The sequence below is a fragment of the Delphinus delphis genome, chromosome 15 (assembly GCF_949987515.2).
Source record: "Delphinus delphis chromosome 15, mDelDel1.2, whole genome shotgun sequence".
Classification (NCBI taxonomy): Eukaryota; Metazoa; Chordata; class Mammalia; order Artiodactyla; family Delphinidae; genus Delphinus; species Delphinus delphis.
The window spans coordinates 17,713-156,350 of record NC_082697.1 but is presented as its reverse complement, the minus strand read 5'-3'; the positions used below and the strand labels follow the sequence as shown (position 1 = coordinate 156,350).

At 56.5% G+C, this 138,638-nt stretch overlaps 2 protein-coding genes across 3 annotated transcripts; both read left to right on the top strand.

The window, feature by feature from the left end:
• Window positions 1-21,843: 21,843 nt before the first annotated feature.
• Window positions 21,844-87,198, top strand: MYT1 (myelin transcription factor 1). The gene is made up of 23 exons (XM_060032608.1): window positions 21,844-21,926; window positions 42,819-42,919; window positions 50,787-50,841; window positions 51,839-51,869; window positions 57,102-57,164; window positions 57,920-58,167; window positions 59,568-60,332; window positions 61,447-61,581; window positions 62,053-62,143; window positions 63,158-63,271; window positions 66,447-66,661; window positions 68,015-68,139; window positions 68,666-68,923; window positions 71,562-71,716; window positions 72,699-72,761; window positions 72,876-72,944; window positions 77,204-77,266; window positions 77,596-77,679; window positions 81,037-81,258; window positions 81,833-81,924; window positions 82,488-82,591; window positions 84,907-85,050; window positions 85,370-87,198. Exons 1-23 carry the CDS (start codon window positions 21,902-21,904, stop codon window positions 85,508-85,510), a joined length of 3,363 nt encoding a protein of 1,120 aa, XP_059888591.1. The 5' UTR covers window positions 21,844-21,901; the 3' UTR covers window positions 85,511-87,198.
• Window positions 87,199-105,851: 18,653 nt separating this feature from the next.
• PCMTD2 (protein-L-isoaspartate (D-aspartate) O-methyltransferase domain containing 2) lies at window positions 105,852-122,631 on the top strand. Of its 2 annotated transcripts, none has more exons than XM_060033228.1 (6): window positions 105,852-105,965; window positions 110,656-110,992; window positions 115,494-115,596; window positions 116,971-117,142; window positions 118,912-119,035; window positions 121,795-122,631. In XM_060033228.1, exons 2-6 carry the CDS (start codon window positions 110,686-110,688, stop codon window positions 122,172-122,174), a joined length of 1,086 nt encoding a protein of 361 aa, XP_059889211.1. In that variant the 5' UTR covers window positions 105,852-105,965; window positions 110,656-110,685; the 3' UTR covers window positions 122,175-122,631. The 2 variants fall into 2 exon arrangements, with proteins under 2 accessions (XP_059889211.1, XP_059889212.1); XM_060033229.1 differs by lacking the exon at window positions 105,852-105,965 and adding an exon at window positions 106,232-106,272.
• The last annotated feature ends 16,007 nt before the right edge of the window (window positions 122,632-138,638 follow it).

Here is a 138,638-nt window from a genome sequence, read left to right as displayed (position 1 = left end):
TGTGGTGTGGTGGAGTTCTCCCTGCTGCCTCCTTCTGGGCTCTTCCTTTAGTCCCTTCTCTAGCTGGCAACGAGAGTGATTTTTCCAAAAGCCAGTAGGATCACGTCCTGTCTCTCTCTGAAAGCCTTTACAGACTCTACTCATCGAAATACTCATGAATGAAGTGATGTGATCGTGTTTGGGACTTGCGTCAAGATGATCTTGCGGATGTGGGTGTAGAATAGACGAAACAAAGGTGGCCGGAGCTGGTCTTAGAGTTTGGCAGTGCCCACGTGGGCGGTACGGGTGTTCTTCTCTCTATTTTTGTGTGTCTTTGAAATTTTGTCAGGATAAATTGCAAAAGACTTTGAAATGTCAAAAAATGTATTGGGTGTCCTGTTGGCTCACTCTTCCAGATTTTCTGCCTTTCATTATCTTTGAGCTGTTTTATAGCTCTCCAGCGGCAGAAGATTGACAGTAATGTAAACAAGTCTTGTTCATAGAAATGCAAATTAATGTCGTCCAGTGGAAAGCGGTTGATGATTGCCCTTTGGGTACTGACCGGTGTTGCTTGTACTTACAAGTGCATTTCAGGATTCTGGGTTGCCCGTGGATGTGTCTGTGGTTTGGATTCTTCTTTGATCCGGGTTGTAAAATGTTACCGCTTTCTTCATTAATGATTGCTGTGGGGTGAATTGTGTCCCTAGAAAGCCGTGTTGAAGTCCTGACCCCCAGTCCCTGTGAAGGCGACCTCATTTGGAAGTCAGGTCTCTGCAGATGTGACTAGTTGCAGTCAAGTCCTTATTAAAAGAGGGAAATTTGGACACAGACACAGAAGACACAGGAAGAATGCCAGGTGATGACAGAGGCAGAGATTGGGGCGATGTGTCTACCAGTCAAGGAACATGTGGGGTCATCAGAAGCCGGAAGAGGCAGGAAGGAGCCTCAGCTGTAGCCTCTGGAGAGAGGGTGGCCCTGCCCGCACCTTGGAGAGAGGGTGGCCCTGTCCGCACCTTGATTTTGGAAACCTGCTTTCCAGACTGTGAGAGAATAAATCTCTGTTGTTTTAAGCCCCCCAGTCTGTGGGCTTTTGCTAGGGCTGGTAGGGGGGCCAGGAAACACAAAGAGTGCGCACGCGGGGTGGGGGGGCACTCCAAACAGGGAAGGAGGCAGTGCAGGGCCTACAGGAAAGGCGGAGCCTGGTGGGAGGGGCAGCCTGGCCCAGGACGGAGGGGGAGGTGGGGATGTGGTGGGGTGCGGGTGTGTCACTGGGAGGAGGTTGGACATTTTCCCTGAAGGCAGCATGAGGCTTTTGAAACAAAAACCAAAAACCAACTAATTCTAGAAAGTGTTAAAGGGTAAATTTTTGAAGGTAAAATCTTGGCCCTCGAGTCAAAAGCGATTATTTCACTCGCTGTGTGCTAACTCCCGGGCCGGGCCGAGAGCAGGGTGGGTGTCTGTGCGGAGGCTCCTGTAGGGAGGCGGGGGGAGGCCGTGCGGAAGAAGGCTGGGCCTTGAGGGTGGCTTAGATGTGCGCATGTGTGGACACACGTGTGTTTGTAGACAGATCGCGCGGTGGGTGCCCCCGGGGTAGACGCACTGGAGGATGAGCGCGCTGCAGTGTAGATGTGTCTCTGTGTGTGCGTTGCAAGGTGGATGCATTGGGTGAGATGCAGGGAGGACCCTCTGCAGTATAGACACACTGGCTGCAGTGCAGACCCTGCCGTGTAGAAGCATGTCTCCCGTGTTTACTCACGGCTGCTCTGAGGCCTCTGGCTGGGCCTGCGCCCCGGGCAGAGCCGGGTCTGTGGGCCAGGGGGGCACTGGCAGCCCTGGTTGGGGCCATGTCCTCCCCAGCCAGGCCTGCCCTGGCCCCGCTCTCACATCCTGTGGCGACCCTCCTCCTTGCCCGTCCTCATGATACCCCGGCCTGAGCTCTGTCTGCGCTGGTGGAGCCCCGGGGTCTGGTGGGGGGTGTCAGGCCACATTTCCTCCCCGGGATCCACGGCTGTTCCAGAAAGGGCCCTCACAGTGAGCCCGACCACACAGGACTGGGCCTAGGTGACCCGAACCCTAACCCCATTTCAACAGGGTCCCGGAGACCCCCCTGGGTCCCCTGACCGTGTGCCCCGAGAGCGGGGCAGCGTCTCGCCGCGTTCGCCCTCAGGACAGCCGCCAGCGTTCTTGGGGCCCCTCTGTGGGGTGGGCGGAACACGCCCATAGACTCTCAGAGAGGCTGCCCCCAGCCCGGGCCACCAACACTTCAGAATTACTTGGGGGTCCCCATCCCCGGGCCCCAGGGTCAGAACGTCTTATCCTGAGTGGATAAGCTACAGGATTGGGAATTAATGTGTATTTAAATATTTTAATAGATTTTATTTTTATTTTTTTGGGGGGGAAATAGGCCGTACATGCAGATGATTCAAGAGAAAATGGCCCAACAAGGAGGGACGTGGTGAAAAAGAAGCCCCTCCCCCGCTCCTCAGCCCCAGGGACCTGTGGTCCCTCCATCAGTGGCCTGTGGGCCTCCAGGCCGTTCTAAGCATCACAGACACCACACTCCCACGTGCCTGTCCACATGGGGCAGGGCAGTCCCGTCCACAGTGTTGGTTAGCCCTTGCTGATGGACATTTAGGTGGTCTTTTTCTCATGGACAGTGTCGCCAACGATGCCCCTGAACCTGTGCCTTTTCAAGTGGCGGGCAGGCTTTAGGATAGACTCCTGCACGTGCGGGGCAGTCTTCACTTTGAAAGATCTGCTGCCACATTGCCCTCCGCAGAGCTCGCCCCATACCTGCCCACGTCAGTGAGTCGAGTGGTTTGTCCACCATAGCCTCCCAGCATAGCTGTGTTAGGAAACCTTTGGATCTTTGCAATCTAAGAGCAACTCTGCTGTTCAGAATTGCATTTCTCGTACCATGAGTCAGGTTGAACAACTTTTAATTTATTTTAAAGTTATATTTTCCCTTGTTCTGTAAACAGCCTTGACCCGGTTTTTTGTATTGGATTGTCAGACCTTGTCTTATTGATTGGACAGGCTCTTTACATAGTAAGGCTTTATCCCTAGATACTTGCAAATATTTTTCCTTGTCTGTTACTTGACTTTCGCTTTGTTTTAAAGTAGTCGTGCCACGTAGAAAATTTTAAATCATGTAATTTTACAGTTTGGTTTTGTGAGCCCATAATATGCTCTGCATTCCTCCTTCCGGTACTTTTATGCTTATTTGTAAACATTTACATCTTTGACCCATTTAGAACTTACTTTGGTATAAGATCCGAGTTAGGGATCTGTGTCAGTTAGGGTCCAGTAGCAGACAGGCGTCATCCTGAAATTGGGAAATTTGAGGAGAGCTGAACAAAGGGATTAAGGTGTGGGCAGGGGGTAGAGAAACCACTAGTGAGAAGTGGGGTCCACCCTTAGGGCTGAGGGGACCCGAGAACGTGCCCAGCGGGAGGCCCATGCAGGGAGGACTGCTCCCTGCTCTCCTGGGGGCTCCCCGTCGGACAGTTCCCACCGGCAGCCCAGAGGCAGGCGGTCCACTGGCACACCTGCAGGTCACCTCCAGCTCTGGGCAGGGTGGGACTGGCTGGACGCCAGACACGTCAGCACAGGATGGTGAACGAGTTATTGTGCCAACACACTGACTTGGGAATGGGTGGTTTGAGGGCTCCCCAGGGGACTTGGATAGAGCCCCCAGGGTGCAGGGTGGAGTGAGGGGCTAGAGGGCTCGGAGGCCGAGGGGAAGGGCCCGTGTGAAATGAGCTGACCGCGAGCTGGACCCATCTGTGATGGCCTTTCCTGCCTGGGACTGCCCAGTAGGCTGGTCTTTGGGGCGGTGGGGCTTGAGGCTGGCGTGTGGAGCTGAACAGAGCAGGGTCTGTGGGGCTGGGGAGGGGTCCCCCCTCCTCCCAAAGGGGGGACCAGAATGAGGGCCCCTTGCTGCCCCCTCTGTCCTTCACTCATTTGCTCGTTCACTCGTTCAGCACACCCAAAGAGTTAGGGTGCTCCTTGACATAAAATTCAACATTAAAACAACGTTAAGCCGTAAGTTGGTGTAACAAAGTCCTGAGCATTGGTGATTTGCCCCAGGATGACAGTTTGGAAACTTCTGGGAGAAAAAGCCCAATTATTAAAACAATTGTTTTTGTACCCTGCTTTGATAATGCCCTGAACACCGGCCCTAACTGGTCCAGGTGGGCGAGGTCCTCGTGGGCGGGGCCCTGACGTGCAGATGCGGGGATGGGGGGAGGAGCCTGGGTCTGCTGCAGACCCAGAGAGAGAGGCTTGACCGTTGTCCTGTAGGAGCCGCTGATGACTGCGCCCTGGTGGGCGGGGAGCAGGGGACCCAGGGCCACTGAGGGTGGCATGCAGCAGAGTGGGGGCAGTGTGGGAGGTGCTGTGCAGAGGGGTGCCCCACAGTTCCTGGCCAGGTTAAAGGAGAAGGTTCCCTGGGGCGGCTGTGGGGAGGGGGGTCCAGGACCACAGGAGGCCCACCCCGCAGGCTACCAGTGCCCTGGCTGGGGAGGGGCATCCAAGGACAGAGATTGGTTCTCTGGTGACAGCAGAATTCGGGGACCCGGACGGCGGGCTGAGGGGCTGAGCCTGGTTTGCCTGGATGGGGTGTTTCCAGGCTCTCAGTTTTAACAGCAGGGCAGTCTGGACAAATCTTTATGAGCTGACCACCCCCCTTGTGTATCTTTGTTCTGACGTGGCTGAGCTAAGTGGCATCTGTCCCACAGCCGCCACCCCCCGTCTGAGGCCCCGGGGTCCTGCGGGAAAGGTCAGAATTCAAGCTGCTTCCCCTGCCCCAGACCAAGGGACCTGTGGACACAGAGGGGAGCCCTGCCCACCGTGCCGCCGGCTCCCAGGCGAGGTGTCTGGCTCCGTCCTGCTGGGCATGCTGCCACAGGGGAACCCCCTCGTGCTCTCGTTCCAGACAGAGTCCTCTGCACACCCTGGGCCTTGACCATCATCTGATTTCCATGGTGGCCGTGGCCCTGGTGTCTGGGGCAGTGAGGGCGGGTCACCCGTGCGCCGTTTACCTGGAGTGAGGCTCCTTCCTCCTTGTTGGTACGAGGCTGATTGCTCTGCATTTTCACGGTAAATTTGTTTTCTGAGTCGCTGTTGAAATTCTGGAAGCAGAGAAAATGCATTTGCTCCATCACCTTCCGGATGTGACAAGTCCTATAACATCTATTAAAGCCTTTAATGAAATCCCTGCTCAGAGCTGCCCAGTGAATGAGTGTGGAATCGAAATTTAAATTAAAGTGTTGTTTTTGTAGCCTGGAGGCTTTGCCTGGGAAGAAATTAAAGGGACAGCTCACCTTTCTGCCGTCGTCCTCAGGCTCGATGAGCGCTGTGCTTGGTGGCCCTCTGACCGGACGCTGGGGGGAAGGCGGGTGCACCTGTGGGCCGGTATAGCCACTTGTGGCTGGAGATAAACGCGTTTACTTACAAACAGGTGCGAGCCCTGCACTCGCAGAGCCCACAGTCTGGGGGGACAGACATGTCCACAATAGGTGTCAATGCCCAGAAAGTGGAGTGGAAGCAGTGCAGGGCTGCTGGGGGCTCGGAAGGTCCATCTGGGGTGGGGAGGACAGGGGCAGGGACAGGAGTGGGGGTGGCTTGGCTGCGAGCGGATTCCTTCTCTCGTCCTGCCCTGGGGACCTCAGACACGCTCAACTCCCAGGTCTCTGGCCAGCCCTCCCCACACTCCACCCTCCTCCAGGCACCCCTGTCTGCAGGGAGAGACACAAACGTGCACAGCCTGCCTCAGGACACCAAAAAGTGCTTGTCTCTCTCTCCTGCTTTCTGGGGTGGCAACATCGCCCCTTTCCTTCTATGATGAAAAGTTCCAAAAAACACCCAGAACGTGTGCCGCACAGAGTGCCGGGGGGTAGCTCTTCCCGGAGGAGGCCCAGGGACCCCGTGCTGCAGGCAGGGGGACGACGTGGGGAGCAGGTTCAGGGGTTAGGGTGTAAAGTATGACCGAAGGAAAGAGGGGAGCCCCAACTGGATGTGGAATTTGTTTACCCAGCAAGGGTTACCCCCCAGTATGGGGAAATACTTACAGATCAACAAGAAAATCACCGGTGAATAGAAAAAAGGCAACACAGGCTGTGCAGAGACGAGCTTCCCAGAGAGACTGGCAGTGGAAAGCTGCTTTCGGGGGGACCTGCTCGCTGCCTCCGTCTCTCCCCAGATGAAGAAGCGGCCCTACGGGTGCTGAGTGATCCTTGCAACCCTCCTGGGGGGCGGGGGCAGCGACGTCAGCGGGTGTGAAAGGGCAGAACGTTCCAGGCACAGGACGAGCCTCTCCTGCCCTCCTTACTGGCCTGAAGTCCTGGGCCTTTGGCCGCCCGATCGGAAACATGAGTGTGTGGTCCCTCCCGCCGGTCCCTGAGGCTGTCTCTACAGCTCCTGCCTCCCTGGTCACCTGGGAAACACATGAGGTTGGCACAGGGGACAACTCAGCTACTCCAAGCGTGAGTGCGTGGACGTGAGCGACTGCTGCGGCGTGGGGAACGCATCTAGCTCGAGCCCTGGAGGGCCTTGTCTGTGCACCAGGGCTACCTGAGGCACCCAGGGTCATTGGCTGCACCCAGCAGCAAGGAGACGGGGTCATTAAAAATGGATTTCTCATGACGGAAAAGTGGACCTGGGTGTCCCTCAGCAGGAAGACACAGAGGTGTGTGTTACTCATGCCGTACAATGCCACACAGGGGTTAAAATCAGCCAGGTCAGCTCTGATACACCTCAACAGCAGTGCTGACCGGTAAAGGCAGGTTGCAAAGGGCCTTGTTCTGTGTGGTCACATTAACTAATCTGCAAAGAGTGTTACGCGCTGGTCTCGGATGTGTATGTAGATGGTGAACAATGAAGACATGCAGAGATGATACAAGCCCATTTCAGAGATGCTCCCTCTGGGGAGGATGGTAGAGTCCCGAGCGTGTATCGTCGTCTATGTGTTTGAACATTTCCATGCTTAAAATGCAAAAAACGGGTATGGGGCTGGGATGAGGCGCCAGTGTGCAAAGGAAGCTGACCCCAGCCGGTGGAGGGAGTGGGCCGGCAGTGGGAGGGCTGTGAGGGTTCCAGGCGGACCTCAGTAGGAGGAAAAGCTAAGGAGAAGGGAAGAGTACCGGGCAAAGGCATCTGGGGAAGGTCGCGAGGGCCAGGTGGACATCCAGTTGGAAGGACACTTTGGGAACCTGGAGCCCAGGGGCACGTCACCTGCGTCACAGCCCAGCGTCTAGGAGCAGAGGCCGTGGGGGGTCCTGGGAGGGGTCATTTCCTCTCTGTCCAGGCTTCAGGGGCCTGGTACCGCTCAGAATAGGGCTGGGTACAGAGAGATGGGGTAGAGAGGGCTGGAGAGCTGAAGAAAGATCCCCTTCCAGGGCTGAGAGCGCACTTAATTATGCGTCGCACACGAGACGTTTCACCGAGTAAACAGAGTTTTCAAGACCGGCTCCGCCGCGGAGAGCCGCTTCCTGCGGCTCAACAGGTTTGTAATAAGCGCAGCTAAACTTTTATTTACGGCGCAGCTGCTAATTGCACCGTGAACATTTTTTCATCAAGCGCCGCTGTTTACTCACTTGCCAATCAGCTCGTCATGCGGCTCCCTGCCTCCGAGCTCCCAAAGCCCGCTGCAGCTGTCCTCCAGGCCCACCGGCCCAAGGCCATGCCCGCCCACCCCTGGGGGCGCCCCTCTCAGCCCCCGAGCACACTCTGACCTGCCATCCCTGCTCTGAGCGTCTCTCGTGACCAGGCACAGCAGTGGAGGCCCTGCAGGATGGCCCCGCCGGGCCGTCCCTACCTTCCCCCTCCTCCGGCTCCCCAGACTCAGAGCCCAGCAGGCCTCGCCCCCCTCTCTCCCCGTCTTTATCGCAGCCCCTCCGCTTGTCGGGGTCTCCCCACCCATCTCTCCACAAGACCCGGAATTACATCCACCTGACACCTGGGTCCCCAGCGTTCACCTTTCCCTTAGGCAGGGACCCTAGTGCTCAGCCCCTACCTTCACCCCCAGGAGGCGCTCCTGTAGGGAGCAGAGGTAGGCGTCACATCTCTTCATACCTTTGTCCCATCCTAACCACTGCCTGTGTCCTGGGCGTGGTGAGGACCCTTCCCTAGGCTGGGCCCCTCAGGGGCTCTGGTCCCCTCCTGCCCACGGCTTCTCTGCAGGCTGGCCCCGGGGCGAGCCGTGTGGCGCTGAAGCAGAGTGAAGCCAGAGCTGGTAGACCCTCTGGGTGGAATGGGCCTCCCTGCCATCACGCAGACACGCTGACGCCTGCCCCCACCAGACAGCCGCTGGGCCTTGGTGTCTGACGCTCTGAGTGACCTTCTGAGTGGGTTTTCTAGAGTCCTCTCCAGGCACCTCAGGACAGAGACATTGGCTGGGTACGTCCTGTGTGCAGATCCTGAAAAACCTTCCCCTGAGGGCCTCCCCTCCGTGCTGGGGGTCCAGACATATTTCAAGGCCAGGCTCGGGGGGACATATTTGCTCCGGAGCCTCTTGGGAGGAAAGGGAGTGAGACCATTCCCATCCCACCAACCCCTCCATTTCTTAGGTCCAACACGATTAGAGCCACGTGGATGAGTTGGGAGTGTCCAGACCGAAGCTGGCTGCTGGGAAAGGACTCCAGGGCCCCTAACCCCAGGGGCTCACTCCAGGGAAAGGGAAAGACCAGGTTCAAAACAGGGCCCGGAGACCAGTGGGTGGCACACGGTGGGGTCACGTGGGGAGCCCCCAGGCTTTGGCTCCGTGCCAGGCTTACTCCGATCAGAGTCAGGACCCCTGGCCCTGCGGCAGCCTGGGGGCCGGGACTGCTGGCTCACTCGTGGGACCGGGAGCCAGTCCACAGGGCTGTGCAGGTCCTGAGTTCCACAGTGACACCTGGTGGCCGTGGCTGGAGCAGCGCCGCCTGGGCTGGGCAAGCCCACCGCCGTTCTGGGCAGTTGGGTGCGCGTGTCCGAGGAGAGGCTTAGGAAGGGAGTGGTAGACTGTGTGCTAACCGAGGGTCTGGAGGCATGCACGCTCACTGGGGAAACAAAGCCCCATGCCCGCCTTTGTGCTTTGAGCTGGTGAAGGGTCGTTTCCTACCCACTCCCCTTCCCGCGTGTCCTGGTCCCTCCCCTTGGGGTCCAGGGACCATCTGGCGCAAGCTGCTTTTTGAGCCCTTGGGTGGGTGAGGGGCAGAGCTGTCACGACCACACCCAAGTGCTGTGGTGAACAGAGGGCTGTGGCGTCTGGGCCAGTGACTGATGGGTGAGGACGGATGCTCGTCAAGGGTGCTGGTGGGCCAGGGGTTGGGCCGTGTGCGGCCCCGGGGCCTGGTGTGGCGCCTCGAACCCCCTCGCGGATCCTGCACATGTAAGGCGACTGGGTCCTGTCGTGTCCAGGCAGCCCCGGCCTGTGTCCAGTTCGGGGGTGGGGCGCTCCCTGGGTTGAGTCTGACCCCTTCAAATCTGGCAGGGGCTCGGGCTAGGCCGGGGGTCAGGAAACAAAGAGCCACCCTGGCTGAGGCCCTGGGCAGCTGAGAGGCCTCAGCCTGGCCTGGGGGATGGGCCACTGAATCCTCAACACCACCCTCCCCTTCCTTCACCCTCCCCGGCTCTGTTTTCAGTCAGTTCGATTAGTACAACTGTAAAGCAATTAGGGAGAATGGCAGTCAGGCCGCGCTGCGGGCGATGCTGAGTGCACTCCTGCCCCCCCCTTGTCCCCCAGCTTGGCAGCCTGGAGGGTCTGCAGAGGGGAGGGTGGGCAACCCAGGGGAGAGACCCCGACCGGCTGAGACTGGAAGTAGGTGAGTGGGGAGGGACAAGGGACAGAAATCCGTCTCCCCTGGGACCCCGGGCCTGGCCCTGCTTGCAGAGGAGACAAAGTGAGGGTGCCGGATAGAAGCTCGCCCCTGAGCCAGGGTGCTGGGTGCAAATTCAGGGCCCCCTCCCCTCAACTTCCCCTCCCTCCCTCTCCCCTTCCCCTCCTCTCTGCTTCTCCCTCCCCTGGCCCTCCGCAGTCCCTTTGGGAGGAGGGAGGTTAAACCTCTGCTCTCTGGTGTTGAGGCCGGAAGTCTGTGACACTCCTGGCTGTCACAGCTGCTCCCGCCTCTGTGGTCTCTGGCCGCAGGGAAGGAGCCTGCAGCAGTCTTCTGAGTAGGGGGAAGTGTGCCAGCCCCTGACCTCACTCCGCGGCCTCCCGGGGCCCCTTGGCGGGTGGCCTCTGTTTAGGGCTCTGCACTCTGAGCACCGGGGCAAGTGGGTGCCTGGCCCTGTGCCCCCGCACGCAGCAAAGGCCTTCTGGGCCGGCTCCATGGCCGCCTGGAGGACGCGGCCCCTCGAGCTGCGGACACCCTGCTCGGAGGCCTGGGCCTCCCCTCCAGGCGCGGGGCTTGGTGGGGCGGGGCAGGTGCAGGGTCTGACTTTGCAGACTGAACCCTTTGTGTCGGGACCGCCCCCCCCACACCCCGCAAGCCTTCCAGCCCTGCCCATACACACTCCCCCAGCCTCTCAAAGAAAGCCTGTGCTGGGAGCCTCCTCTGGGAGACTCCCGGCCAGCGCAGCCTCCCTCAGATGTGTGTGGGGTCAGCAGTCTACCGTGTCCTTTCCTCCTTCACCTGTCTACACTGGCCCAAGACTGGGCAGGCCCTGAGCTGAGCTCGGGGTGAGACAGGCCCCCGCTGCCCCCTCCTCCCCCAGGCGTTGGATTCTGAACAAATGATGACACAATACTTGGTCCATCTGTGACAAAGGCCACCAGGAGGAGGGGCCCCGGCCTGGGGGAACTCTGAGGATGCCCTGACCTAGTCTGGAAGCTGCCAGGAAGGAGCTGGGTGGGGCAAACCCTGGGAAGGGGGAGGGAGCCACCCTCCTGAGTGTGGCCCAGCGCCAGGGAGGGGGCCTGGGCTGAGGCCTGAGGGCAGGTGGAGGCTTGTGTTTTATTCCGAAGCCAAAGGGCCTGATGGGTAGTGGCTGCTGTCAGGTGGTTGGAGGGAGGTGCTGGGCGTGGGCATGGGGAGGGGTGGGCCCTCCCTGTTCCCCCAAGGAAGGGGCTGAGAGGGTTCCCTAGGGACAGCTGAGACGGTCTGGAAACGAAGGGAACTGGCCCACCCCCAACTCTTAGCCTGACCCCTGTGTCCAGCCACTCCGTCCTGCTCTGGCTGTCCACGCCCACACCTACCAGCAGCCTTCACTGGGTCCCATCACACTGGGCTGGAGCACATGCCCTGTGTCTCCACAGCTGCCACTGAGCAGATGAGTGACCCCAAGGGGAGGGCTCCCCAAGGAAAGTACGCTGAGAGGTACAGGGGAGCGGATCTCACAGCCCAGTAGAATTCTACGAGAAAGGGTGGGACCCCCCGTGGAGCTATGATCAGTTCAAGATAGCAGCAGCTCCTTTCTGACCTGCTGTGCCTGCTCTGGGGCTGAGGGCCTCCTGGCGGTGGGGCCTGCTTCCTTCTCCCTCCCCACTCTGCCAAGGCTCCTGCACAAACACGGGAGGGCGGAGGGGTCTTGGGGGATGCTAACGGCCAGCACGTTCTCCCTGTGCTCGCTGTTCCCGTGACAAGTTTTTCACTTCCTGATGAAGCAGTTTCCAACAAAATGGCCCCACGTTTCAGGGTAGACGTGAGGAGCCACTAAGGAGAGGCCAGCAGATGAGGTGCTTTGACGCATCGTCTGTGGAAGGCAGTCTGGCCGCAGGCAGCTTGTGGCGGGGCCCTCGCACGGCCTCTGCGCAGGTCTGCGGGAGAGACCCCGCAGGCACCCACCCTGAGCAGAGCAGACCAGACGCCTGCCTTGCGTGGCCTCTAGCTCAGTGGGAGAGGCACGGAGAGGCAGTGCAGGGGCCACGCCCCGGGTGGGTGCAGGCCAGGTGCGGGGCAGGGGGCTCTGACCGGCTGGCTGCAGGGCTGCAGGCCCCTGGAGGAGGGATGCTTGAGCGGAGACCTTGAGATGCAGCCTGTTCCCTCGCGTGGGCAACCGGACGGTGTCCCTGCTGTGGCCAGCAGGTGCAAAGGCCGATGGGAGCTGAGACCCAGGAGACCTTGGTCTGGGGGAAGCACATGGCCCATGTAGAGGAAGGCCTCATAATCTGGGGAGGGGGATGTAGGCAGCACAGTGGGCGCTGAACTGAGAGGGAGGTGGGCACCAGTGGACCTTGGCCTGAGTCTCGGTGCACACCCACCAAACGGCAGCTGACGGGGCTGGGTCCACAGGGGCCCTCCTGTGGGTGACGGGCTAGACCTGTAGCTTCTGGGCTTTCTTCCAGCACCACTGCCCTTCGTGGGGGCAGGAATGGTGTGTGCACGCACGAGCACACACACACACACACACACAGATATGCAAACGCCAGTATGCACACGCACACATGCACAGATGTGCACACAGTGACCACACACAGATAGGCACACACGTAAGTGTGCACACACATAAATGTGCACGTACTCTTGTGCAAGACGTGCACACTGACACACGACTGCAGATGTGCCCATGCAGACGTGCACCCACGCGGGCGCGCACAGCACACTCACAGACGTCCCCTCTGTGCAGCCCCGCCTCTGCTGCCGGCTGTCACTTCTCCCTGTCCTGGGTTCTTGCCCCAGGACAGCGGAGCTGAGGGCTGAGAGCGAGTTCGTGAGGCAGAAGGCCTGGACCCTTCTCTGGGCCTTGGCGCCCTGGCCTGTGGCCGGGGACGCTGGAGCTTGGCTCACAGGTTGCAGGAGGGATTTGGTGCAACGGTGCAGGCGAGGGGCTGGCCTGGGCGCTGGGTCCGGGTCAGGGTTAGGAGGGTCCCTGGGAGCTGAGAACTTTCACCTCTGAACACTGGCTCAAGAACCAGATCTACGGACCCTCGGAGGTCTGGCCGGGGCTGGGGGCTCCAGCACTCTTGGCTGGGCTCCGGAGCCCGCCCACCAAGCCCCTGAGACGGCTAGTTCACTATACCCTTGCGGGGTGGTCTGCATGAGGCCACCATGGGGTCAGGCCAGCAGTCAGTCCTGGAGGGTCGAACTGCTCAGGGGTTCAGCCCCGCCCCTCCCACGGCGGACACGGCAGCTGGAGCTCCCACCCCAGCCCACTGGGTGCAGTGGCCTCTTGCAGGCCCTGTGCCCCCGGGGCTTGGGGGTGGTGGCAGGACTCACTGCTGTGGGGCTCCTGCTTCCAGCTACAGGAACGTGGACTTGGCGTTGTGGCCACCCTGGGTAGGGGTTGCAAACTGAGACACGGGTGACCCCGAACATGGGGGTCCGCAGACCTCGCAGTGGTTGGGGGCAGTGTGAGGGGCGCCTCGTGGTTTGGGGCCACAGAGGTTCCCGTGTCTGGTCGTGGCTTCCTCACCCCTGCTCTAGGCTCCATGGGGCGCACAGAGGCCCAGACGCTCACAGGGGTTTCCAGGCCGACCTGCCCAGGGGAGCTCTGGGCCTTCAGGGGCACACAGGCCCCTGGTGTGGAGACTGAGTGAGCAGCCGTCCAGGCACCAGGGGTACCGAGGCTGGGCAGGCGCTGGAGGACGGCGGGGGCGCGCCAGGGAGCTTGGTCACGGCTGAGGTCACGGGGCTGGGGTGACTGGACCAGTTGGCAGGGAGGCCTCTGGGGGGACCCCTAGGGAGCTGGCTGTGGTTGAGGGGAGAGCACCTGCACAGGACTGGCCGGGGCTCGCAGGGGACAGCCTCAGAGCCACGGCAGGACGTCAGGGCCTCGGCCACGGGGGCAGGGAGGAGTGGGGCCCCTGTGGGCGGCTGCCGCAGGGCCTGAGAAGGACGGAGTGAGCTGCCTTGAGGCAGCTCGCGGGACCAGTTGGGCCCATCGGCGTCTGTTTGTTCATTTGACAGACGTTGAATACATGCCCCAGGTGGCAGGAGTGGCTTGGGGAACCTGGGTCCGTGCCCTGACACCCTCCCAAGGGGCCTGTGTCTCTTGGGGAGAGTCAGCCACGCACAAACCCTCCAGGCTTCCGCTACGTTCGAGGGTGGGAAGCGTGGCACGGCCAGGGCGTCCAAGGTGCTCGCTCGGGTTGGTGAGAATCAGCCCTGCTGGGAGCCCGGGAACACCCCAGTGTGGCTGCAGGGACGGGCGGGCTCAGCGGGCTGTGAGGTCCTCAGGGCAATGGGCCTGGGCTCGAGCCCACAATGGGCTCTGGAGTCGGGCTGTGGCGGCCCCTCCCCTGCGTGGGGGGTGGGTCTGGGCTCATTCCTGTGTTGCCCAACCCCGGCTCCTCTGTTCACAGGACGCTGCTTGGCTGCCAGGAGCTGCCCACCCATCCTTCCAGGGTGAAGGCGGAGGTGGAGGCGGTGATTCCCAGGTAAGCCTCCCGCTCTGGCTTTCCGTGTGTGTCTGCCTTCTCCCTGGCGTGGGGAGAGCTCAGCTTTTTACAGATGCGATCAGGGGTGCTCGGCCTTGCAAAGGGCGACGGCATTGCCGGGACACTGCAGGCTGCCTTGTTAGTTTGGAGCCTAATGTGGTGTCCGGAGTCGTCTTTGATTTAGATACAAGTGGCAGCGTATTTCCCGTGTTTCTCGGTCCCCCTCAGGGTCAGGCTGGGGGGCGAGACAAGCAGCGAGGGCGCGGGACAAGCTGTGTGGAGCCCTTCTGTGCGCCGTGCGCTTCCAGCGGAGTCTCAGCTGCCTTGAGCCTGGCCCCAGGGCTTTGCCTGGTCTCGGGGCTCTGTGCATCTGGCCCCCACCACCCAAGCCCCGCGTGTACACAGTGCACACGAGTGTCTGTCCTGCGCTCCCGTGCCGCGTGGGCGGCCCTAGGGGACGCTGGCCTGGTTTTTGACCTTCCAACAAGTCCCGCTCGGCTGAAGCAGGATGGCGCACCGGGCCGTGGCTCTGCTGTGGCTTGATTCCGTGGCCCTCAGAGAAGCCCTCTAACTTCTCAGAGCCCATAAAACAGATCAGATCGGTCTTACCTCAAACACGGTGGCGTTTCACTGAGGTAAGTGCGTGGGCACCTGCTGGGGGGCAGTTGCCGCTGCTGGACGTGAGCTCTGACTGGTCCGCTGCAGTGTTTCCGCGCAGCCCGTAGCTTCAAGCCCACGCGGTGACTGCCGTGCCAAACTCACTGCAAGCCCCCAGTCCGAGTGTCTGTTCCTCAGCTCTGAGGCCCCCGGGCTCCGGGTGGGGGCCACAGCCCTTCCTCTTGCGGTCCCCCCTTACTGCTTCTGGGGTTGGCGCCTTTGGCCGCTCCAAGCACGTGGATGTCACCGCAGGGTCACCAGGGCTCCCCTGAGGCCGCCCTCCTCCCCGGCCTCCCCTCTGACACCCTGTGCACGTTGGGTTTATCAACCTTCCCTCCCCCTGTGTCTGTGGGATTTGCATACAGGTGCCCCTGCCTGCGCAGCTGAGGGGATGGGGGTGGAGTGAGCAGCCCGGCCGGGAGGCCAGCAGCACGGGAACACAGGTGGCGGGACAGCGGCCCCTTGGAAAGCGGGTTTAAACCCTTGCCACCTCCTCAGAGCTGCAGCCGGGCCCCCGTGTCCGGGGCCTCTGGGAGCCCCTGTAGTGCCGCCGGGTCCCTCTGGAGCCTTGTTGTGCCGGCCACTGTCCGAGCCTGGGGACAGGGGAACGGGGGCACGGCCTGCACGGGCTCGTGTGAGCTGAGGACCTGCATCTGCTGTAGATGGACGGGTCGGGGGGGTCCCTGCCATTGCAGGAGGACCCTCAGCCCGGGCTGCACTTTCACAAAGCCTTCCCATGAAGACTTTCACCCAAATGGGGCGGTGCTCGGCCGGGCAGGCTGGTGAGCTGGGCTGGTCCGTGCGCAGCTGAGACGGTGCTGTTGTCTGAAATGTGTGTTAACCCAACACCCGCCTTGTGAGAAAGCTGACCGTGAAAGGGCTGAATTGTGAAGGCAGACGTTGGGCACGCACCCCGAGTTCCGTCACACAGCTTGTAACAGCCTGGAGGCCCCCTGCATCCGAGGTGTCCCGCTGCCTGGTTACCACCGTGGTGAAGAGCTGGAGGGGGTGTTCCGGGCTCACGTACCCCTCCCGGCCAGCTCTGGGCCCTTTCCCAGCAGCCTCTCCTGCGTCTCGTATCCCGGCCTGTGCTCCTGGGGCTGCGGTGGCCGTGTCTGCCGGCCTGTGCCTCTTGTCTTCCAGACTCGGGGATGCCTGGTGTGTGGGGTTGGGGTCGATGTTGTCACACGGGCCTCAGGCTGGGCACTGGGCAGCCTCGGCTGGATGTGTCCAGGGCTCTGGAGGTGTGTCTGTGGTGGGGGTCAGGTAGGTAGGGGCACACAGGGTTCTGGGCTCCAGGGCCTTGTGGACTGTCACCTGTGGCCCCCGTGAGCCATGTCCCCTGTGCCCCAGCCTGGATGTGGCTGATGACCTCCAGCAAACCTTGTGCTTATCCATCCGTTCATCTGTCCATCTGCTGCCCACCCACCTGTCCGCCCACCTGAGCTCCATCTGCCCACTCACCCATGCATCCATTCATGTACTCGTGGCAGAGTTGGGGCCTGGAAAGGTCAGGGCTCCTGATGGGCCGATCGCGGTCTCACCCAGCAGTTCGGGGCTCTGCCTTCGTGTGCACAGGGCTTGGAGGGTTCTAGGCTGCTCTAACCGGCGAAGCCTGGGATATCCAGAGCGTGGGTTTGGTTGGGGAGCAGCCGCTGTGGTTGTCCTGGTGGGCTTCAGGCGCCTGCCCGGGGGCCCCTCGGCCACCTCTGCTCTCTCCCACCTTCTGGTTCTTCTCACGTTCCCATCAGATGCCTCCTGCTCGCTCCAGGCAGGGACTAGAGTGAGGCCTCAAGACCACCCCCTTTGCCCACCCTCCCCCTGCCCCGTTCTCCCATTGAAGAGTGGGGTAAGACCGTCCCCACCCAGAGACTTTCCCCAGCGCGCACCCCCCCCTTGGGGAAGCGGGCCCCCGAGGTCTCCCCTCGTGGGGCCGAAGGCCCAGACTCTGCCCTGGGGACTCCGGGCCCTCGCGTTCCGCAGCCACGTCTGCAAGGGGGCTCCCACACTGTCTACCCTGCTGGGGGGCCCTCTGTGTGGAGGTGTGTGGCGCCTTGCTCCCCCATCTCGGGGGCATCCTGCCTGGCTCCCTCGGTGGGATTCCTGTGCTTGTTGGGGTGACAGGGGCCGGGGGGAGCTGACGCCGGGGTCTGTCCCCCGAGAGCAGCTCTGTCCAGGGCTCCAGCTGCCCCTTCTCGCTCTGGGCTCCAGGACCCCAGCCCTTACCCCAGGGCGCGCCTCGACTCACCAGGGAAGCTGCCCCATTATCCCCAGAGTGCGGCGCTGGCCCCAGGCTGGCTTTCAGTCTCCAGTGCTGGGTGCGGCTGGAGCCACCCAGCATCAGCTCGTCCGGGCTCCAGCCCGGCTGTCTCGGGGTGGCGTCTTGGGAGGGAGTGCTTCTCCTGAAGCGGCTGGGCTGTCGTCCTCATGTCTCAGCCTGTGCCCACCAGCCCCACCAAGCTCCCTTCTTGTTGCCATGGGGGCTGGACGGCCAGGTGAGGGTCTCCCCGCCGGGGCTCTGCTGCAGGCCCCCCTCCTCAGAGCCCGTGTTGACATGTGTGGGCTGTGCTCTCGTGGCTGCTAAGAAGCAGAGGGCACCGGCCCAGCCTGCCATGGCAACCGCTGCGGCCTCGCTCTCGCCTGGGCTCCTGGGCGGCTTTATCTCTGAGGCCATCTGTTCCGGGAGAGAATTCCAAAGCCATTTAAACAGAGCCTGGAGCCCTCTGTCCCCCTGCTCTTGTGCGCGCGCGCGCGCACACACACACACACACACACACACACGCGCACACGCACATGCAGATGAGGTGTGACCCCTGCAGGGTGCAAGGCCTCGAAAGGGACAAAATCAGGGGAGGGTCCCAGCCAGCGCTCGCAGCGAGGGCAGCTGCCGTCCCCGACCCCGGGGCCCGTGGCCTTCTTACTCCCTCGCCTCTGTCTGTCTGTCTGTCTGTCTGAGCCCGTCTGGTTTCCGCCTCTCCTCTCTGCTGCTTCTCCCTGTGTCCCGTGCGTCCACCACCGTGCTCATCCCTAGCCCTGGCCTCCAGCCCACTGCCGCCGGCCCCTCTTACCACCCAGTCGGTTGCCCGCTCTTCCTCTCGGCCCCTCGGTCCGGGCAGCACCGTGCCCACGGGAGGCTCTGGTCCCCGCGGGCTGGACGTCCTGCAGAGTCACAGGGCCAGCTGCTCACTCCTTCCTGGGTCTGGGTCCTTCTGTCTCCTCTTTCCTTCCTCCCCTCCTCCCAATGGCCAGGGCGGGATGAGGGACCACCAGACCTGCTGTCAGCTTCCTGGGGCCTCACGCTTGGGGGGTGGCCTCTCAGCTGGAACTACAGCCCCTCACTCTCTGAGCCCCTCACTCTCTGAGCCCCTTACTCTGGGCCAGCAGCCCTCTGATACCAGCCTGCAGGGAGGAGACACGAGGTCTCTCTTGGTCCATCTGGACCTGGGTGCTGAGCTGGGCTGTGCTCGCCCTGCCCCGGCTGTCTCCCGGCCCTTAGCTGAATCTGCTGAGAGCTGCCTGCAGACCCCAGGACCACTGGGCTCCAGCCTCCACCTCGAGCCCTGAGGGTCCTGCAACCTGGAATCTGGCCGTGGCCGCCACCCTTGGGGTGAATACGCGCAGAACCCAGCCGCAGTGCCCGTGTTCCCAGGCGACGGCTCCTGCCCTGGCGCTGCCCCTTCCTCTTCTGGGCAGCAGGCAGGCCTGTTCATGGCTCGAGCCATCCCTCCTGCCTGAGGAAGGTGGGGTGCCTGGACCTCTGCAGTGCCGGCTAGCGGCAGAGCCGGCCGTAGGGGAGCCACCAGGCAGACCCCATGGGGCGTCTGGGGCACACGTGGGGCTCTGCTAAAGCACCACCGGAAACTGCCCTCCCAGCCCGCGTGCCTCATGTCCCCAGGAACCCCTGCAGCAGATCCGCCCCTGGGTCACTTCGGTCCTGCAGGGCAGGGGCCTGTGTGAGCCTCCGCTGGGAATACGGCTGAGGGTCCCGAGGGCTTTCCTGGGGCGGGCTGGCTGTGCTCAGCTGACCTGGCTTCTGGTCAAGGGGAGGGAGGGGCCACAGGTGCCCAGAGCCCAAGAGAGGCTGGTGTGACCACCACCCTCGACAGCCCCGCAGGTGGGGAGCCCTCCCGGGGCTGCTGGCCAGAGGTGAACGCTCTTCAAACTCTAAGGGGCCCGCAGGCCACCTGGGGTCTTGTTGGAATGAGGATTCTGACCCAGCTGTCCAAGCTCTTGTGCTGGACCCCCAATCCCTGAGCGCACTGAGCGGGGGGAGGGGATGGAGGAGCTGAGGCCCCCCGAGGCCCCAGGCCTTCAGGGAAGAGGCCCCTCGAGGCCCCAGGCCTTCAGGGAAGACACCGACTTTGTCTCACTGGACTTTGAACTTGTCCGAGGGCTTTTGTCACGTGCTGGGTTATAAGGCCGTTTGGTTTCATTAAGGGGAACAGCACAAGTGTTCCGAGGTTGCCCCCGTTGTTCCTCTCGGTAATTAACTCCTTAATTAACTGCATCCAAGGACACATGTCCCCAGGGTTTGGGAACCTGGGGGACTCAGAATCACTCACTGCAGGAAGCTGGTGTCTCCAAGTTTGGGAGGCCGGGCTGGGAGGCGGGAAACGGTCAGCAATGACTCAGCGCAGGCCGACCGGTGCGGCCCCATCTGGGCACCCGCAGGGCAATGTCCCCGATGCCCTCGCTTTGCAGACGAGTCAAGGAGGGTTGGCTCATGCGATGGAGGTAGGCATATCTGTCCCTTCAGATGAGGGACCGTGACAGACATGGAAGGGACCTCCTGCCCAGCTTCAGCGTCCCTTCCCCGTTTACCCCTGTTCCCCATCAGCCACTGTTCCCCTATCTGCCCCCAATTCCCCCCATCTGTCCCTGTACCCCCCCATCTGCCCCGATCCACCCCACAACTGCCCCCGATCTGTCCCGATCTGCCCCCGGTCTGCCCCCCATCTGCCCCTGATCCACCCCACAGCTGCCCCCGATCTGCCCCCGGTCTGCCCCCCATCTGCCCCTGCCCTCCCCTCTCTCCCCGTTCCCTCACCAGCCTCTCAGCACATTTGCCCCCCACCTTGCTGCCCTGTAACCAGGTGGCTCACCTTTATTTCTAGCCTCATCTTGCCCCTGAGCCTCCGACTGGAACCCATGTCCTGGGGTCAACAGGGCTGTCAATCTCCACAGACCTGCTCTCCCCCGTCAGCCCCTTTCGTTGCCCCTCCGATGGCTCAGGCCAAACCCTGGAGTCCCATGTGTCCCTTGATTGGCCCCCACAGACCCTCAGCAGCCGGCCCTTCCCCCTGTCTGTATCCTAACCTGGGCAGCTTCCCCCTGGGACCACCCGCTTGCCCGTTTCCCGCCCAGCTGCCCTCACTGGAGGCCTCAGAACAGGCGTGGATACAGCCAACTGCTGGCAGTGAGGGGCTGTGAGGGGACGGGATGGCCCGGGTTCTGTCCACACTTCCCTCCTGCCGGCTCCAGGACGGTGAAGCCCGCCCCCCCAGCACCCGTCCCTCTAGCTTGCAAAGCAGCCTGGGCTGCCGCGACTCAGACTCACGCTGGCCCGAGTGCTGTCCTCACCACCCTCACGCTTTATTTAAGGGGCGAGTCTGTGAGGATGGGACCATCCCACCCCCCCAGGGGCCAGATCTGAGGACTTCTGCTCTAGAGGAACGTCGGAGGGGGCCCTCGGGTCTCATCTGACCCTTCCCACCTCCCAGGGGTCGTCCTCAGGCCCTTTCAAGGTCTAAGAGCTCACCCAGCCCCACCTCGCAGGTCTCCCGTAGAAACAGTGAGTGTGGGGCTCTCGCCACGGGCTGTAGCTGCCGCAGGCTGCATGGGCCTCACCTGTCAGGGGCAGACACCTGCACAGAGGCAGGGGAGTACCCGAGCTGAGGGTGCGATGGGGACCTGCACAGAGGCAGGGGAGTACCCGAGCTGAGGGTGCGATGGACACCTGCACAGAGGCAGGGGAGTACCCGAGCTGAGGGTGCGATGGAGACCTCGAGGAAGGTGACACCTGAGTTGCCTCGGGGTGAGTGGGAGCTTCCTCCCGGCATCAGGGAGGAGCTGGGAGGGTTCAGCCGGGTCTGGGGATGGCCGACCTTATTGCTCCAGAGGCCCTGGTGTGCGGCAAAGGTTCACTGACAGGGGGTAGGGCAGGAGGGGTCACCCCAGAAAGGCCTAATACATCCCACACCGACACGTGCCCCTCCCCTGCCCCTGTGGGTCCCCCTCCGAACCCCGCATCCCTGAGGGAGTTGGTCCTCTCTTCACCTCCCCCCCTCACCCCAAGCTTCACACCTGGGTGGTGGGGAGTCCATCGTTCCGGGGGCCACAAGGGCCTGCCCCCTTGGTAGTCAGTGTTTGTGTTGCAGGCAGGTCCAGGCTATCCAGACCTGATCCCATCCCACTTATCGTGACTGGTCTTTGACTAGGTTTCTGGCCTAACTTGGTCTGGGGTTAAGTGGGGAGACAGGGAAGTGGGAGGAAAGGGAGGGGGCGGGGAGGAGAGGGGGCGGGGAGGGGAGGGGAGGGAGGGAGGGGGAGGGGAGGGAGGGAGGGGGAGGGGAGGGGAGGAGAGGGGGAGGGGAGGAGGAGGGGAGGGGAGGGGGAGGGAAGGGGAAAAGTAGGAGGAAGAAGGGGAGGGGCAAGCGGGAGGAGGGGCATCTTCGGGAAGGGCCCCTCCCACCCCTCACTTGCTGGTCCCTCAGTGTGAGGGGCTGTGTCTTTGCTCCCTCCACCTGCAGGCGGGGCTCATTGTCTGGGGCCCGGGGCCCTTTTGTGTGGGGCAGGGAACCTCATTGGCAGGGCATCGATTTGTGATTATCTGCTCCCTGGCCCTGATTGGCTGCATGAGAAGGGAGCTCTCCAGGGCCCTGGGACACAGAAGTTTGTGTCACAACTTTTTGCAGCATGAAGTGACCGTGTGTACCAGCTTCGGAGTGGAGGTGTGTCTGCCCAGCCAGGATGATGCTCTGCGGGACCTTCCTGGGTGCGTACCTCCCCCCTCCCCACACTGAGCACCCCCCGGCACCCCCCCCCGGCACCCCCCCCGCCCCCGCCTTGTTCACAGGTTTCTGCCAAGACGCCAAAGGGACTAATTAGATGTGTGTCCCCATCAGCTCTCAGTGCTCTTTTCTGGGCAGCCGAGGAGGCGACAGACACATGCTCCCTCCTGAGCAAGGCCAGGGCCCGTGGACACTGATGGCGGGGCCTGCAGGGCCCCGTGCCGCCTACCCTGTCTCTGGCAGGTGGGGGCCGCGGGTGGGGTGTGTGTGACTGGCGTGTCCACCCAGGACTCGCTGTAGTAAAACGCTTTGCTGGGACAGCTGCTGCTTGTGTTTCCCTCACAGGCGGTTACTCTGCGTGTGAGAGACTTTAACACAGTGCAGTACTCTCCCAGTCAGATGTGTGATTGCGTGTGTGAGTGTGTACACAGCGTCAAAGGGTTGGCGTGTTTGATGTCTCAGCGCGAAACAGTCTCACAATACAGCCAGAGTGTGCGTGTGAGTGTGTGTGAGCGTGTGTGAGTCAGCCCAGGGTGCTGGAGAGAGTGGCCCTCGGTTTTGTTTGCTCCATCTGCCAGAGCCTGCCTGGGGCAGGGCCCCCCCTCGCCCTCAGCTGTTCGTATACAATATTAATGCTGACCATTGCGGCTCCACACACAACGGCCCTAATTGTCGTCTGCAGCTTTAAGGCGGGCGCCCATCTGCAGGGAAGCTTTCAGAGGGAAAGAAGAAAACCCTCACCCCCAGCTGGTCACCGGAGAAGGCGGTGCCAATTACAGATGCAGAAAGTTTAGACCAAAATTACTTGAAAGAGTTTTTATGAAACAAACGAACTGACACTTGGAATGTCTGTGTGCAGATTTGCACAAGTAATTACACTTTATTTGAAACGACCTTACCAGCTAAGCGATCCTGAGCCTGCCTGCCCAGCTCCCACAAAACACTTCCTAAGCGAGTGCTGCAAGTTTGGTGTTGCACATCTCCCCATTTTCTCCCGCGTGGCGTTTGAGGACCCTCCCATCAGGCAGAGGGTGTTTCCCTGTGGATCTTCCAAACTTAAGAGTCACAAGCGTCCTCCCCACAGATCTTTTATGAAATAAAGCTTAGAGGAGCAACGTGCTCCTTGCTTAGTTATGGAAAAGAAAATATTTTATGATTTAAAATAATCCTGACAGTTTCCCCCGTGTGAGAAAGAAGGTTTTTAGTGACACCTTGCTGCTGTCACTTACAAGCAAGGCTGGGAGCCTTGGTTTGGAATCGCCTCTTCTGCCGGGGCTCAGCGATCACGGAGTGCAGGTCCCGGCTGTGCCAGGGAACAAAGGGGCCTCGGGCGAGGGAGCGCTGTCCAACGTGCTGATCAGAGCCAGGCTCGTCTGGGTCCCACACTTAAGCTGAAGGAAGCCACCAAACCTCAAAACTTGCCGGCTAAGGCCCTCCCCTGCTCCCTTCCTGTAACTTCTCCTTGTTCTCTCGATGGAGTGGGACGAGATTTTGAACCTTTACACGTCTGAACCGGCTCTTGCAGCTATGGCCTCCTTGGCGTGGGGCTCCCAGGGCTGCTTCTCCCCAGGTTCTGGGAACAGGCACCAGTTTGAAGTTGCTGAGCCCGTTCGAATGCTCCCTGAGCAGCCTCACGTGGAGTCCAGAGGCCCCACTCCGGACCGCCGGGCTGCACGCCTCGGGAAGCCTGTTTATCCAGCGGGGGGGTGCGAGAGCTGCAGGCACCTGAGGGTGTGAGCAAATGTAATTTGTTGCCTGCAAAAACAGCTATGTCATGCCAGGTCCTTTTGTTGCACATCCTGATCTCTTCTTGCTGTTGCCTCTGCTTGCTCTTGCTTCCTGAGTTTGACTGTTCTGTATGTGAATTAAATGCTTTCATGAAACACTGGGTATTGTTGGGGAATTGGCTGATTCAGCGCCAGCCCTCCCTTGATTCCATCTCCATCCTGGAACAACGGCGTGCAGGGCTGTCTGAGCCTGCAGCCTGCCGATAAGAGTTTAATAGAATTTCTGAATGCCAAAGGTTTGGGATGTAAAACATCCCAGCACTCCCAGCGTGTCCAGAGGAGACAGAATATGGCTTTTCAGAAGAGCTCTTAACTGAACGTGTCCTTCTATGCTAATGGATGTGAGCTTAGAAAAGAATAAAAACAATGTTCAGCTGTCATGGCAGGGGCCTCAAGCTGTTCTCGTTTGGCTGATTAATATTTCATCCTCAGTTTGACCAGTGAGGGCTTTTGCCTTTATTTCCTTTTGCTCACACTAAAAGATCCCTCTGAGTACATTTTATTTGTTGAGAAGGATGTGTGTGTTTAAGAACTGAACATACTTGCTTTTCGGATGAAGCTTGTTGGGTTACATGTGATGTGGAAGCAGCTCTGCAAGTCGAGAATAATTGCTTGTGGAAGGGTTTTAGCTGACCTTCAATAATGTTCTCTTAGAGAAAGCTAAATGTTTCAGTTCTGTCTCATTCATGCTTTTGGGGGCCTGAGCGCTTCAGTGCTAATTAGCGTAGGGGCGGTGTGTTCCTGCGTAACTTACCACGATCTGATATTTACTGTGTCACAATCTCTGCACCGAACTTCTGGGCCACGGGTCTCGCTGGCCCTCGTGCTGGCCTGTGACAGTCCCTTCTGTGCGGGTGTCTGCAATTCAGCTTGTGTCGTGTTTCACAGTACAGTTTCTGACAACCTGATTATGATAAAGGACAATAGTTTGCCAGCTTTATCTGTAGGGAAAGGGAATCTGGGTAGCAAGCAGGAATACCCTGGCTCCTGGGTACTCTTAACTGAGGAAAGTCCTACATTTATCCTCGAATGTGGAAAAAAAAAATCACAAACCCAGTACCTAAAAAAGCAGACGGTTGGGTTGCTTGAAGAGCGGGTGGGCACTTCCATTGTGTGTGTTATGAATTTTTTCTCTCCCGATTTTCATTGGCCAGCTCCTCGCAGGCAGTTTGAAAAAGACTGAAAAAGATAGAACTTGAGTGGTTGTGCTTCCCTCTGGCTGGGATAAACTTAGTGGTTTCAGGGCGTAGGATACTTGTGGCTTCGGGAGTGCTCAAGCTCTCTGTGAGAGGGTTTTATTATTTTTAGACTTGAAACAAAAAGGGAATGTGTGATAAAAGCAAAGTACCTTTTCCTGATCTACTCTTTGTGTATGTGACTATGTTTTGGTCTGTGGCCGTAGGAACCTTTTATGCACTGGAACAATATATCCGTATCCATTTAAGTCACTGGTACTTGAATATGCAGATGAGCCAATGTGTAACCCTCCTGGCTCATCTGAGTAATAAATTCTGCAGCTCGTGCTTTATGATGGTAGGTCATATTCCTAACCACCGATAAATATTGTAAAGTACTTTCGCTGCAGCCGTGCTAACCCAGGGCATCTGTCATTCCGGTCGCTGCTATTAGGAATTATTGGACTGAACCACTGGTGGAGAAAGCAGAGGGGGGTGAGCCTGGTGATTGTGACGCTCCCTGCCCTTTTGTGTGTTTTGCATAAAAAAAACCCAAATCGTGCTGCATATTAATTATGAATCAGTGTGGGCAAGCGCGAGCACCTTCTGTGGGCTGAGGCTTGGGGCGGGAGACAGGGGCTCTGCCGGCCTGGACACCTCTCGCTCCCCGTCAGCAGATCCATCTTTCTGATGCTATACTGTAAATTTATTTCACCTCAGAGAGTAAACAGATATATTGGAGCCCCAAGGGTTCATGGGTAGCGTATTTACAAAGGAGCCTCTCCGCCAGCCCGTGCCACCGCTGCTAATGAGAGCGGTCATTAAGTAAATGAGACGTCGCCTTTAGCTGGCTTAGGAGTTCGCACACTAAAGGGAGAGGATATTTAATTGAAACCCGCACACAGGCTTCCCCACATGCGACCACCGGAAGGGAGGCAGCTGCCTTGCCTCTCCTCCCCGAACACCCGCACCCCCATGTAAATTTCATGATTGCTTTCCGTGATGTCATTTTGAAAGAGGACAGACAATAGCTGTGGGGAAAAAGGTAAGTCAATGTTACGTTCTTTCGCTGACAAAGGCAGATGCCCAGCGCTTGGCTTCTCCCCTCGGGTGGAGACGGGGAGAGGGTACGCAGGGTTAGTTTCTGACGTGAAGGCTTTCTTTGCTGGAAAAGCAGGTCTGGGGATGGCTTTTTAAAGCTGCTCTGTTGGACCGAGGCTTTCTTTTCCTCCTGGGTCTGCCCGCGGCCGTTTTCCTCCGAGTTCTCTGTCCCTCCTTGGCTTTGCTCATGCGCTTGGCCACTCTGAGAATCTAGGGGACACATTGTGCGTCTGGCAGAAAGACACTGGGGGACCTTGTGTCGAGACGAGAAACTTTGTGTGCTTTTCTGAAAGAGAAACACAGATGTATCTGCAGCCGTGGGACCCAGGAGCTAAGTTCCCCGGGAGAACGCTGGCTCCTTAAGCAGAAGACCTCTCTCTCGAGGGGGACGCCGTCGGGACCTCATGCGTGCTCCCACCCAAGACAGAGCAGAGATGGTCATGTGAGCGTCCTGTCCTTGCGTGTCACGTATTTCTAAACTTAAGGAACAACAACTAGGGTGCGTGTGTCTGCAGGATAGATGCCCTGCAGTAAATATCGCTGTCCCTTCGCCTCCTTTTCTCATTATGTGATCGGGGTCACAAGTGTGGTTGCTTATAGCGTTAGCGTAACTGGATTTTTGTATTTAAAACTAGAAATCAGGTTTAGGCAGGAAGTCCGTGTGAGCCTTGAATGATGTGATGCCGTTGCCTGGAGGGTGATGTGTTCTGGGCCGTGGACTTTGTCTGCTGGGTTCACTTTCCTCTTTGTGAATCAGGAAGGTAAACAAGCTGCCCGTGGCCCCTGGGCTGTGGTGTGGCGGGTCCTTGTTGTGAAGCTGCTATGAGTCACCGAGGGCTTCTCTGCTCTCAGCATCACCTTTGCATCCGTGGACATCATTGGCCGGTAAAGTTGGGCTTTAATTTCTGAAACAAAACCTCTGAGAGGTGGGTCTGGTAGCAGGATGTGGGCTCTGTCTTGGGCCATCAGACTGTGTCACTGTAATGGCGAGAAAGACGGCGATAATTATCATTATCCTTTTGGGAGAGGGAGACGAGGACTTTTGCCCCAGTGGTTAAAAAAAATCAGAGAGACTTGAGGACACCTCTGAGGCTAGTGGCTGAGTGAACAAAAGGCAGGAGAGTGTTGGGGCAAACCAGAGGAAGCGGGCCCTCAGCCTCGGTGTGAGAGGATGTGCTTGGACTTTGCCTCTTCCGGCCCAGGGAGGCTGGGTGGCCACTGGGGAGAGGTCCAGGTTCCTCACCACCAGGGCTCCCCTCCCACTGGCCCACGGCTGTGATTCTCACCTCCTTCCATATGGCCCTGTTAATTAATGGTAAACAGAAGAATGGGAGAGCAGGGGTTGGAGTTTTGTGGCGCCAGTGGGGAGAGAAGGCTGGCTTAGGACTCACGGGGCAATTTGCTTGCGAAGAGGAGGAAGTAGCTTCACGAACCCTCTGCCCCGCAGGGCTGGAGACTGAGGCCCCTGCAAGGTGCCCCTGCCTCGCGGGCACTCCCAGGGTGTCCGCTGATCTAGGGCGCTGACCAGGGCCCTCAGAGAGCTGGACTTCGAGACCTTTCCTTCTGGAACCCCCGGGCTCTGACCCTTTTGGACCATGGCCCCAGATACGGGCCCGGGAACTCACTGAGGGCAGGGGGCTGCTTCTGTCTAAAATGTGACCCGGGGTGGGGAGTCTCTGCGACCCTCAGGCAGTCCCCGCAGGTCTGGAGGCAGCCCCAAGTATTTGGAGCCAATGCTCCAGACCCTCTCGGAAGATTCTGCCAAAGGCAGTGATTGCCCGTTGCCCCGAACGCTCCTGGTGCCTGAGGGAGTAGGACCCGCCCTGAGATGTCCCCACACAGCGGGCAGAGCCTTTGGGTCTGCAAAGTGGCCCTGTTCCTGGGGTCAGAGGAGGTTGTCCTGGAAAGCCCTGTCAGTGCCCAGAGGCGTTCGGGAGAGGCCTGCAGAGAGTGTGCTGGCACAGGAGAGAGCTCCGGGCCCTCAGCCCCACGGGTCGCTGACCCACAGCTGCCCGCTCTGGCCGGAGCTTGGCCTGTCCCCTGGTCTTGGCTGGGGTGGGCGCTCTCCCCGGTGCTGCCCAGAGCCAAGGCCCTTCCTCTCTGGGCCCTACTGTCCTCCTCCGGCCTGGGGTCACCGAATGTGCCCGGGAGGACCTGGGTCACTCTGTGTGATGGGGGTGGGGCATTCGGGGCAGGGGCAGAGGGGATCTGAGCCAACGCTGGGAGCTGGTCAGGGAGCCTGGGGTGTGTGTGCAGCCCGGCCCCTGCTGGTGGTGCCCAGCGCGGGCGATGGTTGCACGGGTGGGGTGCTGCTTTGCATGGCCCAGCACTGGCAGAGACGGCAGGACAAGGGGCCTGCAGACTGAGGATGTGGGGGAGTGCCCCTGGGCCTCGGGCCACTGCTCTGATGGCTGGTTGGGGCCGAGCTCCCCCGGGTGCACGAGGCACTTCCACTCTGGTGAAGAGAGGGCGGGGGAGGGGCTGCTCAACGCCTCCCATCCCCCACTGCCTGGGCTGGGGAGGGGGGCCAGGGGCGACCAGAGCACGTTGCTTAGCCCCGGAGGGGACAGGGTGGCAGGGGCGAGGGTGTCTGCCGGGTGGGCAGGGGCTGCCTTGTCACCTGGCCCCCCAGGCAGGCAGGGCACTGGGCAACCAGTGAGCCTTGCGCGTTGGAGGGATAAACGCCAGTCCCAGGCCTGGAAGACCCGTCCAGATCCCCTTCTTGCTGACGTTTATCTTGTGGAAAGCCTGGCTGGGGGGCCCTCCCTCCACCCCTGGCAGCTCCTTCCTTGTAAACTCACTCCGAAGTCAGCTGTCTACAGAGGCGATTTTAACGGGAATTTTGCGGTGTGAGTTTATGGGAAGACGGTCTTTGGGACCCGGCACCGCAGGGAGATTACTCAGCCAGGAAAATGCTGTTTCCCAGAAGGCATGAGAGCAGCTGCCACCGGAGCTGCCCCCGCGTGGGCTTTCTGCTCCCTGAAGACCCCAGGGCCACCCTCTCGGGACCCCTCCCGGCTGCTTGCAGGGCTTCGGGGTGGAATGCCTCGAGGTCCTCGGCATACGTCCTGTCCTTCACAGATGGCTGAATTCCCCCAAATGTTGCTTAAAAAACCCTCAAAACGAAACGAGAGACGTCTTCCACCTGGCTTAAAATGCTTTGCTCTCAGACGTGTTTGGGCTGATGGCTCCAGAGAGGACGGAGTGGCGAATGCTCGCCAGCAGGGGGCGCTGCTCGTGCTTGGCCTCCCTCTGCTTGGAGCCTGGTGTCCATGCTCCCTCCTGTTTTCATTTTTGAATTTACACTTTAAAAAATGCAGTGTTATTTTAATCAGATGCAATGAAAGTAACTCCAAGGATGGTTTAATCTGCCTCTGTCCAGGATTAGTCCTGGCCGGAGGGGGCAGAGCCCTTGCCCAGTGCTGGCCGCTCTGCGTCCCCGGGCCCCCCTTCTGCCGCTCAGGCACCCGGCGGGGCCGTGTGGGGTTGTGCGGACACGTGTGGTGTGTGAGGGGTCATTCCGGACTGCAGCCTGGGAGCAGGGTCCGCATGGAGGGTGCGCCGGGGACAGGCCCGAGGCACCGCGTGGTGCAGGGTGGCGGGCAGGGCGCAGGGCTGTGTCCATCCGGACGCGCCATCTGGCCGAGCTGCCGCCAGACAAGCCCTCACGCCTGGCTTCACACCTTGATCGTGCTCGATGTTGGTCTGAGGGCTCCTGGGGAAGCCATCTGGGGCCTCTCCTTTTCCCCCATTTTGTTGCCTAAAAACTCCACATTAAAGCAGCAGCGCGAGAGAGAGCTCCCCGGGGCTCCAGGCTGGACGGCTGCCCTCCCCTCGGCCTGCAGCCCCCGACCTCTCTCGTCTCAGACTCCGGACCCAGGGCCCACCTGCCGTTGCCTGGGAGTGAGGAGGGTCTGGCTTCTCCGTTATTCTTTATCCCCGTGCCTGCTTTACTCGGTCCTAGAGGGTTAGACACCTCGGGTCGCAGGTCTGGGGCGCGTCCCTAACTTCCTGCGTGCCAGGCGGTGTCCCTTCACTCTTCGCACCTACAGGGTGTAAAACGGCTTGGCCCCCGTTGTCCCCTATGGGCAGCCCGGTGGTTCCTGAGTGAAGGGGGGCACAAGGCGTTTCACAGACTCAGAGCTGCACCTGTGACATAACTAAGGTGCTCTGAGACTGTAGCTGTACTGGGCTCCCAGACTCAGTGGTTCACGACGGCCTGCTTGGTTACCAGACTGCTAACTGAGCAGTGGATTGGTTGGTTAACCATCAGTTTGCATGTGTACTTATGGAACTTCTCACTCAAGTCCCACACCTGCACAGCCTGACTGCCCAGCCCCCCAGACCGCCCAGGAGGTCATCCTCAGACCACACTGACCCTCGCTGCCCTCCTTGGGTGCTTTCCCACTGCGTGGGAGACGTCCTGGGTCTGTCTCCAGCCTGTCTTCCAACCTGATTCTCCAGCCCCCATCTGGGCCACCCCAAGATCCCTGATCCACCTCCTGTCTCCTTTCACCTCCAGCTTCTCTTCCATGGCCTCTAACAGACGCCGCCCGGGCCCCTTGGCGGACCCTCCCAGGCGTCACAATCACGCCCTTAGGTGTCCAGTAGTTGAAACATCTCTGCTATCGTATTGGATCCGCCTTGTGGGTGTCCCCACTTGCCTTGGAGGAGGGCCTGCAGGCCCCCAGGTCGGGGCCTCCTGGCGGGCAGTGCCTCAGCGTTCGCGGTTCTGGTACGTACGCAGGTGCTGGCCTGGCTGCCCTTGTAAACGCGGGCACTGAGCTGTCAGTGCTGGGCTGGAGACAGCCAGGGAAGGTTCTGAATCAAGGTGGCAAGAGAGTGCTTAAGTGTTCGGTTCTGAGTTTTCGCTCCACCATCTGTGAGCGAAGACCCTGTTGGCCTGGGTGTAAGGTTAGGCTCTGTTGTCCAGGCTGAGGGGTGTTTCTGTCATTACCTTTTGTGGTCTGATTAGGTTCTGGCTAAATTACTTAGATGTTCGTGGCTCTCCCTTTAGTTCATGAAGCCCACGGCCCAGCCCTGGCTTCCTGGGGCCTCAGTGTTTTTTTTCTTTGGCTGCACCGCGCGCGGCGGGTGGGATCTTAGTTCCCTGACCAGGGATCGAACCCACGTCCTCTGCACTGGAAGCGCGCGGTCTTAACCACTGGACCGCCAGGGAAGTCCCACGGGGTCTCATTCTGCAGCAAAGCATGATAGCTGTGAGGTTCCCCTCCCCCAGCACACATAAGGCGGCACTTGTCACGGCGTGTGAGAGCTGTGAGGAGCTGTGAGCTCGCCGCCTTCCTGCGTCCCGCCATTCGGATGCTTCTAGAAACACCACTGAAGCCATCAGAGAAACCCGTGGAGACAGTCAGTGCATCAGTGCATCAGCCCAAAGGGAGTGCGTCAGTGCATCAGCCCAAAGGGAGAGGAAAGGCGGCTTGTATTTGATACTGAATCGCATTAGCAAACTTTGTAGCCCCCTTGAAGGCTGCGAACGGGTCATGGGACCGGCTGTGGGCTTCTGGGCCAGGATTTGCTGGCTCAGCTGCAAATCACATGTGCAGCTTCTGGGTTCAGAACCTGCTGCCTGGTGTGGTTCAGACCCTGCAAGCCCCAGGGCCTGAGCTCTCGTGCTCCGCCGCGGCCTGCACCTCTGGCACGCGGGGGACCCCAAATGGGCCCTGATGTGAGCGTCAGAGTCCCACTGTTGCTGTGGTGCCGTCCCAGAGAGCATCCTGACAGCTCCCGAGCACGCGTGTCAGCGAGGGGGAGGAGGTGGGGGGCGCAGCGCCTGGAGGGGCTCTCCCCACCCCGCCATGCCCCCTCCTGGCGATGGACGCCTTACTGCCCAGAGCCATTTGGAGGCAAACGTATGGTTTGCGTTCTCTCCAAATTCTGTTCCGTGTTAGCGCTCTGCGTGTCCCGCATGCCCATCCAGACTGGGAAATTCACATGCACAGCCCCCCAGTATTTCTAACTTAAAAGGCCGCAGAGTGGGCAGTGTAGGAGGCTGACAGGTGGGTGTCTCTGCTGGCCACCCCTCCCCCGAAAATCAGCCACCACATGGGGACCATTCTGAGCCCTGGGGCTGGGGCTGCAGTGGCAGCCCCCTGGGTTCACTCTCCTCCCCCAGACAGGAGTGCTTCCACGTCCTGGAGGTAGAGGGACTGGGGTGGGAGAAGGAGAGTGGGACTGTTGTCGAACCCCGTTCCCCAGGCTTCGAGGCCCCAGAGCTGCCCGGACCTCCTACCCCCGTGTCGGTCCCCTGTCCTGAACGGGACACGAGCCAGGGCATGGACAGACCTTCAGGGAGCCGCGAGCAGCTTGGATTTATCCTGTTTGTACGAGAGAGAGCCCGTTCTAGTCGGGTTAACTGCAAGAGCCTAAGTAAAGTGTGGTCTCAAGGAAGAAGGAAGCGGCCATCTCTCCTCTCCTCGGGCAGGACAGTTCTGTCTCCTGCAGGGGAAATCCCGGGGACCCTGGGGGTGTGGGGGGCGCAGCGAGGACGCGGGCGCCTTCCCTGGCCTGCGTCCTGACTCGGTCAGTCGGGTGGGTCAGGGCCGTGGAAGCCCCCGCCCAGCGCCGCCTGTGCACCCAGTGGCCGTGTCCATTTCCCAGGCCCCGTCTCCAGCCTCCTGTCCAGGCCTTTCCTGTGGGCCTGGGGGGTTGAGGGAGGGCCTCACCCCCACCCCGACTCCTCGTCTGGGGGTGAAGCACGTGTGCCTGGGTGGGGGTCAAGGTCGGGGTCACTCGTGTTGACCGCTAGCGCTCAACTCCTTTTGGGGTGCGAAGGCCCTCTGTGAAATCCTGTGCCTCCGCCTGGAGCAGACACAGCCTGCGGCCTGCGGTCCCCGCACCTGCCCGGATGTCGGAGGCCTGGCTCCACACCATTGTGCCTCTGCCGGGACGCTCAGCCCGCCCTGGGGCTGCGAGGCCCCCCACCCCTCGGCATCCGGGGGCCCCCCCCTGCTGGCAGGCTCCCTGACAGGCCGCCTGGGGAGCCAGTCCTGTGATTGGGTTTGGAAAGTCTTCATTACTGCCCGGCAGTGTGGCGGCTGTTTTTACAGCGTGGGTAAGGTTCAAAGAAATAATAATAATCATACAAGAAGGACTCAGCCTCGGTAACTGCTTGCAACGTGCTATTTGCATTTTTAAGGAGTCACTTCTTTGAGACAGCCTGGGTGAAAGGTCACCATTTGCATATAAATGGAAAATAAAGTGTACGATGCTGGAAGTTACATCTGTATTATTTTCTCAGCAGTGAGCTGCTGTTCGAGAGATTAGGGGACATGGCTTGCGTTTGGCTTTTATTGAATAGAGAAAGCACCAGCGCGGCTGATTTAGAAGGAAAATAATGAGAATCGTGCAGAGCGATGGAACTGCCGGCTCCCCTGCCCCCAGCGCTCTTCTCTCATTTTCACCTAAACTCAGCAAAAGCAGGTCTGTCTTTGCTCCACTCAGCAAGTCTTCATTTTACTTCTCTCTGAATTCCAGCAAGAAAGAAAAAAAAAAAAGGAAAGAAAAAGAGCAAACCTTGCCCTCATTTTCCCATCGGCCCTGTTTGCATTTCCTGCCGAAAGCTGGTCCAGTGGGTGCGACGCCAATGCTGCCTCCAGACCCTGGAAACCAGGTCGCAGACAGGCCTGGAGCAGAGAAGGGACCGGGGGAGGGGGAGAGGGGGAAGGGGGAGAGGGAGAGGCCACCCAGTTCAGCGCTCCCGGGGGCTCAAGGTGCTCCACCTGTCCTGTGCCCGGCCCGGGACCCGCAGCGTCCAGGGCACGGGTGCTGCTCCCTTTTGGATTTTCCAGGCTGTCAGACTCTCCCCGGGGCACGCCCTGCCGCCGCTGTCCCCGCCTCTCCAGGAGGTCCCTGGGAAGCCAGCCTTGACCCAGGACATTTTAGCCTCTTCGAGGAGCTAGGAAGCTGGAGACGGGCTGCTGGAAGGGCCTGAGGAGCCCCCGGGCCCCGGCTTCAAGCTCTCTTCGCAGAGGCCTCCCCTGACCACTGTTACTGCAGTCACACCCCACACCATGTCAGTTTTAAAAATAGTTTTTGAAGCAATCTCAAACTCACAGCAACTTTTCAAAGGGTGTCCCTCCTGACCACGTGAGGGTGCGTTTGCCACTCTCTGCCCCTCTGTGCCCGTCACCCGGGGTCGTCTGCTCCTCAGTAGCGTCTCGGGGGGGGGCTCGGAACCACGCGGTGTGTCGGTCTTGGTCAGGCGTGACCGCCCCCTCGGAGGGCGCTGGGCGCCGGGGGAGCTGTCCTGGGGCCTGGACGTGGGCTGCTTGGTGACACCCAGGGGTAGCTCTGTCCCTGGGTTGGGGGCCGTCATCCCAGCATCTCTTGCTGCAGGGACACTTTCCCCTTTGCCATGAATCAGTTATTTGGGGGAAATACCACATTCCTCTTCACATACCAAGGTATTCATTCTGATTGACCTCTGAGCAGACACACGGCTTACTTTATCTGGTGGATTAGAATCATTACTTTGATGCTCAGATTATCCTGAGTGCTGGCCTCTGTGTCCTTCTGATGCATCTGTGACTCTCTGAGCACTCTGTGCCCGGGACCTGGAGCCACCCCTGGACCTGGCGTGGACGTGCTGCCAGCCTTCCAGTGGACACACGTGTGGACACACACACATCTGACTTTGTTTCTTGCTGAGAACCACACGTCCACACTGATGCCTCTGACTGCATCCCCCGGGATACGTTCTAGATCTCTCCCTTTCCGCACGAGTGGCTTTCTTCCTTCAGCAGCGAGGGACCCAGTTTCCCTCGTGTGCTCACTTACTCCATCAGCCACGTCTCTGCGCCAGATTATTTCTCACACAAGTTTTGCTTTTCTTGCAGATAATCTTCCCTGTCCCCTCTGCTAACTTTCTTAGCGTCCAGTGGGGAGCGTGCTTTTGAGACTGTCTCTGGAGGCGTTTTCCTTGACTGATATTTTGTCTGGGCCCAGAGGGCAGAGGGAGTTGATTTTCAACCTTACAGTTTGCAGGTCTGGCTTCGCCGTTGGAATGCCGTCCCGAGGATATCTTCCATGTGTGACCTTCCCGCTGGGGGGGTCTCAGGCCCTCTCGTTTCTCCTGGTGCGTTAGGATCTCACGGTGCCTGGCTGGGTTGCAGCAGGTCTTTTTCATTCACTGTGTTGGGCACTTGATGGGCCTTTCAATCTAAAAACAGAATTTCCTTTGGTTTTGGGCAATTATTTGTTCTTATTTAGTTGATGTTTCCCTCTCATTTTCTTGGTTCTCTCTGGAGCTCGGGGGTTGGCCATTAGGTCCTACGCAGCCTTTCCTCCTTTTCTCCCATCTCTCTGTCTTTTTCTTTCTTTCTTTCTTTTGGCTGCGCCGCACAGTATGCGGGTCTTAGTTCCCCAGCCAGGGACCACACCCTCGCCCCCTGCAGTGGAAGCGCGGAGTCTTAGCCACCGGGCCGCCAGGGAAGCTCCTCTCTGTCTTTGTCTTTCATTTGCTTTGCTAGCGTGTTTCTTTGACTCTCTCCCAACTCTTCCACTGCATGTTTCATTTTGGTTTTACATTTCATTTCCAAACTGGGGAAGACAGACGTGATGGTGTGAAGCCTTCTAAAAAAACTCCCATACCAATCTCCATGTGCTCCTGCTGGGGCCAGGCCACTTCCACTCTGTCCAGCCGTCCCTGGTTCTGTCCTGGCTCCCGCTCTTAGCCGCCATCCACGCTGCAGAGGAGGGCCGCTTCCTACGATGCTTACTCACTCATCCACTGAAGGTTCCCAGGTGCATTCCCAAGGTTCTGGCCCACAGGTCTAAGGAAGGTCCTGGGAACTCCCTTCGATGTTGGAGGGATGCTAAACCTCCTTCTGCAGCCCTGGGAGCCGTGCAACGTGGCCTGGGCCCTCCCAGGGCCTCCAAGGGCCTCCCGTGTCTGGGAGCACCGTCTGCACCTCAGGGCTTTGGGGTCAGAGGTTCTCTGACTTCAGAGGGTAGAATTCTGGGCTGTGGCTGCAAACCCCCAGCTCCCCCGCCCAGTGTCTACTGTGACCTGTGGTCAGTTTTGTGTGGACCTTCAATTGTTGCTACAATTTGATTCTAACCCCTTTCTTCCTGCCTTTCTGGGCTTTGCCTTAAACCCGAAGAGCTGGAAGGGGAGGGCGAATGAGGATTGAGATGAAAGTACGAGAGAATTTTTCTTTTTAAATGTGTTTATACAGTCGCCCTTGGGTCTCTGCTGGGGATTGGTTTTAGGACCACCTCTCCAGGATACCAAAATCCACAGATGCTCGAGTCCTTCGTATAAAACACTGGAGTATTTGCATGTAAGCTGCGCACATCCTCCATAGACTTCGAATCATCTCCAGAGTACTTACAACACCCGATACAGCGTGAATGCTGTGCAGCTCGTTGCTGGCAATTTCAAGTTTTGCTTTTTGGAACTTTCTGGAATTTTGGGGAGTATATTTTCCATCCATGGTTGGTTGAATCCGTGGATGCGGACCCTGCAGACATGGGGGCCGACTGTACCCGATTCCAGGGTCCAGGCTTTCAGTGGATGTGTTCGGTTCATGGCTTTGAGGTGGAGAATGTTCTTCCAAAGTTGCCTGAGGGCTGGTGAAGGCTGAGGAGGCCTGCCCTCTCCAGGACAGTGGGGGCCCCGGCGTGGCAGCCCCACCGATGCACAGGCCGGACACAGGGCCATGTGGTCAGTCTTGGGGGTGAGGGGAGGTGAGGTCGGCTGCAGCCCTGGCTCAGCCACGAGCTGCCGACATTCCTGACGTGGCAGAGTAGGGCCGCGTGCGCTGCTTGGGGTCACGGTGCCCCTGCTACACAGAAGCACTTGTCTCCTCCTGGCCTGTGTCCCCAGGGCTGCTGCGGGGTGGGGTCTGAGATGCCTCACCCTGCCCCCCAAGGCCCGTCCCACACTGCTGCCATTAGCTGTCCTCTTCCTGCACCCCTGGACCCAGCCCTGCCTCATCTCCAGGTGGGCCCGGAACACAGGCCCACAGAAGCCAGGCTGGGGGAGCCAAAGGCGGCCTGCTCGCACCTGCTGCCCCGTACGAGGGTCCTGGGTTGGGGGGCCTCACGGACCAGCCCCAGGCCTCCGGGCCAGCGGCTCACACATCACGGAGGACGCAGTTCACCTCTTGTCCTGCAGCTCCTGTCATCAGAAATGTATTTTTGATGTGAGCCTCCACTGCATGGGTCTCCCACAGCACCCAGAGCACAGCGAGCCTGCCGGCTGGACGGCCCTGGCGATCGGCGCATCCCTCGCCCGCCCTGCGCTCCCGGCGTGGACGGGAGCCCCGGCCCTGCCCCAGAGCACAGCAAGCCTGCCGGCCGGCTGGACGGCCCTGGCAATCGGCGCATCCCTCGCCCGCCCTGCGCTCCCGGCGTGGACGGGAGCCCCGGCCCTGCTCGTCTCCTCAGGTTTGCTCACTTGGGCCGACCCGCGGGCCTCTGCCCTCTTTAAAGTTGGTCATCGCACCCGTGTCCGGGTGGGAGTTCCGTGCGTCAAGAGCTGGCCTGTGGGACTCTCACCATTATGCTCCCTCGTGTGTGCCACTGACTTTTAAAAAACAGCTTTACTGAAATATAATTTACTCGTCACAAAATTCACCCATTAGAAGTACACAGTTCAGTGGTCTTAGCATATATATAGGGTTAGGCATTGATCACCACAGTCTAACTTCAGAACATTCTCGTCCCCACAGAGAGACCCTGTGCCCGCGAACAGTCGTGCCCACTGCCCCTCCCTGAGCCCCGGCACCACTGATCTACTTTCTGTCTCTGTGGGTTTGCCGTTTTCGGACACTCTGTAACTAAGGGACTGTGCAGTCTGGGATCTTCTTCCACTGAGCTGCTTCCCCTGAGGTTTCTGAGGTTCACCCACATTGAACCCTGGACGGACACTGTAACCCTTTTTATTGCCAAATACTATTCCGTCATGTCTTGTGTCGTCCGTTCAGCAGTTGATGGGCATTTGGGTTTTTTCCACTTTTTGGCTAGTATAAATAAACCTGTGATAAACAGTTGGGTACAGGGCTTTGTGTGGACATATGTTTTCACTTCTCTTAGATCTATACCCGGGAGTAGAATTGCTGGGGCCTATGGTATGTCTATGTTTAATATATATTTTTTTGCGGTACGCGGGCCTCTCACTGTTGTGGTTTCTCCCCTTGCGGAGCAACAGGCTCTGGACACGCAGGCTCAGCGGCCATGGCTCACGGGCCCAGCCGCTCCGCGGCATGTGGGATCCTCCCGGACCGGGGCACGAACCCGTGTCCTCTGCATCGGCAGGCGGACTCTCAACCGCTGCGCCACCAGGGAAGCCCGATGAGGAGCATCTTTTATATGTTAACTTTGGAGGAATGCCTGTTCAAATCCTTTGCCCACTTTTTTTTTTTTTTGGCGATGCCGTGAGGCTTGCAGGCTCTTAGTTCCCCCACCAGGGATCGAACCCGGGCCCTGGCAGTGAAAGCACCGAGTGCTAACCACTGGACCACCAGGGAATTCCCCTTTGCCCACTTTAAAATTGGGTTATTTGTTTTATTCTGGAGTTGTAGGAGGTCTTCCTATACTCTGAATACAAGTCCCTTATCAGACGTGTGACCTTGCACATGTTTTCTCCCAGTCTGTGGGTTGTCTCTTCACTTGACTCGTGGTGTTATTTGACTTCCCAAAGTGTTCAACTTTGATAGTGTCCAGTTCATCCATTTCTTCTTTTGTCGCTTGTGTTTTAGGAGTCAGAGAAACCACTGCCTTACTCAAAAAGTCAGGATGATTTACTCCTGCGCTTTCTAGGAGTTTAACTCAGATGTTGAGATCTCCGATCCACTGTGTGAGTTTTTACGTATGGTGTGAGGCGGGTGCGCCTTTATTGTCTTGGTTATTCTGTGTTCCTTGATCTGCCGTATCAGTCTTAGAATCAGTTTATCAATTTTTGCAAAAACAAAACAAAACAGCTGGAGAGTCAAAAGTGCTCAGGTACTGGTGAGAGCCAGAAAATGACAGGCAGGATTCAGGGCGCAGGACAGGCAGCAGGGAGGGGAGAAGTCAGAGGAGGAGGTGGTAGGATGGTCAGTGGGGCAGAGGAGCAGAGGCTGGGGGTGAGCCGGAGTGCCCCAGGCGAGGAGGGAGGGGGCGAGTATCGGTGCAGGACGGACGTGCAGGCGGCCAGGATGGTACCGGTGACCCTTCAAGGGCTGCTGCTTTGGTGGAGGGCTGGGAGCTGGCCTGGGGAGCAGGGATGGAGTCAGCTTCTCGGGGCCCCTTAAGAAATCGGGTTGTGAAGCGGGTGCAGATGTGGAGCCCCGGGGCTGGGGTGCGGAGTCCAGACACATTGTGTTTTGTGAGTGTGGACGCCTCAGGCTCGTTGCAGAGTCGAGAAGCCCCAGGAAGGGTCCAGTTAGGGCAGGTCAGCAAACATCTGAGAGGAAGATGGTCTACGGTTGCTTCTTCGAGGACACTTCGATTGGCTTTGGGAAGAAGGGCCTGACAAGCCCCGGGGGCAGAGGTGGGCTCAGCCAGGACGGGACAGAGCGGGGACAGAGGAAGGCGGGGGATCGGGGGCTGACAGGTCCTCCCGGGTGGGGGCCTGGAAGGGCCGAGAAGTGGGCTCCCTCTAAGCAGAGAGCCTCCTCCCTTGCTTGCCGGGTGGAAGGCCGATAGTGACAGCTCTTGGTTCCACAGGCGGGTCACAAGAGACGCACACTCTAGTGAAGACCCTGAAAGCATTTTGACAGGACTTTCTCTGGAGTCCACAGGGTCTCTACTGCCTTCGGAGCTAAACAGTCCACATGCCAAAGTGGCACGTGTTGGGGAGGCCTGATCTGACCCTGAACACTGGCGTCATCAGAAGAGGGACAGACCTGACTCTGGCCCCAGGAGGGCGATGCCAGTTGAGCTCCCAGGAGCCTCCCTGCCCTGTGGGCCCGAGTGTGGCTGTTAACAGGCCCTGGTTGCTTTTCTGAGCTTGTCTGTCAGCCGGAGTCCTGCCAAAGTGAGTTTGGGGCCTCTGTGGGGTCAGGCGCTGGGGCGACACGGAGCAGGCCATCCTGAAGAGAGGCCACGGCCAGGGCCAGCGGTTCCCAAGCGGCCTCTTTGTTCTGTGTGTCCCGGAGCGGGGCTTCAGATGAGCTCACTAGAGACCTGAGAGCCCAGGAAAAGGGCCGGTCTTGAGGAGAGCGCTCCCCACTTGTGACCCCGGGCAACGGAAGCAGGCCACCCTCACGCGGCCACTGTGCGCCGGGCGCTCGGGCTCCGATGGCTCTTCCTCCCGCCCTGTGGCTGGCGGCCGCGGTTTGGGCGTGTGTGGGTGTCAAGTGCTGCCTCTGTGGCAGCTGGGCTGCTGCAGCTCAGCGCGTCCACGCAGCGGAGGGCTTGTCTGCGGTGGGACGTAGGCGGGTCCCAGTGGGGGACCAAGGGGCCCTGGGTTATCTCCAAGCAAAGGAGAAGCACCATCACGCTTTACTGTGGTGGCTGTGGTTTGCTACCAGAACATTCCCGGGAAAAGGAAGGAATCGTGTCAATTACGGACCCACGTCGTGCGGTACTGGTCTCGGGGTGTGTGACCCCTGCAAGTTCCCTCCGCCTCCCGGGGCTGGTGCTGAAGGCATCGCTGGGGTGCTGTTGTGAGGAGATGCTGGGCACCTGTTCTTTTTACTCTTTCCTCTTAAGCTTTACAGACCATAGTCTTTATTTTATTTTTATTTATATTTATTTATTGATTTATTTTTGGCTGCGTTGGGTCTTCGTTGCTGCGTGCGGGCTTTTCTCTAGCTTCAGTGAGATGGGGCTACTCTTCGTTGTGGTGCGCGGGCTTCTCATTGCGGTGGCTTCTCTTCTTGCGGAGCACGGGCTCTAGGCGCACGGGCTTCAGTAGTTGTGGCACATGGGCTCAGTAGTTGTGGCATACGGGCTTAGTTGCTCCGCGGCACATGGGATCTTCCCGGACCAGGGCTCGAACCTGTGTCCCCTGTGTTGGCAGGTGGATTCTTAACCACTGCGCCACCAGGGAAGTCTGGGGTAGATGTTCTTAAGGTCCTCTCGGTGTGGCCTGAGCAGGCGTGGGGCACAGGGAATGCAGGTGAGGGGAGGGTTCCCCTCAACAGGGCTTCGCTCCAGGAGAGGGTGGCGAGGCCCAGTGAGCTGGTTCCCTCCCGTCACAGAGCACAGAGTCCCCCTGGCACAGACTCGCGCCCTTCACCTGCTGGGCTTCTCCAGGAAGCATGTGGGACCGAGAGCAGGAAGGCCTGGGAGGGAGGCTTCCAGGACACCTGCTGGGACGCCGAGGGGGAGGGACCCATCCTGCTCGCAGCAGCACAGATCTCAGGGTGTGTCCTTCCCTCCAGCTGCCAGGGAGATATGCCCAGTTACCCAACTCATTCACATATGTCACCATGGTAAGAAATTCCCCTGGAGCCTCGCAAACCAGCCCAGGATGAGGGTACCTGCAACGTCTCCTCTGACGGGAGGTATGTGTGGAAAGGGAACCCCATCTGTGGCCAGGGGTCTCCCAGCCTCCACTGTCACTCTAGATGCAGAATTCCTACCACCCGTCTTCAAGTGCGATGCATACCCTGTGGCCAGGGCCGTTCTTGTCAACTCGCCTCCCCAGTTTCTTCCCTTCCATCGCCTTTGGAGGAGACTGTCTGCTCCCTCCTCACCACAGATGCTGTTTGCTGTCTCCTCCTCTGGGGTCCGGGGCCCTGGGTGACTCCTCTCATAAGTTTGATTGGGTGGGGCTGGCTCCTCTTACCGTGCGCTGATGGCCATGGGGTAGCTGGCCCGAGATGATCGGTTTACACCTCTCTAGCGGAGTCCAGTCCTCGGGGGGGTCCCCTGCAGGTGACCCACAGCTCGGTGAGGGTGAGGCACACAGTTGCTGCCAAATTCTGGTGGTGTCACCCATTCCTTTGAAGATGGTGCACTAGGCCGTCTCCTTGACAACCAATCTGCTTCCCTCCTGTGCTACTGGAGGTCAGAGGAGGCCCTTTAATGGGTTGGAGACATTTCCAGACAGGAGGGCACTGTGGCCGGAGCACAGGGCTGAGCGGGGCAGGAGTGGTGGAATTACAGCAAAACGGCATTTGGGGATGCACATCAAAAACGTGAGGAAAGGAGGATGATGGGTGTTACAGCAGTGAGCCTGACCGGCCTTCAGCGGAGCCCAAACTCACTTCCAAGGAGAAGCAGGGAGCAGGATGCAGGAATATTCATTTCCTGTTTTTATTGTTGGTTACTTCATGACCTTCCTTTGAAACGCTGTAGTTGTAGAAAGCTGGTTGTCATGGAAACAAGGGAGTGCCGTGCAAGGAGTAGGTACACGATGCATTTCTTTGTCCGGTCCAGCTGATGCCTATAGCCTCTGCTTTGACGTGTGAATTTATGTGAGGAATTAAATATTAACTAGAAGTATTGCCCTGGAGAGAGGCAGGAACACAGGGAGAGGAAAGATGCCGGGAAGCTGGGCAAAGGGGAGGCAAAGCGTTGGACCTCACCTGATTTGTGCCAGCCCCCTGGTCGGAGTGGCTGTTAGTGGAAATCCCCCCCCCCCCACTTTCTGACATGTTCCATAAAACAGTGCGAGAGCTGGGGCGATGGTGCAGGGGTGAGGGTGCTAGCAGCCTCTGAGGGCTGTCCGAAGCAGAGACCCATTTTCCCCCAAGCGCTCCTGTCCTGCATGCCTGAGATGGTCATGGCTTTCTGGTGGACTCCGGAAAACAAGGGTCGCATGGGTGCTGTGTACAAGAGTGGCCCGAGTGTCTCGATTTCTCCCCTCGAGCTGGCACGGCTGGCGTTCATTAGGTTTTCTTTTTCTGACTCTCAGAAAATGAGTTCCGGGGTGAGTTGCTGAGTCAGAGGTGGACGCACGGAGACAAGACCGACAACTGCAGGACCCCGAGACTCTTCCTGGGCGGACACGGCAAGGTGAGGTGCTTGGAGCGCAGCGCCCAACCTGGGGCCCCGGGTCCGGGCAAGGGTCCTTCTCACTCCTTGGCGTGGAGCGTGGAGGCGACTTCTGGTCTAGTCATTATCCGTCGAGATTAGGCCAAGAATAAGTGCAGGCTAGGACCATCCATGATCTTTAAAATGAAAGGAAGAAAAGTGCCTCTGAGTAGAGGAAAACCACAATGTGACAGCAGGTCCCGTATCTGCCAGGCCCCTGCTCTGGGGCCCGGTCCCGCCCGGGCTCCGCGGTGCACTTCAGTACTTGCTCTTCTCCCCGCCGCTCGCTGGGCAGCCTTTGCTGCAGGGACTCCTGAGGTCTGCTGATCTGGGTGACTGCAATCCTCCCAAGTGGGGGCCTGCGGTGCCCTGCTCACACCTGCCTGGAGCTCGCTGGTGGAGGTGACTCGGGCACTCCCCCTCCACAGGGACGCTCCAGACCCAGATATCACGTGCGCTCACACCAAACCTCTCATTCTGGACGTGCTCACTCCCCATGCTGGGCTCTGGGTGAAGCCAGGCGCCCAGGCTCAGGTGACCCTCAGAGATGGAAGTGTGGGTGACGACGGGCTCGGTGGGCATCCCTTCCCAGATCTCAGATTCTGATCTCTCATATTCTTTGACACGTGGACGCTCTCCACCCAGGATCCAAGCCATGGCCCAGAGCATGGCCACGGAGAAGTGGTGGCCGGGGGCAGACAGGCAGGGCTGCGAAGTTTTAGGCGGCAACGTCATCTGAGGGGGCTTGCATTCTACTCTCGAAGCCCAGCGTTTTTCTTTTGAATCTGGTGACTGGACTGTACGTGGCATGGGTCTGCCCTAGCACCTCGTCAGGCACCTCCGCTCACACTCTTACTCCTGTGTGGTCATCTGTGCTCTGCTGAGCCGTGTTTGAGTTCAGCTCAGACAGTAATGCTGGCCCAGTCTTTATTTCAAGTTTTGTTATTTTGCTCATCATGGAATTTTTGCATTAATTTAGATGTTTTAAAATATTGCATTAAATTATTATTTAATTTGATCACTTAGTTTTGTTTCCCCCTTAAATCTGCACCTGACTGAATGCCGTACTCGCCTCACCCATCTGGCCCTGAGCGCTCAGGGATCACGTGACCAAGAAGCTACCTGGTTTGAGGCCAGGGGCTCTGGGTGCCGTGTCTTCACAGTGGCTGGCGTTGTGTAAGGGGCAGGTAGGAAGGCTGCAGTCACCCCGCGGCTCAGGTGTGATAAGCTTGGAGCGTGTGGGACCTGCTGGGAACATGCCTGGTGGCCATGCTCAGCTTCTCCCCCAGCGCCGACTGTTTCACACCTGCTCCGTTAGGGTCATTTCCTCTAGTTTGGGCAGACAGGGCCAGAGTTACTGCTCTGAGCAGAGAAGCGAAGAAGAGTGAGCCAGAGAAGGAGGGACTATGGGGCTGGCGCCGGGGGCACCTTCTCACCGAGGAGGCCAAGAAGGGGTGGGGACACAAGAGGGCAGAGGGTGCACAATGGCAGGACTGGCCCGAGAAGGAGGCGGGGAGCTGGGGAGCTCGGCGCCCCGAGGGCACCCGGAGCAGAGCAGCCCTGTGTGGGGGGTGGTCGCAGCCGCCTCGGCCTCTGAGTTCAGCACCAGGCGTGTGGACAGCTCGGAGGTGGGTGTGGAAGGGGCTGGTAGACGAGATTAGGTGGTTGTGTGCTTCGTGGGAAGTGCTGGGCACCGGGCTTTTATTTTTTTTGATAAACTTAAGGAGGAAAGGAGCAGGTGTGGATGGTAGGACCTTAAAGCTCTTCTTGACCTTGAAGAAGGAAGCACTTGGGCCCCAGATCATGGGTGTTCAGTGGATGACCAGAGGTACGCAAGCCAGGAGCAGGGTGACTGCGGGGATGCCCAGCAGGGCCTCCCTCCTGCCACTGCAGGACGCACCTGACGAGGGGAGGAGGTGGCCCCAGCTGTGTCCTCTGACCTGCCTGCTTGGATGTGGCTAGATTTCTACCCCGAGGAGGTGGAAACTCCATTCCTGCTGAAGTTTTAGACAGATGGACCCAGGCATGGCTGCTGTATCAGGGTGTCTATTATATAGTTATAATTTTAATGTAGGGGTTGGAGTGAGCCATGACCCCACGCTTGGAGATGCCAGGAGAGCCCCTCCCAAGATGCGTGTTAAATAGTGCTCCATGGGGTGTCCTTTCTACAACCCGAGGAGAGGGCTGGTCTGTTCAGCTGCCAGTCGGCTGAACGATGGGTGGAGCGTCAGAGATCTTCAGACACACAGTCAGACGTCCTCCGAGGGGGACACAGGCGTCACCGCCGGGAAGCAGGGGCGCTGTGACAGCTGTCAGGAGGCGCAGGGGTGCGTGTGTGTGGTTTGGCCTCAGCCGTCAGAGAATGGAGAGCAGGACGTGTGCTGAGGGTCCCGGAGACGGCAGGACTTCAGCACCTTCCAAGCAGGAGGTTGCTCTGGGGTCTGCCCTGCTGCGCTTGCGGGCTGGGCTGCTGGGATGGCTGGTGGGAGATGGAGCAAGGAGCGTACTTGAAAGCTGCTCGGAAATCCTTCGAGGGGGCGTCTCTCCAGAGGTAGGAGCGCGGGTTTGTCCCAACGCTCTGCTCCCAGGCTGTGTGCACGGTGAGGGAGTAAGACCAGCCCAGACCGTGCCCCTGCTCGGCCCTCCTCTCCCCACGTCACCCCTTCTTCTAGGCAGGCTGCCTGGTCCTGCGAGCCAGCAGACACTTCCCCTTCTTCGTCTGGGTCTTCCCGGAGGAAAAGGGACGCTATCACCCAAACAATCTTGTGCATTTTAAAAGTTGTCCTAAGTCCGTTCTAATCCCCAGCTTTGCACGCTGTTGCAACGTGTTCTAAGTAGAATGGGGCCCAGCCCGAGCTCCTGGACCTACTCCCGCAGCCCGGGGCCAGGGGGAGTCCTCTGTGGTCCCGGGGCCCTGGACTCTCCAGCAGCTCGGGGCTCTGGTCTCTGCTCTGATGGCTCCTGGCCACCTTCCCCAGCTCCAGGATCTCAGAGACGTTTCAGATCGTCCCAGTTTGTCTGTCCCTCTGCCTGTTTGTCTGACCTTACACGGTATGCCCCGAGCAGTCAAAGAGGTCTCTGCAGGGAGACACTGGCCTCAAAAACATGAATGATGGAGCTTATTTCAGATGGAGATGAGCAGGCCAGGGGGAGAGCGAGAGAGGGGGTGCAAAGAGGGAGGACGCAGGCCTGACCACTGAGAGGCGCTGGCCACCCAAGGGTGCACCTTCTCCATGGGGCGGGCGCCCCCGCCCCCTGAGGCCCTCTTCCCTGAATGTCCTCAGGTCCTCTCTGATCCACGGGGCCTCCCCACTCCCACCCAGGCTCCCACGGCTGAGCAGCCCCTTCCTCTTGAGCTCCCCCCCGACGCCCTGACATCTCCCCTTCTCTGCAGTGAGGGACCTGCTGCCTCGGGTCGCATAGTTGGTGCTACTCAGGCCAGGACAGCCCGCAGGGGCCGGAGTGTCAGGCGACGTCCACGGCTGCTCAGGGCCAGGCTCCAGCGTGGAGTCTGGTTTTCGTCTAGCCCTTAGCCATCTAGCCCTTAGCCCTGCAGAAGGGCAGGGACGTGGTATAGGGTGGAGAGGGGGGAAGCTCTTCAGCTGTGAAGGCCCTGGGAAGAACCAAGAAGGAAAGAGAATGAAAGAGAAACAGAGAGAGACAGAGAGAGTCAGAGAGACGGAGACAGGGACAGAGGGAGAGAGTCGGAGAGAGAGATTCAGAGAGACACAGAGAGACAGACAGACGGAGGGAGGATGACTGAGCCAGAAAGAGAAACGGGGGAGGCAGCCCTCCAGAAACCACCTGCAGGTCCCTGAACTGCTGGGTTCTGGGGGTAGAGTTGAAGGTCGCACGAAGCCCGTTGGACCTCTGACTGGACGTTCCTGGGGGAGAGTCCACCCTGTCCACTGTGTCACTGGCTGTGCGTCTGGATTCTGAGAGCCCTTCTCACAACCACAGCCTAAGAAGCTATTGGTTTCAAGGTTGCTCCGCACGTTTGCTCTCTTGGTCCCCGAGTTTGTAAACATCCAGCTCGGGGACCTCAGGTTTGGCAAGGGTGCCATGTGGAAGGGGCTGGTTTTGAACAAGTCATTGTGAGAACCGTTTACATTTAAGAAGAGCTTACACGATTACCCCTGACTTTACTGAAAAATACAAAACAGAGCCAAGCATCGCCACCCCCGTGAGTGAGACCATCACGTGACACAACAAAGCAGGTTCAGAAGAAGGGCGAAGAGACCGTTCTCGCTGGTTAAGAGATGTGGTCAGGGGCTTCCCTGGTGGCACAGGGCTTAGGAATCCGCCTGCCAATGCAGGGGACATGGGTTCGAGCCCTGGTCCAGGAAGATCCCACATGCTTTGGAGCAACTAAGCCCGTGCGCCACAACTACTGAGCTGTACTCTAGAGCCCACGAGCCACAACTACTGAGCCCGCATGCCACAGCTACTGAATCTGTGCGCCTAGAGCCCGTGCTCCACAACAAGAGAAGCCACCGGGCTTCCCTGGTGGCGCAGTGGTTGAGAGTCCGCCTGCCGATGCAGGGGACACGGGTTCGCGCCCTGGTCTGGGAAGATCCCACATGCTGCGGAGCGGCTGGGCCCGTGAGCCATGGCCACTGAGCCTGTGCGTCCGGAGCCTGTGCTCCGCAACGGGAGAGGCCACAACAGTGAGAGGCCTGCATACTGCAAAAAAAACAGAAACAAAAACAAAAAGAGAAGCCACCACAATGAGAAGCCCACGCACCGCAACGAAAAGTAGCCCCCACTCACAGCAACCGGAGAAACGCCTGCGTGCAGCAACAAAGACCCAGTGCAGCCAAAAAATAAATAAATAAACAAACAAACAAGTAAATAATTAAAAAAAAGAGAGATGTGGCCAAATGGGGTGTGTTTGCATTTGTAAATTACTCTCCCATAGTTTTCCTGTTGAAGACAGAACGACTGAAATGTTAATTAGAGCGAAGAGCTGGTTCAGGGAGCCCAGGGCAGCCGCAAGACAGGCCGCTGGCGGCGGAAAGCAGTCGGCATCACAGAAGCAGCGTGGACCAGTTCTTGAGAGATCGCTAGCCCCACGGGGTGGGGGCGTTGAGGCCGGTAGGCCGGGATGGGGCCTTTCACCCTCCGGTGGGAGGTCACTCAACTCCGTGTGGGTCTTTCAGAAACAAACTTGACTGGTTTGTGCTCGGAACAAGGGAAGAAATTCAAAAATAAATTAATGAAAAATTGGGAAGTGTCTCCCTGTCTTGGCCTGTCTTGCTCTGGCGGGGGCAGAAGGCGGGGCGGCCGGCAGGCTGAGCAGGGCTACCCATCCCCACGTGAGGCACCGGTGCTGAGGGCGGGAGGAGGCAGAGAACCACCCTCAGAGAAGGAAAGCAGTAAAAAGCCAGTGGCGCTGGCTCAGGAATCAAGGTTTCCCTGCTTGCCCGTCGGTGGCGGCACCCGGCTCTCAGAAGCTCATTCTCGTATTGAAGAGCTATAACCCTAGTTCTTCCTCCCGTAGTCCAGTTTTTCCCCTTTGCACATCAAAGCTCCGTGCACTGGAGAGAACTTCCCACTTATTGACCATTTGATGCAGGTAAATTGCAGATGGAAAGGTGCTTGGCAGAGTGAATGCCACAGCTGTCAGCTCTGCCGACGGGAGCTTGCAGTGTGCGGCAGCGCCCGCATGCATCCTGCAACCCTCTCTATTCTGTGCTCTGTGAATAATTTATCTTCAGGAAATCCAAATTGCCAAGGCACGCTTTAACCTAGCAGAATGCTCGCCAATTTCCTTGGGAAAACTGACAAAAAAAAAAAAAAAAAAAAGAGCTGTAGATTGCATTTCAGCCGAGAGCGGCCTGGCAATCAGACGCCGCGGCCCCTTTGTGCCACTGCATCGGAAGCCGCTGTGCTGGGCTCGGCGCAGACGACATTTGAAGGCTCATAAATGTGATGAAGTCCCTCTGACACCTGCTCCTCTCTTCGCTTTAAATGTGAGCCATCGGTCCACGGGGAGCGCTGCTTTAAAATAGGAATTACAGTAATTGTCTTCCGTGCTGTCGGGAGGCTGCAAGCGCGCAGCTCTCAGCTCTACCGCCTGGAGTCGACGGCGGCATAAATTACCCCAGGTTGTGATTTCGTCCTTAACACAGCACACGAATCTCTGTGCGTTCGTGCTGCCCGGGTTGGGGGCTCGCTTTGCAAGTTCTAGCTTACTAGCAGGGGAGTTAATGGGAGGGGTCCCTTGTCTTTCTTCCTGAGCGGGACCTTAGCTGCTTGTCCTGTGCTGGCCTCTGGGGACTGAAGCCCCTTCCCTGGCTGCTCCTTTCCCACTGGCTGGCTTTGCTCTGATGGCCTCTTGGGGGCCTGGGAGGTGGGGCTGCTCCCTCCCCCGCCCCCCACAGGGCACACCTGCTGGGAAGAGGGCCCCTTCTATCTCCCACTCGCTCCAGCCCAGACCCAGCTGGGGATCCCGTGTGATGACCTGTGCTCCGGGGCGCCCCTACCCTCCCGGGGCTCTGCCTTGTTCCCTGGAAGGATGTGGGCAGCATCCCCCATGGAAGTGGGTCTGAGGCAGAGAATGCGGGACAGGAGCTGATGGGCTCAGGCAGGGTAGCCAGAGGACGTGCGGGGTCCCCATCCCCCTCGAGGGCCTCCACTCCCTCTCTCCTGGGGGAGTCAGCAACTCTGGGAGGGTGGCCTGTGTGTCGGGTCCAGGGGACGCCTCGACCTGCGCTCCTACCAGCTCTCACCCCCGTCTGCTTCCCGCCTCCAGAGCCAGTGCCGTGACCACGGGCCCTTGGCACGTGGCTGGTCAAACTCAGAGGGGCTGTGAGTCCAGGAGATGTGCAGGATTTCTAAGAGTCAGCACGAAACAAAATCCCGTTCATAACTTTTTCTATTGATGCTGTAGAAATGATAATGTTTTGGAGAGATGGGGCTGAGTAAAGTTTAGTATTAAAATCAATTTCACCCGCTTCTTTTTACACTTTTTTTTTTTTCTTTTTCGGTACGTGGGCCTCTTACTGTTGTGACCTCTCCCGTCGCGGAGCACAGGCTCCGGACGCGCAGGCTCAGCGGCCATGGCTCACGGGCCCAGCCGCTCCGCGGCACGTGGGATCCTCCCGGACCGGGGCATGAACCCGCGTCCCCTGCATTGGCAGGCAGACTCTCAACCACTGCGCCACCAGGGAAGCCCTCTTTTTACACTTTTAATTAGAAAAAGTTATTAGAAAAGTTTAAATGACGTGGATGACCTGCACTCTCTTCCACTGGGCAGCGGTGCCTGGAGGCCCCTGTGCTGCTGGAAGCACCCGCGCATTGGGGTGCCCATCTCACGTTGAGGATGATCAGGTCCCCAAGCTCAGGCTGCCCCCCTTGGCTCTCCGTGGGACAACGCACGGGGGACAGTGAAGCCCGCTCAGGTCCCAGGCACCTGTTTCTAACAAGACGACCCTCGAGTGCCGGGGTCACCAACTCCCAGGGGAAGCTGGGCTCTCAGCATGGCGGGGTCAGAGTCTGCGGTGGGTGGTGTCGCCAGGGGACCGTGTGTTACGACACCCCGACGTTAATGAAGGCTTGGTGGCTGCAGCTTCCTCCTCGGATGTGAGCCTGGGGGCGTCAGGAGGGCCCAGAGCAGGAGATGAGGGACACTATGGGGCCAGTGGTCTCCGCCCCGAAGCTCGTACGCCTCACCTGCTGCTCGCGGGTTCGCAGGCCGTTCCTGCCACGTGAGCTCTTCCTTGTCTCCTGTGTCAGCTTCACAGGCCCCGGTGAAGCTTGAGACAGAAAATGCCTGGAGGTGACGCTGCAGACACAGGGGCTGGCTCTCCCGGCTTCCTGTTGACAGCGCAGTTGTTTTTACTTGCAGATGAGCTTAGAAAATGACGAGAAGAGAGCTCGTACGAGATCCAAGGCCCTCCGAGGTGAGTCCCCCCTCCCCTCCCAGCAGGGTCTGGCCAGGGCCGTCCACAGCCTGCCTCTGGCCAAGAGTCCCAGGTCCTCCCGCAGCAGTTGTCCTTAGGAGGACAGAATCCCGCAGCAGTGCCTCGCCCCTGGGACGCTCCTCCCCTAAGCCGGGCACCTGGTGGCCTCAGGCTTCCTCAGCCTCAGGGTGCATTTGAGGGCCATGGCCACTGGGGGGCTTTTGGCCCAGATGCACCTGCTGGGGAGGAGAGGAGGGGGCAGCCCCAGCGCTGCAGAGTGGGGAAAGCAAAACCTGGTTAGACCTGTTCTGTTTGGGAAGGAGAGGCCGCCAGCCTCGCATCACCAGCCTCTCTGCCTCCCAGATTAGTCTTGGCGCTGAGGGCACTGGGATGTTGCTGGGTTGAACTGGCACTGGGGTAGGGAGAGGGGCTGAGGCCCTGCTTGCTCTGCAGGGACCAAGTCCCGACACCCTGGCCAGCCTTGCCACCCCGACGCCACAGGGCACACACTGTTCCTGTGCGTGGGTGGCCCTCAAGGAGGGGCCAGACGCCCCGAGCTTCTCAAGTGTCTGCCAGTCAGACTAATGCAAGTTCTTGTCCCAGTGGCCCCATCACTGAGGAACCAGGTGCTTGGGCCACCTGTTCTCCTCTCCGGCCAGCTTTATCCTCTGGGTCCTCTTTGCAGCCAGAAGATGACTGCTCCCTGAGATTAGAGAAAGAGATGCTGTCCCAGGGAGCCTGTCTTAGCTGGGGCCTCTGTCCGACTCTGCAAAACCAGCAGCCACGGGGCGGGGGGGGGGGGGTGGTGGTCTGACATGAGCACCGGCTTGGAGGACGCAGCTCCCTCTGCGAGACCCTGGAGGACATTCTAGGAGGGAAAAGCGGGGTTCAGGACGGGGTCGCCCCCGCCCTTCAGTCGCTTGTGCTGTGGAGACACACGTGCCTTTTCAGTTCTGCTTCCCACACGAGTTTCCCTGTTTCTCTTTCTCTCACTCAGCTCCCCCAGAGCCCACAGGTGCCGACCTCAGGTAAGAAAGGCTTCCTGCCCGCACCCAGCATGGTGCACGCCTGTGACCCCGTTCGTCCTAAATGTTGCACTGGGCGCTTGGAGTTGAGCAACCGCGCCCGGGCCCCTGCTTTCCCTAACGAGGCTCCTTTCTGCCTGGCCTGTGTGCATCCGTCCTCACCCTGCCTTGTCCTCTCCCGCCTTGTCCTGGCACCACCATGCAGCCAGCCTTGCACAGTGGCACAGATGTGCTCACACCTTGTCACCCCTGGGACATGACTGTCACCATGGTCCTCAGCCGGCAGCAAGGTGCTGTCTTAGTGGCTCCTCGGCCAGAGATGGGGGGACAGGCTGTCCCACGCCCGAGTCTTCCAGTGACTTGAGGGCAGCAGTGGCTTATGTACCGGCTGAGCTCTGTGACTTTGCAGATTCCAGGCCGGCCTCACAGGGACGGGCATCCTGAACAGGAGGGAGGACAGACACGTGGCAATTTCCTGGGTTGAAGCAGGAGGGGCCAGGCTTCCTCCCCAGAGGTCGACTTGCCCTCGCCTGCTGGCTTCCGTCCTGGGCTTGGCCAAAGCCCTTGTGTGTGTGTGGAGGGGAGGGGCTGGGGGAAGGCCAGAGAGAAAGCCACCCCAATGCTTACGGGCTGGGCTGCCCCAGCATCGCCCCACGTGGCCTTCGGACTGCAGGTCCTGTGGGCCTGGGCTCTTCCTGGGGCGTCCAGGGCCGGCCCAGGGGCCATCTTGCCCAGGCAGAGCTCCAGTGAATGGTGTCCAGTGAGTGGCAAGGAAAGCAGCCTCTCGCATCCCCCCTTTCCGGGCGAGGGGTAGGGCCAGTGCGTCTGCCTCAGAACACTGGAGACGGAAGGGAGGGCCCCCCGTGTGCCAGGTGGGCTCTGGGTGCCCCGTCTAATTTTTATAAGTTTCCTGTGAGATGGGGCCAGACTTGAACTGTGGCCAAGGTAACCTGCCTGAGGCTTGCTGGAGGGATGAAGGGGTTCCGAGCCCACCCTCCCGCCCCTGGAGCAGCTCTGGTGCTGAGTTCGCCGCGGTCCTGCTCTGCCTGTGCTGCGGGGTTGGGGGTGACGGCCACTCCCTGATGGACATTTCTGTGGGCTTCCAGGCTCGAGGATGGAGACAAACAGAGCTTTCTAGTTACTGAGGGTGGGTGCTGTTATTTCGTGCTCCCTGTGCCCCAGCCTGGAACAGCTCTCTCCACCTAATTGCACGGTTCCAGGGCATAAGCCACTTCTACGTTCTTAGGGGTGAAGATTCTCACTAGACAGTGAACACGCCTGGGGCTGGGACCATCTTATTCTTCACCAGATAGTGGTTGAGTGGATGGCTTCTTTTGCCAGTCAGGAAAATGAGAGGACCCCAGAACATCCCAGCATCTCTCCAACCTTTGAGGCTGTAACCTGGAGGCGGGAGGGGAAGCACGTGGGAGCGGTGCTCAGAGCCCCGCGCATGCGGCGAGCCCTGCAGCGGCTGCACAGTGCAGTCCGATCTCAGGGATTCTCATGGAAGCACTGGCGGCTGCTGGTGTTTCCCCGTTTGTGAAGTGGGGAAACTGAGGCTCGGAGGGTTAGAACTCACACAGCCGGAAGAGCTGAATCATACAGCCTCCTGCTCAAAGGCCAGTCCTGGTCACAGGACTGATCACAGGGTCACAGGGTGACCTGATCACAGGGTCACAGGGTGACTGGTCACAGGGTGAGGGGGGCACAGCAGACAAGCCAGGCCCCTGGAGTTGCATGGAGCACAGTGGCCAGCTCCCTGGAGGGTAGGGGCCTGCGGGTGGACCAGTGGAGGAGACCCCGCGTGACGCTCAGAGGGGCCGCAGACCGCTGGGTGCAGAGCAGGTCTCCCGGGGGAGGTGCTGCTTCCCTTGGGCTATGTGACGTTCACCTGGGGACATCCTGGGGACAACGAGGGAGAGGAGGCTGGGCACAGGACTTGAGTTTTGGGAACAGATGAAGTAATGGAGGAGACTGGAAAGGCAAACCCAGAGGGCTAGGTTTCTCTTGAAACTTTGAAGCAAAAATGACCCAGAATAGATGTATTTTGAAATATTCTGAGCGCGGACTTGACCAGTGTAAGTAGGGGGATTGTGTGGGCATCTGGAATTTGTGCAGCGTCATCGATCTCCTGGTCTCACCCTGTTTGCATGGTAATAGTGAGGCCCGCATGCAATCTGATGGGGAAACTGGGGAGAGATGCATTGACGTGTTCTAGCAACGATGTCCTCAGCAATTCTTCCCGTTGCTGAGAATCGATGCCTAGAGGAAAATCCACGTGGAATGTGCCACTCACGCCTGAGTTCACAACCGTTTGTTGGCCACGAACCAGCCGTGGGGCACGATCCCTGAGGCTCTGTGATCGTGCGCTCACCCCGCGGGAAGGGGCAGGTGCCGCAAGCCCGACCCCTGCCCCCAGCACATGGGGGGCTGTGGTTGGTCCCGGCGGGGCCTTCGCAGTGGGTGCCAGCACAGGCAGAGCGACCCTGGAGCAGACTTGCCGCTGGGATGTCAAAGGAACCCCTTCGGAATCACTTGACGGGAGGACGGGTCACAGGGAAGCTGTACCCGCAGGACTCACTCTGTGGACGAGGGACTTGCACCCTGTGGACCCAGAATCTGTGGCCCACTGCCCCCAGCGGCCCTTTCCCCATCGCAAGCAGAGACTCCGGGAGCCGCTTGCCGGCGAGTGGCGGTTGCTAGGAAACGAGCTGAGGAGCTGGTGGGCCTGGACCAAGCAGGACTCTCAGCTGCCTCCTCCCACCCGGAGCCCCTTCAGCTCTTGCTCTGACTTGAAGCCGAGTCCCTGAGAGAAAACAAGCGGCTCTGGTGGCCTTTCCCTTTGCGCAGTGAAGAGCCAGCAGACTCCCCCTCCACCCCGCCCCCGCTCTACATGGGGCCCATCTGCTGTCCACGCTGCGGGAGGCGGCTTATGCAGGGAAGGGAAGGGGGTGGGTGGACCCCTCTTGGGGCATCCTTGGGGCGTCTCCCAGTCCCGGGAAGGATGCCCGTCTGCCACGCCCACGCCCCAGTCCGCAGCCCGCCTGTCCTCACCTGAGGGCCTCCTCTTGAGCCACTGGCCAGCTCCTGCCAAGGCGACAGAAGGGAGTGGGGAGCCCTCTACCTGCCTCCGCGGGGCCGGAGGGAAGCCAGTCGCTTCCAGGGGCTCCCACTGGGGCACGGCTCCTCCCGGCCTCCGCCATGGCCTGAGAGCTGCTGTTTATGTCCAGATCCTCAGATCCCTCCGAGCCATCGCCAGGACCCCTCTCAGGCTGACGGCAGGCAGGCCCTCTGCCCACCTCCCTGTCTCTGCCACACTCAGGCCCATGCTGTGGAATCGGGGGAGGGCTTGGCCGGGTCTCCCTCTTCCTCCATGCTGGCGAGGGGCTCCAGAGGCCTGGAACCAGAGCTGGTGCCTCACCCTGCCCTCCGGCCCCGAGCACACAGAGGGCATCCTACCAGCCCTGGGGGTGCCCATGGGGTGACCTGCTGGCACTGAGCCCCTGGGGCTTGCTTTCCGCGGGTACTCTCTGTGCTGACACGTGGGGAGGAGGGGGCCTCCAGGTTCCTCTCCCCGAGGGGCCCTTGGCAGCTCTGCGCATGCCTGGCCCGCTGCCCTTGGAGGGCCGGCCCTCAGGGCTGGAGGCCAGGTGCTTCTGAACTGGTGGGCGGAGGTGTGCTCGGAGCAGGTGACGTGTTTGGGGGCAGTGCCAGTGCCACAGCAGCTGGCACCTAATTGCCTGACTGACTCAGTGATTAATCGACTAATTGGGACCTCAGCTTCAAATCCCCAATAACAAGGAGCTTTTGTGAAGAGTCTCAAAGCTAGTTCTTGAGAAAGTGACAGCAAGTGTGGGGCATAGATTTCAGTGCGAGGCCTCGGGCAGCAGCAAGTCCTGTCTGTCTGGAAAGGAAACCCACACAAAGTTCGCATGTCCCCCCCGCATCCTCCCCCTTCCTCTCCCTCTCTCCTTTCCTCTCTTCTTTTAAACACCAGGAGATGAGCCACGGTGGCCTCATCATGGGGGGCTGCAGGGTGCGTCCCCTTCAGAGACCCCGGCTCCCGCAAGGGCCACCGTTGCACTGGGGGGCGCGACCCTGCCTCCACGGACTGTTCTGTTTCTTGCTGATCCGTCAGCGAGTGTGGACCCCACAGTCCTCTGTAGTCAGGTCCGTGATCGATCAGATTAGACACATCAGTGTGTCTGGACAGAGGTCCAGAGTGGGGCCCCTTTGTGAACCTCAGGAGCTCACAGCCTTCCTTCCCAGGCTCTGGGAGAGCCTGCTCGGAGGTGGGGGGCTCAGACCCTTCTTGGATGGGGACACCCTGGGTGATACCTCCCGGGAGGAGCTCGGGCTCCCCCTGTTCCCACCACGGGTTCTCCGTCTCAAAAGCCCACAGGACCCTGACCTCAAGCCCCACACAGGCCCCTTGCTGCCCTGGGGAGCTGACTGCTGGGGAGGTGGGTTGGGTGGTCTGTGCCTGGGACTGGAAGTTTCCAGAGCTTCCCACCGTCTGGTTCTGTGGGGAGGCAGATGATGGTGAAGGGAGAGGAACCCCTGGAACTGTAAGAGGCCAGGCCTCGGCCCACCGAGGTCTCCCGCAGCTCCTGGGTCATCGGCCCTCCTGGCTTCGCCGCCCTTCACGGGGAGCTGGGATCACACCAGGCGGCGGGTTCTGGAGCGGGGTCTTTGCTGCCACCCGCAGCCGGGGTCCTGTGGCCTGGGTCAAAGCTGCACCTTTGCAGAGTTGCTCCTGCCGGGCGGGTTGGCTGTGTACCGGCGAGGGGCCCGCCGGGCAGGGCCTCGCAGCATCTCGAAGGCCCTGGAGGATCCCCGTGTTTGTGCTTCGCCCTTGGGCCAGCTTCAGGTGCTGCTCTGGGGGCACCCTGGAGCTTCCTTGTTCCCAGCCCCCTGGAAGCCTGGTGGTGGTTTGCCTGCAGTGGGAAAGACTCACCGTGGAAAAAGGAAGTCGTCCAGCCTTGCTTTCACACACACAGATCTTTAATTAAACACTCTTATAAAATTGTAATGCGCCATTCATTTATATAAACGGGGGTGAGTTATTTCATTAATTTTTCGCAAACTGCAAGCAGCCATTCTGAGATGAACTGTTTGGAGACAATCTTCTGCTTCCCCGGGTGAGGGTCTGGGGTGGGCCCCGAGATTCGGACCCTCTCCCCATGCCCCACGGGGCCCGCCCCCAGGTGACCACCCCTGCTTGTCTCCCCCCAGCTGTCCCACTCCCGGATGCACGGGCTCGGGACATATCCGGGGCAAGTACTCCAGGCACCGAAGGTAAGGAGGCTGGAGGGCCCTCAGCAGGGTTCCTGGGAAAGAGGTTGGGCTGCTGGGGGTTGGAGCTCCTCTGCTGCTCGGGACCCTTTGTGGGTCTAGAACCTTCCGCCCCTGCTCTTGGCTGCCGAGCTGTGGTGGCCTCCCACGTGACCCTCTCGCTGGGAGGCCGAGCGCGGCTGTGGCGTGCCTTTCCGGTGTCTCCCCTTTGGGGCTGCTGTGAGGCCGGAGGAGTCTGTGCGGGAGAGCCCAGAGCAGAGCCGGCACACGCTGGGCGGCTCTTCTCACTGCTGTCATCCGGGGGTCTGCTGGGCCTCAGGGGCCCCCGACTGCGGTGCCAGGCTCAGGAGGTGGGTGAGGGTGTGAAGGGTCTGGAGGTGAAGGAGGAAGGGCCTGGGCACTCCCGACAACCTGCCTGGGGGGCGGTGGGCACGGAGCAGAGCAGCCTGGGCCGCCGCCCCCACCCCCGGCCCCGGCCATCCCAGGGGGGATGACTGTGGCGTGGACAGGGCCGTTGAGATTAGGCCTTCCCAGAGAAGCAGGAAGTGAAATTTAAAGCACAATCAGGGCCTTTTTAATGCGGACAATTACTGTAAAATTTTGAACACATCAACCTGCCAGTCTTGAGTTTGGGGCTTTGGCGGAGGGGCGGTGATGAGATGCAAAGAGAAATTTTCAGGACAGGGATAGCGCTGCAGAGGGTGAAGGCCGGGGGCCCGGGAGGTGCTGACAGGGTGGCCCGGCCTCCTCCCTCCCAGTTTACTGAGCTGCCCTCTGGCCAAGAAGAGGAAGCTGGGGGGCGCCGAGGCCGAGCACCTGGGGTCCAAGCGGAAGGCGCACCCCCTGAAGCTGGCTCTGGACGAGGGCTACGGCGTGGACAGCGACAGCAGCGAGGATGCCGAGGTGAAGGGCGCCTCTGTTTCTGATGAATCGGAAGGAACTGCGGAGGAGGACGAGGCTGAGGCGTCAGGACAGGAGGAGATTCATCGCCCCGAGCCAGCTGAAGGTGCTTTGTTGCTCTTTCTCCCCTGAATAAAGGCGCTTAGTGTGGGCCCGGAGAATCGCAGCCTGTGAGCAGGCGGGGCTCCCGCGAGCGAGGAAGCCCTGCTGAGAACAAGCGCCTCTTGTCTGACGTTTGCAAGGCTTCCTGGGGAGGGGCTGGCGCTTGGGGCTCGGGGGGCCCAGAGGCTCATCTGTATGTGAGCATTGTGGACCTGGATGTGTGTCTGTGTGTGTGAGAGGCGGTCGGACAGATGGACGTGGCTGTGCGTCTGTGTGGCGGGGTCTCAGATAGACCCGCCCCACTTGGCCTCAGGAGAGCCACCTGCAGGAGGGGCAAGGGGCCTGCTTGGCATCAGGGGAGCTGGGCGGGGCCCCCAGCCCTCGGCAAACACTAGTGCGAAGGTGGGACACGTCCATGTCCCGAGTCCCTGGCTGACTATAGGGTCCTGGGGAGGTGGCTGAGGCCCGAGGCCCCAACCCCGCGACACCTCCAAGCTTCTGGTGCTCTCGGCTCTCAGGGCCTGAGGTGGATTTTTATTCATTTTGGAGCCACTCCAGGGAGGGTCCTCATACCCGCCTCCCTCCTGGCGACCCGGCTCTGCCTGAGAGGGTGCAGGGCCAGGGGACTCTCGCTTGCTGGGTTTCTTATAAAGGAGGGAGTTTGGCGCTCAGGCATCGGCCCTGGCTTGGCCCCTCCTAGAGTGGGAGGACGTGGGCTGGCTGCTGAGCCCTGGGGGGTGGTCCTTGTTGATCCCAGGGGGCCTGGGTGTGGTGAGCACCCACTGCGTCTTAGCCGTGGCAATTAAAAGCCTTAAACTTTAAAAACAGCTTTTGCTGTTTATCAGTTATGAAACAATTTTTAAAAATTGGATCCATTCTTTTTTTCTTGTGGTACGCGGGGCCTCTCACTGCCGTGGCCTCTCCCGTTGCGGAGCACAGGCTCCGGACGCGCAGGCTCAGCGGCCATGGCTCACGGGCCCAGCCGCTCCGCGGCATGTGGGATCTTCCCGGACCGGGGCACGAACCCGTGTCCCCTGCATCGGCAGGCGGACTCCCAACCACTGCGCCACCAGGGAAGCCCTGATCCATTCTTTAAGCTCCATTTTATGAAATGTAGATTCGCCTGATATAAGAAAGTACACATGACAGGGAGGACCGTTAATCAAAAGTATCAGAGTAATTCTCAGCTTCAAATTACTGCGGTGGTTTCTCCTTCCACCTCCCGACATAAGTTTACTGTGATCTCCAGATCCGGGCAGAGGGGCTGACAAAAACGGCCACCCCGAGCCCATTTCTGGGGGTTTGATGTTGCCCGGCGGCAGTGGGGCAGGCTGGAGGAGCCCCGCCTGGAGACCTGTCCTCTATTCCCCGTGTGCCTCCCACGCAGTTTCTGATTTTGTGCAGGGAGGAGCCCCATCAAGGCCCGTTTCGGATCCAATCCCATCAGCAGCCTCACGGGCTCCTCCAAGGGCAGCTACAGCAGCTATCAGGAGATCATTGCAACTTCTCTCCTAAATTTGGGCCAAATCGCCGAAGAGACACTGGTCGGGGAAGACTCGGGCCAGGGGGCCAAGCGGGGCGCCGGCATCGTGCGCCTGGTGCGGGAGGAGGCTGAGGAAGGAGCCACCAGCGGTGCGGGGGAGAAGGGTGTCTTCGTCCAGCCGGAGGACGCAGAGGAAGCGATCGAAGCTACCAGGGAGCGCTCCCAGGAGCTGTGTCCCCAGTCCCTGGAGGGTGTGGCCAGCGAGGAGTCCAGCAAGCAGAGGGTGGCCCTGGGCACTGAGCGGGGGGATGCCCCGCCTGACGCGATCTGCCAGGAGCAGGCCCCCCCCGCCCCCCGCCCGGAGGCCTCTGAGCCCCGACGCCCGGCGCCGCCCAGCCCCAGGCCCGCGTACTCCGTCCTCGTGGAAGTGCGCTCTGATGACAACGGCAAGGACGAGGACTCGAGGTCCCAGAAGTCCACAGTCACGGACGAGTCGGAGATGTACGACATGATGACCCGCGGGAACCTGGGCCTCCTGGAGCAGGCCATCGCCCTGAAGGCCGAGCAGGTGCGGGCCGTCCGTGAGCCGGGATGCCCACCCGCCGAGCAAGGCCCCCTGGGCCCGGGCGAGCCGGGGAAGGCGGCAAGGCCCCTGGACGCCGCCCGGAAGAGCTACTGCAGCAAAGGTAGGCTGGGCACCTGGGCACCTGGCCCTGCCCCGCCCCCTCCCGGGGGTGCGCAGTCCCGGACCCATGGGCGAGTCCTGAGGTCTTTACGGGCTGGGGGGCACGGGCGGGGGGAGGTGGTGTGGGCCAGACAGAAGCGGCCTGTGGTCGGTGAGGCAGGTGGCCAGGCTGGGAGCACTGAGCAGTGCAGAGCAGGCCCGAGCCATGGAGGACAGTGGGACTGGTTCTCAGGGACCGACTGACGCTGAGGTGCAGACGCCGTACGAGCCCTGGACAGAGAGGCCGGCGACAGCGAGCGCAGGAAGGCGGTGCCCGGGCGAGGCTTGTGAGCCCCTTAGGGTGCCCCTGCCTGCCCGGTGGTCTGAGGACAACTTCCTCCCGTTTAAACCACACACACAGAACCCGCCAGGGCCCTGCCCTCCCTGGGGTGGGCTTTCTGAGGATGGTCTGTGAATTCTGCATTGTGGCTTCCCTACCAAAGGGGACGGATGGCTCCTCTGGAAGTTTCCCTGGGACACTGGCTATGCTCTGGGGACCGTGTGTGTCCTGAGAGGCATTCCCTTCTGCCCCACACTGACAGTGGCCTCTCTGGGCCTGCAGAGGCTCTACGAGGTCCGTAACTGAGATTTGGGGTCAAATTTCTGCCCAGGCCTTTATTAGCCGCTTTGGGTAAGTGACTCAGCCCCGCGGTCCCCATTACTGTCAAATACAAAGGACGTGTCCTGGCAGAGACCTTGTCACACGGCTTTACCTCTCTGTGCGGAGGCCTGGCCCCCAGCCCGAAGCCAGTGGCCCTCGCATGACATTAGCCGGACAGGGCAGAGGGTGGCAGCCGCCATCCGGGGGGGTCCCCCCTAAAGCCCTGCGGGTCCCGCTGTTTGTGGCTTGCCGCAAGCTGTGGGGAGCTTTTCCACGTGGACGGCCAGCGTGGACGGCCTCTCCAGGGTCCCCGTGCTGTCCAGTCACGGTCCCTCTTGGGCTCTTGGGCAGTCTGGTCACTCTCCTCTCTGGACAGCCAGAGTGAAGGATGGTGAGCTGCCCTGCCGCCTCCCTGCTCACCACCTCCCGCCCAGCTTCCCGGCTGCCCTCTGACGGATAGGCCTTGTGTGTTTAGATCCCTCCAGAGCTGAGAAGCGTGAGATCAAGTGTCCGACACCAGGCTGCGACGGCACCGGCCACGTCACTGGGCTGTACCCGCACCACCGCAGCCTGTCTGGCTGCCCCCACAAGGACAGGATCCCCCCGGAGAGTGAGTAGCTCTGCACGGCTCAGGCCGCCTCTGGTGTTTGGATGGTGTCCACATAGAGGAGTGGCCACCCAGGACCCTGTCCCTCTGGACTGGCACGTCCAGAAGCCCAAACTTGGGCCCTACAAGCGTGGCGACATGGAGCACGCCCAGTTATTCACCTTGAGATGGCAGCCTGGGTCAGGGCCCCTGGAAACCGGCCACAGACACGGGCACACGGCGGGGAGGCCGGGCCCTGGACCGGGGGAGGGGCCGCCGTCTGTGTTCTGAGGGCTCAGGAGAAAAGCCGTCCTTGCTTCTAGGCGAGGGGCAGCGATCGTGACCATTAAGTTTGTAAGGTTTCTGCCTCAGGGAGGCCAGGGTCACCGTGAGAGGGGGCGGGCGTGGCCTGACTGAGCGGGGACTGGGGCTCCTGCACCCTCCGCGCTGGTGGTGCTCACCGGCCCCCCCCCCCCCCCCGACGTTGTCTTGCAGTATTGGCCATGCATGAGAACGTGCTCAAGTGCCCCACTCCTGGCTGCACAGGCCAGGGCCACGTGAATAGCAACCGTAACACGCACAGAAGGTACGGGGCTGGGCTGGGAATGGTGAGGGCCACGGAGGGGGGTGCCTCAGTGCACGCCCCAGCCTGGGACGCGGTCTCCCTGTGTGCTGCCCTTTGGGGTGAGTGCACGGTCAGGGCAGACCTTTGGCGGGAGCAGAGCAGCACCTGGAGGGGTGGTCACCTGTGCCACTGTGAGTGGGGGTCCCGAGAGACCAGAGGATGCGCGCAGCGCAGGGAGGCCTGCAGCCTGTGGGGAGAGCCAGGTAGAGACCCTGTCCCGCTGAGAGTCGGGAAACCTCTGGACACTAGCTTGTGCTCAAGGCAGAACCTCGGCAGCCGGGGCCGAGCCTGGCTGCTCCGTAGGGGAGCTGAGCGCCTGGTGCTTGGGATGTCTGCCCGGCTTCTGGTGAGAGGTCGCCCCGCCTTCGCCCCGAGCCACGCGTAGCTGCAGCCGTGGCGGGGCGTGAAGTGGTTCCGGCAAGTGACACTCGCTGGAACGACTGGCCAGCGTTTCTGAGGCTAAATTCCCCAGCACCGCTGGGACGATGTCGCCTCTCCTGGCTGATCGCACTTTCTCAGTTCTGACAGTGGAAGCTGCACCCGTGGCGTCTCGGGTTGGGTGCTTTCCTGGGCAGGACCTGTGCCCTCCTCGTGTGACCCTGGTAGACCATGTCCTCCAGGGTCAGCACCCAGCCTGTGGCCCGTGGGCTGATAGACTGTGAGCAGCTCTGGCTGGTGGTGAGGGGAGAGGAGGGAGGTGAGGGGTGGCCCGGGCCCCGCAGCCACCCGGAGGAGGTGCCTTTGCTCAGAGCCTTGAAGAACTTCCGGGTGCGTTTTGTCTCTGTGTCATTGGCTTAGAATTTCCAGAAACAAGCTGGCTCAGCAGCAGGTGCTTTGAGGGCTTGAGGACAGACCTGGGGAAAGGCCCCTCTATAGGCAAGGCAGCCTTCCCTGAGCTCCTGCTGACGCCTGGCTCCCGGCTCGGACGGGTGGGGCCTGGAGGAGGGCTCAGCTGTCCTCCTGTCCTTTCTCTAGTTTGTCTGGGTGTCCCATTGCTGCTGCCGAAAAATTAGCCAAATCTCATGAGAAGCAACAGCCACCGACGGGAGACCCTTCCAAGAATAGCTCCAGTTCGGATCGGATCCTCAGGTGAGTGAAATGAGTCGCAGACCGGGAGGCGTGTTTTCGACCCCGGGTCCGTGTGCCTGACGTGCAGTGAGGCCAAGCTCAGAGTCTGGAGCGGAGAAGGTTTGTTACAAGAGCCGAGCCAGGAGGACAGGCGGCTCGCGCTCCGAAGACTCGACTCCCCGGTGGCTGTCAGGCAGGGTCTTTACGGCCAGCGTGAGGGGAGAGGGTCCAGGATGGGTGATCAGCTCGTGGGCCCTCTTCTGATCAGCTGATGGTGAGGGCATCTCAGCCTTACGGTTCCAGGCAGTCTGGGGTCCACGTGCTTGCGGTCAGCATGTCATCACCATCCTCCACCGGGCGGGGGTCTTAGTTTCTGCAGAATGACTCAGAGATGCGTGTCAGATTGTTCCCTCTGTCTCTTCAGGAGGAACTAGGAGCCCTGTGACTCCGTTGTCCTATTAACTGACTGAACCTGCTCTTTGGAACTGGGTGGGAAGGCCTAGGGGGCTTCAAGACTGTTGTTGTTTTTCCTACAAACAAGAATCAGGGACGCGCAGGGGCTTTTTTACCCAGGAAGGCCCTGCAGGGTCCTGCTAGGCTTCACGGCTGCCTCCGCACGTGCCCAGGGGGCTTCTCGCCTCTCCGCCGCCGCGTGTGCGTGTCCACGCTCGTGTGTATGTGTCTCCCAGGGGGGACTGGGAGGGTGGTTTCGTGGCCCCGACACCCGCACGGCTGCCCCTGCCTCGCTGTCCCCGAGGGCGTCTGATGTCACCGCCTGGGATTGTTCAGGGATTTGTTTGTGGAGTCGCTGGTCCTGTTTGGAGAGAGTGGGTTGCACCAGCCCAGGACCCCTGCTGTCTAGGGAGCCCTGGGAGCTGCTCACCCCAGGACAGACCCTGAACTGGGGAGCGGGGTGGGTGCCAGTGGCACCCTCCGGAGTGCCGCTCCCCGTGACCCTTGAGGTGCATATGCACACGTGTGAGTGTGTGTGCACCCGTGTGTGCGTGCAGACACGGCTCATCAATGAGGGGGCTTCTGAAAGACCCTTCAGAGCGAGTCTGCTTGGTGTGAACCCACCCGCAGGCCCCTGTAGGTGCCACGAACAAGGCCAGAGGCTGAGGAGCTTTCCCAAGGCCACACGCTCCCCGGCAGCCTGCCTTCAGAATCGCCTCCCAGTGGGACCGGTTCTCTGGCGCCCACCGTGCTGGGCGACTCTCCCTCACCCCCGTGTCCTTGCTCAGCGGACTCCCTGCTCCCTCATCTCCGAGGAGCTAGAACTGACAGATCGTCCCGTCGAGACTCTCTGTTCCACGTCTGTCTCCCAAAGGAGAGTGTGGGAGACCAGGGCCACCGTCCCCTGCACAGGCCCGGCGTCCAGCAGTCACGAGCATGGGCGACGGCACAGACCATGGTCTGGAGGTGGGCGGGCCACCTCCGTCACCCAGCTGTCCCTTCCCTGGCATGTGCCTGGCAGAGCCTCTGCCTGAGCAGCGTGGCCTCCCACCTTGGCCTCAGGGTCACGTGCAAGTGGTCTCTGGGCTGGGCCTCGCCCTCCCGCACTGGGGAGCCCTTGCAGCCCCGCCCTTGGGGCGCCCTGCACTCCAGCTGGCTTCTTTCAAGCGGGTGGCGCTCAGGGTGGTGGAAACTGCTTCTTTCCTCCATCTTGTTCCTGTTCCTCTGGCTTCTTGTCGGGTTTCTTGCCTTGATCCAAGTCACTGACAAAACGTCAAACTACCAGGCAGGTGCGTCGTGGCGAGGCCAGGGTGGGGGCCAGGCCGCTGCCAACTGTGGGGGCTGTGCCCCGGGAACGCGACTCCGTCTGTCTGCCTGTAAAGTGGGCCGACAGCGTTATCGCCTTCAGAAGTTTCTCATGAGGCTGGATGAGGCAGGGCTGTCTTGTTTCCGGGCCCTCGGGGAGGAGGCCAGATGGTGGCAGCTGTGGCCGCGGTGCAGAGCTTTCCGTCCAGGCTCCACGTGCTCCATGGAGGGGCCAGTACCCCAGGGTGTGGGGAGAATCTCTGCAAAGCTCTGTGGGCATCACGGACCCTGAGTCTGCTGCTGGCGGAAGCCCCGGCTGAGGAAGCCACCAAAACGTGGCGCAGACGTTAAGTGTAGGACTCGTCTACCCCCGGGGTAGCCTGAGCACTACCAGCCGCTTCTCCGATGCCACTGGCTGGTCCAGAGGGGCCCCGCCCTTGCTGGGGAAGGAGAGCCGTTGGTTTCACCAGCCACTTCTCCGATGCCACTGGCTGGTCCAGAGGCGCCCCCGCCCTCGCTTTCCCAAGGCCCTGCAGAGCCAGCCTATCGTGGTTGCAGGGTCTTCCTGGCACCCGGCTCCCATTTTCGGGTCACACCTAAGTTCTCGCAGTGCCTGGCGCCCTGGGGGCCTCACCACTGGCTCCTTCTTAATTCCGCCCACCACCTTTTCCAGACTGAAGTCACTGCGTGGCTCTCCCAGGCCTCCTCCGCTCTTCTCTCAGCTGACTGGTACACAGGCCCCTCCGCAGACCGGTACAGACCCTGTGGCCTTTCTGTGCCGGGCTGGTCTTCCTCCCGCCGTGGCTCCAGTGCTGTCAGGGCTGGTGTGTTCGCACCATCTCTCGTGCATTTAAAAATCTGAGCTCTTTCAGAGCTTCGGTAACAGTGGCTGAATGCTTGCAGCGTCCTTTCATGCGTGTCTTTAACCCTTGCAGCAGCCCCTCCAGGGGCATCTCAGGTGACTTTCAGCAGACGACCTGGAGGGCTAAGGGCTGAGTCGGCCGCCCTGAGGCTGATTCTCAGAACCTCCTTCATGTCCCCTCCAGGCACCCCAGCTCCCTGCCCTCTGGGGAATTGTCAGTTATTCCACCACCAGAATTCTGCCTCGGCTGCCTGCCGCCCTAAGGATGCTCCTCTAGGGCTCCCGGTAAAGGCCTCAGAAACCTGCTCTCCTCATTCCCTCTGTTGACGCGGTCCGCAAGCGGACACGCGCTGTTTCTTCAAGGCTCCTAGTGCTTCGTCCCTGTGGCAATTCTTCCTGCACATCAGCCCCTAGGCACCCTGTAGTGGTGGACGTGAGGGAGGGCCTGCCTGGGTCTCTGTCCGCGCCGGGGTCTGAGGGATGGCTGGGCCAGGCCATGGCACGGGGCATTGAGATGAACAGCACAGAGTCCTTGCGTCCTGTCTTCATGATTCTCATCTCCGTCTCACGCCCCAGGCCCATGTGCTTTGTGAAGCAGCTTGAGGTCCCTCCGTATGGAAGCTACCGGCCCAGCGTGGCCTCCACCACACCCAGGGCCAACCTGGCCAAGGAGCTGGAGAAGTTCTCCAAGGTCACCTTCGACTACGCAAGTTTTGACGCTCAGGTTTTTGGCAAGCGCATGCTTGCCCCAAAGATTCAGACCAGCGAAACCTCACCGAAAGCCTTTAAATGTAAGTTGGGGAAGCTGCTCCCGGAGGTGTAGCGTCTGAGGGGCAGCGGAGGGGAGCCCTCAGCAGCAGCGTGTCGGTCCTCTCCACCCTGCGGCCCCAAACGCCCCAATCCCCCGTGGCGGCCTTCTCAGAGTCCGTGTCTCACCCACGTTGCTGCCCACACACTCACCATCAAACTGGATGTGCCTCCTCACTACACGTGAAACAAACCCAAGTCCGTTATGCCGTGCGTGTCCACAGACTTAACGACGTCGCTGCCGAGGTTCACCCTACGAGCGTGCCCTCCCCTGGCTGTCCGTTCCCAGCCAGTTTATTCCAGCTCAAGGGCTGGGGGTCTGGGAGGGTCAGACAACCGCTGTGCTGAGCCTGGGTACCCGACAGATGCTTCCTGCGCGGGGACCATCTTGCTGGATACAATGTGACATTAGCAACACACTTTCCGGGTGCTCGTCGCGCTAACAACATTCATTCCGCCAAACCTTCCGGAACAAGCCTTCCTGGCTTATTTTTTTGGGGGGAGGGGTCGCTTATTGCACTAATTTGTGAGTTGCAAGCCTGTTAGCCCTGGAAATACAAACAGAATGGAAAAGCGCCCCAGTGCACTTGAGATTGGAGCTGGCGGCCCCTGGTGGCTGTTGTCAGCCCCCAGAATTGGCAGTGATGAGTCTCCTACAGGTTAATGATACAATTGCCACCTGGAGTGCGAGTGTCTCTCCGGCTTGTTAGGACTGGGGGCTTCATGCCTTCTCGCAAGGCACCCACTTACGCTGGGGCGCTGGAAATTTGCTGGCGATATCCTGATTACTCAGAAATCATACCTGAGAGTGACCTTACGGTTACAGCACAGTTCCTAGAAAAGATAACGTTTGATGCCCTCCTGTGTCGTGTTTATTTGAACTAATGTCATTCACCAAAGCCGTGGCTCTTGGCGGAGGGGGCGGGGCGACACCGAAATCAGCCTTTTGAGGCTTTGTGATAAACTTTTCCTACTTGAATGATATTCCAGACGCTCCTCCTACTTGCAGACTTTAGTCTCTAATGAGCATCACCGACGGACAACTTGCTTTGTTTGAAATATCGGGGGCGCTCGAACGTCTTTGGAGGCTTTGCCCTTTCTGCCCAAGTTAGGTCAAGAGAGAAACGGCCTTCTCAGTGCCCGACGGGGGGGGGGGGGCTGCGGTGGGGCCAGGCTCCCAGCCATCCCGAAGTACCCCCCACCCCCACCCCATGTCTGCGTGGCCGCCTCCCGTTCAGGTTGTATATCAGCCTGCTCTTGTTCCCTTTTTGCAGCCAAACCTTTCCCAAAGGCCTCTCCCCCCAGGCCCAGCCCCTGCGCTTCGTCCTCTTCTACAGGCTTCGACTACGCCCATGACGCGGAGGCCGCACACATGGCCGCCACGGCCATCCTGAACCTCTCCACGCGCTGCTGGGAGATGCCCGAGAACCTCAGCACGAAGCCGCAGGACCTGCCCGGCAAGGTTGGTGTGTCCCCTGCCAGGAGCCCCTGCTGAGGCAGAGAAGGGGGTTGGGATTTGCAGTCAGGGGCAGTGCTGCCTGCACGAAGGGGGCTCAGCAAACCCAGGGTCTACTAGGTGACTACCGCTCTTTCCTCTTCTCCCTCCTGACCGTTGACCCTGCTGGGCAGAGACATTGGATGGGTCTCCTCCGAACTCCGTGCGCTGTGCCTAAGGGGGCCCAAGTGGCTGTGCACACGTGTGTTCCCATATCTCGCTGAGTCTAAGGGCCCTGTGCGTGTTTTGGGGCCCACACGAGCTGCCGTGTCAAGGGTCTGGTTTTCCAGCGCTGGAAGCCTCAAGGCAGTGGGCACTGTGGCCCACATCAGCCTCAGGACGCTGTCTTCCCGCGTAGGCTCTTCTCTTCCTGTTTGGGTCTGCTCTCTTTGGAGGGAGACGCTGTCTGGGCTTCCGGTGAGCTGAGTAAGGGACCAGAGGCACGCGTGGCAAGGGGGTGGGGTCTGACACAGGCGGTACCTTTGCAATGCAGGCCACGGACATCGCGGTGGATGAGAACGGAACCCTGGATTTGAGCATGCACAGACACCGCAGGCGGGAGAACGCTTTCCCCGGCGGCGGTGGCGGCCCCGGCGTGACCTCACCCGATGCCTCCCAGGGCCAGAGCATCACTGCCCCCAGCAGCTCCGTGACCTCGCCCCAGTCCAGCCATGCCTCTCGCCAGGACGAGTGGGACCGGCCCCTGGACTACACCAAGCCCAGCCGCCAGCGAGAGGAGGAACCCGAGGAGGTGGGTCCTGGGGTCCTGAGCCGGCAGAAGGTCGAGCAGGCGCTGGTGGTCAGTCTGCCTTACCCGAGGGCGGGTGTGAACGCGCTTTCGCTCCAGGCAGAGCCTCCGTGTGTCCTGCCCCTTTCCACCCAGGGTCCTGCGCCCTTCGGGCAGCTAAGCCCACCTTCTTGGAGGGGTTTTCACCATTGGGCCAGTCTGTGGCCTTGTCCCCTCCGAGAGAGAGGTGGCCTTCTCGCCTCTGCAGAATCACTGTTCAGCACCAATGCGGTTCTCCGAGAGCACGGGGAGGAGAAGGGCTTTTGTTCAGACCCCACGGGGGATGATTCGGGAGTGGCTCCGAGTTCCTCGTTTCTGTGGGCCTCCCGCCGACCTGCTGTGTCCAGATCAGGGACACCCAGAGCTCTGGCAGCAGCCTCTTCTCACTGTCACCAGGACACTCCAGGCGCCTGGCTCCCTGGACGGAGGCAGGAGAAAACTCCTGGCCTCAGAAGCCCCTTGGGTGGCCAGCGGCCAGAGTCCCAGGACAGCACTGCCTGGTGAAGGGCCGCACACCAGGCTGCTGTGCTGGAGCTGTGGTCTGGGGGCAGTGGAACACCCCCTTCCCAGTTACTCCCCCCAGCTGAGATGCGGGCTGATGCAGGGCTTCTCCCCAGAAGAGCCTCCCGAACAGCAGGGCCCTGCTCTGAGGGCTCAGACCCGGTGGCCTCTGCCCAGTGTGGACAGGCCTGTGGGTGCCCCCCCAGCCCTGCCCTCCTCGCCAGCCCCCACTCCCAGGAGGGCAAGGGGGGCAGGTCCCTGTGCAGCAGTATGGGGTGATGAGGGTCCCGCCCTCAGGGCCAGCTGGGGCCCCTCTCTCTGCAGGCTTCGCATGCAACCCCACTTTACAGAGGAGCCGACTGAGCCCCAGGCCTAGGTCTTCTGCCTCAGTCACGTGGCTGCAACTCAATGTCTGGCCTCAGAAGAGGGACACCTCTTCAGAGGGAGCCCCCAGGGGAGGGAGGCTGGCTGAGGGTGCCCACCCGGGGCCGGCAGGAGGGCCTCTCCCTGGCTGGTGGGCCCCGCCTTCCTGTTCCTGTTCTGGGCCACCAGCGTAGCGTCCCCACGTCTGCTGTCACCCTATCCAGTTCTGCCCCCCGGCCCCCCTTCGGCTCCTTCCCTTTCCCTGCCCCTTTCTTTGACCCCCAGCTCAGGCTGGCCTCTCTGGCCACGCTGCCCCCCCCCCCCTCCACGTGCCCTCTGAGCATCCTCCTCCCCTCCCGGGACTGTCATGTCCCCTGTGGATGACCCTGGTCTCGGAGGTCCTGTGGTCCCTGGCCACAGAGGCCTGCCGCTCTGCCCCATGGTCGACAGTCCACTCTCCAGCAGGAAGCCTCAGCTGACCCCCAGGCCCTTCCTCTCCTCCCCTGTGTCCTGGGCACAGGTGCCCACGTCCTATTGGGTGACCCCCCAGAAACACCTCCTGCATCAGGCCTTCCCAGTCCCTCTACCATGGCCCTGGATGCCCTGCTCAGACTCTCCTTCTAGCTCTGTCCGAGGCTCCTTGACCATCCTCGTAGGGCTACTGCCCCACTCTTCAGCCTTGCCTCACCCAGCTCTGGCAGCAGCCCCGCCTCAGGTCCCCCAACACCCCAACACCGCTGGCCCCGTGTCCAGGGGCCTCTGGGACGCTCCCTGCTCTGCAGCAGCCTCTACCCCTATGCTTCTGGGAGGCCCCCGCTTCTCCTGCAGACTGGGCTTGAGTTGAGGGGCTTCGTCCACCCAGCTGCGCCTTGTTCAGTAACAGTACCAGTGGCGACAGTGACCTCGGCGTGACATGGTGCCGAGGGCCCTTCCTCCTTCCATCCCCAGCCGTCCTGGGAGGGGCAGCTATTCTTTCCAGTTGAAAAGTGTGGCGCCCAGGAGGTCGGACAGCGTGCCTGGGACGCACAGCAAGTACCAGTCCTGAGATCTGAATCGTGATCCCCCACGGGGGTAGTGGTCTGCTGCAGCCTGACCTGGAGGGCACTGACCTTCCTGACTCTCGTGGACTCCTTCCCTGTGCCCAGACGCAGGGACTGTCCCTGTCCACCCCCTGCACCACAGCACCCTGCCCGTGGGTGGCGACTCAGCACGTGCAGGCCCCGCTTTTGAGGCCAGAGTGCTTATTCGGTGCCGGCTGCGGCCAGGTGGCCGTGCCGGCTGGGGCTCGGTGGGGCCAGATGGTCCCGAGGTTGCGTACTCTGTGCGTCGTGCCTTCTCAGCCTCATAGCATTTCAACAAACACGTCCTTAGTGCCACTGCCTACTGAGCGCGTCCCCAGCCCCAGAGGAGCCGCCCTCGGCGTACACTCTGGTGTGTAGATTGCAGCCCAGGGCGGGTAGTTGGAGGTGACCCACCTGCCTGAGTCCACGGAGGGCGTCAGGAGCCGTGGTGCTGGGCAGCGCCCGGGTCTCCTCGTTCCCGGGCAGCTCAGGAGCAGTGGCTGAGGTGAGGCAGCACCCCAGCCCCTCGGGGCACCGTTTCCTGTGTCTTCCTCCTGCTTCCAGAAGACAGGAGACTCCGGAAGATGCCTCTGAAAGGCCCCTCTCCCTCAGCCCCCGGGCCGGGCGCCCGGCCCCCCGCCAGCCGGTTAAAACCTCTCCCTGCTGGTCTTTTGCAGTCAGAGCCAGCAGCCCATTCTTTTGCTTCTTCTGAAGCAGATGACCAGGAAGCGTCGGAGGAGAATTTTGAGGAGAGGAAGTACCCCGGGGAGGTCACCCTGGCCAACTTTAAGCTGAAGTTTCTCTCCAAGGACATAAAGAAGGAGCTGCTCACGTAAGTCCCCACCTTGGGCGGCAGGACCCCTCAGGGCACCGCCACGGCCCTGAGAGGAGCTCGCCTTGGCGGGAGCGCCCCGTGCTGACCGTCCTGCTGGCCTGGCTGCCTTGGTGGGCAGAGGCTGGGCCTCCGCTACTAGGCCCCTCCTGGGCCAGGCAGTGGGGGAAGGCGTCCTCTCACCCCTGCACCACGCGGGCCTCTAACCCACTCCTTCAGGCTGATAAAGAGTGAGGGCAAAAGCCCCCGTCTGGCCCACAGAGCAGACAAGGGCCGAGGGGAGGGGACCGCCCCCGAGCGCCCGCTGCGCTCCTGGCCCTCGCGCCCAGGCCTGAGGTGCGCTCTGCCTTGGGCTCCATGACCTCAGCTCCGGCAGCCGAGTCAGTTTAACCAGGTGCCACTGGAGAGGGGGCGGCTACTGGTAGACGTGCGTTACCCCACGGCCTTCTGGCCGGCCCCCACTAAGAACCACCTTCCCTAGGGGGCGTGAGAGGCCTGGCCCCTGCCCCTCAGGTGATCCAGCCCCCACCGACGCTTAGAGTCTGTTCCTGGGGTTCCTCTTCCTGCCCCGAACCCCGCCAGCTTCCAGCTTCCTCCTGCCCTGTAGCTGGCTCGCCCCAGGATGGCTCTGGTCTTGTCCTCGGGGAAGGCCCTGCCACGTCAGGAAGGGGCTCCCTGCACACCCACCCCCCAGCACGCACACGTGTGCGCGCACAGCACGTCTGCTTCGGAGAGGCACCCCGACTTTAAGCTGAGCTTCACGTGGGCTCCCTTTGCTTCTTGAGTTAAGTTGCGTGGGAGAAGCTTGTAGTCGGAGAGGCGAGGGCCCGGCCCTGCGGGCTGGTGGGGACGAGACGCTCCTTGGCTTTCGGGTGAGCCAGAGGCAGGTGGCAGCCGCCCTCTCCGAGCGGGCTCAGCCTGGGGGGCGGGCCTGGCGGGGGGGCCTCGCTCTCTGTTCTGACGCTCTGTTTCCTTTGTCCAGCTGTCCCACCCCCGGCTGTGACGGCAGCGGCCACATCACTGGGAACTATGCTTCCCACCGCAGGTTCGTCCCCCACTCGGGTCCGGCCCGGCCTGGGTGCTGCGTGGTGGGTCTTCCTCCTCTGCGCCTCTGCTCCCCCTCTTGGCTCACCCCGATATCCCATCTCTTCTCTTTCAGCCTCTCTGGTTGCCCTCTTGCTGACAAGAGCCTCAGAAACCTCATGGCTGCCCATTCTGCTGACCTCAAGTATGTCTGCCCTCCTGGCCTCCCGTCTCTTGGGTGGCTTCCTTGCTCTGCTCACTCCTTCCATGAGGCTCCGGCCAAAAGCAGCCTTCTGCGGGGCTCTGGCACAGGCCGGCCCCAGCCCGAGGCCCGGGGCCGTGGGGCCGAGAGGCAGGGCCACGGAGGGGCTGATTCTGCTTGGCTGTCGCCGCTGCTGCCTGTATCTCCCTGCTCTGAGCGCCGCTGTCTGCCTGCCCCCTTGGGCCCAGGGCCGCTACGGGCTCCCGCGCTCCCCTCTGAGGGCCGAGGGCCGGGAGGGCCAAGCAGGGGTAGGGCCTGGCTGCGGCTCGTGGTGGCCCGGCCCGTTCTCTCCCTCTCCCGAGGAGCCCTGCCGGGCTGTCTGGCCTGCTTTCCTCCTGCCGTGGAGATTCGGGAGGAGTCCCGAGTTGGCCTTGGCTCGTAAGTCTCTCCGTGACTCGGGGCTACAGGCCGTGCAGCTCTTGCTAAGTGAGCTGGATGCTGGTGACAGCAGCGGAAACTCTGTGCGCTTCCCTCCTCATGCAGCCCCTTCCAGCTGCTTCCGTCTTGGCCCCTCGTGCCCTCGCCCCCACGCCTCTCCTCCGTGCTCACCCCTTCTTTGGCTGTGCCCTGTCTCTGCTCCCCCTGCCCCTGACGTCTGGGCAGGGCCGCCCTGTGGCACCAGCCGCTCTCCTTGGTGGTCTTGTTCAAGCAAGGAGCAAGGACCCAGAGGTTTCCGGCTCTCAGCGTCCTTGCGGGGCTGGACCCGGGGCTGTGATTGCCTTTGGTTTCATGCCTTGAGCTGAGCTAAGCCCTAAGCCACAAGGCGCTGGCTCTGGGTTTCCAGGCTGAGCCGAGGCTGTGGAAGGAGGGCCCCCTCTTGGCCCCTCAGGTCGCCCCCTCTTCAGGGGGTTCCTACCGCCCTGGGCCTCTGTGCTGGGGGTCGGAATCCAGGCCGGGTTTCCCCGGCCCATCCCCGTCTGAGGCCAGAGAGGAACTGGGGCTCTGGTGCCTCTAAGGTGAGGAACCACGGTTGCCGCAGGCTTCTGGCGACCTGAGCTGACTCGGAAACGGGGCAGGAAGCTCCAGCTCTCTCAGCGGGTCCGGTCCTGCCAGCCTCATTTCTGTGGCTCCGGGGAGCCTGTCTGGTCCTAGCAGCCGGGAGAAGCGTGGCGTTGCCTCTTTGACCTGTGGGGCCTTCCGTTCCCGCAGGCAAGGCTGGGCAGGGGTCATGGCCAGAAGCGTCTTTCTGGGAACTATCGGCTTTGACACCTGCATGTTCTGAGGCTCAGCTCATCATGGCAGCTTCACACATGTGCTCACTCACCCCGTGTCCAGCCCCAGAAAGGCAGTGAGGCCCTCAGTCCTGTAGGTTCGACGCACTCTTCCCCACCATCCTCTTCCCGCTTTCCTTCCTCTCTTCTTTTACCATCTTTCTCGTGATCCTTTCTCCTATTATCTTTTCCAATTCGACTTGCTTTTCTAACTGATCAGTTTTCATGGTTTTCCAGTTTGAAGGCCTGCCTGGGTGGTGGTGGAATTCTAGGTGACCACACACCCTCAGTAGCCCTTTTCCTGCAGAGCCGTTAGTCAGGGCTCCTGGAAGGAACACGCAGACTCGGTCTGGGTCCAGAAATGTGGCCGACAGGGAGGGTCAGTGCCCTTCTAAGACTGAGAGCCTGTGAAGAACTGTAACCCAAACTTGTCTGGAAGTTAGCAATGGAAAGTTTTCCTCGTGTGAAAGCAAATCACTCCCTAACTCCCTCCGGCGCGCTTCTCTCCCCCAGGGCTCCTTCCGTGGAGCGTGCTCCGTGCTTCTCGCAGGCCGCAGTGTGGGTGTGGCCTGGCTCCCCCATGCTCCTGTCTCCTTCCCCCGCTCGGTGGGGGTTTGGCACCCTGCTCAGCCTCGTGGCAGTGCCAGCTGAACGTGACCTGTCCACGGGGGGCAAAGGCACCTGTGCCTTGCAAATGAGTCTTTTTTGGTGGCCCCCCATCAACACCTGGTTTGCAGTGACAGTTGCAGACGACGTGTTTTCTGTGTTTTAATCAAATCCCAAGGGCGTTTGTTCTTCCCATCCACGTGCCCAGTGTGGTCAGGAGCTGGGGACGCGGCTGCCTTGGGCTGCGCAGCCCACTTCATGTGTGGGCGTTCAGAGTGCAGCCACACAGCCTGCAAGGGCGTCATGGGGGAGCTCTGCACGGGGTGGGGGACAGCCCCCCGCCACCCCGCCCCGGCCTCGGGACAGGGCTGGGGGTGGGGTGACGTCTGCTGTGCACCAAGCGGCATGGATTCTTCGTCTTGCCCAGACAACGCACTCAGAACAGAAGGTGGGAGGGTTCCTGGAGCTGGCCCTGGGGTTACCCGGGGCCATAAGAGTGGCCGACGCTACTGGCGCCCAGAGCACACACCTGCTTTTCCAGCCGTGTGACGTCATCCTCTCTCGGACAGGACTCTTGGGGAAAAGCCGTTACATCAGGCCAGCAAGGAGGGTGGGGCTGCCCCGCCTCTGGAGGGCCCCAACGTGCGTGTTCTCGCCGAGTCGCCTCCCCCAGACCTGAGACCCACTCACAGGCACCGCCAGAGGCTGCAACTCGCAGGGGTGTCACCCACAGACCAGAGCTGTGCTTATGGCCACAGAGGCCTGGGGCTGCCGTGGACCCACCGTCCTGGCCACTGCCTGCAGCGCCCAGCTTGTGTGTTCCGAAGCTGCGAAGGACCAGGAGGGAGCAGCAGTGTCCTTCCAGAGGGTGTCACAAGGCCCGGGCCTCGGCGCAGAGAGCCATGCGAGGGACACCCTGGTGCCCTCCGTGCGGCCCGGAGGGCCTTTCTGAGCAGCTGGCGCCCTGGGACCGCGGGCCACGCAGAGACGCAGAGTGTCAGAGCAGGAGGTCCCAGCAGCTGGGGTTCATTTGGAGAGGGTGATGCTTACCTGGACAGAGGTGGTGGGTGGTTTCCGTTAAAACACAAAAACCTCTTTGCCCCAGATGTGGGGGCTGGAATGTGACCACACGTGACGGGCGGGAGGTGTCCCAACCTCAGTGGGGTCTGAGGTACCCCAAAGCTGGACAGGAGGGAGATTGACCCGTTGGCCGGCTGCCAGGCCAGGGAGGCGCTGATGTGTGGCACTTGGGGCAGGGGTGAAGAGAGGGGCCAGGAAGGAGGCTCCTGGGCATCTAGCCCCTCCGTGTTGGTGTGCCAGCCTGAGATGGGCGGGCAGTGTCGCCCGCTGACGGCTGCCGGAGCCTGGGCGCGAGGGACCCTCTGTTGATCGACGGGCCGCCCGTGTCCTGCCCCGCTGGCGCTCGGCCCTCTGTCCTTCTGGGTCCACGTTTGTGCTGAGGAATGGCCTTGGCTCCACAGTTCTCTCTCCGTGTGGGGATGGAGCCGGGAATGGCAGATAAGCACCCAGTGAGTGCCAGCCTCTCCAGATGCAAGCACCGAGGTCCTGCCGGGTCCATAGGGCGAAACCACGCCCTCACGAGGGACACGGCACAGGCGGCAGATCCACCCCGGAGGCGTCCTGAGGACCCACCTGCAGGATCGGGTGCTTTCCCCACTGACGCCAGCAGGAACGGATTCATTTTTCTTCAGTGGACATTCAGGGAAAAAATAAGAAAACCCAAGCCGGTGTATCAGAGGGGAAGTCTTACCTTCTACGTGATACATTCATCAAGCACTTGGGGTGCACCCAGCTGGGCTTCTGTGCTTTGTTCCTCCCCTCCCTCCCCTCGGCCGGTGCCAGCCATCCCTCGAAAGCCCGCGCCCGTGTGAACTCGGCGCTCACCAAGTAGGACTCACGCCCCGACGTCGCCGCTCCTGGGGGTGGCACGTCTCAGGGGCTCAGTGCCGTCTGTTCGTGCTCACGACGGTGGCAGCCCTGGTGGGAATAGGCCGTCTTCCTCCAGCAAGCTCAAGGAGGATGAACCGGTCCTAGATGTGAGGTTTGCATCCTGAGCGCTTGTTTAAAGGCCCACATGTGTTCTGGAACCTTCTAGTCCAGCCTGGTCCTCTGCAGGAGGCTGAGTCAGGAGCCCATCATCCCGCAGTGGAAACGTGCTCTCCTCTCCGCCCCCCGGGCCCCCTTGGGGAGCGTGGGTGGCCAAGCTCCGAGGCCCGGAGGTCGTGGCAGCAGGCCGGCCGGGACACACGTGGCCATCTGTGAGAGCTTAGTGGGTAGACGACTTGTAGGGGGCTGAGTACAGAGGCGTCTTCTGTGGCCAAGTGACTTCCGCGGCTCTGGTCCCAGCTCCGCTCTCCTCCGCAGGTGCCCCACACCCGGCTGCGACGGCTCCGGCCACATAACGGGGAACTACGCATCGCACCGGAGGTGAGCCTGCCGTGCCCTGGGTGCCAGGCCGGAGCGGGTGGGGACGGTTTCCTCCTCAGACGAAGTTCCAGGCTCCAAGTAAGACATTAACGTTGCTGCATCCAGAGACGGTTTCGTCCCTTCCGTGGGAACTGCCAGTGTTCCCAGAGCCTGACCAGGGCGCCCTCTGCCCAGAGCTGGGGGCTCGCGGTGCCGCCTCCTGCATGTGGCCCCGCTGCCGGGGCCGCTGGGGCTGCTGTCACAGGGCTTAAGGGGAGGGGTGAGGCAGGGGGGTGTGAGGCTTTGCTGTCCTTGGACCACTGTGGCATTGTTTCCTCTTTCAAAACCAGCTTGTCAGGCTGCCCTCGTGCCAAGAAAAGTGGAGCCAAGGCTACACCCGCAAAGGATGACAAGGAAGACCCTGAGCTGATGAAGTGAGTCCGGGCCCTGCCGGCCTCTTGGCTGCCGTGCAGACTTGGGGTTTTCCGGTCTTTTTATAATTTTAGAAGCTCCTTCTAGATTCTGTTTGCATTAATATAGCTGTGACAATGCCCACTTTTACAGACGTGCTCGCACTGTGCACGGGGACACCTTGCAGGCGGGAGCCGTGTGCACACGCGCCCGTGTGCGTGCGCGGGCTCCTGTCTGGGCTTCTCGGGTTCGCGGCGTTTGACGGGCCGGGAGAGGCAGAGTGCCCTGCTGCCCACGCACCTGGGCACCTGGGCGTGGACCTCAGGGCCTGGCAACCCCAGGCACTCACGGGCATTGCGGTCTGCACGGCTCCTGGCCTGCTGGGAAAGGTCAGGTGCAAAGAGTCGACGACGAGAGGGTGGTGAGAAAGACAGCAAGTCTCTGACCACGTGTGCGCGCTCCCACACCTCCGAAGGGAGCTGACGCGCAGTGAGGGAGCCTGGGAGGGTCACCTTGAACTGGGACCTCAAGAGTCCTGTGGGGAGGAGAGAGGACATCCTGGGCCTTAAGTGATCGGAGTGCCTGAAACCCTCTACGGACCTTCTCACTGGGGGTGCCTGACATGTCATGAACCCTGACCCAGACCGTGACTCGCCTGGTGGGGGCTGGTATCGCTGAAAACTGATCCTTCCGGGAGGGACCCCCCGAGCTCCCCACTGGCAGGTGGGGGCAAGGCTGTGCCACAGGTGCAAACAGGGTGACCCAGCACCCAACTTGCCCAGGACTTTCAGAGCTGACGCCAGGTAGAGCAGGCAGCGGGTGCCCCCAGGCGGGTGAGGGCTGGAAGGGAAGGGCTCTGGCTGCCTGGTGGCTTGGCTGGGGCAGGGCGCGCAGTTGCACAGGAAGCAGGTCTGCCCTGACTGTCAGGAACAGCTAGACGCTCACCTCTGTGGAGGGGATCAACCTGGCCCGAGGTTCCGTTGCTCCTCCCGGGAGCTCACCCCAGCTGCTTGGCCACCCAAACATCTGCTTGGCCACAGAGGAGGGGCCTAATTGACCAGCATTATGCCCTTCAAAGGGGGCAGCCCCACCGGCTGTTTGCTGTAATAAGGCAGCGGCTTGTTTATTTAATTTATACAGTAAAACTGTAATGAATGCTAAATCAAAAATGCAGAATACATGGTTGTTGGTATTGTGGATGCCGCCTACTAAATGAGAGGGTGGATAAAGAATATTTTTTCTTCCGAGAACCTAGGCATTTGCCTGTGATCGTACAGACGCATCGCTGTTACGGGTTTAGCAAGGATCCTGCTGGTAGGGGTGATAAATGAATTGTGCTGCATTTGCAGACGATGAGAGTCAAGATCAGCGTTTTTCAGGTTAACGGGGAAAAGTGGTTTTCCTTTCCCTGATGTGCTGTCAACTTTGCTTTAAAAACAAACAGCAAGATTCTGCAGCCAAGCGGAGAATGTGACTTGTAGAAACAGTTCACCATTTACAGGATGGATGGAGTTTCTAAGGGCTCCATGGCAAGGAGAGGGGGCCGCCCACTTAGCACCTCTGTTTTATAGGATCTCCTCCCTAGCCATAGACTAACCGTATTTGTAAGTGACAAGCATCTTAGACAAGGGCAGGTGGCCGCAGACACCTCAGTCGGTGCGCCAGGCCCTGCTGCGTGGCGTGACTTGGTCCGCCGGCACTGGCGTGGCTGCGGAGGGACCCGTAGAGGAAGAGCTCCCTCCTGGGCGTCTCGTGTCTGCAGCGTTTGAGTCGGTCAGCACGTTGCAGTAAATCCCTTTGGCCACGACTGAATAACTGACCTAGACAGTCTGTGGAGGCGGTGGGGGGGATGACTTGGGAGACTGGGATTGACACGTACGCGCTAATATGTGTAAAACAGATAACTAACGAGGACCTGCTCTATAGCACAGGGAGCTCCGCTTCGCTCGCTGTACAGTGGAAACTTAACACAACATTGTAAAACAGCTGTACCCCAATAAAAAAAGAAGAAGGAAAGTCTGTGGAGGTTCCAGCGTGGCGGGGCGGGAGCTGCACATCCATTGCCCGTGGAGAGGCCTCGGCGGCCCCCGGCCGCCCTGGCACCTGACCAAAGAGATGTGCCTCTGACCGGGGGCCCCCTGGGTGTGCCACACGTCTTAACATGAGGTCACCCGGCAGCTCTGAAGATTTGGACCCGGGGTGTGGAGGAAAGACTCGCAGAGTCACCGTTGACATATCTGAGCCACTCACCACGAGGGCAGTTGCCGGGAAACCCCAGCAGCCCCTCCTGAGAAGACAAGGGTTTCGCAAGGAGAGCGGGAGAGAAGCGCTTAGATTCAGCTGGTGACTCTCACTTGGCCTCTTGATCTTGTAACGTCAGGTACCTCAGGTACCTCAGACGGCCGGGCCCAGTGCCCAGTGGTCCCCCTGGGACCCCACAGTTGGGAGGTGTCCAGGCTTGGCGGTGGACATAGAAGGGAACCTCCCCAAGTCCCCTGCAGGGGCCCCTGGCAGTGACTCCGCTCTGGATCGGCGGCGAAGGTGACCTTGGGCCAGCTTGGTGGACAGCCCACGTTAGGGCCCACGTGGCTGGGATGAGTGAGAAAGGGGTGAGAGCTGAGAAGGGGACGTATGAGGATGGGCCCGGCTGAGGAGGGCGCCTGTGAGATGAGTCCGAGTGTGCGGGCCACGAGGCAGCACGCTGTCCCCCAGCCCTGCCACCTCCCGGGGGCTTCCTGCCTGTGGCGTGTCTGTACCCCAGCGAGCTCTCTGTGAACTGGGTCCTCTGTGCTTGCTGGGTCTGTGGCCTGTAGAAAGCGGTGACAAGCGGCCAGTGCTCAGGGCAAGCTCCCAGCAAGTGGCCTCTGGGCTGATGCAGAAATGACGCCGGACCTGAGGCCGCCAAGAGCCAGCCCCAGGCCCCAGGGGTCACTGCTGCTGAGGGTCGGGGCAAGAAGGTGGCTGCTGACCCCCCAGCTGTGCAGGGGATGTGAGGCCAAGGCTAGCGGGGGGAGCACGAGCCCTGTGCTGGGGAGGGAGCACGAGCCCTGTGCTGAGGATGTGAGGCCAAGGCTGAGGAGGGAGCACGAGCCCTGTGCTGGGGGGGGAGCGCGAGCCCTGTGCTGGGGATGTGAGACCAAGGCTAGTGGGGGGAGCGCGAGCCCTGTGCTGGGGAGGGAGTATGAGCCCTGTGCTGCAGGGGGAGCGCGAGCCCTGTGCTGGGGAGGCCCCGGGCCTCCTGTGCTTCCTGTGCTTCTCTTGCTCCAAGGCCTGGAGTTCGTCCAGGAGACCCTGGCGTGTCTTAGGGTCTGGCCTGGGGGGGGGGGGGCGGTCTCTGGGCTCCGGCACCTGGGGCTCACCTCTGACCTTTTTGTGCCCAGGTGCCCAGTTCCAGGCTGCGTGGGGCTTGGTCACATCAGCGGCAAATACGCCTCTCACAGAAGTGCGTCGGGCTGCCCTCTGGCCGCCCGAAGGCAGAAAGAGGGCTCCCTCAATGGCTCATCCTCCTCCTGGAAGCCCCTGAAGAACGAGGGGCCCACCTGCCCCACCCCGGGCTGCGACGGCTCTGGCCATGCCAACGGCAGCTTCCTCACCCACAGGAGGTGACTATCCCAGCCTCCCTGCCCCTGCATCACCCAGGAGGGCCCCAGCTGCGGGGCTGTGGGCAAGGCTCCCAGGGAGGGCCAGACCAGGGCTCAGGTGTAAATGGTAGTTTCTCGAGGAAAAAGCAAGACCCGAACTGGTAGCCCATTCATTCCACAAGCCATTACTGAAAGTCCATCAAGTATCAGTCTCTGGAGAACAAGAGGACACGAGCCCCCCTGCAAACCAGCACATAAGTTAAATCCCTAGTTTGGTGAAGGATGGTACACACTGCGGGGAGATAGCAGCAGGAAGCGGCTAGGAGGTCCTTTCTGAAATGTTGGTGTGGTGCTTGCCCTGAGCCGTCCGAGGGACAAGACTTCAGGGCAGTGGCTTGAGCTGGGAATGGCCTGGGCTGCTGAGGACTGAGGGAGCCTGGGGGCTGGAGTTGGGAGCGAGGGCCACCGGGGATGCGCGATGACATTCCAGACAGGATCCCACCAGGCCGCCAGCTCTCGCTGTGACATGTGACCTCAGACTGGCCCGTGGTGCGTGAGCTTGCCCTGGCTTTTCACGTGTGACCTTTGCTTCCAGCTTGTCCGGCTGTCCCAGAGCGACCTTCGCTGGAAAGAAGGGAAAAGTCTCAGGGGATGAGGTTCTCGGCACGAAATTCAAGACGAGTGATGGTAAGGCTGCCATCCTGCAGCCCCTGCACGTGGTCTTTGCGGCCAGAGTGGGCGGGTGGCACTGGCGAGAAGTGGGTCGGGAAGCAAAGCCGCCCTGGAGCGAGTCGCGGTGGGGACAGAGCTCTTGAGCTGAGCCGCTGGCCCTCCTGACCTGGGCTCAGAGCCTCTGGCTGCCCTGTGCCCTCGCGTGGTCGTTACGGCTCTAACCTGGGGGCTGGTGAGCCCTGCTGGCCGCGCTGGAAGCCATAGTGTGGGCCTGTGAACTCACTCAGGCTCAATGAAGAGGGAAGCTGAGGAAATCAGCGCCATTGGAAAAACTTCCATTTTTATCTCAGCAATTAACACTTGCCCCAGAGGCGTCTATTTTCCCACCAAGACCCGGGGCCAGGAGGCAAACAGCTGACACACGTCTGCTAGTCCTGAAGGCCACCTTTCCCAGCCTGAGATGTGGGCCATGAGCCAGGGCTTCTGCTTGGGAAGGGGGTCCCTGGGTCCATCTAGACATCAGGCCTCGGCTGACCCCCACTTGCGAGAGCCGCGACTGAGGTTTCTCTCTGGGGCAGTGCTGGACAGCGACGAGGAGATCAAGCAGCTGAACCAGGAGATTCGCGACCTGAACGAGTCCAACTCCGAGATGGAGGCCGCCATGGTGCAGCTGCAGTCCCAGGTGGGTGGTGCTGCCTGCCTGCCCCCGCCCCGCCCTCCAACCCAAGGATGTCCTTCCCGTCCTCGGCCTCCTCTTCTGGGGAGTGTGTGGGGAGCCCAGCGCCTTGTCCAGCTTCTGCTCAGCACGTGCTCTGCTCGGCGGCGTCAGGAGTCCTGAGGTGCTGGTGGCTGTTGGTCCCGTTGGTTAGTAGGAGCAGAACCCCAGTGTGGGTCCTCAGAGCCCGGCTGGTGCTGGGTTCCAGCCCAGCGCTGCCACAAACCACCTCTGTGACCTTGTGAGGCTCTCATCTGATCCGTACCTGGATGTCCTCCCAGGTAGCGTGGAGATAATAAGAGAACCTACTGCGTTCATCTGTTGTAAGGTGAATGCATTTCTACGAGGAAAGCAGTGAGCACGGTGTCCGACCCAGAAAGAACTGCTGTGCTGAGGGACAGGGTTACACGTTACTAGGTGTCTGCCTCCTACCTCTCTGATTTCCCCAAATCGAACATTTGCAACCAGAAAAAAACAAGAACAAAACCCTACAAAGAACGGTGATGGTCTGTTTTGAAAAGAAGACCATGCCCTTCCCTTGCTGAGTGGGGGCCGGAGCAGAGCTAGGGGCACAGAAGGGGAGGCCGCGCACAGTCACGTCCCCAAGGACAAGGAGGTGACCTGGCCCTGCGGAGCTGGAGGGCAGAGGGGGTGGATGGGAGGTGTGAGATGTTGGAGTCCACGTGACTTGTGCCACCCCTCCTTCCCCTGGCAGACGGGCCTCTACGCTGACCTCCCGTTACCCAGGAACTGGTGTAAAAGGAGCATCAGCCCATGAGGATCTGGAGGGAGTTTTGTCCTGCTGTGCAGCGTCTTCTCCACGTTCACAGGCAGTGGAAGCAGAGAAGGGGTGCAGGGGCTGTCTCTGGGGCCCGAGACACCCCACTGGGTGGCTGTCCCCCCCATACCTCCCTGCTCCTTTCCTTCTCAAAGTCCAAGGGATCTCCCAGTGTCAGCACCCTTGGCAAGCACCTCTGATTTCTCTTTACTTGCCAATGCCCACCTATTTATAGACAGAGTATTCACTATCATCCTTTTGGAAGGACTTGGATCCCCTTTCCCGTCCAGGGAGTTTTGAGTTGTGTGCTCCGCAGGAGGGCTCAGGCAGAGAAGGCAGGCTCCGGACCTCTCCTCAAAACGTTTTTAAAGCCAAAGGCTTGTCACTAGGCGGTGAGAGAGTGATGCTTCCCAGCCGCAGGTCACAGAGCCGTAGCCTCCTGAACGGCGGCTCGCCATCCTGCCCCTGAGGGATGGCTTGGTGTGTCACACACACTGCATGAGGTTGCCTCTGCCTGAGGCTCCTTTGAGATGCAGCGAGGCTGGGGGCTGCCCTCCCAAGCGTGTCTTCTCTGGGCCAGGCCCCGGGGTTGGCTTCTCTCCCACCTTCCCCATAGGGTGGTGACCCTCTGCACAGGGTTCTGCTCGCTCTGAGACTCATGTGTGCCTGTGGCACCTAGAGCAGGCGAGACGCCCATGGCCATGAGCCCTGTCATCACCGTGCTCTGCTGCTCCATGTGGAGCCCTTAGAGCCCCTGGGAGAACTTCCAGTCTCCCTCCTAGTGCCCTGCTGGGTCCAGAGAAGGAGAAGTGTTTGTGCCAGAAATCCCAGGATGCTCTCTGGCGTGCTGGTTCCGCTGTGAGTCGCAGAGAGCTGCAGCGGCCTGCTTTGCTTGCCTTCACAGCCTTACTTTTTTTTTTTTTTTTTTGCTGTACGCGGGTCCCACTGTTGTGGCCTCTCCCGCCGTGGAGCACAGGCTCCGGACGCGCAGGCTCAGCGGCCACGGCTCACGGGCCCAGCCGCTCTGCGGCATGCGGGATCCTCCCGGACCGGGGTAAGAACCCGCGTCCACCAGCATCGGCAGGCAGACTCTCAACCACTGTGCCACCAGGGAAGCCCACCTTCACAGCTTTAATAAGGCACTTGGTTGGTCTTTCTGGTGGGGGAAACCCAAAGGCAGGTGGACGTCCCACAAGGTGTGTACAGTGTCCCTACCAGAGAGGAAGAACAGGAAGCTAGTAGCAGCTGGGACTTGAGCCCAGGTGCCTCAGTCTGTGCTCCTCTCCACCCCGTGGGGCACATAAAGCCGTGGCACCCCCGCCCTGGCCCAGTCACTGCATCCCCTCCTCCACCCAGGGACCAGGGTGCTGCCAGCCCTCACTTGCGGCAGGGCCTCTGCCTCCTCACCCTCTCGCAGAGGGACGTGAGGCGTGGCCCAGCGGGCACGCCCCGTGTGCTCCCAGGGGATGCGTCGGAAGGCAGCTCCCGTCTCTGTCTGGCGCAGATCTCGTCCATGGAGAGGAGCCTGAAGAGCATCGAGGAGGAGAACAGGCTCATCGAGGAGCAGAACGAAGCCCTGTTCCTGGAGCTGTCCGGCCTGAGCCAAGCCCTCATCCAAAGTCTTGCCAACATCCGCCTTCCGCACATGGTAGGTAGCGGCGGCCCCGTGGCGCCACGTCCTCGGGCTCTTGGGAGGGCGGGCGCCCCTCGGCCTCTGGGGTCTCGCTGGAAGGGCCCTGAGCCGGGGGCTCTGCCTGGGCAGACAGCTGGCCATGGCGGCTGTGGCGCCCTGAGCAGCCTGGGCCGTGGTTGTCTCAGCCCGGGTGCCGCCCGTGGTGGGTCCGTGGGCTTGTCCCTGGTGGCGTGGGCGTGTGGGTCCGAGATTTCCCACATCGATTTCCCTTGCTTCTGGAAACCCTGGGGCCCCCTGCACAGACGGGCCTCGCTAACCTGGTTCTGTTCTCTAGGAGCCAATATGCGAGCAGAATTTTGATGCCTATGTGAGCACCCTCACCGACATGTACTCCAACCAGGAGTGCTACCAGAGCCCCGAGAACAAGGACCTCCTCGAGAGCATCAAGCAGGCCGTGAGGGGCATCCAGGTCTAGTCCTCCTCGTGTGAGGAGCCCTCGTGCTGAGCCGGGGCGCCGGGGGCACCCCGACTTGCCTCCATCTTTTACCTCCCTTGCCCTGCCCTCCCAGTGGAGATTCCCAACTCACAGTGACTTCTAGTTGGCAGCCCAGGGCGGCCTCGGGGGCTTTACCCAGAGGGGTGCCTGGAAATCCGTGTCTCCCTCGATGCGATGCGCTCGCCGGGCCGGAGGCCTTGACCTCTCCACGCGAGTGCGGGGCGTGAAGTATTACAAAGTGATTTATTTTTGCTTCTGAAAGCTCGAAGTCTCCAGGGGAAACTCAAGGACCAGGTTCTCAGGGAAGTTTTGGAGCTGCAACCACAGTACTCCTTTGTCTGTCAAGGCCGAGAGGGCAGCCCGGCCGGGCGGTGGTGCGTGTGATGAGTCAGCGGGAGCGGCCAGTGCGCCTGCGCGGTGAGGCCGCGTGGCAAGTGTGTTTCCTGTTGTCCTTTAATTCAGTTTTTACGTTAAGGGTGGAAGAGAACAGCGTTCCAGAGGGTAGGTTAGGAGTAGGCCTCGAGGACGCTGGCCCGGGACCCCCTGAAAGACAGCGCCAGCTCCGCGTGGAAGCACCCCCGGCCGGGCCTGCAGACCCTGTGCTCAGGGCTTGGCTCCCTCGAGGCTGTGGCCTTTAGGCCCATGTTGGGGTCGAGGCCGGGGCCGCTGGCTCTCTGTGTGCCCACGTGGCCCGTGACCCGCCCGCCACCCGGGTCATGGCGAGCTTTACTGAGGCGGGGACAGTGTCAGCGAGGTCAGGGGATAAGTTCCTAACTAGAGAGCACCAAGGTGTCACTTCTTTTTAGATCCATTCGAGATTCGAAAGAAGGTAAATTTTGATTTAATGTGTTAAAAACACAATGTTCCTAACGTGTAAATAGAGTCCAAATCAGCTGTGACTGCGATTCCAAGTTAGTATTTAAAAGTAGAGAAATTGCACTTCCTGGAAGAAATAAGAAAGTAGTTAGTTTAATTATTCTGTAAATTATTTAATTTTGTCAAAATGTAAGTATTTATATTCACAACCTCTTATGTTAACGTTTGCTATTTATTTAACATTTTTATTTATTAATTTTATACTATTTTACCTAGATCCCACACTAGGACACACGAGAGGGAAATAAATGAAATCAAAGCGAAATGAACGATTTCACTATGAGATAGGCCACACAAAAAACCTTGCTATAACTTCTAGTTATGATTTTAATGCAACTGAGTTATTTTTTATATATTTTGTTATTTATTCTTTTAATAATGGAATTTTAAAAAAGTATTTTGTAACAGGAATTTTGATAATTTGGGGATATTTCCCCCTCGGTCCAATGGAAAGAACGACTTTTTGGTTTTCTTCATCCCTTTTGGCTCCTTTTGTTTCAGGCACGGACGACAGCAAATGGAATTCTGTATTTATTGTTTATTTAAGCGTAGTGCAGATGTGTGTGCTCTGGCGTGTTTCTTGTGTCGCGTCTGTGTGCCGGTTCTTGATGTGAGTCCTGTCGCTGTGAGGGGTGCTGGCCGCAGGCCTCCCTGAGCAGCTGCCCGCCCTAGGCTCCCGTCCCTCTGACAGCTCTGATACTGTGATTCTCCTTCCTCAGGAAACGCTGAACCCACAGCACAGCACTTCTCAGTGTGTCTGCAGGGTGATTTCCTAATAAAAGTCCACTCTGACTGCGAGTGGGAGCTGTGTCTGGTGAGGGTGCCGTCTCTGTCCCGAGAGCTCTAGGGGTCACCTTCCTGGGGAGTGGGTGGTGGGTGGGCTCTCCTTGATGCTACACGTGGAACCCCCATCTCCTTTGTGGAACCGCCCTCCCCCCCAAGGTTTGAGTCACAGACCTGCATGTGTAAATCAGAGTTTTCTCTTAGGGTCAGAAGCAGTCTTCCTGCTGGGGTGGCTAGACTGGGGGTGTGAAATGGGGGCTGCCCAAGGCCCCCTCTCCTGGCTGCAGGAGAGAGCCATCTGCAGAGGAGGGAGTTTGGACATTTAGGAGGGAGGCAGAGCCGGGAGGGGAGAGAGAAAGGTGGAGGTGGGAGGGGGAGGCAGACAGAGCTCCCGGATTCAGCCATACCTGAAGGCGGCGATGGCTGTAGTGGCTCCTCACTGCTTTACCCTTTTGTGTCAGGCGGGGTAGGACTTAGGTGGGGCTTCTGGTCACATTCAGGTAGGACTTAGGTTTGGGGCTTCTGGTCACATTCAGCCTGAACTGTCAACACACTTTGACCCCACTGGGAATCTGGCCCTTGAGGGCAAACTGGAGCTCCCGCCCGAATTGAGAACGAAGGGAGAGTCTTAGGAATGCTGGGCCTCACTTCCAAGACCCGTCCCAGCTGTTCGGTTGAGGGTCTAGAGGGCCTCAGCTGCTGGCTGTGGGGACCAGAGCACGTGACAGTGCGTGGAACCTGTGCAGCCTTGAGGAGGGGCTCCCCGGGGGGGCACAGGGAACCAGTGGTCCGGGTTGGTGCTCCTCTGTGTCAGCACGCAGATGCTGGGGTGACAGCGTTCTGGAGGCGTGAGAGTTGGCAGGAGATGAGCAGAGGCCAGGACTGCGGAAGAACGGGCGAAGGGCCGTGTCCGTCCCACGCGTGACACCCTGCTCCCACCCTCTCCCCGGGCTTCGCCCGCTCCCTGCCGAGGGTTTAGCAGGCCTCTTAGCCTCCTGACTCTGAAACGTTGTGCTTCGGGGGACCCAGCTTACCGCACCCCGACCTGGCACCAGTTCAGCCAGAACCTCTCCCCAGCGCCACCCGGCACGGCCTCAGCGCAGATTTCCAAGGGCTCCGGCAACGTGAGAAGCGCTGGTGCCCGTGGAGGTGACGGTTGGGTGCCGGCGCACTTGCCACGCAGGTCTCCAGCTGGCTTCGTCGCGGTAAGCTCTGCCTGTGGGCTCTGCAGAACCTGGTTGGTCCAAAGAACAACAAAGACAACACGGCTGGGAAGAGGGCCCCAGAGGTCAGCGTCCAGAGCAGGTGAGTGCACAGATGTGGGGGGACAGAGGGGCTGTGGAGGGCGGGGGCAGGGGCGGGCCAGAGGCCCCCTCCACGAGCCACATCTCAGTGAAGTTCTGTATGCATAGTTGGCGGACAGGTGGGCCACAGCGAAAGGACAGCCTGGGGAGAGGTCAGCTCCAAACCAGCCCTGGACTGGCCCTGGGCCTGGGCTCCAGCAAAGATGGACTCAGCCTTGCCCTCAGGGCTGCTCAGGCCCACGGCTGGCCGGGTGGGCCAAGGTCGTGCCCCTGGAGCGTGGGATCTCGGAAGACCTCTCAGAGGCCGTGTGCCGGATGTGGCCGGTGGATTGGAGGAGAGGGGGCTTCCTGGAGAGGTAGCACCGTGGGCACGGATGCTGGCGTGTAGGACCCTGGCGTTGAAGAACCACAGCACTGAGGAGGCTGCTTTGCTCCTGTAAGACCTGTGGGCTTTCCAAGCTGTTCTCCGGCTCCAGGATTCTGGGAGGTCCTAGGCAGCCTGGCCTCGGGCTTCTGGGTCCTCGGTGTCTCTCGGCTTCCATCCGCGATGATACCCTGAGCTTCTGGGGCTTTGTCCACTGTGGTGTCAGCAGACCTGGGCTTGAATGGGGCTCTGCACCTACCTGCTGGTGTCTGCGTGTGATGCTGTGGGCAGAGGGTCCACGGCAGCCCCTCTGGCTTCAAGCAGATGCAGCAGCACCGTGGTGCTAGAAGGTTGTATGGTCCCACAGTCTGATGATGACATTAGCTGTTCACCCCCCAAAAAGCTGATCCCACCTCCTGCTTGGAGGGTCTGCCTCAGCCACCAGCCTCCTGGGGTCCAGAGTTGGGGGAGGGTCTTGGTGTCATTGGCATATGCTCTCTTAGGATTTATTTTTGGGGTGGGGACCTCATCCACAGCCAGGCCTCCTCTCCCAGCCGGCAGACCCTTCTTTTACACCCTGCAGAGAATAAAACTCAAGGCTTTATCCTGAGGGAGGGGAGCGTTCCCCAGCTCTCAGAGACACTTGCCACCAGCCACCTTGGTTACAGGCCCTTTCTTCCCTTTCCAGCATCACCTGAATCTGCCAGGTACCCGGGTTCTGAGGTGCGGATGGCCTTGGTTCTGAGCTTCCCACACTCTAGCTATAATTCGGGTTTGGGGTCTGCTAAGTCGTCCACTACATATTGGTGTCTTTTCTGCCTTCTGAATCACATTGTTGTCTCCTCTTCCATCTTCCCATTCCTGCCAGTTTATACCTTTTTTTTTAAAAACATCTTTATTGGAGTATAATTGCTTTACACTGGTGTGTTAGTTGCTGCTGTATAACAAAGTGAATCAGCTATACATAGACATATGTCCCCATATCCCCTCCCTCTTGAGTCTCCCTCCCACCCCTCTAGGTGGTCACAAAGCGCCGAGCTGATCTCCCTGTGCTATGCGGCTCCTTCCCACTAGCTATCTACCTTACGTTTGGTAGTGTATATATGTCCGTACCTCTCTCTCACTTCGTCCCATCTTACCCTTCCCCCTCCCCGTGTCCTCAAGTCCATTCTCTACGTCTGCGTCTTTATTCCTGTCCTGCCCCTAGGTTCTTCGGAACCATATATATTTTTTGATTCCATATCTATGTGTTAGCATGCGGTATTTGTCTTTCTCTTTCTGACTTACTTCACTCTGTATGACAGACTCTAGGTCCATCCACCTCACTGCAAATCGCTCAATTTCGTTTCTTTTTATGGCTGAGTAATATTCCATTGTATATATGTGCCACATCTTCTTTATCCATTCATCTGTTGATGGACACTTAGGTTGTCCATCCTAATAGCTTGGACTTCCATGTCCTGGCTATTGTAAATAGTGTTGCAATGAACATCGTGGTACATGACTCTTTGAATTACGGTTTTCTCAGGGTAGATGCCCAGTAGTGGGATTGCTGAGCCATATGGTAGTTCTATTTTTAGTTTTTTAAGGAACCTCCATACTGTTCTCCATAGTGGCTGTATCAATTCACATTCTCACCAGCAGTGCAAGAGGGTTCCCTTTTCTCCACACCCTCTGCAGCATTTATTGTTTGTAGATTTTTTGATGATGGCCATTCTGACTGGTGTGAGGTGATACCTCACTGCGGTTTTGATTTGCATGTCTCTAATGATTAGTGACGTTGAGCATCCTTTCACGTGTTTGTTGCCTGCCAGTTTATACCTTAAAAACTGTCACTTTAGCCAGGTTTTGAGAGGGTGCCAATGTAGATAGGCGTGTCCACCTGCCCTCCTTACCTGGACCCACAGGTAACGCCCCAAGTGGGTGAGCATCGGGCTGTGTGTGGAGGCTGTGTTGAGGCCACCCCACGATTGCCGGAGAGACTCTCCCCTTGACCACTGCACCCCTAAGGCTCATGGCTCCGTAGAGGCTGTTACAGCTGTGGGTGTGGAGGGTTTCCTGACACTGGGCGATACGGGGCCACACCTTGCCATACGGGTCTGCAGGTGTCATGACGCTGCCTTTCTCTTTGCTCCTCCTTGAAATAGGAGGTGGCTTCTCCGAGAGAAGCCCAGCCCCCACCTCAGCCAGGTGCCCGTCCGGTTAAAACATAGGGGTGGCCAGGGGACCCACGATTGTGGGCACACCACCAGTGCTGGCAGCTGACCCTAGGGACAGGCCCCTGCGGTCCCTTCTGCCCCCCAGACCCCGCCCCTGCTAGCCTTGCCCCTCTCCCTGTCCCGTCTGGTGTAGGGTGTGTGGGCCACTGAAGCCTGGCCTCTACCCTTCCAGTGCTTTGATGGCTCCCTCATCCCTCCCCTCTGTGCCCTCCTCCAGCCTGTCCCCCTTGCGCCCCGCAGAAGCTGCCCTGGGTCTCCTCCTGGCCTCTCCCCTCCCTTTCTCACCATCCCTACAAGAGTGTGCCACGTGCAGGGAACGCCCACACTGTCCCCAGGCCTGCCTTTCCCAGTTCTAGCACCTTCTGGGTCTCCACTTGGATGTCCCACCTGCCACAGGAAGGCAGAGCAGGGTGCCCCCTAGATCAGGCCAGAGTGGGGAGAGGGGTGGCTGCATGGGGCAGGAGGTGGGCCCAGGGCCCTGGGTCTGAATTAGGAGGATCCAGTTGTGCCCCTGGACACCTCAGCTAGGAGCAGCCCACAGCGGGGAGCCACGCCTGGCAGGAGCCCCAGCAGTTGAGAAGTCCCCAGACCTGCTTGGACCGTCAAGGGAGAGACCCTGAGCCTAACCCTCCCCGACAGGTGGCTGCACGGTGAACTCCAGAGGAGCTCTGGTCCCTCCTCCCAGGGTGCTAAGCTCTGAGAGAAAAGCAATCAGTGCTTCTGATTCATAAATAACTTTGCTTTAAAACATGACGGAGGGGCCACAAAGAGAAAGTATTTGTCTCCCTTCACCTCGGGCTAATTACCGATGGGGTCTTTTTTTTTCCAGAATGAGAAGGCTCTTTGCAGATCAGCTTGTCTGTAGTGTGGCCCAAGGTACACTGCCCCACTGCAGTGTGGGAGGAGCCGGGTGGAAGCTGGCCTCTGTGTCTTGGACAAAGAGGTTGACGTAGCTGCAGGGGCCCCACCTGGATGTCAGGGGTCTGGGGCCACCAGGCCCAGGAGATTCCCTTCTCAGCTTTACTGCCAGGTTCACAGTCCATGCCGTCCGACGGGAGGAGGACGGACCAGCCACATGTTCTGATCTCCTCTTTCTGGAGCCTCCTGGAGAGGCTCCTCCTTCACTGTGAGCTGGGGATGGTGGCAGCCACCAGGCAGGCCAGACCTGCTGTCAGAGTGGCCCCTCTCCAGTTGTTGTCCGGTGAGGATTCACTGTCACTGGGGTAGCCATGGGTTTCCCTCAAGGGCGGCCAGGCTTGTCCAAGATGTCTTCTCTGGACGCCTAAAGGCGGTCTCCTCCGATGCACACATTTTCAGTCAGAGGCAGAGAGGAGTAAGACATGGTCCTTGCCCTGGGACCACGTTTTCCAGAACCTTCCTGATCATTCCGGAGCCACCTTGACACTGTACCCTCCCTGGAGGCCCCTCCACATTCATGCTGTTCCCAGAGGTTACAGCGGCCTCCTGGCCTCATCCCCTGTGCTGACCCTGGGTGGGGGAAGGTCTGTCCCACGTGATTCCTGCCAAGCTGGGGGCTGGGATCACGACCAGACCCTCAAACGTGTTTCCTTCTTAAAGTGCTGAGTCTAGGGGCCTTTTAGAGTCCAGACAACTTTAAATTGAGAAATCATGTGTGCATGTTCAGAGGGGTTCTTTCCCTGGTCCACAGCCCACCCCAAATTCTTTAGTGCAGCAGGGATACTTCCCAGCTCACGGTCCCCACGTGTCCTGTGAACACAGCACTCAGAGCGGCCCAGGCCCTGGGCAGGTCGACCCTCTGTGGCAGTTTCCTCATCAGTTCAGGGGGCAGACACGCTGAGACAAGTGCGTGCGCTGCAGTGGGGAGCAGGCTGCCCTGAGACATCTGGACACCCCACCCCTGCCATCGCATGTCCCTGGGAAGCCAGCTCAGAGGCATCTGTGAGAGGGGTTCACAGTGGTGGTGATGTGCTCCAGGCCTCAAGGCTCACCCCCCCCATCCACAGAGCTCTGCCCCAGGGGCCATCCACACCCAGCCCGCACTCATGCTAGAGGGGCCCTAGGGTACCCCCAACAGGTTTATGTGCCTCTGGGTGGCCAGTGGTGTGGGGGAGGGGATGCTGCTGCTGCCCTGCACGTTGGAGCCCTGTGTCGGGACTGGCGGTCTTCAAACATTGTTCAGTCACCTAAACCCTTTAAGTGGAGTGTCACCCGGAGCCCCCATGCTGCTCTGGCGGAGGCTGAGGGTCAGACTGGTGTGGCCGTGGGCAGCCAAGCACAGAACTCATGCTCAGCAGGGTGGGGGATTTGTAGGGTTGGAGGAGGGCCCAGGAAGTACGTCTGGACAGTGGTGAGGGGCAGCACATGGACATGAGTTAGGAGTATGCCGAGATGCCCCTCACGGGCGCTCCTGGTTTCTGATACGTTAGCACAGGTGTCAGCTCTCTTGTTTGAGTCCAGGCCCGTCTCATACCTGGGAACCTTGAGCAGGACTCTTCCAGCCTCTGTGCCTCAGTTTCCTTCTCTGTAAAGGGGTCCATGGCACATGCTGCTGAAGGAGAGTGGGAGGGAGCGAGCGGGAGCGCAGGCCCCGGGCCACATGCCACCCCTGACGCTCTGGGGACCCCCTCTAGCCGCCTCTCCTTCTTGCACCCCCCAGCAGCACCAGCCATCACTCCTGGCTCCAAGATCTGCCCCTCGTGGGTCACCAGACGCCTGATGTCTGAGCACAGCTGCCAGCTAAGCCCTGGGTTTGCAGGCGCCCCCCAGGGCACTCCTGTCTGCAGAGTCTAACTGCCACCCACCTGGCGCCCGCAGGGTCAATACGACTGCTGCTGCCACCTGCACTAGCAACTGGTCTTGTCCACTGACAGCTGCAGCCAGAGGTTCTGGAGTTTGCTCTTCCCAGGCTGGCCCCATGTCTCTAAGGCTGCTACCCGCTCACGCTGTCCCCTCAAGCTTTCCCTCTCATAAGTCATAAAACACAGTGAGAGCTGGCTAAGGGGGAGGGGCCCCTCGAATCCTGGGAACGGCACACTAAGAAATGCGGGTATCAGCACCTCAGGGTGCTTCCGCCCCAGGTGTCCTGTAGACAGACCTCTGGGCCCTGATTTGCTACCACTTCTGGGTCAGGACCCTGTATTAGCCAGGGTTCTCCAGAGAAGCAGAACCAAGAGGAGATACCTATATCAGCTGTATCTGTATCCGTATCTGTATCCGTATCCGTATCTATATCTATTATCTATATCCGTATCCGTATCTATATCCATGTCATGTGTATCTGTCTATACCCGTACATCTATATCTATGTATGGAGAGTGGTTTATTTCCAGGAACTGGCTCACACAATGTGGGGGGGCAAGTCTGCAATCTGTAGGGCAGGCCAACAGCCTGGAGACCCAGAAGACCTGACGTCTGGAGGTGGGTGGCAGTGAGAGGGTGGTGAGTGGGATCTCCTCAGCTGCATGGCTGAGGCCCTCCATTCTGATGGGTAATTTGCTTTATTCAAAGTTTACTGATGTAAATGTGAACCACGTTTAAAAGATACCCTCACGGCAACACCTAACTGGTATTTGACCAAGTATCTGGGCACCATAACCTAGTCAAGTGGCCACATAAAAGTAATCATTGAAGATTCCTGAGCCCGGGCATTGCTAACCTTTTATTAAGGTGGTTTGTTTTAAGATGAGAAGTTATTCTTCAGAATCCCTTCCCAGTCATTTTACTTATGTGAATACATTTGAGTTCACCAATATTTCCAGATCAACATCAAACATAGTACAAATAGCAGAGAAGCCTCAACTCATGTCTGAAACTGTGGCTAATTCCACCACAAAGGGCTACGAATGGCTTAAAATGAAGAAGAACAAACTTTTTTCTCTTTTCAGATGACCTAGTTTGGACGCTCTCAACACAACAGTGCAGCGGCGACGCCTTGTGGTCAATATCGGGTCTCGTCATTGCTATGGCCTGGCCCTGGGATGCGATCCGTCCTGCCTCACTTCACAGATGGCCAGAGGCAGGAGAGAAGGTCCAGGTGTAACAGCATTCACTTGCTCTGAGGCCCCCTCCTTGACCCCCCCCAGTGGAGTCTGATGCGTCTGTGGGCAGTAATCTCACTCCGAGGCCCCAGATGCGGAGAGTGGACGTGAGCCCTTCCCCCTCCGTTGGAGGAGACGTTGGAAGCGGGGCTGGGGGTGGGGTGGGGTGGGGGAGGCATGTTTTAGTTACTGTAATTGCAAAGGCAATTCTTGTCCATAGTAAAAACAGCACTGAAGTAGGTAAAGTGAGAAGTGACGTCCTTGTCCAGGACCGAGGCACACTAAAAAATAATCTTATATATTTACCCACACAGTTAGCACTTCCAGGGCTCTTCATTCTTTTGTGTAGATCTGTATTTCCATCTGTTATTGTTTGCTTTCTGCATGAAAAACTCACTTTATCATTTCATGTGTCAACTTAAAAAAATGCACAACGTGAGAGTTGCGAGTTAAGTTTTATTTGGAGCAAAATGAGGACTGCAGCCCAGGAGACAGTATCCCAGATATCTCTGAGAAACCGCTCCAAAGAGGTGGGGGGAAGGTCAGTATAGATGTGATTTTGGCGAAGGGGGAGCACATGCAGTCAAACACATATCTTTTTGCAGAAGGTTTCTGCTAGTCACGAGGAACAGACGTCACCATGAAGGATTTTAGTGCTTTTCTAGATACGAGGAGATACAAGAAGTGGGCTCTTAAGAATGGCTCCTGGAAATGTCTAACTATCTGAAGACCTGTTCTGCCACTTTTTCCCGGAGCACAGAGTCCCTCATCTCTGCTCTCCACCCTGAACTCCTTTCAGGGGGTGTCGAAGGTCAGCAGCTGCAGCTACAGGAGCAGCACATGATTTAATCTTTGTAGAGGCAGCTGGCAAGTGCCCATGGCAAGGGCTGATTTGTTGTTGACACATGTTGTGTGGGTCTGCTGCTGCTTCTAGCTTTTGTATGTCTGAAAAAAATTTCATCTCCTTTTAAAAAAAATTAATATACTTCATTTTTGCCAGTAGTTTTTTTTTTTTTTTGCGAGTAGTTTTATGTTTACAGAAAATAGGGGATAGTACAGAGACTTCCCGTATACCCTCTCTCCCCTGCACACGGTTTCCCCTATCATTAACATCTTGCATTAATGTGGTACATTGTTACAACTGATGTACCAATATTGATACACTATTAAAGACCATAAGTTACATTAGGGTTCACTCTTGGGGTTGTGCATTCTGTGAGTTTTGACAATGCATATGTCATATAGCCACCATTACAGTATCACACAGAATAGGTTCACTGCCCTAAAAACCCTATGTGCTTTGTTTATTTGTCCCCCCTTCCCCCAACCCCATCCCTGGCAACCACTAATCTTTCTACTATTTCTACAGTTTCGCCCTTTCCAAAATGTCATATCATACAGTATGTACGTAATCACACAGTCTGTAGCCTTTTGAGACTGATTTCCTTCATTTATTTAGAAACAGCATAAGGTTCCTCCCTGTCTTTTCATGGCTTGACAGCTCATTTCTTTTTAGTGCTGAATAATAACATTCCAGAGTTGGGATGTACCACAGTTGTGCACAAAAATTGGCAATTGTGAATAAAGCTGCTGGAAACATTCGTGTGCAGGTTTTTGTGTGGACGTAAGTTGCCAGCTCCTTTGGGTGAATACCAGGGACACTGCTGTATCTGATGAGACTGTTTAGCTTTGTGAGAAGCTGCCACGCTGTTTTCCAAAGTGGCTGCACTAGTTTGCATTCCTGCAAGCAATGAATGAGAGTTCCTGTTACTCCATATTCTTGCCAGCATCTGGTGTTGTCAGCGTTTTGGGCTTTAGCCGTTGTAGCAGGTGTGTAGTGTGTCTCGTTGTTTTAATTTGCATTTCCCTGATGGCATAGGATGTTGAACATCCTTTTATGTGCTGATTTGCCATCTGTATGTCTTTTTTGCTGAGGCATCTATTCAGGTCTTTGGCCCATTTTTAAATTGGATTATTTGGCTTCTGTTGTTGTTGAGTTTTAAGAGTTCTTTATATATTTTGGGTACAAGTCCTTTATAAGTTATGTGTTTTGCAAACAGTCTCTCTCAGTCTTTGGCTTATCCTTTCGTTCTCTTAATAGTGTCTTTCACAGAGCAGAAGTTTTGAATTGTAATGAAATCCACCTTACTGGGACTTCCCTGGTGGCACAGTGGTTAAGACTCTGCGCTCCCAATGCAGGGGGCCCGGGTTCGATCCCTGGTCCGGGGACTAGATCCCACATGCGTGCCACAACTAAGAGTTCGCATGCCACAACTAAGGAGCTGGCGAGCCGCAACTAAAGAGCCCGCCTGCCTCAACTAAGATCCAGTGCAACCAAAAAAAAAAAAAAAAAAAAAAAAGAAATCAACCTTACCAATTGTTTCTTTCATGAATACTGTCTTTGATGTTGTATGTAAAACATCATCGCCAAGCCAAAAGTCACCCAGGTTTTCTTCTATATCATCTTCTAGAACTTTTATGTGATAATTGTGAGGTTTGTGTCTAGATCCTTTTTTGTGTATCTGTATGTCCAGTTGTTCTAGCATCATTTGTTGAAAACACTATCCTTTCTCCATTGAATTGACTTGCTCCTTTGTCAAAGAACAGTTGACTATATTTGTGCAGGTCTTTTTACGGGCCCTCTATTCTGTTCTGTTGATCTATTTGTCTATTCTTTCATCAATACCACACTGTCTTCATTACTGTAACTTTAAATTAAGTCTTGAAGTCGAGTACTGTCAGTCTCCAATTTTATTCTTCTCCTTCAATATTGTGTCGGATTTTCTTTTTTTTTGCCTTTCCACGTAAACTTTAAATCAGTTTGTGGATATCCACAAAATAGTTTGCTGGGATTTTGACTGGATTGCATTGAATCTACAGATCAATGTGGGATGAACCGACATTTTAACAACATTGAGTCTTCCTATCTGTGAACATGGAATATCTATTCATTTATTTAGGTTTTCCTTGATTTCTTTAATCAGAGTATTGTAGTTTTCCTCTTATCCATCTTGTACTTTTTTGGGTTAGATTTATACTTAAGGTTTTTTTTGTTGTTGTTTGTTTTGGTGCTAATGTAAACGTTGTGTTTTTTATTTCAAATTCCAGTTGTCCATTGCTGGTAAGTAGGAACGCGATAGATTTTTGTATATTAACATTGTATGCTGAAACCTTGCTATAATCATTTATTAGTTCAGGAGGTTTTTGTCTGTTTATTTTAATAGATATTGGGGGTATATTCTATGTAGACAATCTTGTCATCTGTGAACAAAGACAGTTATTTCTTCCTTCCAAATCTGCACACCTTTTCTCTCCTTTTCATGTCTTATTGGATTAGCTAGAGCTTCTAGTACAATGTTGAAGAGAAGTGGTGAGAACATTCTTGCCTTATTCCCAATGTTATGGGAAAGTATCTATTTTCTCATCCAGTATGATGTTTGTTGTGGGTTTTCTGTAGATGTTCTTTACTAAGTTGAGAAAGTTCCCTTCTAATCCTAGTTCGCTGAGAGTCTTTATAATGAATGGGTATTAGATTTTGTCAGATGCTTTTTCTGCATCTGACAAAATCCAATTTCATATCCAAAATTGATATGATCATAAGATTTTTCTTCTTTAGCCTGTTGATGTGATGGATTACTTTGAAATGTTAAATGTATCCCTGGAGTAAACTGCACTTGGTCGTGGTGTGTAATTCATTCTATATATTATTGGATTCAATTTGTACATATTGGATTTTTGTGTCTATGCTCATGACAGATATTGGTTTGTATTGGGTTGGCCAAAAAGTGCCTTCAGTTTTTAAGTAAAAATAAAAGACATATTTTTCATTTTCACAAAGACCTTTATTGAATAATGTATTCACTCTTTTGTTCCACTACCTTCTGCCATTTTTCAGGCAACTTCATCATTCCATCTTCCCAGAACTTTTTGTCTTTTTGAGCAAAGAACTGTTCCAGGTGCTTTTTACAGTCTTCCAGGAATTGAAATTTTTTCCATTAAGAGATTTTGTAAAGACCTAAATAAATGGAAATCCAAAGGTGCAATATCTGGGGAATACGGCAGATGAATCAGAACTTCCCAGCCAAGCTGTAACAGTTTTGCCTGGTCATCAAAGAAACATGTGGTCTTGCATTATCTTGATGGAATATTATGCATTTTCTGTTGACTAATTGTGGACGCTTTTCGCTTTCTGTTGAGTGCTGCTTTCAGTTGGCCTAATTGGGAGCGATACTTGTTGGAATTAATCGTTTGGTTTTCTGGAAGGAGCTCAGAATAGAGGACTCCCTTCTAATCCTACCATATAAAGAACATCACATTCTTTGGATGAAGACCAGCCTCTGATGTGGTTGGTGGTGGTTCATTTTGCTTGCCCCACGATTTCTTCTGTTCCACATTATTGTACAGTATCCACTTTTCATCGCCTGTCACAATTCGTTCTAAAATGGAACGTTTTTGTTGCGTTTAAGTAGAGAATTGCATGCGGAAATACGGTCAAGAAGGTTTTTTTTCACTTAACTTATGTGGAACCCAAGCATCAAAGCGATTACCATAAGCAAGCTGGTGCAAATGATTTTCAATGCTTGACTTGGATGTTTTGAGTATGTCAGCTGTCTCCCGAGTGGTATAACACTGATTGTTCTCAATCAGTGTCTCGATTTGATCCCTGTCGACTTCAACTGCTCTACCTGACTGTGGAGCATCGTCCAGTGAGAAATCTCCAGCACGAAACTTCGCAAAGCACTTTTGACACGTTCGCTCGGTCACGGCACCTTCTCCATACACTGCACAAATCTGTTTTTGCGTTTTGTTGCATTTTTACCTTTCTTGAAATAATAAAGCATAATATGCTGAAAATGTTGCTTTTTTCCCTTCCATCTTCAATATTAAAATGGTTACACAAAAATTCACCAATTTTGATAAGTCTTGTTTTAAATGCATGCTGATGTGACAGCTGTCACATACAATCTAACAAAATTGCTTCGAATGAAGTTAAAGACAGCTAAGTGCTACTCGAGCATCTTACAGAAAAAGGCAAATGAAACTTTTGGTCAACCTAATACTTTCCCTTTCTTGTAATGTCTCTGTCTAGTTTTGGTATTAGGGAAATTCTGGTCTCGTAGAATGAGTTAGGAAGTGTTCCCTAGTTTCTGTTTTGTGGAAGAGATCAGATAACTGGTATCATTTCTTCCTTAAGTACTTGGTAGAATTCACCAGTAAACCCATCTGTGCCTGGTGCTTTCTGTTTTGGAAGGTCATTAATTATTGATTTCTTTAATAGATGTAGGACTATTCACATGATCTATATATCCTTGTATGAGTTTGGTAAATTGCGTCTTAAAAGGAACTGGTTCATTTTTTAGATTATCATATTTGTGAGCTAGAGTTGTTCACAATATATATATTTTTTTAATTAATTATTTATTTGGCTGCATTGGTTCATCATTGCCGTGTGCAGGCTTTCTCTAGTTGTGGTGAGCGCGGGCTACTCTTCACTGTGGTGTGCGGGCTTCTCATTGCAGCGGTTTCTCTTGTTGCGGAGCACGGGCTCTTGGCGTGTGGGCTTCAGTAGGTGCAGCACATGGGTTCAGTAGTTGTGGCGCACAGGCTTAGTTGCTCCGCAGCATGTAGAATCTTCATGGACCAGGGCTCGAACCCGTGTCCCCTGCACTGGCAGGTGGATTCTTAATCACTGTGCCACCAGGGAAGTCCCCACAATATTTTTATTTGCTTTTAATATTCATGGGATCCATAGTGATGGCCCTTATTTCATTTCTGATAATTAATAATTTGTATCTTCTATTTTTCTTGGTTAGCCTGGCTGGAGGTTTATCAATCTTTTCAGAGAGCCACCTGCTGGTTTCACTAATTCCCCCTATTGATTTCTTGTTTTCTGTTTCATTGATTTCTGCTCAAATTTTTATTATTTCTTTTCTTCTGCTCACTTTGGATGTAATTTGCTCTTTGCTGTGTCAGTCCCAGCTTGTTGATGGTGATGCTCTCAGCTAGGAATGCCTGAGGCACTTTCTGGGCCTGTGTTACTTGTAGTGAGCCCCGGAGACATCCCCCCCTAACCCTGCTACTGGGGCAATGTTGTGGCTGGACTGGCTCTTGTGGTTCTTATTATGATCACTGGATGCACTTTAGCAAAAACCGTGAGGGAACTCTGAGGAACAAGATTTATTACTCACAGGTGCTGGAGGGTACGTGGCACAGCTCAGGGCCACACAGCAAGGTCAGAGGGGGAGAAAGAGAGCCTGGGGCTTTGCCTTTATTAGGGTCTGAGGGTGGCGTGTCTAGGATCATGGGGTCACTCATTACTGGCAAGCCTGGAGCATAAGGGCAGGAATTAGGGTGTAGGCAGGGTCATTCAGGTGCTCAGTTTTCTAGGTCTCCCAGGGTTTTCTGAAATGGGAACGCCATGCGAGGCGGGAGGGGAATTCCCTACCTGATCGTTTTGCTAGTAGTCGTGTCATACAGCTGGTGATATGTTTATTCACGAGCCATGTCATCTGACATGGATGCCTCGGTAATCAAAGCTTCACGCCAGGCACTTACACTACACTCTTCTCCCCTTTGTTTTTGTTTTTAAATGTATTTATTTTTGGCTGTGTTGGGTCTTCGTCACTGCGCGCGGGCTTTCTCTAGTTGTGGCGAGTGGGGGCTACTCTTCCTTGCGGTGCGCAGGCTTCTACTTGTGGTGGCTTCTCTTGTTGCAGAGCATGGGCTCTAGGCGTGTGGGCTTCAGTGGTTGCAGCACGTGGGCTCAGTAGTTGTGGTGCACGGGCTTAGCTGCTCCGTGGCATGTGGGATCTTCCCAGAGCAGGGATCAAACCTGTGTCCCCTGCATTGGCAGGCGGATTCTTATCCATTGCACCACTGGGGAAGCCCCTCCCCTTTGTTTTTGAAAGCTAGAATTCTAGGGTGGCAGGGTTTTGTTCTTCCTTTTAGTATTTTAAATATGTTACTTCACTGTCTTCTTGCTTGTATTGTTTCCATCAGGAGATCTGCTGTCAGCCTTATTTTTATTCCTTTGTACATAATGTGTCTTTTTTTCTCTGGGTGTTTAAAAGTTTTTTCTCTTTATCACTGGTTGAGCAACTCGATTGTGTTACACCTTGGTGTAGTTTCCTTCATGTTTCTGAGCTGGAGGTACCTTGAGGTTTGTAGTTTTCATCAAATTTGGAAAATTTTCAGCCTTCGTTTTTTCAAATAATTTTTTCTCTCCCAACTTGTCTTTCCTTCTTTCTGGGACACTAATTACATGTATATTAGGTCACTTGAGGTTGTCCCACAGTTGTCATTGAGGCTGTTAACTTTTTATTCTCCTTTCTCTCCATGTCTTATTTGGGACAGTTCCTATTGCTACCTCTTCAAACCTTCCTGCAGCAATGTCCAATCTGCTGCTAATAATATCTGCATAGTTTTCAACTCAGACATTATAATTTGCATTTCTAGAAGTTATTTTTGAGTCTTTTTTGGTAACCTCTATGTCTCTACTTAGCTGTTTTCAGTACTTGATACTCATTGTAGCACCGTGTTAGTGTCTTTGTCTACTGATAATAAGATCTGCGTCAGCTCTGGGCCGGTTTCAATTGCTTGATTTTTCTCCTCATTATGAGTTGTATTTTCCCCCTTTGTGTACCTGACAATTTTAGATTGGGTGCCAGACACTGTGAAGTTTACCTTGTTGAGGGTTCGATATTTTGTGTTCTTAAAAATATTCTTGGGCTTCCCTGGTGGCGCAGTGGTTGAGAGTCCGCCTGCCGATGCAGGGGACACGGGTTCGTGCCCCGGTCCGGGAAGTTCCCACATGCCGCGGAGCGGCTGGGCCCGTGAGCCATGGGCGCTGAGCCTGCGCGTCCGGAGCCTGTGCTCCGCAACGGGAGAGGCCACAACAGTGAGAGGCCCGCGTACCGCAAAAAAAAAAAAAAAAAAAAATTCTTGAGCTTTGTTTTGGGATACAGTTAGAAGCAAATAGTTTGATTCTTCCAAATCTTTCTTTGATTTGTTAGGTGGGGTCTGTGCAGTGACCAGTCTGGGGCTAATTATTCCTCACTACTGAGGCAAGAGCCTTCTCCGTCCTCTAACCAATGTCCAGTGAACCAAGAGGTTTTCCAGTCTGGCTGGTGGGAACCCGCACTACTTCCTGCCTTGTTACGGTGCGGGGCGTTACCTCGAATCCTTCTGGGCGGTTCTTCGCCCAGACTTGGGTTGTTTACTGACATGCGTGTGCTGATTAGTTCTCTGCTGAAAATTTGGTGTGTGTGGGGGGTCTCCTGCAGATCCCCAAGTTCCTCCTCAATGTCGCTTTCTCCTCACCAGCTGTGGCCTCTAGCTGCCTTGGCTTCCCTGAATCCTCAGTTTCATCTCCTCGACTCAGGGAGTCCTTCTGGCCCTGCTTGGGTTCCCTTTCTCTGCACCGCAGCCTGGAGGTTCTCACAGTGGCAAGATGGGGCAATTGCAGGGCTCAGCCCATCGGTTCTTCATCTCTCAGGAGTCACTGAGCTTTGTTGCACAATGTTTAGTGTCCCGAGAACTGTTGCATCACGTATTTTGTCCATTTCTTTGTTGTTTCACGAATGGGGGCAAGTCCAACTCCTGTCACTGCATCTTGGTCAGAGCTTCAGAGTTTCTTAGTAGAGTTTCAGTTTGGAATTACGAAAAAATTCTGGAGATCGTTAGTGGTGATGGTTGCACAACAATTAGAATGTACTTGACGCCACTGTTCACTTAAAAATGGTTAAAATGGTAAATTTTATGTTATCTGTATATTACCACACACACAAAAAAAACACCTTAAAAAAAAGGGCTACCTGAACAAAGGGAAGTCCTAGTACTGTTCTTTGAAGATGACAACACAACCCCGCATGTGGCTCCAGCCTCGGGTATGCTCCTGCCTCAGGCCTATGCATGACCACCCCTGTGCCTGGGGACCCCTCCTCCAGATACATCAACCATGAGTGGCCCACAGATCACCCAACCCAAGCCTACATCTTTCAGTGAGCTTTCCCAATACCTGTTAGAGACACCCCACAGCTCCCCATGGTGTGACCCCCACTCCCTGGGACAAGGAATAATCCCAGCTCACCCAACTACAGTGTGTCTGGTGGCCTTGGCAGGGCACTGACAGCTCTTTTACAGACGGACAAATTCTGCATGGGCTGGATGCTGTCAGGAAGCAGGGGTATCTAAATGAGTGATACCTGTGAGGGGCAGGGCAGAGGGAGGCTCAGCTGTGCTGAGGCAGGAGCAGGCCTCACTGCTGTGGGCTGGGAGAGGGCACGCTGGTGGCACAGAGACCTGGTTTTGGCTTCTACCTGGACACAGTTAAGATGTGGCCTTTGTCACAGTGCAGCTTTTCTGCCAGATGTCTGTGTCCAGCAGGACAACCTTGCCGTGAGCCCAGGCCAACTCCCATCGTCAGGGCTGCCCTTCTTCCTGGAGAGCATGCTAATATCTACTCCAAGGAAATAATCTCTGTAAAGCGCTTAGCATGATGCTCTACAAAGACCAATACTGATGGTATGTTGTCTATTATTTATATTAGGAAGACCACTCCGCAGAGCAGAGGGAGGGGTGGTGAGATGCCTGGCCGCATAGAGAGGAGGGAAGCAAGGCCTAGGCAGGGTGGGGTGGATGGAGGGCGTATCCCCTCACAGCAGGGAGAGGGTCAAGGATGGCTCCAGGACCTCTGTAATTTGAAACAGTCACTGACTATCGCAGGCAATCAGGTAGGAAGGGCTCTGAGAGCCAGTGTGACCGTCACTAGGTTGGCGGCAACCACAGGGCCACTGATTCGGGGCTGTGGACCACCAGGAGAAGCAAGCCTTCCCTGGAACATGGAAAGTGGTGAAAACTATGCCCCCAAGTGGAGCTCAAGTCTGGGGAGGAATGTGGGGGCAGGAGGGCCCCAGGCAGCAGTGCTTGCACCTGTTAAGTATAAGGGCTCCCTTATAGGACTGTGTCTAAAGAAAGGGTTCTGCTGCTAAAGACTCAGTTGGAAAACCTATGTGAGGTTTGGGCTGAGCAAAAGGAGGTTCGGGCAGATTTCACAAAGTTTACTGGGTAGGCCGGGCAGGTGGCCCACAAGGGATGTGTGGCATCGGGGCAAAAGGCCCCCCCGCGTCGGTGGGTGGCCGGGGAAGTAACACCGAGGATCTGCCAGTGGGCCAGGATGCAGGGGCACGCCACTTCTGAGACGCAGAATGACAGGAAGGGCTGATCAGGATGCGGCGTGGGAGGCGGCGATGAAGCCAGTGAGGGTGGGTGTGCAAGTCGGGGCTGTGTGGACCCCTCGCAGGGGTGGGCATGGTAGGGGCTCCTGCCCACTTCAGCTCTCCCTGGCCTGCAGCCATTGGACCCTCTCTTGGCACAGCTGGATCCTTCCGGTCCTGCAGATCTTCGCTGGAATGTCCCTTCCGTGTCATCCAAGCCACAGTAGCCACCGCCGCCGCCAGTTGCTGTCCATCCCCTGTGTTTTCATTTCTTCCTCACCGGTCGGTCCCCTCCTGGAAGGTCACTTCCAAGGAGTGAGCCCTGCCCGTCGTGGTCACAGCTGAGTCCTGGCTCGCGGTGGGGCGCGGAAGAGTTAACGCTCACCTGCGGCTGCCCTTTGACTTCCGCCTCCCAGCGGAGCGCGTGGCCGGCCGGGACGTCTGGATGGGGCCCTCCGCCGCGCCGTTGCCCCTTTAAACGCTGGACCCGGGCGCACGCGCAGTAGGGCGTTCGGGCGCGCAGGCGCAGTGGGGCGGTGGATGTTTACGGCGGCGGAGGTCGGGGCTGCGTAGTGGGAGGCGGACTGGCGAGGGGCGCCAGAAGAGCTGCAGGTGCGGCCCAGCGGCCGATTCCGCGGGCCCGCCGAGCCAGGAGGTACTGAGCCGCCGCCGCCGCCGCCCTCGGCCCGGCCTGCAGCGGGGTATGGGGGCGGTGCGGCCCCTCGGCCCCCTCCCCTTCTCTCCCTCCTCTCCACCCCTCCCCTTCCCGTGGTCCCGGGCTCCCGGACCCTCCCCCAGGGCCGCATTCTCCTCTCCCCGTCTTCCTGTCCTCTTCCGCTGTCCTCTCGTTCCCCACCCCCAAGCATAAACACCCCTCCGCGTCCCAGGCGTCTCCCGTCGCCCCTCCCCCCTCCCCGGGGGTCCGCCCTCCAGCGTTCCGGGGGTTCCCGAGGTCTCTCCAGGTGCGCATGGTTACACCCCTTGGGTTGACTTAATTCTCCAGACGCTCGTCCCTGACTTACTAAGTAGGAAACATTTGCGATTAGCACGGCAAGTGGAGAGTTACCAAGGTTTGAAACAGGTTGTACCTTTTCAGAAGGTGACAGTCTGTTAAGGAAGTATTGGCCCTTCAAGCCTTGGGGACTTAGCTTCAGGCAAGACCTGAAAGACGCCTTCCGTTGGGAAAGGAGAGCTCGCCGGGCTTTGGTGCGTGTGTTTTGTTTGTGTTTGCGGGGGCCTGTGTCTCCCAAGTTGATGTTTGCACATCAGAGAAGTCCTTTATCTCCCCCCTTCGCTCATGTGCTTGTCAACGTTTTCTTCGTTCTTTTTGACCAAGGAGGGGCTGAAGTAAACAACTGCATTCTCAGTGTTGGGTAGACCGGCAGGTTCCTGTATAAACAAGTCGGAACTTGTGGCTCTGCTGGGGAGAAATAGAGCCATACGCTAGGGTGGGAGGGGCCCTTGGAGATGGTGGGTTTCGGCTCCTGAGACCAGCGCCTGGGCCCCCTCCTTGCTTGTACTTGGCGCGGGACATCCCTGGCGGGGAGAGACTCCTCGTTCTGACAACGTGTCAGTATTTTCAGTTCCAGTTTTAGAAAGCATTTTTTTGTGTGTTTAGCAGAAATTATCTCCATCCGACACGTGTTCCACTGGCTTGGCTTTTATCAGGCTCGTGTATAGTGTGTATATGGCAGCCTTTCGAGTACTTGGAAAAAAAAATCCCTCTGCATTCCTTGTGAGAGTTTTGGTTTTCAAAATGAAAGAAGTCTTCATTTCTTCCATTATTCCTGCGGCAGGAGGTGTGGTTTTGGTTCCTTCTCCCCAGCTCATCTAGCTGAATTACTTTGTCCATGTTGCCCTTAATAAGTAGCCTGATAAACCCAGCGTCGACTTGAATCTTGGCCCCGGCTATCAGAGCTGCATGCTCCGTTAGCCTGGCCACTGTCACAGCCTCCTCGATTGTCCACCTGAGACCTTCCGATGCCTGGTCCTGCTCCAGATGGGTGAGCGCCGTCTCCTCCCTGTGCCCTTACGGCTGGTTTTGGAAGAAGCAGCATTAGAGTAAGGCTTTCTTGTTGGGTGGTGCCCGGTTACTGCGGAGCGGTGAATTCAGGGTTGCAAAGTATAGTCGAGTGCAGCATCCGAAAAATGACTTGCCGTTACTTGGAAAAACTGAATTTGAGTGGCTTGTAGGTCCAGATTTGGTTTGGCAAGGACACCTCTTAACCTGTTGTTGGTGTTTTTGGTGGTGTTAGGACTGATCACATTCGTGGTCAGTAATAAGCAGTGATTGTTTGCAGTGTGAGGGAGTGTTAGATTGCCAGGGAAAGTTAATAGTAAATATCAGATCCTACAGGTTATCACGTGCAGCCTACCAGTGGCAGCAGATAGGGTTACCACGTAGTTATTTCGTCTGTCATTTTGGGTAGAGGTTACCAGTGTGTTCATTGGTAAAGAATTTTGCTCCCTTGAGGATTTTTTAAAGCTGTATTTGGTGTGGGGTAAAGAACATAGGCCCGGGGTTGAATGGCAGCCCTGTCCTTTCACACTAGTGTGTGATCACGAGAATAACTTCTCAGTCCCAATATGTCTAATAATGTCGTAAAGCCAAAATGAGGTCGTGACGGGCAGGTGGTGCCTGTAAAAAGGTTGTAGTTGGTTGCTAGTTTTACTAAAAACCTAGCCTTTGCACGTGGAATAAACTTTCAAAGTGAGGCAAAGTTGAAAATAAGGGATAAATACTTAATAGACAGTGAAACATACCCAACATATACTTCGTGTTTGCTTTCTGAGGATAGAACATTATACTTTGCAGGCTTCTGGGTGAAGAGGTGGCTTTCAGGTCCGTCCTGGAGGATGTGTGGGTGCCAGACATTTCCCTGAAGCAAGCAAACATGACCCGACTTTTAACTAGTGACCCCAATTTTAAGATGACTGTCCAAGACTAGGGCTGTAGGCCTTAGCCTCAGAACTAAGTGGCTCGCCCAGGATTAAACTTGACCTCATTAGCACTTTATCCCATCTGGCTGAGTTAACTGCCGTGGAGTGTAAGCAGGAAGGACTCTGAAACAATTTAGAGTGGGGGTGAGAATCTAATAATTGGAAGATCCTAGTGATTTGGAAGTCTAATATTCAGCTCTAAAATCTTTAATTTATTTTATATATTTTTATTTTTTAAATTAAATAAAAATTTTTTATTTTTGGCTGTGTTGGGTCTTTGTTGTTGTGCGTGGGCTTTCTCTAGTTGCAGCGAGTGGGGGCTACTCTTCGTTGTGGTGCACGGGCTTCTCATTGCGGTGGCTTCTCTTGTTGTGGAGCACGGGCACTAGGGCGCACGGGCTTCAGTAGTTGCAGCAAATGGGCTCAGTAGTTGTGGCATGCAGGCTCGGTAGTTGCTTAGTTGCTCTGCGTCATGTGAGATCTTCCCGGCTCAGGGCTCGAACCCACGTCTGCTGCGTTGGCAGGCGGATTCTTAATCACTGTGCCACCAGGGAAGTCTTCAGCTTTAAAATCTTGACGATGAAGATGAACTGTTCCAGCCATAACATAGAAGAGCATTTGTATTAAAAGTCCCACCTTTCACACATTTTGTGTCCTTGTGAGAAGCTGAAGATAAGTCTGTGTGGTCGGTGGCTTTCATTCCTGGGGAAATCTCTCCCACTGCAATTGCCAGTTTTGTGTGTGGGGTGTGTGTGTTTGGAACTCTTAGTTGCGGCATGTAGACTCTTAGTTGTGGCATGTGGACTCTTAGTTGTGGCATGTATGTGGGATCCAGTTCCCCGACCAGGGATCAAACCCGGGCCCCCTGCGTTGGGAGCGCAGAGTCTTACCCGCTGGACCACCGGGAAGTCAGTGCTGTTTTCTTTTTTCCCAGCAATTTATATCAAATGTTTTGTAAACATTACCATTTTATTTGAAGTAAAAGTCCCTAGGGTAAGTATAAAATTGGAGTTGTTTAGGAAGAGTGAAACCTCTACAGGTGAAGGAGCATTTTCGCTGTGAACTAGAGGAGGGTACGTGGTGTTCTGGTAGCCGGCTCAGAGGGGAACACGTGCTGTTGCTTTGTCTTCTTGAAGGCGGTTGGGAGGGGAGCGGAAATGTACTTTCCGTTGTTGACGAGCTGGAAAGGTTGTGTAGTAGGTATTGATACTTCGAGGAGTTGAGGGAGTTCTAGTAGCAGCTTCTCTTGCTCCTAAGCTGTAGCCTTGAGACGGGTGCTGTGTTCGTCACAGTGAGGTGTGTGTCACAGTATGTTTCGTGGGGAAGAGGGTATTGTGGGTGTTGTTTTTGCCTGAAATTTGTACATCAGAACATCCAGATCGGAGCTTGAATGGACTGCTTGACTTGGTGTTTATGCGCATGTGGGATGTGGAGTTGCTGGATAAAATATAAGACAGAAGGTAAATTTGAATTTCAGATGAACAATGAATAACTTTTTATTATTTGTTGACCTGAATTAAAAAAAATTTTTTTTTTTGCTTTTGAAGATTTATGTACAAAAAAAAGGATCTACAACACTTGAAATATTCAAAGAGGTTGATATTAGAATGATTTTCTAGTAGACATATCTGCTCTCTTTTTATGTTTACATTCAATGATTTTTCCATATGTGGATATATACCTGTTAAGATAGATACATATTCGGGATTTCCCTGGTGGTCCAGTGGTAAAGAATCTGCCTTACAATACAAGGGACGCAGGTTTGATCCCTGGTCGGGGAACGAAGATGCCACATGCAGCGGGGCAACTAAGCCCGGCACCATAACCACTGAGCTCGTGTACCTCAACTAGAGAGCCTGAGTGCTGCAAACTACAGAGCCCACGTGCCCTGGAGCCTGCGCGCCACAACTAGAGAGAGAAAACCCACATGCCACAACTAGAGAGAAGCCCGCATGCCGCAATGAAAGAGCCCACATGCCGCAACTAAGACCCGACCAAAAAAAAAAAAAAAAAAGAGAGATGGGTGTATATTCAAGATGATTTTAATCCTAAATGCTTGACTTTCTAGAATGATGACTTCTGGTAAAGTTTTGAATTCATACTTTAATGATGTTTTTAAGTCGTCAGCTGTGTTTTAGGTATTGCATGTTCATCTGTATTCAGTCCATACTATAAATTACAAACTTATTTTTGGATGGATATAATTGAATTTCAAATTTAACTTTTTTTTTTGAATCTGGCATTCTTGGGAGTGGAGGAGGGTAAGGTGGGAGGGGTGGGTGATGACTAAATATATTCCATCTGTATTACTTTCAGAATTCAGAATCTGAAATTGGTATGTGTTTAGAACTTTTATTGCTCCGCTCTAACCTTTAGTATGAACTGCCCTTTTAAAAATCTTAAAGCGGCAGCTTTCTGTAAGCGCGGTCCCGAAGATGGGAGGCGCGGTGAGTGCTGGTGAAGACAACGACGAGCTGATAGACCATCTGAAGGCGGCGCAGTACATCCGCTCCGAGCTGGTGGAGCAGGCCTTCCGAGCTGTTGACCGCGCCGACTATTACCTCGAGGAGTTTAAGGAGAACGCGTACAAGGACTTGGCGTGGAAGCACGGGAACATCCACCTCTCCGCTCCGTGCATCTACTCGGAGGTGATGGAGGCCCTGGACCTGCAGCCTGGCCTTTCCTTCCTGAACCTGGGCAGCGGCACCGGCTACCTCAGCTCCATGGTGGGGCTCATCCTCGGTGAGTCTGGCTCTGTCCCACGTAGGAGGGAGAGCCTGCCGGCAGCGGGTCCTTTTGTGGAGACCGAGTTGTAACTGCCCTCGGCCTTCCCGGCCGTCGTGGTGTCCACACAGTCCCTGGGGGGGGGGGGGTGATTGTATTAATCGAGAAATCCCCCTAAGGAACAGAAGGGTCCTTCTGAAGCTTTCCTGTCCCCCCAGCCTGCACCTCCAACATCTGATCGGCACACCCTCCTTTTGGACGACGGAGGACCTAGACATTGTATAAATCTGGACCTCATGGTCATTTCTCGATTAATACAGTCACTCAGGCTGCCCTGTCATGGTCTCTAAACTGGGAGTAGTTAACTTTAAAGTCCCCTGGAAGTTAAAGTTCTTCCAAGCAGTTTTTGTTTTTGTTGTTTTAATACTAAAAAAGTTAATACTTTAAGTTGTTTATTTTTAAATATATTCCAGGGATGGGAAGGATTTCACAAGTTATCTCATTTGAAGCCATTTAGCCTGTTTTCCCAGGTTTGCTAAATGTCAAAGCTTTCGGCTTAAGTATCTTAACATTGTTACCGGGTCAGTGTTAAGATTCCGAATATCGGTGATTTCAAGTAATAACGGCTTTAAAGTCATGTTTAAATCATTAGCGGTCCATCACAATATTGTTTCTTTGTGGTTGATACAGGCACTTAAGAAAATCTTAGCAGTAACAGTTGCTTTTTGTGGATATGGAATGAAACTTTTGGTTTCTTTATAAGTTCATATACTTTAGAATTTGCTGAAGTTTTGAGATTCTGATCATCTGACTTTAGGCTATAAATTGCTACCCTCAGATTATTAAATGTGAAGTTTTTTTTTTTTTTAAGCTAAATGCTTTTTGAACTTAACTTGGATTGAAACTGCTTTGCAAAGGGAGCCCGGGTTATTCATCATTCCAGAATTAGTGAATTGTAATTCCCTCTGTTGGAGCTGAAAAATTGGAGGAGCTATCAAACTGGTTAGATTAGAAATGCTACTGAAAAGAAATGAAATGCTCAGGAAAAGGTGACTTAAAGTAAACCTCAGCTGACCTGCTGCACTTGATGTTGTGTAGAAGTTATAAAGAAGTGGCTTACAATCGATGTTGTTGTTTGTCTTTCCTGCGTCCCCTCCTCCGTGGGAATCTCACTAGTTACTAGGGGAGGAGGGTTCTGAAGGAAGGAAAGCCGTGTTTTTGGCTGCAGTGGACGCTGCGTGGTGCTCTGATGTATTTGAAGGAGGTGACTTGAGAGTTTGCCTTCACGGGTAGCCATCTTGGATCTGCAGGGAGAAAGCTGTGCGCACTGGACCGTTCTCACCGTCTGGATGCTGTGTGTCCTGGGCCTCCCTGTCTGGTTCATTCAGCCGTGACGGTGCTTCGTGCAGATCACTGCAGAGGTGGAAACCTTGCTGGCCTCCCAGTGCCTGCAGATGTGAGGCTTGCAGTGTTTCATTTGACTTAGGGGTTCTTACTCTCTGACCGCAGCCTTTCTGCCACATTCCTGTGCTCATTCTGTGGCTCCACCCCTTTGCTGAGGGCGCTCCCTTCTTGAGGTCCCAGTTGGCGGTGGGGAGGACGCAGCACTTGTCAGCTTAACCTGAAAGTGTCGTGTGATGCTCTGCTTGGGGGGCCTTGTGGGACTAGTTTCAGTGTTGTGTCTTTGGTGCCACCATTCTGCCCGCCCCCCGTACTCCCTCCGCTTTTAGTTCTTTTTATTGGGGTGGGTCAGGGGATATGTGTTTTTAGTCTGGTGTGAAGCTTCTTGGGAATAGGAGGTGTGTCCTCAATAAGTGCCTAACAAAGGTGAGGGGCTGGTGAGAACATGATGATTGGGGAAAAAAGGCAAGTTTTCTTGGTCTCTGGCAAGTGACCAAGAGAGCAGTGGGGATGGAAACGGAGTAATGTGGATGTGATATAAACACTGGAAATGTGACTTCTCAAGTAGGCTGTGGTTTTTCTTTTTATAACCATGTTTATTCTTTTTTTATGATATTTTATTTATTTATTTATTTTTGGCAGCGTTGGGTTATTTATTTATTTAGTTAGTTTTTATTTATTCTTGCTGTGCACGGGCTTTCTCTAGTTGCAGTGAGCGAGGGCTACTCTTTGTTGCGGTGTGCGGACTTCTCATTGCGGTGGCTTATCTTGTTGCAGAGTGTGGACTCTAGGTGAGTGGACTTCAGTAGGTGTGGCACGTGGGCTAAGTAGTTGTGGCTCGCGAGCTGTGGAGCGCAGGCTCAGTAGTTGTGGCGCACGGGCTTAGTTGCTCTGCGGTATGTGGGATCTTCCTGGACCAGGGCTCGAACCCATGTCCCCTGCATTGGCAGGCGGATTCTTAACCACTGAGCCACCAAGGATGCCCGTAGGCTGTGTTTTGATGAGAGAATGTTATAGCAGCAGCTCTGTACGTGACAGGTGTTGAGAAAGGAGAGCGCGTGAGTCATCCAGCAGAGGCAGGGAGGCCTGGGCCTGGGGCCAGGCTGCTGCACCGGGAAGGGGCCAGATGAACCAAGTGGCAGAGTGCAAAGCTGTGGGCGCACAGAGGGTTGCATTTACCAGGATTTCTGTTGGACTGTAGGGTTGAATGCTGCACTGTGACTTTATATGTATGTCTTTTATTTATTTTTTTATAAGATGTTTTTGATGTGGACCATTTTTAAAGTCTTTATTGAACTTGTTACAGAATTGCTTCTGTTTTATGTTTTGGTTTCTTGGCCCCGAGGCGTGTGGAATCTTAGTTCCCCAACTAGGGATCGAACCCGCACCCCCTGCATTGGAAGGCGAAGTCTTAACCACTGGACCGCCAGGGAAGTCCCTGTATGTCTTTTAAATAAAGCCCTATGGGCCCTGTTCATTTTCACATGCAGATTTTTTTAAATTGAGGTATAACTTACCCGTAGTAAAGTAACAAGTGTGAAGCGTGGAACTTGCTGCGTTTTTACATCCACCTCCATGTAAGCATCACCCAGAACAAGATGCGGAGAAGAGTCTGTGCCCCAGAGGTCCTCATGGCCACCGCCCCATAGCAGGACCCCACCCCTCCAGAAGGGGGAAGATGCTCACCTCCATCACACAGATGAGCGTTACCTGTTTTGACCTTCATACAAATGTTTTTATTTTAATTTAATTCAATTTAATTTATTTTTTAATTTCTTCTTTGCATTTTTTTTAAAATTTATTTTTGGCTGCATTGCGTCTTCGCCACTGAGCGAGGGCCCTCTCCAGCTGCGGCGAGCGGGGGCCGCTCCTCGTTGCGGTGCGCGGGCCTCTCACTGCGGTGGCCTGTCCTGCTGCGGAGCACGGGCTCCAGGCATGCGGGCCCCAGCAGTTGCGGCAGGCGAGCTCAGCACCCGTGGCTCGCAGGCTCCAGAGCGCTGGCTCAGCAGCCGTGGCACACGGGCCCAGCTGCTCCGCGGCATGTGGGATCCTCCTGGACCAGAGCTCGAAGCTGTGTACCCTGCACTGGCAGGCGGACTCCCAACCACTGTGCCACCAGGGAAACCCTATTTTTATTTTGTATTTAAAAAAATTTTTTGGCTGTATTGGGTTTTCGTTGCTGCACGTGACTTTCTCTAGTTGTGGTGAGCGGGAGCTACTCTTCATTGTGGTGCGTGGGCTTCTCATTGCGGTGGCTTCTCTTGTTGCAGAGTACGGGCTCTAGGTGCATGGGCTTCAGTAGTTGTGGCACGTGGGCTCAGTAGTTGTGGCTTGCGGGCTCTAGAGCGCAGGCTCAGCAGCTGTGGCACACGGGCTTAGTTGCTCTGCGACATGTGGGATCTTCCCGGACCAGGGCTCGAACCCGTGTCCCCTGAGTTGGCAGGCGGATTCTTAACCACTGCGCCACCAGGGAAGTCCGACCTTCATACAAATGGATTCTTACAACACAGAGATTTAACGAAGCTGTTTGTGTCAATAGTTCTCACCGAGATTTAACCCAGAGGCGTTTGTATGTGGAGGAAGCGCTTTCATCAAGTGGGCTCCTAACTTTTCTCACAGCTTTATTTCCAGTTACTGATAAATTTCTTTTGATTAAAAAAGTTTCATTTTGATTTTGGAATTATAGTTTTATTTTAATGATGATTAAAACCTATTTTGTGAGACTTAAACACCACATCTGAGTGTTTGGGGAGACCTTTGATGGAAAACAGGCCTGTGTCCACTTTCATTTGCAAATACATGTTTCTTCTTTAATTCATTAGTGGCACTTTGAACTCTTGGTTACAGGCCTTGGCTTTTTTACATTTTCAGTGATTCCGTGGAAGTTTGAGGACAGGGAGGTCCAGGCTTTAGGGAGCTGTGGGAAAGAGTATTGGTGATGTGGTGAGCAGAGGCCAGCCTGCGTATTTAAATATTGGGCTGGGTGATTTAGGCCCAATAACGTGTATTTCTGTAGTTATACATGCCAAATCAAATGTGTTGTAGTCTATGAAACAGAAATAAAGAGTAGGGGTTCTCGCCCTAATTCTACATGTTTTCTTATCCTGAAACCTTTTAGGTCCTTTTGGTGTGAACCACGGGGTGGAACTCCATTCAGATGTGACAGAGTATGCGAAGCAGAAGCTGGACTTTTTCATCAGGACAAGTGACAGCTTCGACAAGTAAGATCAAATCTGTCTGTGGTTCTGGGTGTCAGTTATAACTTAAACTTTGGATTAAATGGAAAGAAATCAGTTTATTACTGTTCGTGTTCCAGGAAACATGATTAAACTGTGGCAGGAGAGTCAGGGATATGTGTGTATCTGTTCTAATTATTCTTAAAATATTTTGTGTTTTTAAGGGCCTTACGTTTTTTATTTATTTATTAATTTTTATTTTCTTTACAAATTTATTTATTTATGGCTGCGTTGGGTCTTCGTTGCTGTGCACAGGCTTTCTCTAGTTGCGGTGAGCAGGGGCTACTCTTCGTTGCGGTGTGCAGGCTTCTCACTGTGGTGGCTTCTCTTGTTGTGGAGCACGGGCTCTAGGCGCATGGCTTCAGAAGGTGTGGCACGTGGGCTCAGAAGTTATGACACGCTGGCTCAGTAGTTGTGGCACACGGGCTTTAGAGCGCAGGCTCCGTAGTTGTGGTGCACGGGCTTAGTTGCTCCGCGGCATGTGAGATCTTCCCAGACCAGGGCTCGAACCCGTGTCCCCTGCGTTGGCAGATGGATTCTTAACCACTGCGCCACCAGGGCAGCCCAAGTTTTTTAAATATGATACCTGAAGGTAATTTCTCACCAGTATAAGAGAACAAATAGAATGTTCATTTTTCCCAATTTTCGTGTTTCCAGTAGAGACAACATTTTATCGCCTACTTGTTTGCAAAATGGAATTGTTGCATTTGTCTTTATTTTTTTATTTTAGATTTATTTATTTATTTTGGCTGTGCAGGCTTTCTAGTTGCGGCGTGTGGGCTTCTCTAGTTGTGGTGCATGGGCTTAGTTGCAATATGTGGGACCTTAGTTCCCTGACCAGGGCTCGAACCTGGGTCCCCTGCGTTGGGAGCGTGGAATCTTAACCACTGGACCCCCAGGGAAGCCCCACATTTGTCTTTAAATGGCGCCATGTAGCTGGCTCTTGCATTTTAAAACAATGCGTTAAAGTTCTTATTTTAGGGATTAAAATTTTTAGAAAAACCAAATATAATTTTCCCTCTTTTTATTCGGTTAGTAGATCTTGAATAAGATAATAAAGATAGAAGATAATAAAATAAGATAATAAAAATAGCCAGTAGTGATGCTTGGAGCTTGGGTGATTTAAGCTTGGATTGCGCCTATGATATTGACTTTCACAATATTTGGTTTGGAATTTCTAGGGTTCTGCTTATTACTAGCGTAATTCTTCCTGAAGTCTGGTGTCCAGCTTCTGCCTCTGATTTTGCTATGTTGCTGTGGGATTGTGCAATGAAAACATACCCGTGTCTAGTGTAGATTTACTATGTAGGCTTGTTCTAATGTGATATATTTAGTTGTGGAAAACATTGTTTGCTTCAGGTTTGACTTCTGCGAGCCCTCCTTCGTCACCGGCAATTGCCTGGAGATCTCTCCAGGCTGCTCTCAGTATGACCGGGTGTACTGCGGGGCAGGCGTGCAGAAGCAGCACGAGGGGTACATGAAGAGCCTCCTCAAAGTCGGGGGCGTCCTGGTCATGCCGCTGGAAGAGAAGGTCAGGTCCCCACGTAACCCACGGTTTTGCACACTTAGCTGCCTGCCAGCGTCGGTTCCGGGGATCTGACGTGCACTTTCCTTCGTAACTCTTGTAACAATGCCCTCCATTTCACTGAGGAGGAGACAGGCCGTAGAGGCAGCCAAGGCGGGGCAGGTCCTGACTCAGGCGGGCATCCCAGAGCCTGCACTGCAAGGCTGACCTGCCGCCCTCTCTCTCCTCCCTCCTCGTCTTTTCTGTCCTCTCCCCCTCCTCCCCCCGCCCCCCCTTAGCTATTCTTTTATGCTTTTTCTAGTATTGGAATTACAGTACACATAAAAAAAATCTTAGAGTAATTCTATTTTGGTAGCTCGTCTAATTGTTAAATTCCACGGTGGCGGGTACTCTACAGAACCCCTTGCTGAGTGGGAATCTTGTCCAGGACTACTTGGCTACGCATGTTTCTGTATGTTTTAGATACTGTGTTTCATTGGGAAAACAGATTGCAATAAGTGAGCAACCTATCCGTCCCAAACAACTAGGAAAAACAGAAACGACAAATGTTAGGAGACTGTGCGCTTTGGTGAAATTTTCTTCAGTTTTAAAATATTAGCATTCAATTCATTTTGTTTGAAAAGTAATTATTTATTTTAGAAAATCCAGAAGCTGTGAACATTAAGAAAAACTATTCACAGTCCCTAAAGACTGTTAGCGTGCGATTCTTGTAGCCCTCTCCTCTTAGTCTGTATCCTTTCAAAAAGGTTATTGTACACTAAGGTGTTTTACTTAACAGAGTTTGTGAATATGATTTTAAGTTACTTAATATTCCACATCATCGTTTTTTAGTGCTTATGTGGTAGCCGGCTGAACCATTGACCAGTTAATTATCTGGCTCCTATAATCAGACATTAGGTTGTATGTCGTTTTTATTGTTATTTACTGTTATGTAAAGACTGTAGTGAACGTCCTTAATAAAAAAAAAAAAGAAAGAAAATATTCTTCAATATTTCAGTTTGTATCTGCAAAAGATAAGGGCTCTGTGTTTTTAAACTTCATAACAAAACCGTTATCAGCCTAAAAAAGTTAATAGTAATTCCTTAATATCTTGAAGCGTCCAGCTAGCATTCAGGTTTTCCTGATTGTCTCAAAACCAGGCTGAACAGCTTACTTGAATGGGACCCCGTTTAGGGCTGTGTCCTGCACTTGGTGGATTGCCTCTTTGGTGTTGTTAATCTCCAAGTTTTCTTTCTTTCTTGCAATTTATTTGTTGAAGCAATCAGGCCATTTGCCTTCGAGAGGTTCCTGCTGCTGTTCAGTGGGGGCGAGATGGTCTCTTTCCGGTTCCCACCCTCCAGAAACCACAGCCCAGGACTCCGTTAGGCTGAAGCATCGCAGCTGGTTGTGAGGGTCTCTAACGACTTGTACTTGAGAATCGCCCCATCTCCTTACGTTTCCCCCGCCACGTGCACTTTTTCTGTAGAGTCCAAGAAGGTTGTCTCATCAGAATCCCCACATTCCTTCTCTGATTGTTTCCTCTTGTCACCCGTTAACTTCTTTCCCTGTTAGATATATTTTCTGTACTAGAAGCTTGAGTATATTTGCAAGAATATCATTAAGTTACGTGTAATTCTTGTCACATCGCATTATGGGCACATTGCAGGCCCGTATTGTCAGGGTTTTTCATTTTTAGTGTCTGTGTTTTTTCAGGTTGTGTATAGGAATGATTATATTTAAATCGGCACTCCCAGTAGTCCGACCTTTTGAATCTTCTCGTTTTGTCTCTGGGATAGTTGACTAAGATAACTCGGACGGGTCCTTCCGCCTGGGAAACCAAAAAGATTCTGGCTGTGTCTTTTGCTCCACTCGTCCAGCCCTGCCAGTCGGAGTCAGGAGAATCACGACTTGTCCAGTTACGTGAGTATGAAGATTCTTGCTTACTGTTTAGATCTTTTCACTGTCGTTAGAATTTGAAGAGAAATAAAATTCATAAGAAACCTTTTAATGTTAAAGAACACTTTTCCACCCATTGAAGCCTTTAAAGTTTTACAAGTGATGTTTAAAAAGTCACTCAAAAAATTATAGTCTACGTTTAGCCTATTTCGGGTTATTTTAGGATGTTTGTGCTTGCTATTCAAGGATGAAAAGGAACCCCTAGAAAGAAAGAGAAGGGAAGAGGAGCGTGAGCAGAGGCACACTGGCCGTGAGCTGGACGTCGCCGGTGTGCGGGGCACGTATGCCGGGGACGTCCGGGTCAGGGTCAGGGTCAGGGTCAGGGTCAGGGTTAGGGTTAGCAGCGTTTGGCTGCCCTGTGTTATTTGAAGCCACGGGATGGATGTCAAACCAAGGACTAATAGGCGTAAGCGGAGAGTCGCCAGAGTGGGGGTCGTGGGAACGTGAGGTGGGCAGGTGGGTTAGACCCGAGTTTATCATGTAGGTGGTAGAGTCCATCCCATGTTTTAAATAGAAGATGTGGGGACTTCCCTGGTGACACAGTGGTTAAGAATCCACCTGCCAGTGCAGGGGACACAGGTTCGAGCCCTGGCCCGGGAAGATCCCACATGCCGTGGAGCAACTAAGCCCGTGCGCCACAACTACTGAGCCTGCGCTCTAGAGCCCTCGAGCCACAACTACGGAGCCCATGTGCCACAACTACTGAAGCCCGCACACCTAGAGCCCGTGCTCTGTAATAAGAGAAGCCACCGCGATGAGAATCCTGAGCACTGCAATGAAGAGTAGCCTCTGCTCGCCGCAACTAGAGAAAGCCCGCGCGCAGCAACGAAGACCCAACGCAGCCAAAAAATAAAAAACAACCCCCCCCCCCAAAAAAAACTCTAAATAGAAGATGTGGCACTTCTGTATTCTGGATTCCCTGGTGGTCAGGGGAGGGTGAATTCGTCAAATGTGTGCTCCCTGAAAATCCCACCGGAATGGGTAGGCAGGCACTGCCCGTGGGTGGGGAGGGCACGGCCTTCCAGAGCCCCTGCAGAGTTTCAGAAGGTGAGGTCACAGGTGGGATCTACGACAAGTGTCTTGATCATGCCTGGGTAAGAATCATGAAGACGTGGAGGGTACCCCGAGAATGGGGGTTTTGAAGCTTCAAAGCAAACGTGGCACAATGAACAATGTCGATGCTATTTAGGGCTCCTGAAGGGAACTTGTGATCTTGTCTCCCGGACCAGAGGTTCTTAGACGAGTAGAGTCACGTCGATGAGGGCAGTGCGCACGGAGGCCGTGAGGATGTGGTCGTGTGCTGCACAGGGGATGGGGTCAGCTCTCGGATGGACGGGTGAGTGACCAGACTGCAGGCTGAGCTGGTCAGGAGGCCGCTGGGATTTTCTGGGCAAGAGATAAAGACTGAAGCTAAGACACGGGGCTCCAGTGGCAGGGGCTCAGGAGGCGTGTAGGGCCTGTCTGAGGAGGGAGGTGGGCCTGAGGTGGCTGGCATGTTATGGAGGCGGGTCTGCAGGAGGCCCTGACCCCAGCAGGACTGGGTTAGAACCTGGGGAGCCTTTGGCTGCCCTGTGTTATTTGAAGCCACGGGATGGATGTCAAACCAAGGACTAATAGGATAAGCGGAGAGGAGCTCGCCGGGCTGGGTGGAAGAGGAGGAGGCCAGGGGATGAGGCGGCCCCCACCGACGGCACCGCGGGGTGAGCTGGAGAGGCCAGAGCTGGCCCTTGGGAGGTCTGAGAAGGGGGCAACAACAAGTGGAGTGGCGGGGGAGGAGTGCTGCCACCACCTCCTGCTCGGCGTGGCGGAGTGTGAGGGCCGGGCGAGTGCAGTGTCCTGACAAAGGGGAGGAGGGTGCTGCGAGCCGGGGGCGCCTCCAGGGCATTGGGCGCTGAGCAGGTTCTGCTCGGGCCTCTGTGATTCTGGTCAGAGGTGTGGGCAGCAGAGGAGCCCTCCGGATAGTTTGCGTTGTTACTTTTTGGAGAAGTTAGGTTCGGGGGGTAAGAAGTGGTGCTGACTTGCAGTGTCATGCATGTAAGCACATGGCCCCTGGTGATCCTCTCCCCTCGGAAGAGCCCTTGTGTTGCCGTGTGTGTATTGCCTACACAGTTGCCCAACTTGAGCTTTCATTACCAGAGTTTAGTTTTCCTTGATGTGCTTTGGGACTTTTGTTCTTAAAAATGTTTTGGAACTGCTGTTTCTCTACTTTAATAAAAAAGGGACAAATTCTTAAATTTCTGAAATACTGTGAAAATATTAAAACAGATAAAAGAATTGTAGAGCCATGTGGTCACTGTATTTCTACTGGATGAGACAATGCATCACTGAACACGGCAAATAGGGAAATGAAGCCGGTTGTCAAAGAACCAAACGCTGTAACCCTGGTTCTTATTCTTCCATTGATTGATTAGCCAAGCAGTACTGCTTCCTTTTCTTATCTGATTTAAAGGTCAGTGCATTTGAAAATATCTTTTGAAAAATACCATATGAATGCAAATTAGAGTATAATTAACATTGGCCTACAGCACTGTCCTATTCTTTTTTTTTTTTTAACATCTTTATTGGGGTATAATTGCTTTACAATGGTGTGTTAGTTGCACTGTCCTATTCTTGTAATGTGTTTGTAAATATGCCAGTAAATGAAAATGTGGTTAGAATTTTCTCAGGTGTCTAGACCTTGTGGTGTCACGAGGGTGAGGCTGACGGTCTCGCTGTCTGCACAGCACCCCTGGCGGTTCGCAGCCTCCAGGACCTGGCGCGCATTGCCATCCGGGGCACCATTAAGAAGGTCATCCACCAGGAAGCTGTGAACAAAAACGGGAACGGACTGAAGAACACTCCCAGGTTTAAACGGAGGAGAGTTCGCCGCCGCCGAATGGAAACGATTGTCTTTTTGGACAAAGAGGTGTTTGCCAGTCGGCTCTCCAACCCCTCTGATGACACCAGCTGCGGAGACCTGGAAGACGAGCGGCAAGAAGAAGAGGTGACAACCCCGCCGGACACCAAGCCCGAGCCCCCGGTGAACTTCCTGCGTGAGAAGGTCCTGAGCCTCCCTCTGCCAGATCCCCTGAAGTACTACCTGCTTTATTACAGAGAAAAGTAAGTCTGTGGTCCAGGGGAGGAGGCCAAGCCTTCCTGGAGGGCTGCCCGCAGCAGGTGCACTGGAGGAGGAAGGGGCTCCCGCTCTGCATCTCGTCTTCTCGTCTGTCCTTGACTGTCCTGTAGAGTTTTCATCCAGTCATCTGATTTCTGTAAACACAGTCTGACAAACATAAGGTGCAAGGGGGAATATCTCAAAAGGGCGAGAGTCTCCTGGAGGAGGGGTTGACTTCACACTCTCAGGAAATGCTGAGGTCTACACGTGGAGGTGGCCTGGAGACCGTTTCTTACACAAGGTACACGTGTCTGCATCAGAAAGGAAAACTGAAGTTGAAATTAATCTGTGTTTCTTATAAAAGGTGAGACAAAAAGCACAAGTTGCTAAGTGTATGAAATCTTTTCTGAGTGGGACACGCCTATGTGCAAGTTTGAATTTTACGGAATCAACCTCTTAATTACTGGCACCGAGTAATTAAAGATTTATTAAAAGATTAATTTAAAAGATTTAACTAAATGTTTTAGTTATTTGGAACGTGGATACTTGATTGAAAAGCCCTCTCTTATTTTAAGTAAATTAATTACATCTTACGTGAGTTGTCAATTGTAATTTTAAAAAACAAAAATTGTGATGGGGAGAGGAATGAACGTATCAGATTGCCAGGTGTCTTTGTGGAATTGCAAAAGAATTCCAAGGCATTTTTTTCTGACACCTTTTGTTACCTTTAAAGTAACCAACATTGAGTAATCCCGTCAAAGAAAGTCCTGAAGAATGAAACAAGTGTTGTGTGTAAGTAATGAGCTGCATTACTTTTGCCCCAGAGACGGAGAGTACTGTTGACTCAACTTTAAATACAGTCAACGGTGTCTAAGGCTCAGTCCTCAGAGCAGGTGGGAAGTACTGGCTGCAGGAAATGGATTGGGGACGGTGTAGACGGCCTGTGGGTTGGTGTTTTGTTTTTTTTTTCAGTTGGCTATTGTTCTGTAATCACATAACAGTACTGATTCATAGATTTTATCTTTTATAATTCTGGAGAAAAATATTTGTTAGTTTTGTAATTTTTCCTAAGAACAAACGCGTGTTTGGTACATTGCATTAGAACAGTTTCACTCAAGTTTGACTTGTGGAATCCATCTTCTCCAGCGCTGTGTGTTGAGAGCTTCCTGTCTTATTAAGTCGTGGGTCTAGAAGAAGAGGCCGTCCTTTTAGTTAGGTGGCAGGATGTTTACAAGTGACACTGCTTCTTCCAAAACATTGGTTCTTTTCAGACTTTTCAGTTTTAACCAAAGTTAAACCCCAAATCAGAGTCATCCAGATTTTATGATTCATTTGATCTCGCAGCCTCTCAGGTGTTGCTGGATTTCAGTGTCTTTGTGGTTTTACCAGCTTCGCGGAGTTCTGGTTATTTTGTTTTGCCATTTATGCTTTTTTAAAGTAACTGAGTCATTTTATCACAGAACACTGCGTGCACACATAGCTGGGAAAGCGGGTATATTGCCCTAAATGGGTACCGTTAAGCTGTTTTAAAGAAGGGTTTCTTCATAGTCGTGTTTACCTGCCTTTAACTGAACGTCAAGCCTCATTGTCTCAGAGAGAAAAGCATGAGTCACGTTTACTTGCTAAGACTTCGGTTTGCAGATCTTGTTGACGTCATTCTAATTGATTTGTAGAGACCTCTGCAACACGTGGACATTTTTGGACATGATATCTGAAATATTTTATATTAGGTGGCTTGACTAAATGTTTTTCTGTAATTGTATATGGATTTCCTTTTTTTTCAACCACATTTGCCTTTATGCTAGATTGTAGAAAGTCTTTGCGAGGCATAAGACATGTTTTCCCCTATGTATGTTAAACCTTTCCTAACATTTTGTATTTACATGTTGGTTTGTGACTTTTAAACCAGAATTTGGTTACAAGATATATATATATAGATATTGAATATAATATATGTGAAATAATTTGGTATTGATCTATCTAATAAACATAAAGGAGAATCATCAGTGAGTTTCCCTGTGTGTCAGCACCTTTCTCCGGAGTCAGTCTGAGACACTACTTTCTGTTTTCAGACAGATGACTTATATATATAGTCTGTGTTGTCTGCAAGCTCTGTACTGTAAACCACATTCTAGACAATGGCTGACTTTTGTGTTTCGATTAGTCTGTATTTTTATATGTGACTTTCGTCTTGCAAGTAGTGCAGCCATAGACGTGCAAAACAAGCAACAAATGTATAATATTAAGCACATAAGACAAGCCAGCTGCGTATTGAAAAGTATTTTTGCCCATCTGGAACTTTCAGGGGATTAAGGCGAGAAATATGAAACAAAGGTTTTGATGAACTGATACACAAGCGATACCAATAAAGGTAGTTACGGCACTTTAGCCTTCTTGGCATTGCTTCTGTTTCCTGTGTGGAATTAAAATTCTTGGCTACATTTTTTTTTTCAAAAATGTTTTAAAATAAACTTTAAAAAATTAGAATCAGGGCTTCCCTGGTGGCGCAGTGGTTGGGAGTCCGCCTGCCGATGCAGGGGACACGGGTTCGTGCCCCGGTCCGGGAAGATCCCACGTGCCACGGAGCGGCTGGGCCCGTGGGCCGTGGCCGCTGAGCCTGCGCGTCCGGAGCCTGTGCTCCGCAACGGGAGAGGCCACAACAGTGAGAGGCCCGCGTACCGCAAAAAAAAAAAATAAATAAAAAAAAAATTAGAATCCTGTGCTTTCTTTCACCGTTTGCATTACTGCTGAAGTCTGTAGCATTCTGGCACGCCTAGGGGAGGCGTGGTATGTGATTAAACACAGGAAGCTGGAATAGACGGCGTCTGGCTACATGAGAGCAAAGGCGTCTGGAGGGTCTGGTTAGTTTCCTGGCACGATTTCCCCATATCGTCAAAATGTTAAATGAAAGATATTGGGTAATGGCATCATATCTTGTGGGGCAGCAGGGGGTGAGGATGAGGGTTCAGGGTCGGCGTTGGGGTCAGGCCAGGGCCAGGGGCAGGATTTAGTGTCAGGGTCAGAGGGTCGTGGTCCAGACTTAAAAGTATTGAGGTGCTATTGTAAATGAGCTTTTTTTCCCTTTTTCATTGAAAATTCCAGTTTTTCCTAAACACCGTTGCTGATTGTTTTAATCCATCTGGGCTGCTATAACAAAACACCAGTTGGGTATTTTAGTTGGCTTATGAACAATAAAAGTGTATTTCTCACAGTTCTGGAGGCTGGAAGTCTGAGATCAGGGCACCAGCACGGTTGGGTGAGGGGCCCTTTCTGGTGGCGGAGTATATTACAGACAGCCCATGCTGCTTTTACTTCAACAGGCCGCTTTTCTGTAAGCACATTAGAGCACAGTTTGGGGTGGTGAGAGCAAAGCCAGGAGGCCGCTGCAGTCAGTAGCCCTGAGTGAGTGGTGGGAGGCGTGTGGCGGGCTCCGCAGGGACGGTTGTCTTCCCACTGCGAGCACAGAGCCCTTGTTTTCTGGACTTTGTCACATGGTTAATCCTAACTGTCTCTGGGAGTTATTTCAGCAGGATGTGTTTTATAGAAGCTTCCCTGCCTCAAGGCTTAGGGACTCATGGTGTTTGGAACCAGGCTTCTTTGTCATGCAGCAAGCCAAATGCTTAGATGCCGAGGTTGCAAGGCAGCCAAGTGATGATATCAAATCCACCTCCCCAGAGGCAAGGGGCTTGAGATACTGACGGGATAAGGAAGCACGGTGGTCTTAGGTGTGGGGAAAGGAGATGGGAGGTAGGGAACAGGTGACGCATGAGTGTATCTGAGTTACCTGCTTCTTCATGCGACTTCAAGGGATTGGAGTAGGGTTCAACTTTTAGTCTGTTCTGATACGAGCCTATAGTTAAGGGTTAAAGGTGGTGTAGGATCATGGTCAGGTCAGAGGTTTGGGTTAGGGAGTAGTGTATGGTTCAGAGTTAAGGATTGAAATTCAGGCTCAGGGACTTGCCTGGTGGCGCAGTGGTTGAGGATCCACCTGCCAATGCAGGGGACACGGGTTCGAACCCTGGGCCGGGAAGATCCCACGTGCCACGGAGCAACTAAGCCCGTGCGCCACAACTACTGAGCCTGCGTGCTTCAGGGCCCACGTGTCACAACTACTAAGCCTGCATGCTGCGACTACTGAAGTCCGCGCGCCTGGAGGCCATGCTCCGCAACGAGAGAAGCCACTGCGATGAAAGCCTGCGCACCGCAACGAAGAGCAGCCCCCGCTCGCTGCAACTAGAGAAAGCCTACGTGCAGCAATGCAGACCCAACGCAGTCATAAATAATAAAAAAATAAAAGACTTGTACATTTCATTAAAAAAATTCGGGCTCAGTGCTCAGGGTGAGAAGATAGGGTCAGGGTCAGGGCTAGAGGCTTAGGGACAGTATTAGAAGGTCCATTAAGAGGATGAGGTTTTGAGGGATCAGAGTTAAAGGATCTAGGTTAGAGGTTCAGGGTTAGAGGGTTAGGCTAGCTGTAGGTTGGCTCCCCTGCACCTGGAGATACGGGGCCCATGGAGTGGGGACCAGGCAGTACGACTGCAGTGGGGCTCCATTTCCTGGCACATCCTCGCCAGGTGTCTCTCAGCGCCAGGAGTGTCCAGCCTTAGGGCCCTAGCCAGCTCTGGGTCTACATCATGTGACTCCAGGTTGGGTCACCGCTGCTGAAAGAATTTACTAAGAATTTCTCTCTCTCTCTCTCTCTTTGTAATTTATCATTTTTCTATAGTGGATTATAGCTGATTTACAATGCTGTGTCCCTTTCTGGTGTACATCCACTTGATTCACATAAAGAGAAACATCTACATATTTTTTTCCATATTCTTAGCAGTCTTACGTATTCTCTTCCGGAGATTTCAACGTGTTGAGTTCTATGTGCTCTACGCTAGGTCCTTGTCGATTACCTATATTGTCCATGAAGGGTATGTATGCTAATTTCAGCCTCCTGGTCTATCCCTCCGTCCACCCCTTTTGTAGCCACAGTTGTGTTTTCTGAATGTGTGTCGCTGTTTGTGTTTTGTAAGTTTGTTCATTTGTATCCATGTTTAGATGCCACCTGTAAGTTAGGGTTAGGGTTAGGGTGGGGTTAGGGTCAGGGTCAGGGTCAGGGTCAGGGTCAGGGTCCGGTGTGTAGGGTGTGCTGAGTCTAGTCCTTTGAGCTTGAGAGTAAGCCTTGTTGATTGCCTGTTTGGTCTATGGAACGGTATCTGTGCTCATTTTAAACTCCTGGTTTATGCCTCACCTCAGCCGACCTTTGCACCCTAGCAGTCATAGGTACGTTTTCCAAATGTGTGATTCTGTGTCTCTTGGCATGTAGTTCGCGTATAGCCATTTTGATACTCCACCTATAACTGATACCTGAGGATAAGTCTCTTTTTTCTGTCTGACTTATGTCACTTAGAATGATCGTACCCAAGTACACCCGAGTTGTTGCAACTGGCCTTATTTCATTGATTTCATGGCTGAGTAATATTCCATTGTACATAAGTATCACATCTCCTTTATCCATGTTTTCCTTCCAGGGAGATTTTGGTTGTATCCAAGTCGAGGCTCTTGTAAACAGACCAGCCCTAAACGTTGTGGTGCCTGTGTCCTGTCGAGCTTTGGTTTTCCCAAGATACGCGCCCGTGAGTGGAAGTGCCGTATGCTCTGTAGCTTCATTTCTTAGATGTTTGGGAAATAAACTACGCTTCTCCAGAGTGCCGTTGGCAATTTACCGTCCCACAGTCAGCGAAAAAAGGCTCGCTTTTCTCCACGCCCTATCCTGCATTTCTGGTTTTTACACTTTGTGAGGATGGCCCTTCGGACTGATGCGAAGTTGTACCTCTTTGTAGTGTTGGTTTGCACCGCGCGCCTGCTTGGTTGGCCAAAAAGGGCGTACGCGGTTTTCCTGAAAATATTCAGGAAAAACGCGTACGCCCTTTTTGGCCAACGGCATTGTTGAAGAAGTTCTGCCCCTTTCCATGTGTTTTCGAGGCGAGACCAATGTCCCTCTTGAAATTCTGTTCCTGCAATTCTGCCTTGCTTTCAAGTCCTCTTTCGTGACTTACCTCAAGGCATTTTTCCACGTTAGGGATCGTTTACAGTCCTGCACGATTGTGAATTGCAGTGCCCCTGAGCTCCACTTTTCAACTTGTTTCTTTGGGCACTGGCCACCCTACAGCAGGATTGCTTCAAGCCTTATTCTAGTTCCGAAGGCTAGCTGAGCCTTTCGTCACTTCCTCTTCGGAAATTAGAGTGGCATGTGCCTGTCCAAACGCCTAGGTGTTGTCTCTCATTCTTCCCCACCTTCCGGTTCATCTTGCGGACAGATTCCAAAGTGTGCGAAACAGGGTGTTGATGGTGCTGACTTCCCCTAGTGGGGAGATTGTTAGGAAAGAGGCTGGAGGGGGGAACCCGAGCACCAGGAGATGGGGAGATGAGGCGCCTTTTCCAAACTCTTCCCGATGCGACGGTGTACCATCGTCAGGGTGTCCCATGCATGTTTTAGCTGTACGAAGGGTCCCCTGCACTTGGAGGTTTGGGATCCATGGAATGGGGACCAGGCAGGATTACTCGAAAGGGGCTGCATTTGCTGACTCCTCACCCAGCCTCTCAGCCCCACGAGTGTCCAGCCTTAGGGCCCATGCAGCTGTGGGTCTAGATGTGGTCAATCCAGGTTGCATCACAGCCCTTGAACGAATTTTGTAACGTTTTCTTTCTGTGTCTTTTTTTAAAATTTATTTTTATAATGGAGTGTAGCTGATTTTCCATGCTGTCTTTCTGGCTGCTGCACGTCCACTTGTTTCACTTACAGAGAGACATCCATAAATTCTTTTAAGATTCTTACCAGTCGTATATATTCTTTTCTCCTGACTAGAGTGTGCTGAGTCCAGTTCCTGAGCTATAGAGTAGGTCTTGTCGATTACCTGTTTGGTCTTTGGAACAGTATCTGTGTTAATTTCAACCCTCTGGTTTATGTCTCACCCCACCCCCACTTTTTCCCTTAATCAGCCATAAGTGTGTTTTCTGCATGTGTGACCCTGTTTCTGTTTTGTAATTTAGTTCATGTGCAGCCATTTTTAGATTCCACCTATAAATGATAACTTATGCTGTGTCATTTTGTGTCTGAATTTTGTCACTTAGAATGATCGTATCTCAGTCCACCCGAGTTGCTGCAACTGGCCTGATTTCGTTGATTTCATGTCTGAGTACTAATGCCTTGTACAGAAGTACCGTATCTTCTTTATCCATTTTTTCCTTCCAAGGACATGTATATTGTTTCCAAGTCGAGGCTCCTGCAAAAGGGCTGCACTAATAGTTGAAGTTCCTGTGTCCTATGGATTTATGGTTATCCCGAGATATACACCCAGGGGTGGTAGTGCCCTATGCTCTGTAGCTCTGTTGTGTTTTAATTAATTAGGTAATTGTTTTTGCCTGTGTTGGGTCTCTGTTATTGCACATCGGGTTTCTCTGTTTGCAGGAACTTGGGGCTACTCTTCGTTGAAGTGCGCGGGCTTCTCATTGCAGTGGCTTCTCTTCTTGCAGAGCACTGGCTTTAGGTGTCAGGCTTCAGTAGTTGTGGCACCCAGGCTCCGTAGTTGTGGCTCACGGGCTCTAGAGCACAGGCTCAGTAGTTGTGGCGCACGGGCTTAGTTGCTCCACGGCATGTGTTATCTTTCCCGACTAGGGCTCGACCCCGTGTCCTCTGCCTTGGCAGTTGGATTCTTAATGTCTGCGCCACCAGGAAGTCCCTGTAACTCTGTTTCTTAGAATTTTTAGGAAACATCATACCCTTCTCCAGCGTGGCTGTTAGCAGTTGACATTCCCACCATCAGCACAGCAGGGTTCCGTTTTCTCCACATCCTCTCCTCCATTTCTGGTTTTTACACTTTGTGAGGGTGGCCCTTGTGACTGGGGCAAAGTGCTACATCTCTGTAGTGTTGATTTGTATTTCCCGCATGTTTGGTTGGCCACAAAGGTCATGTGGGTTTCAGCCTGTACGCCCGTTTTGGCCAACTGACTCGTAGGCAATGTTGAGCAGCTTTCATGTGCTTTAACGGCGAGTCCAAGCTACCTCTTGCAATCCGGTTCCTGCAATTCTGCCTTGTTTTGAAGTCCTTTTCTGTTACTTACCCCAAGACATTTTTCTACGATACTTGTCATTTACAACCTTGCCCCTGAGCAACTGTCTTCAACTTGTTTTTGGAACCGGCCACAAGGTGGCAGGATTGCTTCAAGCCCCATTCTGGTTACAGGGGCAGCCTGAGCCTTTGGGAAATTCCTCTTCCTTATTGGAAATTAGAGTGGCATGTGCTGTCCAAACACGTAGAGCTTGTTTCTCATTCCTTCCCCCCCTTCCCTTTCATCCTCCCGACAGATTCCAAGCCGTGCGCGACCCGCTGTTGAGTGTGCTGACTTCCCCAGGTGGGGAGACTCTAAGGAAAGAGCAGGGAACCCCTCCCCCAGGACATGTGGAGATCAGGTGACTTTTCCAAACTCTTCCCGCCCATCCGGGCCCCCATCCCCCATCCGGACACGGCGGGGTTTCCAGCGGTGCGGGGCTCTGGCGCCGCCCTGCAGGGAGCAGCCCTGCTACCCGCGGCTACAGTGCCGCCTGCTGGTCTCTCCGTCCTCCCACTGGGCACAGTCTTCACCTTCCCCGCTGCCTCGGATGCTCTGTCTCCTCGCTGTCCTGTGATCAGCCCCTCGTCCCCACCGCCATCACCCCCAGCTCCACAGCCCTCCTCCAGCCTCAGGGATGACCCAGGACCCTTCCTGGGCTCCCCGCCTGCCCACCCTTGGTCGGTGTCCTCAGTCCACCTGTGCAGACAGGCGAGGATCCCCTCCAGAGGCTCCCAAACGCTTCACCCCCTACATCCTCCCCGGGGTCGGCCCGTGTCCTGTCGGGATGTTCCACCCTCAGCAAGCCCCCAAGTACATGGCAAGGGCAGGCATCAGGCCTGCTGCGTGCACTGCTGTGCGTCCTGCTGTATACACAGGCATGACCCTGCCCCAGGGTGCAGGAAAGACGTGGGGAGAGGGGCTGCCCACAGGGCAGACGTCAGCTCTCGGCTCACCAGGCAAGGGCAGCCGGGTTCTCGCTCCTTGGACCCTTTCTCACCCAGCCGGACCATGACCCGGCTTTGTTCCCACCCCCGTAGTCCCTCCATTGGCCTCGCTTTTGTGAGCAGAGCAGGACAGTGTGGTCTGTGGTCACAGGCTGAGACACACAGACACTGGCTGACCCGCGGGCACCCATGCTGACCCCACGGAATGGGCACTGCACCAGGGCATGTGCGGTGTGGGTTCACCTGCACACAGAGAGGCTGGGCCTCTGTCCTGGCTCCAGAGGTCACCTTGAGTCTGATGGGAGTGTCCGTGCTCCATTGGCCTCGCTCCAGGCTGGTCTGTGCTGACGGCGTGATACACGGTGGGGCTTCCTGGGTTCCCCCCCCCGGGGGGCTGGAGGCTAAGATCAGGCACATGGCGGTCCCCACATTGACATGACAGACCCCAATAAGCCCTGCACTTCAGGACTCAGGTGGGCTTCCCTGGGCTGCCACAGCCAAGGAGGCTGGACCCCGCTCGTCCCCCTGTCCTCGCTGATTTTAACTTGCATCCTTCACCATAATAAACCCTGGGTATAACAGCTTCAGGGAATTCTGGGAGCAAGAAAAAAGAAGCCGGGGAGGGGGTCTCTGGGTCCCCAGCCCTGCAGTTGGGGGCAGAAGTCGGTGGGGAGGATCTTGGGGCCCTGGAATCTGAAGGGCCCCCCTACCAGGGGAGGGGTGGGAGACCCTGGGTGGTAGTTAAGCTGAGTCCAAGGCCCTCCTGCGTAGGAGGCTTCCTAGCCCCGGGGATCCTGAAGCGGCCGGCTCCCTCCTCCCCTCCGCCTCCAGGCCTGGTCCCTGCTCTTGAGAGATTCCCTAGGGTGGGGTCCTGGTGCTGGAGGTGCCCCGATGCTGTGGCCTCCTGAGTCTCCAGGGAGGATAACGGGAGTGGGGGAAGACCTGTTCACAGAAAGGGAGCTTCTGCCGGAACAGAGCCTGGGTCTGCTGCCCCCGACCCCAGGTGCACCGGGGCAGGAATGTGAGAGCGAGGCTCCCTCCCCTCCCAAGACACACAGGACACATGGGCGCCGGTGGCTGGACTCCCGCACGATATTAAAATCTCCCACGCAGGCCTCATGGATGAGAGACACTATTTAAAGACTATTAATGGGGGAGGGGGGCCCAGGGAGTGAGGCTGATGTGGGGAGACTTGGAAAATCACCCAAGGATGCACTCTCCCTGCAGCGACCCCGCAGGTGAGCCCAGGTGGAGGTGGACCCGTCAAGTCAGAGCCCACATCCTGGGTCTCTGGGGGACAAATAGCCAAGCACCCCCAGTCCTTGCCTCCACCTGCTGCAGTTAGGGCCTGCCCTGTCTTCTTCATGGCCAAGTTCTCACCCCTCCCAGAAGGCCTCTTGGAGGTTAATGCGATGGGGGTGTCCATGGCAGGACTGGAGGGTCTGTGGTGGGCTGGAGGCCATGTGGCAGGCAGGCGGGCTCCCACCGATCCTGCCGGTCCACACCTCCTGGTCATAGGCCCGCAGAGCCCACCAGGCTGTGGATGTGGTAGAAGGTGCCAGGGACCGGTCCAGCCCATGCAGGTGTCTGACCACCGAGCAGTCAGTGTGGAGTATTCCCAGGGAGCCCTGGCCGTGCTCGCACCCTCCCGGGAATGACACGTCAGCGTGGTCCCTGGAATGACCGGGAGGTCAGCCAGAAGCGCCCCCACCCAACCTCACTGTACCACAAGAAACAAGAGACAACTCCGTGCAGAAAGACAGAACATCACCAGCCTGATGCTGTCCTGAGGAAGGTCGGCTGGCATCTGGGAACTGGGTGCTATGGTGGGTTGAATGAGGAGGTCCCCCCAAAAGTTATGTCCACGTCATGGCTCCCAGAATCTGAGAAAAGAACCTTATTTGGAAGTAGGGTCTCAGCAGGTATAATTAGTTACGGATCTGGAGATGAGGTCATCCTGGATCCGGGTGGCCCTGAATCAGTGACAGTGTCCTTCTAAGAGACTAGAGGAGAGACACAGACACACAGGAGACACCATGTGAAGATGGAGGCAGAGACAGGAGGGATGAGGCCACAAGCCCAGGGAGGCCTGGAGCCCCCAGAAGCTGGAAGAGGCGGGAAGGACCCTCCCCTGGAGCCTCCGGAGGGAGCGCGGGCCTGGGACACCTTGACCTCAGACGTCTGGTCTCCGGGACTGAGAGAGGACAGGTTTCTGTTGCTCTGAGCCTCTGTGGTCGTTTGTCACAGCTGCCCCGGGAAGCTAACGCAGCTGGTGAGCAGCTCCCTGGCCTGATCTAAACCCTCCCGCCTCCCGTTAGGGGCAGCCCGCTGCGCCTGTGCTGTTTGCACAAACCACGTGGCTCGTGCTGAACCTCGGCTCCCCTTCTGGGCACCGGCATTTTGGAGGGTGAGGGCAGAGCACACCACGTGACCAGCCCCCAGCCAGGTACCAAGCCTCTAATGAGCTTCCCTGGGGGGACGGGGGTGGGGGTAACTGTAATGGTTCTGCCCTTGTCGCTGGGGGAAGAGACACCCTAGAGACCCTTGAGGGAAGGAGGGGGCATGAAGGGTCACGAGGTGACCGGAGCAGGGGCCCTCCCCCCCGGGCATCCCTACTGTGTGCTGTGACCCATCTCAGCTGTGAGAACACAAGTCACAAGCATGTGCTGTGTCCTGTGAGCCTCCCAGCCAGTCCCTGAAGGTGAGGGCAGCCCTGCAGACCCCAGCCCTCTCCTGCACGCCTAGTAGGTGGAAGACCCACTTCTCCTTGCCATTCCAGAAGCGGTTCTGGAGCTGTCCTGGGAGGGCTTCTGGGGTTACGCAGGCTGAGCCCCTGTTGCTACGCCCCCACTTCCCCACAAGAGCCTCCAGAGCAAGCAGTTTGCCCTGTTGCCTGAATGACCGCCCACCAGCTTTCTCAGGAAAGAATCGGGGGTTTCTGTAGAGGCGTCTGCAGGCAGCTCTGCATCTGGGCCCACGTTCACATCTTCTGTGCAAATACCGAGAACCTTCCCTGACACGTGCCCCCGGCTGACCCCCTCCGCATGCCAAGCACAGGCCCCAGTGCGGGCGTCAGACTGACCGCCCGTTTCAGCCTCCTGTTGTTGTCAGAGCTGCTCCAGGCCCTGCTCAAGCCCCGTGCACCCACCTTTCACAGGGCTGTCCTGCACCCCCACCTTCAGCAGCAGTTCCCCTAAGTATTTAAGTGAAGGGGTCCAGAGGTAAGAAAGGAAGCAGAAACAAACAGATGGAACCAGCTGGGACCAGGATGGCAACGAATGTGACCTCCAACCGACCCCGAGTCTCATCACGTGTTGAATTTACTATATCGGCATATTAGGTGACACACCTACTGGCGGCCATGGCTGGACATGAAGGACCAGAAACGGGTAAAAGGAGGTGGTACCCCAGCCCCTTGGAAGAAGCCCCGCCCCTTCCCCGGAAGGCCTCTTCATCCCATCACTAGCCTCCCTCCTCCTCCCTTTGTCTTTACTCTTTAAAATTAAACCACTCTCTCCAGGAGGGCGAGAAGGTGATCTGTGAACTCAGTTCCCGCTTCTCCATTCTTTGGCCACTGGGTAGAGCCTGTGCTGTGTTGGTCTCGGCTTTGGTTCTGTTCTTTGCCTACTGGAACCCACGTGGGAAAAGGAAACCTCCCCCGCTGAGGCAGAGCGCCTCGCAGGCTGGGGCCCGAGCAGGGTCCACATGACTTCACCTGGTAACAGTCTGTAAGGGGACGGTGGTCTCTGCCTGCGGGGTGGGGAGGGAACACCTACAGCCACAGCACTGGCTCCGTGGACGGCACGGCCCCTCGTGGGCCTGGACCGTGTGCCCTAGTCCCCCCACGCCTCACACCCCTGACAGTCGTGACGTGGTGACACTGGCTGCTGGGCGTCTAGTCAGGGGGGACCAGAGGCAGCACCTGGTGCCAGGTGAGACGTGCCTTTTCACGGGCAGGGGACATAGGAGATATTAGGACTTTGTGTCTAGAAAACAAACCAAGCGGCCAGAAGGTGATCTGAGCCGTGGACTTGAAACCCACGTGCGAGGTGAGGGCTCCCACTGGACACTGGCTCGGGGGCTTCCGCACAGGCGAGACCACACCCGTGCTTCCCGCCCGACCCCTCCAGGCCTCCCTGTGGGCACAGCTGGACCTGCGCCCCTCAGGCTCCCCGACCCAGAACCTGGAGGGCTGATGCTGCCAGGGCCTGGGGACGCGAGGGGTCCCTCCACCAATGCTGCTCGGCCCCTCCTGCCCAGTGACCAGGGGAGGGAAGCCCCGTGGAGTCTGAGGCCCGGCACAGGCGAAGCTCATACCGCCCCCCCCGGGGACCCCCAGCCCCGCCCTGCTTCCTCAGGCCCCCGCCTGCCCCTCCCGGTGCCCGCGTCCCACCGACCCACATTCCCGGTGTGGACGTCACAAGCCGCCGCGTGTCCTGTTCCCGCATGGGACACCCCCATCCCTGCTTCTCCCTAATGACGACCCGGACCCTGAATGTTCTGGGCAGGAAGAGGGCCGAGGAGGACGCCGGCCTGTCCCGCCTGCCTCCCGGGGGCCCAGACACAGGGCTCGGGGCTGCTGGGCCTTGAGGTCTGGATGCTCCCAGGTGTGGGGTGAACCTGCCACTGCCCGCTGGAGCTGCCTCTTCCGAGACTCAGGAAACAGGGGCACCCACCAAACGGAGCCCGTCCCCAGGCTCTGCTGCCAGTCTGCTCGGCTTTGCTCTCCCGATCCTGAAGACAGACCTGCGGGAAACAGGGCCTGCGATTCCCACACTGACGGTGTTCTGTGGAATTTCCACTAGACCCCTTCCTACCCTGTTCTGAGCAAATTACTAGTCAGTCCATGCTACCATCACCCCAGGAGCAGACCGGGAAGCTGAGTCTCCGAGAAGCCAAGCAATCTAGCTGGAAGCACAGCTGGGGGACCACGGAGTGGGGTCTGCACCCGCCACCCGTCCAGGGGGACTGCCCACTCCCCGCAGCTTCCACACCTGTTCCCTTCACCCCCTCCCAGGACCAGCTCACAGAGCCTCCTCTTGGGGGGATTCACTTACCTTCTCTAACAGGATCCGTCTCACTGTCCTGTTCTGGGATCACCCGGAAGGCTTGTCACTGAAGCACGATCAGCCTCACGTCACCAGGGCAGCTTTCCTGGATCACACTCACCACCTGCACGTCCACTCCCAGCTCAGACCCAGAAAGGCCCCCTCGGCCCCGAGCCCCATGGCTCTGCCTGGGCTCCCACCCCCTCCTGCCTGGTCCGTCCCTCTCATGTCCCCTGCAGCATCACCAGGAGCTCCCACCTGCCCCAGACAGGCTGTCTGCTCTGTCCCGGGGAAGCCTCCGTGGTGCCAGGTGGAAGACACAAGAGGTACCCGTGGGGCCTCCCTCATGCAGCACAGTGGCCAGCACCTGCCTACTGACCTCATCACTCTAGATGGACAGGGGTTCAGGGGGCCCGTGGCATCTCCCGGTTCTCATTTCATCCCAGCACTGCCCACAGGGAAGTTGCTAAGCAACTCTGTACCGGCTGCACAGAGAGGACGCTCATACACACGCACCCCCCCAGCACACAGGGCCCTCGTGGCCAGGCCCCTCCCAGGATGTGGAGCTCACCTGAGCAGGTCCCCAGCAGCCCGCCCCCGCCCCCCCGGGGCCCTCGTGGTCAGGCCCCTCCCAGGATATGGAGCTCACCTGGGCTGGCACCCAGCAGCCCACGGGGCTCTCGTGGTCCGGCCCCTCCCAGGATATGGAGCTCCCCTGGGCAGGTACCCTGGCAGGGCTGGACACACAGGAACCGTGCACGTAGCCCTCATTGCAGAGCACCCCCAGCCCACCTGTCGGTCAGAGCTGACACAGAGCACCTCAGAGCAGGACCTGAACTAAGAAACAGCAGCTCCGGGACACGTCTGTGACCCTGGCTTCACTCTGTGTGGCCTCCTTCCTCCTGGTCTTCCAGAGGCTTCCACTGCAGCCGGGGCACCAGGCCTCTGTCTCCACCCACCACCCCTCCTCTCCCTGACTCCTGGGTTCCTCTCATTAGGAGAGGGTCTTCTTGAAGTTGTCTCCCACTCACGGGCCAGATAAAATGATTAGAAAACAAGCCAGAGCTGCAGCCCCTTGTCTATCCTGACTCGCAGGAGCCCACACCTGTTCCTTGGACCTGGCCGGTTCAGCAAGGTCCATTTTCTGCAACTGTGAGCCCCTGAGGGGTGATGATTGGCTGACCTGGGCAGCCTTACCGTGCCGGCCAGCCCTCCCCAGGTGTGCCTGGGTTGAGGTCAATATAAACAGCGCTCCAGGGAGCAAGAGCTCCTGCAGCTGTGCCTGACGCCATATTCTCTGCCCCGTCAGCAGTGTCGGGGCTGGGCTGGTGGGTGGGAGTGAGGGGCCACGGCCTTGTGGGTGGCCTGGTGTGAGTGGGCTCTGCTGGACTTTCTGCAGGAGTTGCCAAGCTGCTACCTGCTAAAGAAGAGGATGTGTCACCCGTAACTGCCGCTGGAATTTCTCCCCGGGCAGAGGTGAGGAAGGAAAACAGTGGGGGCCGGGACAGGAGGGGTGCCTCAGGCAGGGAAATGGAAAGCTTCCAGAAGAGCGCCCGGGGCCAGGACCATCCTGGCTGGCCTGCAGGCACCAAGTCGGCAGGCATGCTGTCGCTGGTGTGGCTCCACGGCCCTTCCTGTAGGCTTTCAAGTCCTTGTACATATTCAGGTGTTTTACCTGGGACGGGTGGGAATAGTTCAGCAGCAGCTGGCCTGGGGCTCAGCTCACGTTTACTCACAGACGCCTCGGCTCGGTCCCCCAGGCTTGCAATGAGGACGCTCCTTGCGGGGGGGCTGCTGGCTGCATGGGAGACGATTCCCCACCTCTGACCAACTTCAGAATTGCCTACCACTGCAGCAAGTGCCCTGATAGGGTTCTCATCTGTATAACTGGTGGGTTCTGTTTTTTTTTTTCTTTTTTGGTTCAAGGTAGGTTTTATTCCTCTTTTTTGTACTTATAGATATAAGCATGGAAATAATTCATTCATATAAATACATGTATGTGAAGGGAATAACTTTTTTCCGTTTTTTAAAAAATTTTATTTTTCATTTTATTTATTTTTTATACAGCAGGTTCTTATTGGTTATCTATTTTATACATATAAATGTATACATGTCAATCCCAATCTCCCAGCTCCTCCCACCGCCACCCCCCACGGCTTTCCCCTCTTGGTGTCCATACATTTGTTCTCTACATCTGTGTCTCTATTTCTGCCCTTCAAACCGGTTCATCTGTACCATTTTTCTAGGTTCCACATATATGCATTAATGTACAATATTTGTTTTCCTCTTTCTGACTTCACTCTGTAGGATAGTCTCTAGATCCATCGACGTCTCTACAAATGACCCAATTTCATTCCTTTTTATGGCTGAGTAATATT

What these genes read in the sequence shown, in the direction of transcription:
- MYT1 (XM_060032608.1), top strand. Translation starts at nt 21,902, where the DNA reads ATGATGCTCTGCGGGACCTTCCTGG. An exon ending in AAGTACTCCAGGCACCGAAG is followed by an intron (nt 57,165 to 57,919) that starts GTAAGGAGGCTG and finishes CCTCCCTCCCAG; the next exon opens with TTTACTGAGCTGCCCTCTGG. An exon ending in ACATCCGCCTTCCGCACATG is followed by an intron (nt 85,051 to 85,369) that starts GTAGGTAGCGGC and finishes TCTGTTCTCTAG; the next exon opens with GAGCCAATATGCGAGCAGAA.
- PCMTD2 (XM_060033228.1), top strand. Translation starts at nt 110,686, where the DNA reads ATGGGAGGCGCGGTGAGTGCTGGTGAAGACAACGACGAGCTGATAGAC. An exon ending in CATGGTGGGGCTCATCCTCG is followed by an intron (nt 110,993 to 115,493) that starts GTGAGTCTGGCT and finishes GAAACCTTTTAG; the next exon opens with GTCCTTTTGGTGTGAACCAC. An exon ending in ATCACGACTTGTCCAGTTAC is followed by an intron (nt 119,036 to 121,794) that starts GTGAGTATGAAG and finishes CTGTCTGCACAG; the next exon opens with CACCCCTGGCGGTTCGCAGC.